This window comes from Juglans microcarpa x Juglans regia, chromosome 6S (genome assembly GCF_004785595.1).
Source record: "Juglans microcarpa x Juglans regia isolate MS1-56 chromosome 6S, Jm3101_v1.0, whole genome shotgun sequence".
NCBI classification, from domain to species: domain Eukaryota; kingdom Viridiplantae; phylum Streptophyta; class Magnoliopsida; order Fagales; family Juglandaceae; genus Juglans; species Juglans microcarpa x Juglans regia.
The window spans coordinates 19,111,124-19,237,872 of NC_054605.1; the positions used below are offsets into that span (position 1 = coordinate 19,111,124).

Sequence of the window (126,749 nt, forward strand, 5' to 3'; positions counted from 1 at the left end):
TTCAACTTAAAACATCTTTATACGTGAGACTAACAACCTTTTTCAATTTCTCATAAAAAATATTAAACTCATCTTCACATCCAAACACACTTTAAACTCAGTTCAGATGGACACCACATAACTCCCTCCATTACTCAATTCACTACTATTCATAAAAAACTCAGTTTAGCTGAATTGAGCTTAACATCCAAATGTATTTATCAATCGTTACAGATTCAAACTCTAACTTAATAGGCTTTAGCTCTTAATCGGCTTTCTATAAGACTGTTCATCCGGACTGGAACCCGGGTACTTCCCTTTTTTTTTTTCTGGGCACCTTACATAAAAAATCGATGTCTGGAGCTATGGTGTTTTCCTTTGTGAACTCATCGCTGGCAGGCGCCCTTTTGATCGGAACCGCCCCAAGAACGAGCAAAAATGTTGTACTGGGTCAGGCCACACGGTGTCTAATATGAAAAAATTTGAGCTGATTTTGGACCCCAAACTCGAAGGAAAGTATTCGCTCAAGTCTAATTTTGGGCCCTCTCTCCGTCCCACCCAGCTTCTCCATGAGGAGAGTGGATATGTGAGTCAGGCACAAGGCTGACCTTTTTAGCTGATTTTGACAATTACTGTAGAAACCCTAGAATAGGGAGAGTATTTTGGAAAAGTATTCATCTTGTTGTAAACTCTTATTTCACAGATAAGAAAATGAACAGTACCATAATTACAATGAGAAGAAACTAATTTATATACCTGTCCAAAATAGCTATAAGCTAACTAAAAAGTAACTTTTGCCAGCTAAGCTTATTAGCTCTAATAATTACTCTTGTGCAGTATGTGTTGTGCAATACTGGATTGAATAAACATAGATGAGTCATGAGTGCATGTGTAAACATAATGCAACCAAAATCTATGTTCCTTGCCAAAGAATTGTGATGGGTCAGTCCCTTCTTGTACAATATTATTTATGATTGTAACGAACGATGAAAAAAAAAATCGGGTACGGGTTGTAAACCCGGGTTCCCTGATGAACAGTCCTATCTTTCTCATCACTAAAGTCAAGGTTAGCCATCATCTAATTATGACCCGTTGATTCCACTTTAGACCATAAGCCAAGAAGCAGCATTGGGATGCTAAGCTAATTTTAAATGATCTGAGTTGATTTGTGAATAGTAATATTTTATAGATTCTATTAAAATATATTTAAATATAAATAAATTGATATATATGTTTAAATATATGAAATAAATTGAGATAAATTTAAACTTTTTTATAAAAAGTTTAAAAAGTATCGAATCTCATCAATAACTAATTTAAGATGAGTTCAATTGATATTGACATCTAAACATAGCTTAACCTCCCCAACATCACTTGCAAGTCACAAATTAATCAATCAAGACAGTTGAGCATTAAGAATTGGGAAGTTATAGTCGGACAGATGAAAGTAACCGATTAAATTTTTAATTTATGTTATTTAATAGTTAAAGAAATGATTATTAGTTAATTGGTCTTTTTATTTTATTTTTTAAAATATTTAGAAATGTATAAAAAATTATTAAAAAAATAAAAAAATGCATTTCCACTTATCATTCGTTTTCCTCGATTAAATCGCTCAGTCTCGGTGATCATTAGCAACATAACCACAAATTCCAAAAAAACAAGGCACATCAGAACTATCTCCAATAAAAATAATTTTGTAGGGTAGATCGATACAGTATCCTAGCAGGGTGATGTTCAAATTTTAACGTATCAGTATGTAAAGAATTAGGCTTCGTTTGAAATCTAACTTATTTTAATTCATCTCAACTTATTATTATATTTTTTTTAAATTTTAACATAAAATATAATAAATAATTTAATTTTTTCAAATTTTAAAATAATAATAATATTAAAAAATAATATTATAACAATATTTTATCATCTCAACTCAACTCAGTTCAACATCCAAACATAACCTTATTCTTATAGACATGAGAGAATGCAGCAGCCATCTCACAAACGAAACCAAAAGTTAAGAGAAAAGTTAAATGAGTTTTACTATATACAAATAAATTTGCGTATCAATCTACGTACTAATGTTGTTGCCTTCATATTCTAAATTTAAATTAGTATTGTTTTCAATAAAATTTACTTTTTGACTAATCATATTGAATGAATGTAAATATTAGAACACATAATCGCTTACAATTAAATTTTTTCCAAGTCAAATAGTAGTCTTGGTTGAAGGACCTCTTAAATGAAACCTTGAAATGGAAGTTTCTGTTTTCTATCTCCATTACATATAATAACTTTTTGGATAATGATAGGGTTATTATTTTATTACTACTTATCTACTACTCAAGTACATTTTAAATTTGTTTATTTTTTATCATTTTCTTTTAAGTCTTTTTTTAACATCCTTAATCATTTAAAAAATTTAAAAAATATATAAATTCACTAATACACACTTCTTTAATCATTAAATAAAATTAAAAAAATCAAATACAAAAAGAGTAGTAAATGAATAGTAGTAGAGTAGTAACCTTTTCATTATTCTAACTTTTTATCCTTGCATAGTCATAAAATTCAATGGACCCATAGGGAAAGAAACTGATTTACAATTATTATGTTATTCTTCTCTTTTGTCAATACATTCAAGGAAACAACTACTTCATAAAACTAAGATTCATCACGAATAGATTTTTAAAAAGACACCGAAATTAGAAATACTGTGTTGACTTTGACAACGGCGATCTTGGGGTCCTGAGTCCTTAGAGCATTGGTATTGGACTAGTCAAATACCAATGCATCTTCTACTTTAGCTAGGCATGAGTAAAATTTTTATATTGGACTAGTCCAATCACTAAAGCTCAACATATGAGCTATAGTAAATTAAACTTTCTAGTCATCTTTGGCTAGGCATTATTCACTCATCAAAGTAATATTTTAATCATTTTCAACGATCATTATATTTTAATGTCTATATTATCTATTTTAATTTTGATAAATAGTCCGTTATTTTCTACCTTATTATATTTCATTAATAATAATTAAATTATGAAATTAAAATTAAAATATTAATTAACATATAATTCTATTTTCTATCTTATTTTAAGTAAAAATTAAATTATTAATTAATATATAAAATGTATTGGCAAAATATTACAAATAATTTTTTTAAAAATAATATTAAAATATATAATATTATATTATTATTTTAATTTTAAGACAGTTAGTCTAATATAAATTCACTTAACTAAAAACTAATACTATAACCAAAACTTAGAATTCTAGCCAAAATTAAGAATTGATAATGACTACGCGCATTGCATAAAATTTGGAATCGCCCTAGCACCTTGAATATTGGATTCTTTTTCATGTTCTAAACTACAGTATTGAAAAGGCAAGACTAGGTAAAAGAACTACCAATCAGCAGGAACTTACCAGATTTTAGATTCTGGTCAACAACCCAGTCAGTCAAGCAAGACTCGGGACTGAAAAAATACATGCCAGCTTTCCCAAGTAACTTGACTATTTCTTGATTATAATAATAATAATAATAATAATAATAATAATAATAATAATAATAAAAACCTGACTATTTCTTCACGCACCTCGAAAAGCGTGATTCCATTTGCCCACAAAAACTTTGAAGCCAGACTAGTTTCTGTAGCGCAAGGCTCTAGATTCAGTGCAGTGCATAATAACTGTACAGTAAATCTAGGCTTGGGTTGAAACCGCAGCCTGCCTCGCCCCCGCCCAAATCTATTAATTCATTGAATTTGTAATTTTTGTTGACTTAAATTATAATATAATATAATTATAAATTTAATTTTAAAAAATATAAATTTATTAGAGTTATATTTTGATACTGATCCTACGTTACTTAAGAATTACTATTATATTATCTTGACTTTCTATATAAAAGTTGGTATAAGAGATTAAGACAATCCATTAAATTGAATTTAAATTTATAACAAATTATATATATTTATATAAATTATTTATATAATATATATTTATATAAATATAAAAAATAATATTTTCTATTATAAATTTTAGAGGGTGCACAGCGGGGTGCCGGGTGAGGCCCCGCTGAGGTCAACCCGCCCCCCACCCCTGCTAGTGGTCCTTCATGTGGGGCTGAGTGGACCGGGTAGCGGCCCCCCGCTGCCCACCCCTAGTCGTGATGAAGGTGGCAGATGCGGTTAGTTGAAAAGGTAATGTATAGGTGATTTTAGATGATCTGAATTTATTTATGAATATATTGAATAATATTATTTTATGAATTTTATTGAGATGCATTTGAATGTAAATAAGTTGAATATATGAAATAAATTGAGATAAATTTAACTTTTTTTTTTATAAAAGATTAAAAAATAATGGATCTATCAATAATTAGTTTGAGAGAAATTAAATCACTTTTAACAACCAAATATAGTTAATTAGTCAAATCATTTAGTACTGCCAGTTTAGAGTCAAAATTTTATTAGAAATTCTATTTGCAGTCTTGAGTAAGGAACTACGTGTACAATTCTATTAATGAATGAGTAAAAAGGAAAAAAAAATTATTTTAAAAAGGATATTATTGTAATTTTAAATTTTTTTTAAACATAACTATATGAACTTCCATAAATAGTCCCTATTTTGGAGACTGTATGTAGACTAACTCAAATTTTATTACTGTAATTCAATTCATCACAACGTCTTCAGGTTTCTAGTTTAACCAGAAATTATTGACATGTTTGCAATTTCCAGAAATTTCTTCCAGTTTTTGCTATCTCCATTGTTACAAGTGAAATTGAGATATTATAACAAAAGCTGGAAGTATATGATCAGTTATGAGTTCACGCTACCAGCATAAGAGAATTGGATTGGATATGTTTATAGGTGATTAAAGTTTGGGCCAGTAACCAAGGCTACATTTGATTGGACATGTTTCGAGGGAGGGAAAGGAATCCTAACAATCTGTTATTATTTAGGCCCAAGCCTATTAACCTAATATTAAGCATATCACCGGCCGAGCCGGTTGAATTTATTGTCATCTTTTAAGGTAGGACCAGATCCAAGCAGTGCTAAGAAATATTGTATACCCAACATCCGGTAAACATTTTTTATTTTTTATATTTAATTTACTCTTACTTTTATTTTCATCATCTAATCAAATTCTTCTTATTGTTCATAATCTAAAACATATTTTGGAAAATATTTTCATTCTGATCTTCAACAAAATATTTTGGAAATATTTTCAATCCAAGTTTTTCATTTTTTTTAATTTTACTTCTATATTTTCATTTTACGTGTATAGGACGGAATTATTTCACATTGTATATAAAAATATATAACAAATATAAAAAGATATAAAGTTATTCCTGCAAATTTATTGGTATTTGGAGGAGATATTTAAAAAGAATAAAAAATGATTATTTAAATGACATGAACAAAAAAGATAAGTTAATATACAGTATATTGTAAAAGTTATTAGTCAAAATAAAAAAAAAAAAAATGAATTTTAATGATGTATAATAGAAAAGAAGATAGACAAACCATTGAGAGTCCTCTATCTAACCCAATGGGCCCAATCACACCACCCACGTGCCCAGGACCGGAAAGATGGGCTTCAGGTGAACGCCCCATACAGGTTGTGGACTGTAGTAATGACTTGCGTAGCCCACGAAAGAAGATTTTATCCAACTCGTGCTGGCTAGGGCACCCAAAAAATCCCACGAGGATCAGATAAGATCCGGTTAACAAATAGAGAAGTCCGGACTTTGTTTCAAATACAGACATCACCCTTGTATTTTATTAGAAAGATGGAGTGACACATCTTACTTAGATATCGGAGGCGTTTCTTTATCCTTGAAGCCTCTTCATTTCCTTGGTTGCAGATCCGAGTGAGCGGGAGTGTGAAACACGTAGAGTGCATATCCTGCAAACTCCATATAACATACATGAGGGCATTTTTATTACCTTTTATCTTTTTCAAACAAATTCTATAGCATGCTTTGGCCTAGGGATGTAAAATGGTTTGGTTCGGTTCGGTTTGGTTTGGTTCGGTTCGGTTAAGTGATGGACCCATCATTTTTCTCGTACCAAACATCTAAAGGGACCGGATTGATAACTCTTGGTTCGATCTGGTCCGATCGGTTTGGCCTAATTATTTTATTATTTTTTTCATTTTTTTAATAGAAATAATTATTTAAATTACTAAATTAAAATTAAGTGAATTATTAATATAAATTATGTAACTAACTCATTAAAAAAATATTTTACTATAATTATATTTATGATATTGATAGTTATTACTTAGACTTTACTCTTTAGTATGCATAATTATAAATTGTTGGGGTGGAGACTGGTTTTGAAGTTGAAAAATAGAGAAACAGTAAGTTCGCTCAACTGTCACTTGACCTAACGCTCGAGCAAAGCTTTAACCATGAGTTCGCTCGAGATATGCTCGACAGTGGGCTCGAGCAAAGGTCAACCCATGAGTTCGCTCGAGTCTCACGCAACAGTGAGCTCGAGTGAGACACAAATCCCAATGTTCGTTCGAGCAACACTCGACACCCCGCTTGAGCCAATTTTAATGACTACCAAATATGTCATTGTATATAAATTATTCATGTTTGCTTGCAACTCATATATTTAAAAAAAAAATTACCTAATTATTTTAATTAAATATAAATAGTAGAGTATGTTTGAATGTATGATGTATTAACTATTTACATATAATAACATAATTTATTACATAATTTATGATTTATTATTAATTGATAGCCTATATTATTTTATATTTTATATGGTCAATGATAATAGATTAGATGAAAATTACATCATTAACTTATATAATTATAATATAAAAATAATATATTAAATTATTAAAAATATTTTTAGAAAATACATATAGGAGTTCGATTCAATTCAGTTTTGTTCGGTTCAAAATTTGTTGATTTCGAGACCGGACCAAATGTCATCTGTCCACATATTTTGAGATCGAGACCATAATTCAGTCCAATCCGGTCCCTTTTCGGTCTGGTCGGTTTTGCCAACCCAGACTGAATTACTTACAGCCCTACTCTGGCCATGAGAACCTTAAAGTTGGCAAATCATGTAACTACTGATTTCAGCAAACACTGATCACATGGTGCAAAGGAAATAAGGGGTGCCCTACTAGATTCACTCCAAATCCGATCATCTCCCTTCGAATGTTAAAATTAATGATTCCAAGATGTCGAAAAGCGACGTACAGATAAATTAAAGCAGATAGCGACTAGGTTTCGTGGCCAGGACCTCAAATATTTTAGACCAGAAGCTATAACCCAGTTGGGTCTTCCTGGCTTCCCTGCCCACCATCAATACCCAGAAAAGTCGGGGAGGGGCCAAACTTCACTGTAACATCATGTGGCGCCATGTGAGCAGGCATGGAGGTGAGGCCGCAAAATCGAGCTGAAGAGGGACACTTGACATTTAGGCACAAGCACTAGAGGGTTAACAGTAGAAGTAGAAAAAGTTGCACATACAAAATTACGGGTAACGTACCCCACTGCCCATAAACATCACCTGACCAGCTGTACTATGCAACCCTTCCGTGATATGATGCCAGCAGTTTAGATCAGAATGGGATGACTGAATGGTCAAATATTTAGATCTTTCTTCGCTACTTTGACTAGTGCATCAAAGCGCTCAAAATTAGGAAAAAAATTTATATTTGTGAAAGAAATTATTAGGAGGCTTGCAAATCTGTGTGCATGTGCGGCACCAACCGGATCTCTTGCATGGGCCCCATGCAGCTTCGCATGTGCTCTTGTGCAGTATATGACATTCATGATAACGATGTACGTACGTAACTCGTGCAGTATGTGAAATGTATTGTATGATATCACTTCAAATATGTCATATCTATATATACGTACATATGTGTGTGTAATGTGCATATATAGCTCCAAGAGCGCTGCAAATTTGAAAATTGTTTTCGGACTGATTTAATCCATTACGTAAAACATATCTGGGAGACGTTTGAAAAGGAAAATCTGAGTGTAGATTCTATTGCTTTGAAAAGGAGGGAGTTTGATAATGTAAATTATATAGTTGTATCCGTCCACCTGCATTGTATTTCAGGTTTGGAAAAACACAGCATCATTAGGATCACATATATTCCAATTGTGTCAAAGTCTCAATTAAGTAATCAATGGTCTTATAAGGAAATGACGATTGACGTTGAGAACTGATCAACAATGTATTTAAATGTTGCATTTAGATGTTGAACTGAATTGAATTAAGTTGAATTGAGATGATAAAATATTATTAGAATGTTATTTTTTAATATTATTATTATTTTAGAATTTGAAAAAATTAAATTGTTTATTATATTTTATTTTAAAATTTAAAAAAATTGTAATGATGAATTAAAATGAGTTGATATATGTTTAAGAACAAATGAAACCTAAAGATTACTTTTCATGGTGTTCTAGAAAGTTTAGTCCTTTCCCATGACAAATCACTATTATATACGTTTGGTTGCAGTGCTGGCAAATCAGCATCTCTTGTGAAGTGTTAATCCATGAGAAAATCAAGTTCTAAATGTCACCCTTGCGTTCATCGATCTAATCTTCAGGATGAAACACTAGGTAATAAACTAGTCATTAGCATGTCTGAACTCAAACACCCTGATAATTTCTATCAATAGATCAGGATATAATAATTAGGGTTCAACCTTTCCACTTTCGCTTTTTATTTTTATTTTTTCCATCGTCCTCTTATTTTTATTTTTTTTATTAACCAAAGAAACAATGGAAAAACAGTAGACAGTTGGTCACTTCCCCAGTTCAGTATTGTCTATTTTTTTTTTTTTTTTTGTTTTTTCGGGCAAATCCAATGATGATTAGTAAATTTTGAATGGGGATTTGGTGAAATCAATGGGCAAAACCTTTTTCTCCCTCTTGGCGTGAGAAAAGTGGCCGAGTTAGATGGTTTGTTTTTAAAACTAAAATTCAAAATTTTAAAAATTTTAAAAATCTCTTATACTATTGTTATAAAATTTTTATATAAAATAAAATAAATAATTCAATTTTTTTAAATTTTAAAATAAAAATAATATTAAAAAATATATTTTAATAATATTTTATTTAATTTTTTAATTTTAATCTCAACTCTTCTCATTTTTTAAAACAAACGAAATCACGTCAAAGGAAGTCAAAAGACCCGGCCAGTCCCTCCTCCTCACCTCTTGTCGAAAACTCATCACCTGCAGGGCTCTTCATTTTGGAGATCGAAGGTGTTGTCCAGCTGGCGGAACTCCTTGCAATAGCAATATCTTTGCACAAACCGAAAGGCAAAAGGCAATATATAGAAAATACAGCTTGTAAAAGGACGAGGTTACTTGCAGCCTTAAAAAACTTCGATTTTAATAAGGAATGATGTGTCTGTTAGGGCTCCTACTTCTTCTTGTTCCAAGTCGAACAGGAAATTTTTGTTTTTTTACGTCACATGTCATTCTGATTATACAGGCTCACACATACAATCTGCCTAGACATAGCTGTTATAGCTGTTTAGGATAAGATTTTATGAGTATTTTGTTCTCCTTTCGATTTCGACATCTCCACATCATGCACAGCTTGAAGGCTTGAAAGCGTTTAGACTTTAGACAGGTCAGATTAGTCTAATGGAAGTTCATTCTTACAAGAATCATTCACCAGATGGCAGACTTGATGTTGGAACTATTGGGATGTGTTGGATGGCGATGTTGCAACCTTGAAAACATCGAGAAAAGTACTGCTATTAATTCCATTAAAACAATATTTTGCTACGTATGTTTTAACAAAAATGGGCTAAAGAAACAAACCCTGATAGTAAGATTGGCTAAAGAAAGAGCCAAGGCTCTTCAGATCTTCAGCATCTTACAAATTTAGAAACCTAAATTTGGTATGACACGATTGGTCTGTGAGTCAACGATTTTAAATTAAATTTGAAACCCGACACTAAAGTCAGATTGACTCGGTTCCGTTTCCAGAATGCTTACCAAAACTTGCAAGCCAAGACAGGGGGACCTGCGACTTTCCTTCGTGTTTACGTTTCTCTGGGCTTCTTGTTCGGCCTCCTGGCCTCTGGATCACCCCCTTCTTGCTCTTTTGTGGCAAACATGAACCGTCCGATAGTGATCACACGGGCCGTCAAGTCCCAATCATCGATCCAACGCAGCCCGTTCCATTTTTTAGTTAGACCGCGTCATCATTGACATCCTTACGAAGCAGATCAGATAGCACTGCATAGCATTACGATCTTCAAACCTGGTTTTTTTTTTTTTTTTTTTCACGTATTGTAGTATGGCCATATGAGACACTCAAAATCGATGTCATGTCAATTACTATAAAAAATAAATGATATTTTTGGTTTGTAATTTTTAAGCACTCTTTAAATAAAATTATTAAATCATTAATATGATAAATTTTTTTTTATTAATAGATTACTATAACTATAATAAAACATTAAAAAAAACATGTCCTGAAATTGCCACAGGCAAAACGTTTGTCGAGTGTGAAAAATAAGTAAGTCTGTTTGTTTTTACAATTTCTCTCAATTTATTTTATCTTATTATTATAATTTTTTTAATTTTTTATATAAAATAAAATAAATAATTCAATTTTTTTTAATACTAAAATAAAAATAATATTAAAAACAAATATTTTAGCAAATTTTTATTTAATTTTTAATTTTAATTTTAAATCGTCTCGTGTCGTGTAAAAATAAACTGTCTAAAACGCTGTTAAGCCACCGTTATAATCGGTCAAAGTCACATGCCGGCTACTTTGATCCCAAAGCGTGGCTTTGAAAATGCAAAACCAGCGACTGAATCACCAAAGCAGGAAGGCCGAAACCCATTCCCCCAAAAACATGTTTAATATTTTTGGTTTGAATTTGGATTAGTTGTTGTAATCATTAGTTTACTCAAAACATGTTTAATCACTCTCTACAGTAAACCAGCCCCGAGTGTCTCGCGGAAAGATATGCGGCGCCGCTGTATGGAATCCCCACCCTCTCTCCCCAAAATTCCCGGCCCGACGTGAATCTCGCTTTTCGATCTTGGCGCCAAAGTCTTAACGGTCAAGAAAGCAATACCAAGCGGGGAGACCCAAGAAAAAAAGCGGGGTTTTCCAAACAAGAAAATTGGAGATTCAAAGTTATATTGCATCGCTGGCCCCATCGACCGACGTTCTAGCTGTCATCCACGCGTCGCATCTTATTTTGCTAATTTCCGACTCTCTTTGAATTCAACACTTTTTTCTTTAAAATTTGATAAAAAATATATATTTTTTATAAATTTAAAATTTTCGTATCCATAATTTTACATTAAATTAATTATTAAATTTATCAAAATAATAATATAATATTATATTTTTAATTTATTTTTTTCATATTTTATAATTACATTAAATATATGTTAATTAATAATTTAATTTAATATTTAAATTATTATTTATCAACTTAAATATATTATAGTTCAAAATTGAAAAATAATAATTTAAATAAATAAAATAATAATTATAGAGTATACTAGCGAGTTTTTAAATTTGAAGATAAAAAAAAATATATTGTAACTAAAAACTTGATATTTGAATATATGATGAAATTTTAAGACTCATTTGATACCAGTATCCTCATTCTTTACAACCTTCTTCTCCTCCGCGCCATGAGCGACTGTTTTTTCCCCTCTCGAATATTTCGCCAGCCAGCGTACTTTCCACGTCGAACAAATGGACCACCACCGTCCAATTTGGCGGAGAATCGGTGATCTTCCCGCCGGCACTTGAGGTTGAAAACATTTAAAAAGGGCTGGCCTCGGGGCCTAAGAACGTAACACCACTAACCGAAGAGGAACTAAAGGGGCCCATTAAAAAAGAAAAAATATAGTGTGCCGTTCAGTTTGTATGGTTGGATTTGATGGTTTAACATTTTTTTTATTTAATGGTTAAGAAAGTTATCAGTCAAATTTTATATATGTTTTTCATATGTAATAATGTTAAAAAATATTTGTTTAAAAAAACCCAAATACACTTGGACGGCATCCTTGCATTGTCCCAAAAAAAAAAAAAAAAAAAACTAAATATAGATTTTATATACATATTTACACTTCGATATTTAAGTTTGATCCTTATAAAATCATCCTAGACTGAAGATACTTCCTGGATGGGTCAAGTAGTTGAAAACACAAAGAAAATCTGATCTACTCAACCTTCATGGTTCACTTCATTCACTTATAGAGATGGAAATGTTGATGCACATGCTCTTGCCAAATTGGCTATTAAGGCAGATACTGGTTTGTTTGGATAGAGGAGGGACCCCTGAGGTCTATCATCTTATTTTGAAAGATAAGTCTTGTAATATTTATGGAATGAAGATGATTTTATTTTATTTCAAAAAGAAAAAAATGAAGTTGACTCGTTTACTGATACCGAAGCCATATAAGAAATATTATTAAAGTATACACGAACAAATATAGCATAATGAGTTTTAATGATATAATATTCTCTCGTATTTAAGTTTATACGAAAACGGTCATGTAATGAACCTGTATTTGAGTCAGGTTAGTTATCAGAACATGTCTATCATTCTCTCATGTTCTTTGCATGCTTTTAACCGAAATTAGCAAATAAGTTGGGCATGAGAGATCGATGTACGAATGTGACGTATGTATGTGATAAGTTAAATGTTGGTAACTGAGGCTAGTAAGCTCAAAGTTTGACAGTGTGAATTTATTTTCTTCTAGATTATATAAGATGTTCTGAGATTTTTAATTTAAATTAAAAAAAAAATCAGTAAAAGAAATGTATCATTACTCCTTTGGAAGCCGAAAGGGCTGATTTGTCCCCTCAGGTGGTCGTTAACGTGGCAGAGGAATATGCTTTATACAATTATACCACTCATTAACAGAACTTGATTTGAACGTATAGGATTCGAATCTTGTTCAATACAGCTGCTCATCTTAAACAGAATCCGGTGCGCTAAATTACTTATTGTTAATTGAGAGCAGGAGGTTTAGCAGAGGGACACGAGGGTAGTGACAGGGAATAAAACGGTTATAAGCAACAGCAAATATCAGGGAGACAACGAGAAGTACAAAAGAAGAAAGAAAAACCGGCCGAAACATACAAACAACGGAAAGGAGGAAAAGCCGATACGAGGCGGTGTTTGTCAGTTATCACGTGAGAAGTCATAATTTTCGTCGGCAAAATCACAACGTAATTACAAAGTCTTCTCAATGAGGGTGGGAACCACTAAAGCCACGTGGGATGACCCTTCACGTTCATCAAGAATCGCACCTAAGGTCTGCCCCTTTTCCTCTGACGCACGCAAAGAAACGCTTGAAAAGCTCGCGTGGCATCCGAGCTGGACATTCGAACCACCGCGATAAGGGATCCGAAGGCACGTGGCTTAATGGTTCGTTGGATTACGGAGGGAGTGACCAAACTAAAAAAGAAAAGCTAAAAGAATTGGGCTAGCGCGGGCAGACTCTCGGGCAGGGCGCCTATATATGTGAGCCTCGTCAGTTACCCTTAATTTGCTTGTGGGATCAGGCGTGGTTTGAAAATCATAAGATATTCGTATATAGTTATTTCTATGAATTAATAATTGTAAATATATACCTCCCCACGGAGGCTCATAGTTAAGGGCAAGGCGTGCTCTGCGCTTGAGAGAGAGAGAGAGAGCGAGAGAGAGAGAGAGAGAGCGAGCTTTGGTAGGGGTTGTTAATGGCGATTTGGTCGAAGGATTGGGGGAGATGAAGTGAGAGTTTGGGGGTATCTGGCATCTGGGCATTGGTTCGCTTATAGCCAAAGAGAGCGGTATTTTTGGAGGGGAGGAATTTGCTTTGCTGGTTCTTCGAATCTCTCGTCGTTTAGAGTTTAGACACAGGTTCCTTGGACGCTGATATTAAACGCGCAACTACAGTGTTCAAGCAAGCGGTTCTTCAGGGGCTTTTGACCTTCCAGTACTTTGTCTTTGGCTCTGTTTCCTGTGATCAATGAAAGAAGAGAAAGGGATGGAGTGGCCCCCTTGTGTGGATGAATACGAAAAACTCGTGACTCGGATGAACACTCCCAGGTCAGTTCCCTTTTCTTCTTTGAATTCCAGTCTCTTTTGTTCAGTCCCGAACATACACCTATGATACGCACCCAGCTAATTGCCTTTTTATTTGGGTTTCTAATTTTGAAATTTTTGTTCAATTATCCGTCCGGTTTCGTCTCTAATTGGGATTTTGCGATGATTTCTTTGTCTGCCTTGGGGATCGGTTCTTTTTGTTACGGCTTATGGCTCATTCAGGCTATTGACCTTTCAGCTTCCTCTTGATTTCGGTTTGATTTATTTATTTTTTGTCCATTTTTTAAGTTAAATATATACCTTTGAAAACCTGGTACGGGCAAACTTGGGACTCTCTGCTTTCCCTTTTATTTTAATGAAATTCTTTATCTATGGAAAACCTTGCTTAAGAAACACGTTAGAGATTCAGCTCTCTTCCTGCCATCCTGGTGTCCTTCTCTTCATGAAATTCCTGAAAATCATTCCCAAACACTCAATCTTTGCGACACACATTTTTTCAACCAATTTCCATAGATAAAAAGAATTAATAATCTGTGAATACGATTGTTTTAAAATTTTTCTGACTTTTCCACGCCCTTTCTTCAGTCCGAAAATTCTTACGTCTTTGAAAGACTTTTCAAAGACTTCTGTTTATCTGAAATTCAAAATCTCACAGAAAAGAAGTATGTCTCTGACTTGACCTTTTCACTGTCGCTCAGGGTCGTGATCGACAATGCCGTTTGCCCAACTGCGACTGTGGTTACGGTAAGCCTTACACGAAACCCTCAAAAGCACGCTTTTAATTTTCAAAGAAAAAAAAAGTTTCAAAAAAGATTAAAAAAAAAAAAAAAGTGACTAAATCGTCGTTTCCGCTTTTGTTTGATTAATAGGTGGATAGCGCTAGAAGACATGGAATTTTACTGGAGGCCGTGCAGGTTCTCACCGATCTGAACCTTTCCATAAAGAAGGCTTACATTTCTTCTGATGGAAGATGGTTCATGGATGGTAAGAAAAATCTCGTCTCTCTTTCTTGATGAATTAATGGTGTCCTTGCTATCGTACACCGATTTTGAGCTTACTAGCATCTTCCCCTTTTTTCTCTGAGTTAAGAACATGCCCATGCCATTCCCACAAAGATTCTGACACATGGGTTAACGTTTTCACCATCTTTGGCCGCAGTGTTCCATATAACTGATCAAAACGGAAACAAATTGACGGACGAGAGCGTTATCACCTACATTGAGCAGGTAGGTTTCTCATTAAATTTTATCCCCCCTTTAATTTCTATTTTATTACATATGAACTGAAATTGATCGGTGTGTTTTTTTTCTTGGCAGTCCATGGGCACCATTGACAGTGGTAGAACCGACGGCTATAACGGCCTTACAGCCTTGGAGCTAACCGGGACGGACCGGGTCGGTCTGCTCTCCGAGGTATCTGCGGTGCTGGCGGACCTCCAATGCAACGTAGTGGAGGCCAAAGTTTGGACCCACAATGGCCGAATCGCATCGCTCATATACGTGAACGACTGCAACTCGGGGTGTCCAATTGAGGACTCGCAAAAAATAGACCGAATCGAAGCACGTCTAAGGAACGTACTCAAAGGTGACAACGACATTCGGAGCGCCAAGACCTCTGTTTCTATGGTGGTCACGCACACCGAGAGGAGACTGCATCAGATGATGTTCGCGGACCGTGACTATGAGAGGAAGCCGATTTTGAATTTGGGTTCTGATTCTCCGGTTGTAACGGTTCAGAATTGGGCCGAGAGGGGTTACTCGGTCGTGAATGTTCAGTGCAAGGACCGGTCCAAGCTTCTCTTTGATATTGTTTGCACGCTGACAGACATGGAGTATGTTGTTTTCCATGCTACTGTTAACACTGCGGGAGACGTAGCATATCTGGTACATACAATATAGAAATAAATTTATTCTTGGCAATCGCATTTGTTTCCCAATTAGCATCATCTCTCTCTTCAAAACCGTTGAGTTTGTTGATTAATTTTCGTTGCAGGAATTTTACATTAGGCACAGAGATGGGACCCCAATTAGTTCTGAACCAGAAAGGCAACGTGTGATCCAGTGTCTGAAGGCTGCCATCGAAAGAAGAGAGTCGAAGGTATTCGTCTATTTCGTTTCATTTTCAATTGGTCATGTTTTATGTGAGCCTGCAGAATGTTAAAAGGGGGTTTGGTTTATCATTTACTATTATAGGGAGTGCGGCTGGAATTATTTGCGGCGGATAGGCAGGGGCTCTTGGCGGATGTGACAAGAACGTTCCGAGAGAATGGGCTTAACGTGACGAGAGCCGAGGTATCGACGCAAAGGGACATGGCTCTGAACTTCTTTTATGTGACGGATGCAATTGGGAACCCTGCAGACCCAAAACTGATAGAAGCTGTTAGGCAGAGAATCGGATTGAGTAGTTTGAAAGTTAAGGAATTGCCATTGGCTTGTCCCAAAAAGGAAGAAAGTGAAGAGCAGGCGGTAGGGGTCGGTGGGGCCGTGTTGTTATCACTTGGGAGCTTAGTGAGAAGGAATCTGTACAACTTGGGATTGATCAGATCTTGTTCTTAAAAAGGGGGTCTTTTTAACTCAATGAGGGTGGAAAAATGCAATCTGTGAGTGCAGCCTAATATTCTTTGCTTCAGGTTTGGGCTTTGTGTACATAAAAAGAGAGAAGGTGGATTTGGTGAATGGTAGTTGCGATATTTGGTTGGGTTTGGTTGGCTGCATAATAGACACTTGGGAGCTTGGAAGGAAGGGGGGCTCTTTACCATTGTTAAATGCTTTGCTTTATTTGAAGGAAGCTTTGAATTAGCATGTGTAGGAAAAGGTGGAAAAGAAAAAGAGTGTTGGGTTGGTGTTGCTGGCATGGAGAGTGAAAGGATTAGGTAGAAGATATTAATAGGGTATTTGTTTCATACAGCTCAAACATGTACAAAATGACTTCTTTTTCTAATGGTCGACTTCATTTTTTTTTTATCCTATTTATTTTAATTAATTTTTCTTGCTCTCCGGCCGGGCTTCTTTAATTCGTTGGAAAGAATATATATATATATATATATATATATATATAGATTGTAATTATCATTCGGAATTTGCTTATCTCTAAAAATTGGAGGTTCTAATTAGTTGGAAGAATTATATTGATCACATAGTTAATTTGTTCAAGTTTTTCGGGACTTGTAAAATTAATTACTCAAATTTGAATAGGCTGACATTTATAAGTACGGAAGTTATATGGTTGGGACTCATAACTAGCACGTGAATTATCAAATTCGACCACCGTCGTCATGCACCTCATAAATGTTCACATGATGCGAAGGAAGAAATTAAAAATATCCTCGAATTTCAGTTTGCTGGAGTCAATATTGGGTAACGATCGAAGTGAATCGACATCATCATGTTTTGGAATGAAATATTTGTTGTTCTGTTCAGCATGATATATAAGGATTTTTATTTTTATTTTTTTGTTTTGGTTTTAGGTAGGCCGTCCATGATGTAAATATTTGTATATTTTATTTCATTAAGTTGTGTCAGGTTAAGATTCGTCGCTGACATAGCTTTTCAAAATGTTTATAGACTATGGTCGAATAGTTTAGAGCTGATCCAGAGCATGCTGATTTAACAATATCAACTGATCAAACGGTAGTGACAAACTACAGGTGAAAGTGGTCAAAAATAACAAAGGAAAGAAGATAAATAATATGTGTGTCATGAAAAGGAGGCGCCTGGCTGTCTTTACTATGTTTTTATCTGTTTCCCCTCCCCCCCAAAAAAAAAAAAAAAAAGGACTCCAGTCCGACAGATAGTCTTATCCCAAAGGAGAAAGAGTTGCAAATTGCAGCCGATGATTCGTCTTTATATCCTCTCTGTTTGCTTTAATTTAATATTTCGTAAGCTTCATTAAAAAAAAAAAAAAAAGGAAATAACATAGCATTTTGGTGCACTCCTAAATCTCTTATCCGGTTTTTCTTAAGATTAATCCATGCATGGCATATGCATGCCTTTGTGAAACATATAAGCATTTAGCAGAAACAGCTTTAAAAGTACTAAAATTCTTTGAATTCAACTAGAATGGACCACCATCACCACCACCACCACCACGATGACGTTCGACGGACCATTTCTTCCACACTCATTAATATTATCGCCAATAATTAATTACAATGTCAAGGTGGTGGTGGTCCATTCTAGGAGTTTATGGTAGTAGTGGGGAGTAGGTGATGAACAACCAAGAGTTAATTTGTTGACTTTTAAAAGTTTTGACTTAGAACCTGGTTATGGTTTAAATCTATGAACCGTGCCTGAGAGAGTAACATGCAGCGGCGTGCACGCCAGTGAAAGAAAGAGACAGCCTAGCTAAGAATCACATGCACAGTTGGTTTGAACTGTTTTTTTTTTTACACATTGGCTCTGCTTTTTATAGACTGACTTGCTTCTCGAGAGACGGTGAAAATGGCACATGCATTATGCACATGAGAGGTAGAAAGCAGAAAGCTTGCTTGTTTGAGGGCTCAAAAACCGTGGACAATATTATAGAATTAATACCGGGTATTTAATAATGAGAATTGTTACAGATATAAAGTGATTACATAAAATAAATTTATAAATTAATGTGATTTTATAAAATCTATTAGATTTATTTTATAATAAAAGTAACTTTACAATATGTTTATAAATTTACTTTTATGTAATTCTTTTATGGCTAAATAATTTTTCTTTAATAATTTGCTTTTGTTATTGTTTCAAGATGACAATTTTGATGATGATCAAGCAAGTTAGTACTTTTTTTTATAAAAAAAAGAAGACGGTATAATTTTATTAATAGCCTTCATTTATGATCACGGAAGAAAACTTTGATTAGAAAGTGAAACCTGATAAATAGTTTGGCTAGCTAGTACTCGTGGTGATCATGTTGTGAATCTCCTGATTCGTGTCTATGGTAAATAGTTATATAGCTAGCTAGGCTAGCAAAGATCCGGAAAGCAGATTGACAGTGATCTATTAGATATATACAGCATTAATGACATATTGATTATAATTAATGTCAATGTAAATGTAGGCGTTATGAGTCATAAATTTAATCTAACGCATGATCAAGACCTACGATAGCCTAGTTATTGAATGCCAAGTTATTGGCATATTTGGAACAAGAACTCAGAACAAGACGGTATCCCAACATATTTCATATATTTAAATATATAAGATCTCAATATATATATATTCAAATATATTTTAACGAGATTCACAATATATTACTATTCATATATCGATTCAAATTATCTGAGATCATTTCAAAATCTAAACGCAATCTTAATATCACTAAAACCGTCCTTCGAGAATTTCTTCCATCGTCCACGCAATATTTGATGTTGTATGTGGACAGTATGGGTTTGATTAATTAATATTATGAAATCCATGTATTATGTATATATATTATTCTCCAAACCGTAGGATTCCTTGGCTAGCTTCATGTCCACCCTTTAATAAGCAAACCTAAAACTAGATGCCCCGTAGCCACTAGCCCGTGTGATCACTTTAACAGATGGTACGTACCTTCCAACCAATTATTCTTGAGGCTAGCTACTAGGATGATTCTTTGAGTGTTAAAGAAGAACTTGGCATGCAGCATTCATGTCGAGAAATCTCAAAGGAATTATATAATCCTTAAAATGTAATGAACCATGCATGCATGGATATATACCGTCACATTCATATCTGCATGCAGTTGAAAGGTAGGGTTTGATGCTTTATGCTTCCAGCATAATTTTAGTGCACATGATGCATGTGCAAGTAGAACCTGGGATATATGCATGCAGGAGGTTTAATTCACGTAAAGCTAGCTAGCTTGCAGGTGAAATTTAGGGTGGTATATATATCTAATAGATGTGTCATCCTTTAGGACAAGGCCGATCTCACGAATGAGAGCTTGCAACATAATTAATTCACATGAAGTTTGCAGCACAAACCAATTAAGTTGGTGTTTACTTGAGAGTTGAGACAAAATACACGCGGCAGTAGTACTATATATATATATATATATATATATGTATGTATATATCTCTGCCTACCATTGAAGAAAGAAAATAAGTTAAGAATCAGCATTTTAATTAGACAAGACTACTCATAACTAGCTTTATACATTATGGTTTTCCTAATGATCCAAGTGCATGCTGTCGTTTAGTGCAAATATCCAAATTCTTTGGTGGGCAATATTATATAGTCATGATCAAGATCAGTTTGGTTAGAGAATCTACATGCAAGGGGAGGGCTTCCTATGGAGACTTTGTCTGTGTTCACGTACAGTTAGCCGTTTTCTTTTGTAATTGGAATCTCCTTTTAATCTTATGCGCCTGTCCTATGACCGATCCTCCTTTTTTTTGGTGTCCATATAGCCTTTGGTGTTTGGGAATGCATCACTTTAATCTCAGCATGCCCCTGTATTACGTACATAATTAAGCCTTTTTCAAAGGAGATTCTTAGCTGTCATTGGCCAATTGTCATAGGATACTTACAAATTAATGAGAATCAGTAAATGTTCTTTAGTGGAATTTACCCAAGATAATATATATGTCTTCCATATATATATATATATATCAAAAACCTTTATCTGGTTGTCGCCTTGGGTAGGTGGAAAGTTGCAAAGTGGCCCTTTTCTTTTTTCTTCTTTCCATTAATCTGGTACTGAACATTTAGATATTGTCGCTCCTGTTCTTTCTAGCTAGCTGTTCTTTTGTAGATAATCACGTACGATGCTCATAAGGCATAAACCTGTCTGTTTAATTTCCTAATTCTTAACATGCATCAAGCTGGATTGTGTCCTAGATAAAAAAGGCCAATATTGTACACAGATGCGTTATAACTTATATTTACTAATCACCATGCATGACAATGACCTCAGTTGCAAGATGAGGCACCCAGATGTGATCGAAAATAAAAATATTTGCTTTAGCCTTCATGATACTTCGAGGATCGAGCCAAAATGAAAGACAAAACTCTGGCTGGCCTATGCCAACTAAATTCTTTGTGCCAAATCGTCGTATTGCTTTCTGCATCAAGAACGTCTAGTACTACAAATATAACAAGGCTCCGGCCAAATTAACCACCAAACTCTCTTGATCAGTTGGGATTTACAGTATTAAAGTGATGGACACGATTTCTCTACGGACGTGCCAAGAGACCAGCTGATCATAAAGACAGAAGATAAGCCAGTACTAGTAATTACCCTAAGAATTATGAGGCGCAGGGAAAGAAACAAAGATTAATATATAGTAGTTGAAAAAATATTAATTGTTTTGCTGCAAGTTGCTAAAATTCGATGATATGATATTTCACAAGCTGGCTTGGAAAGTTTGATATCCAACAAAGAAGCGCCACAATATAATGAGACTTTCGCTGTTTACTATGACTTTGTTATAGTTTTGAAGTTAGAATCTGATCTTTAATAATTCATGCTTTTTCTGCAGCCTTTTTTTGGTTCGTGTTCTTACAGCTTTGGAGTTCCCGCTTTATAAAGTAAGCCAGTAAGCTTGGAAAAAGCTTGCCCATTATTGTTTAGAAAGGGTTCAATTTATATTCTTTTGCTTGGTTTTTTTGTTCTTTCGGTAAGGGTTCCGAGCCTAATTTAGCAAATACTCAAACAAACCCCATATTTATTATCTTAATTATAAATAATTTTGCTCGATTTACAAATATCTGAGGTGATCCATGCATGGGAAATAACATGCGTCAGATAGAAATACAATATTCTTGCATTTCAATTCAAATAGAGAAAAGGGGTATATAAAATATTCTAGATCTTCCTGTTGAGGAATGATCTCTTATTACTCGTAGACAAGATCTTAGGCATGTTTATAAGAAATGGACAATTCTCTCTTATTAAACAGATTTTATAAGGTAAGTTAGACCCATAAATTTCTTCACTCCCTAACTATATATGACTTAGATTCTCTAGGAAAATGACAAATTTTTCCTGCATATAAGACAATCATGAATTCTCTATCAACTCAAGCACGCATAATTAGGTGAAGCTAGCTAGCCACCTTGGCCGGGTGCATGGTTTGTCATGTTGAAAGCAAATTTACATAAAAATTGTTAAGGAAAGAATACACATTGTCATAAGCACCAACTCAAATGAAGAAGAGAATCCTCCATCAATAAAGAACACAGCCAACGACAAAAGGATCGGAAGCACTCAGCAAAACAGAGGCACCAAATACTTTACAATGAAGGACATGGCACACGACAAAGGCTTTAGGAGCACTCAGCAAATGCATCAGAGCAGAGAAATGAAATACCCTTGTAACAAAAATGTACTACATCATACACGTGTCACTAGTATAGAGGAAAAGTTTGTTATGGCTCTGTGTATAAATACATGTAAATGTAAAAGTAAGGAGTGTGTGAAAAAGACAGATATTATTCAATATATTTCGCCCATTGAGGTATTTCACATAACACATTTTGGGCTCTCCAATTCTCATGATTTAATATGGTATCAGGAGACCAATAAGACTCACGTCTTCCTCACCCCACCATTGCGTCTTCACCCCAACCCCCACACCCACCCCCACCCCTACCTTACTCTGTTAAAAACACCAATAATACCAACCATTGTGTTCCTATTAAACTTACTATCGATAACTATTTATTATGGAAAGCCCAAATGTTTCATTTTCTCAAAGGAAACGTTATATGATCATGTGGATGGCACCTCATCTATGCCTCCCCCCATTATTAATAACCAACCAAATCCACATTTCACAAAGTGGAACTTACTTGATCAACAAATAGTCTCTACACATAACTCTTCCCTCTCCGAAAATTTGTTGGCGCAGGTACTGGACTGTAGCACCTCCAACGAGGTTTGGCGTACTCTTCAAGAGCTTTTCATTGCTCAATCCTCGGCACATCTTATGCAGACTCATTTTCAGTTGGCAACACTAAAGAAAGGTTTCAAAAGTATCTCTGAGTATTATAACAAAGCTAAGTCTCTTGCATCCTCTCTAAGTGCCGCAAGTCAATCCTTATCACCCACTAAGTTTTCTGTCTATCTTCTTGTTGGTTTAGGTTCAGATTATGTATCTCTTGTTACCTCACTCACTACACGAGCCGATCCTTTATCATCACAACATATGTACAGCTTTCTCTTAAATCATGAATCTCATCTAGCTCATTAATCTCATTTTCTGTTATCTGGTAATCCACTTTCTGCCCACCTTACTGTTGCCAAACAGCCTCCCACCACTTTTCATTCTTCAAATTACAGAGGCAGGGGTGGTCGTATAGACAAGGGTCTGTCATAAGCCGGATCACACTGCACTAACTTGTTATTATAGGTTTAATCAAGCCTATCAAACTTCCCCTCCATCATCTTTCTCGACTAACCATACTACCACTCAGACTCCTTTTACTCTACCTGTTTTTAATCAATGGTTCCCATATAGAGCAGCTACGACTCATTTTACAGGAGATGTTCACAATCTCAACTTGGATGCAATATCTTATCAAGGCTCAGATCAGGTTAGTACAAACCGCGGTTTATTTAATAAATCGAATGCTTACACCCATTTTAAAAAATCAATCTCTCTTTTATAAATTGTTTCAACACCCACCTGATTATCAATTTCTTAAGATTTTTGGGTTATAGTCCTGACCATAAGGGGTATTGCTGTTTTGATCCATTCTCGGGCTGAACCTATATCTCTAGGGATGTAAAGTTTGATGAATCAAACTTTCATTTTTCACTGACCCAGTCCACTTTGCAACATGTTTCTTCATCTAGACCCAATATCAATGGGCCACTCAACTCACTCACATTCGGTTCCTTTTCACCAATCTCACTAAACACACCCTTCACTCATATGCCCAGCCCAATTGAAATTTCAAGCCCAACTTCCACACATCAATCCTCGGACAGTCAAACTAACTCTCTAAGCTAACCTACTTCTTTGGTCTCTATCCCGATATCGTCGCATCTTCCCAACTCCAACCCTAATCTTGCCGATGTATCTTCAGTCAGCAATGATCAACCAGATCAATCCTTGCAACCTACACATCCCATGATCACTCGACTCAAAGACAACATCCATTGCCCTCGGGTTCGCACGGATGGAACAATTTTTGGCCTTCGTCCACACATTCCCTCTCCCTCTCACAGAAACTTTTCTTCCATCAATACCTGAAGAACCTTCTAATTTCATTGAGGCAGCTAAGTATCACGAATGAAGAGAGGCAATGAAGCTTGAATTTTAGGCTTTATTGCAAAATTCTACTTGGAAACTTATTCCACTGTCAACATCCTACAACATCTTGGGCTCAAAATGGATCCTCAAAACCAAATGTAGAACTGATGGATCTCTTGAAAGGTACAAGGCTCATCTAGCTGCTAAGAGATTTCATTAACAACCAGGGGTGGACTACTCAGAAACCTTTTCTCCAGCGGTAAAACCTATGACTATTCAGATTCTTCTCTCCCTAGCAGTCACTCTTAATTGGCCACTTCAAAACTGGACATACAAAATGTTTTCCTTCACGGTGACCTAGAAGAGGCAGTTTATATGAATCAACCTCCTGGATTTGTTTATCCAGATTTTCCTAAACACATGTGGTAAGCTCAAAAAGGCTATCTATGGCCTTAAACAGGCACCAAGGGCCTGGTTCTCCAAGTTGAGTACTCAAGTCATTTCTCTAAGATTTCATGAATCTCAGTCAAATACATTTCTGTTTATATTTCGAAATTCTGCTCATATTTTGTTTGTGCTTGTATACGTGGATGACATAATTGTCACTGGCTCTGATTCTCAACTTATCAATAATTTCATCAATGCTCTTGGTAAACACTTCCCTATCAAAGATTTAGGGCAGATGCATTTTTTCTTAGGTATAGAAGTTCACAGAAATAATCAAGGTTTATTTTTAAATCAATCCAAGTATATTTTTTTATTTACTTCAACGTACCAATATGCATCAAGCAAAACCAGTTTCAACTCTCATGTCAACTTCCACCAAACTCACAATTTTTTATGGATCCTCAAATCTACTGTAGTGTCGTAGGATGTTCACAATATTTAGCATTCACTCATCCCAATATTTCATTTTCAATCAATAAAGTTTGCAAATTCATGCATAGTCCAAAAGTTTCTCATTGGCAAGCTGTCAACTGTATATTATGCTACTTACTTTTTACTACTCACATGGGTCTTCATTTTCCTAAAAATTCATCTCATTACATTTCAGCCTACTCTGATGCTGATTGCGCTTAATGCCCTGATGACAAGAAATCCACAGGAGGATTCTGTGTATTTTTCGGTTCACACCTTGTTTCTTGGGGCTCTAAAAAATAGCCCACGTTAGCTAGGTCCTCAACTGAGGCTGAGTATAAGGCGGTAGCCAACACTGTGTGTGAAATAATCTAGATTCAGTCACTGTTAAGAGACCTTGGGATTTTTCTGCAAAAACCCCCAACACTTTGGTATGGTAATTTAGGAGCCACATATCTCTCGTTTAATTCAGTTTTGCACTTAAGAACAAAACATGTGGAATTAGACTATCATTTTGTTAGGGACATAGTGGCATCAAAATCTCTTATTGTATTCTTTGTTTCAAGCAAAGATCGGGTGGCTGATATATTAACCAAACGATTTTCCTTGGCAAGATTTACTTTGTTACGATCAAGCCTCACTTTAACACTAGTGCTGCTTGACTCGAGGGAGGTTGTTAAGGGAAGAATACCCGTTGTCATAACAATCAACTCAAATGTAGAAGAGAATCCTCCCATCAATAAAGAACATAGCCAACGGCAAAAGGATCAGAAGCACTCAGCAAAATAGAGGCACCAAATACTCTACAATGAAGGACATGGCACAAGACAAAGGCCTCAGGACAGGAGCACTCAGCAAATGCATCAGAGCAGAGAAATGGAATACCCTTGTAACAGAAATGTACTACATCATACACATGTCACCAGTCTAGAGGGAAAGTTTGTTATGGCTCTGTGTATAAATACATGTAAATGTAAAAGTAAGGAGTGTGTGAAAAAGACAGATATTATTCAATATATTTCGCCCATTGAGGCATTTCACATAACACCTTTTGGGCTCTTCTATTCTCATGATTTAATAAAAATAAAGTTGGAGTAGTTGACCCTTTGGATACTGAAATATGAACAAACAATGAAGCCAAGGGCACCAACATGTTTTGAGGAGAAAAAAAATAGATGTCACAGTCGGAGGAGACCTGCTTGCATGTTCTTCTTCTTCTCTATGCATGGTTTAAATGGTTAAAAAAAAACAACTTAAACAACTCGACACAGCACCAAAATGCCGGCCAAATAACTGAATTTTTTTCTTTTGTCTCAGCTTTCGAACGAGCTTGAGTTGTTTGACCCAAAGATTACAACAAAATGAAGTGCAAGCTGCTGCTTCCTTAATTATTAGAATCTTTGCTGCGATTTGCTAGTCCTTTTGTATTTGTTTGTGGAATCCGTCCGATGCCTTTGCTTGGCCATTTCTACTTGTTTTTCATCATCAACTGTTGAGTTGTCGGGGCCGGGTGACGCAAACTCATGAAGATCAGGTAATTAAGATAAGGTATCTGATAAGTATTTGATCAACCGAATTTTCCAAAGGGTATTAGTTATCTAATCAGAATTTAAGAAAGAAGATTCCCAGTGACAATTTTCACGAAATTATTATTCTTGTATGTATATATATATATGATGCCACAAAATTTGGCACAACCTAGTAATTGCCACATGGCAGATGTTGTATATATTCTTGATCATAAAATGCTACATTATAAATATATATATATATATTATACCCTTGTGATAATGATCTTTGTAACTAATTAATCACATCGATCAATCATCATCATCATCCTCCAACTTGCCAAAAATAATAACCAATTAAGCTACGTACCTGATCTCTCGTCATGCATATATATAAAAAGCATATAGACGTGATTTATTCTGTGGAGTGACAGTGCATTTAGAGTATTGCGATATTAAAAGAAACCTTTCGAGTTGACTTCAGCTACGAGATGGATATTAGCTAGGTTAGAGCTTAATTATTAGTTTTGATAATATATGTGACACGTCACTACATTTTGTTTAAGAGTTATTCTATTATCAAATCGATAATCCACATTATTTAAAAGGTAAGATTTGATTTATAATATTCAAATTTTAAAATTTATCTTTAAAATTAAATTATTTCATATAAGTAATTTATTAATTATGATATACACTTAGTTTGATAATAGAATTTATATTTGTTTAATTCAATTAGCATTTCAAAAGTTTCAAAACCCATCAATGAATCGCAAGTGGGTAGAGAGACCTAAAAGTTTGCCAGGTGGGAATAGATATGCATGGGCTCAAATGCAAGTTGAAATATGGGCCTAAATAAAAGGCTTTTTCTAAGGTCCTAGTCCTCACAATCAATAATCAAGTGGGCTCTAGATATTCCGACCCATTAGTTCTGCTTCGTGGACTGGAAAATCTTGATTTTTATCTACGTGATTTTTGCAGAAGGTAGCCCAGCCCGACCATCCAGTTAGCTCTGCACGGTTGACGATCAATGATGATAGTGGGAATAGTTTAGCCCATCCCACAATTTAGTTCTACTAAAGTATAATTAACCCAATATTTTATCTTCCTTTTAAGTAAATAAATAAATAAATATGCATAGGATTGCAGTCTCTGTCTTTTTTATGAAAATTTCTTAAATATATTATCTTTCGCTTTCCATGAGTTAGGTCTGAAAGAAAAAAGTTATTTAAAAAATAAATAAATAAAAACAATTATGCATATATGCAGGCAGGTATACATTTAAAATAAATTAAAAATATATATAGAAAGTCGTGGAAGCTAATGTGCATCGAGTTCGTCACCATATTTGTTAATTGTCCAAATAATTAAATAGTTAAGATGTATTTATCTAAGAATTTAATATTTATTAAATTTCCTTTGTTTTTTTTTTTTTTTTTGGCAGCTTACCTAAAACCATTGTTTAGAAAAGATACATCTAATCTCATGAATAATATCATAATTATTTTCAAATTGTATTTACTTAGTCAATTGCTGTGGTCCCATATTAAAATTAATATTCTTGTCCATTTGAAGGGAGATTACTTCACTTTCTCCCATTTTCTAGACCACTTTCATTAAATCTACATAGAAAAAAATTATATTAAAAAAAGTTTTAGGCTAAGTTTGAATATTGAGATGAACTAAACTGTAAATAGTAATATTTTGTGAATTTTATTGAGATGAGTTTAATTTTTTTAAATTGAGATAGATTTAATTTTTTAAATTAAAATATATAAAACCAGTTGAGATAAATTTAATTTTTTTTATAAAAAATTAAAAAAATAATAAATCTCACTAATAATTAATTTAAAATAAATACTTGAGATAAGTTCAGATTCATTAGACAACCAAACACAACCGAAGATTTGGGCAATAAAAATGTTCTAACTTGTATCCAACTTTTTAACAGTGACAAGAATTTCCATCATTTTTGGGCATGACATCTGCACTGCTGTACATGCTTCATTCAGAATTCTCCAGTGCTAGAGTAGGCTAGAAAAAGGCACTGAAGAGCTCCAACATGTGCTAGCTGCAGCACTAACATCATCCACCGCTAATCTAACACATGATATATTCCAAAGAAGAGTGGGGCTATGACATACGCCGCCCCATTCTTACAGCTGGGTAACCAACCGTCTAATAGTTTTATTTATTTATTTTTATATTTTTTTAATAATTTTTTAATATTTTTAAAAAATAAAAAAAATATTAATATATTTAAAATCACTTTTTTAACGATTAAATAATAAAAAAATTTGACCAATAGTCAAATTAAACGAGGACGGTATAGTAAACTTTCTCTTCCAAAGAAACACCTCTCCCTTTTTTTCTTTTTTCTTTTTTTTTTTTTTTTTTTTTTTTCTCGTGGAAATGATGTAAAACCTCTAAAAAAAAAAATAGGGAACCATTTCCAGAGATAGGTCTCCCCCTAAAACTTTCCCAGAGCCCATCATAACAAGTGGAAAACGTACTCAAGTCTTTGAATTATCGACTGAAATGCATTTAATTTGAAAAACAGAGTGCACTTAAAAACATGCAAAAAGATTACTGTACTGCAGCAGCACACTTTGTGATAAGATCATAAGACTAATTAATTACCCAAAGCTGTGGCCTATTGCTGTACGTTGAGCACTACAATCAATCAATACATGTTTGTACAAGTAGTGTTGCTTATTTTTTAGGGCCATTTTTCTTGTGAAAAATAATGATTTATGAGTAAGTCAACATTTTGTTTGGGCAAAATAAAGGTTGAACCAAAATAATAAATACGTTATTGTTAAGCAAAATAATGCAACAGTTATTTTTTTTTCTTTTACTCTTTTCTTTTTTTTAAAAAAAAAATATTATTTTACTTTTCATTATGTCTAAATAACTTGTGTTACACTTTTATTTCTAAATACTGCTAGATACAATTATAGATTAGAAAAATTTTATGTACTTTTTTTAAAAAGAGTAAGATCTACCATTAAAAATTTAATTTTTTTTTATATAAATCTCATATTTATTCATTTTTTTAAAAAAAAATACGTGATACTTATATATTTTATGACTACAAATATCATTTTTTTTTTCATACCTTCACTTATCATTCCATGGTTATAATTTTTTAGCCAGAAAAAAAAAAAGAAGAAAAATAAAGAATACACTGTTTATAGGTGGGAAAAAGGGAAGAATAATGAATAAAAATAAGATTTGCTTTTTCAATTAGATAGTTATAATGTGTCACCTCCACAAAAAAAGGGATGCCTGCCCGCCTGCCTTCCTCAACCCCTCTTGTTTCCTTCTCTAAACAATTCATTCCTTAATTTCTTGACAACCAGATTTTACTTTCCATTCACCTAAAAGATATATTATTTAAATAGTATAAACATATAATATAGTAAAGAAAGAAAATGATAATGGTGATAATAATTACTTATTATTTCGTTTTGTCCACTTTTACAAAAGGAAAGAATAAAATAAAAAGAAAAATAATAATAATCCTACCCACTTTCAAATTTATTTTATATCTTCACCAGATTCCAACCAAAATTCAAATATCGATGCTTTTCTCTCATAAAATATTAAACCATGACAAAATAATATTCATTAATGACCCATTATTCAACATTTTCTTTTCCCATTTATTTTTTTAATCTCAATTCGGACAGTCTTAGGAAAGTTAGGCACCCAATTAGCTTAAACAACGAAAACAAGGTTTGTTATTATCTCAGCATTTTCCATTCGAATCGCAAAATCAAAAGTCATAGAGCTCAAAAATCAGCCTTTTTTTCTTCTCAATCTCACTCAATTTCCGAAAATAAAAATATATAATTTTTTTTTTTTAAAAAAAAAAAGATCATCACCGTTTGAGCTCTGTTTCAGCTTAGCTCTGCAATAGTCTGAATTTGCAGATTAAATCTCACTTCTGCTTTTGAAAAAATTGTTTCTTCAAGTTCTTCTGCTAGCTTAACACTCCAAAGAAGCTTCACTGGTTCTGAAATTTCAAGCTTTTGCTTTTTTGTTATTTTTTCTATTCTTTAAAAAAATCTTGAACTTATTTTTGGGTGATTTAGATTAAGAGGAAAAAAATGGGCTTTTGATGAGAAGCTTATAGAAAAATCTGTGCATAACCATGGAAGCAAGTGGTGGGGTTACAGTGGTTGGATCAGATGCTCCGTCGGACTACCATATAGCTCCGAGGTCGGAAAATCAGGCTCAGACAGATGGATCCGCTCCACCGCCGACTGCGGCGGCGCAAGTAGGTGCTCCGCCGCCGTCAACGGCGGGGACTGTGGATGCTCCAGCTATGCCGGCAAAGAAGAAGAGGGGTCGGCCGAGGAAGTACGGGCCTGACGGTAGCGTCACGATGGCACTGTCTCCGAAGCCAATATCTTCCTCCGTGCCGCCACCTGTGATCGACTTCTCAGCTGGGAAGCGCGGAAAAGTGAAGCCGGCGAGCTCGGTGAGCAAGACCAAGTTTGAGGTGGAGAATATAGGTAACGAGAAAATGTGTTCGCTACATATGTTTTATGGTTAAAGATGGTATTGTTTGTGTTTTTGACTTTCTGCTTATAGTTTGTGCTGTTTTGCATGCGGGTTTGGGGTTGGGTTTTGGGTTGGTTTTTATAGTGAATGGATTATCGTTCTGATCTTATGGGGATTTGAGTTTAAGATGGTGCTTTGGGGTTTAGGGGATGCCTGTGGGTAGGTGTGGGACCTCTGATTGGATGCGCTAAGTGAGATCTTGATGTGTGTGGTAATTCTGAAAAGATGGTGAGTTTTATGGGTTGGTGCGAGAATGGTGGAATCTTCTTGGTATGGCTCTCATTTGGCACTTTCAGCTTTTAGGACGATACTTATGCAAGGTGCCAATTTGGGGTACCTGCTAAAAGTTTGCAATCGATTGTGAACAGACTTTGGACTTGAATCCTGTATTCAGATTGCCGACTGATCATTACTGCCAAAGGGGGCCAAAGGGAAGTTGTTCTCTAGACATTTAGCTCCGAGTTGGTGATTTGTTGTTAGATTCTTGGAACACAGTGAAAGTAATTGAAGGTCTGCAATAGTTTTAACTCTTAGTATATATTTTGATTCTGTTTACCAACTAGGGAATCTGAATATAAATCAAGACCTTTTGTTTTTCTTTCTCTCATCCTCCTCTCATTTATGTAGTCAAGACCTACATTGCTGATACAAAAAAAAAAAAAAAAAAGAAAAGAAAAGGTCAAGCGTCCTTGCACTCCTTCAAGATACCTTTTAGTATATTTCTGTGGTAACTGGAAATACCTTCCTTTTTTTTTTTTTTTTTTACAGACATCATTACTTGTAAAGCTGTAGTTCTTATTCAGATATTTTAAAGCTGATGGCTTCATCCGTGCTGTTTGGAAATTTAGATTCCAAGCCATCCATCATTAAAGGAGAACTTAACACACAGGATTTTAAGTATTTACCAAATTAATAATCAGTAGTAGGAAAGCTCTATACCTTGTTCTATGCAACATCGGCCAGTATGAATTAGTTATGCAGGGTGTAATGTGAACTTGGGAATGATGACATAGCATCAATGATTGCAGATTGGCACAGCATTGGTTTTGTTAATATGTGGTATTTAAGATTACAATTTTGTTACTTGCCTATGCCTATTATTATGAATAAAACTTCTTAATTGCCTATCAAAAAAGTGTCAGAAGCCTAGACCTTTTTTTCCTTGCTTAGATGCATTGATGCACTGGATTCATCCATAAATACTGTGGAATTGGATTGAGCCTCGATCCGGAAACCTAGCATTTAATACGTTCAAATTTAGAGAAAACCTGAATTTAAAAAATGGGCATGTTTCCGGTACCAATATAAAATCTCCCCCTGTGAGATGCAATATTCAAAATAATGGCTACTTTTGTTTATTTAATTTATTTTTATTATATTAGTGGTACTTATATCATGAGTACACATTGACAAACTCAATATCATTTATAGATGGTCGCAGTGAAGTCATAATTATTTGTTGTAAAGTCTTTACATCGTTCATTAAATTATGTTAGATGACAGCTTAAAAGGAGAACCTGTGAGATTTTTACTTTTCTCCAAATTTTCTGCTTTTAGGAAAACAATTATGTAGCATTTGACATTGTTTCTTTGCTGGAAAGTAAACATGTTGCATGTTCTGTTTGCCTAGTAAATTTAAAATTTACTTCAGAGGGAGGCTCCTTATTGTGTTTACTGATATTTTAAGAATCTTCTGTAGGTGAATGGGTTGCATGCTCTGTTGGTGCCAATTTTACGCCCCATATCATCACTGTTGATACCGGCGAGGTAATTGTTGAAAATAAGGGTGTCCTTTGAATGTATGTTATATATCATATATTGCAAGAAATTCCATTATGTGAAGTATGGTTGGACAAAATGAAGACATTATGTGGATTTCATTGTCAGAGAAGGATGACGTTCTTTGAATCCAAGATATTGGGGCCTTAATGCTGATTTACCATGGATTGTACTTAGTTATTTTCCAGATATAGGAGAGAAAAAGATCTAAGATATTTGGGCCGTATGCTGATTTACCATGGATTGTACTAATTGTAAACATGGAAAATGTGGGTTTTGTTTGGCCTGTGGATGAAAGAATTGGACTAAAACCCTTGCTTTGATGGTGCACTTTTACTACATTACATTTGGGGATCTTTTTTTTCGCAGGAGGGTTATACGTTTTACCAGAAAATGAACTCCTGGTGTAAGTTGGGTTTCTGTTTCATTTTATTAGTGTATTTGTGCTTTCTTCTCCTGAGAAGATAAAAGGTTTTATAGAGGAAAATCTGATCAGTTAAAATGACAGGGTTGATTTCTTTGTATTGTCAGTATCTGTACCTATTCCATTATCTATTACCTATTAATTTATTGATGAAGGATATCATCCCCTGGAAAAATTCGAAATTCTAAAAAGGTTTCAAATGGAGTAGTCATTTAATCCAATATGTACATGTTATACCAACTTTAGTGAGGTAAGGTCCTTTGTACAAAAATGGGTTTTTTTGGCTCCAACTCCCTGTTGATTTACCTGCATGATACTGTCTGGGAGTTGCCATAGAAAATGCTGGAAAATTAGATTTTGTAGTACTACTTTAGGATTATTTCTATCTGTACATTTCTTACTTTAATGGCTTATTCAAGCAAATGAATTGTCTTTTATCATAAAGGTGAGTGTTCCTTTTGTTTATCGCAGGATGTTACAATGAAGGTTATATCCTTTTCTCAGCAAGGGCCTCGAACTATATGCATCCTCTCTGCTAATGGTGTGATATCAAGTGTTACACTTCGCCAGCCCGATTCTTCTGGGGGTACATTGACATATGAGGTGATGCGCATTATCCACCTTAAATTAAATGAGTATTAATGACCTAGCTCAGTTGTGATGATTGTCGTGGGATATTTGCATTGCCTTTGATAACTGTATGTTCGACTTTTTCCTACTGTTAAAGATGCTGTCCCCCCCCAACCCCCCACCCAAAAAAAAAAAAACTTTTTCCCTCCTTGAAATGGCTGGTGGACACTTTTTCTAACTCAGGTACATATAGTATTTTTCATTCTATAAATTTAGTTATTCTCACGCATCATGCAGATCAGCGACTAATTGTGAATAAAAGTGATGACCAATATCCACCAATGTACCCAATCAAACCATACCTGCATTTATATATATCGTTTCCAGATCCTATCATTTTTATTATTATATCATTAATTTAGTCTGGTGCTAAAAGCTAGTGCATTCCCAATTTCTTTTTGCTGCTGTTCTTACAGGGTCGTTTTGAGATATTGTCGTTATCTGGATCATTCATGCCAAATGATAGTGGAGGAACAAGAAGCAGATCTGGTGGGATGAGTGTTTCATTTGCAAGTCCGGATGGGCGTGTAGTAGGTGGTGGAGTTGCTGGTCTATTAGTTGCTGCGAGTCCGGTGCAGGTATGGCTCTTATTTTCATGCATTTATGGTCTTCACTTTTTAAATCGGTGCAAAATAGAAATGATAAACTAGTCTCGATCCAAACTTTTTAACATCTCCTTGTAAGAAGTGATGATTGGTACAAGAGACTTACATAGCTTGAGGGTCGAGTTCTGATATTTTTACCTTGTTGGTATGAATCAGGTTGTAGTAGGCAGTTTTCTGACAGGGAACCAGCATGAGCAAAAGCACAAAAAACAGAAGCATGATTACGTATCAATTGCTGCACCAACTGCAGCTGTTCCAATATCTAGTGCAGATCCATGGACTTCTTTGCCATCAGATTCCAGGGATAAGCCTACTGACATTAATGTATATCTGCCTGGAGTGTAACATAATTGGCCTCACATTGTTGTGCAGTATGAGGTTAGTTACTGACCCACTTTGGCAATCCAGCTCAATTAGTTAAAATCTCATTTCCCTGTGTTTATTTGGTTTGCGAACCAAATCCACTATACATTAGTACCAGCATGTTGTTTTCCATCAGGGATTTCTCCTTTCCATTTTAGGTAGCATTTATATTAGTTAGCTGAGTGAGTGTAGCAAATGTTGCCGCTGTTTTGTCTTGGAGTGATTATGGTTTGTAATTTGAAAGTTTCTTTAGATATTCTGAATTATATATGCTCACGTCTTCAATGGTCTGTTATTGCTAATTAATCTGCATATTTTTTATTTTTTTATTTTTCTTCTCAATATTCGAATCATTTAAATAACAATACGACATTTTTTTTTTTTTTTTTTGTAATATTCCGCTACGTATATTATGTTCAAGATTTTTAGGCTCTTCAGCTAAACTTGTTTAAGCGTGAAGGAAGCATATCAAATTCATTGTCTTGACCATCGCTGCCAAATGGCTAATACCCACGATAAACAAAAGGGAAATGAATACAAATTACACAGGGTTTGTGCACAAATAAGGTTTAAAAAAGAGAAATGTTAGGATGTTGTCTGAGTTTGTCCTCTCATTTTAACTGCTCTTGTATTTTTTTTTTTTAACTTAATGATTAAGAAAATAACTTTTAATATATTAGTGTATTTTTTTATTTTTTAAAAATATTTAAAAAATATGACAAAAATAAAAAGAAAAAATATAAATATAAATTTGTGCTGGGCGGCAGCCTAGCACTAATTAAAGGTGATATATTAACAGTAAAAGCTTTTTATTTTTATTTTTTTTTATCACAGTATCGGCATTCTACACAAAACAAAAAGGAACTTTCGGGCGGGTATGTATTATCAATTATGCTTGAAAGTTTTAATTTCTTCAAGAGGTGTGCTTACTGAATTTCCACGTAAATTAATGGTATACTGCTGAGTGCTTGCACCCACACTATTCATCTTTCTATGAAAACCACATTTTTTTAATGATTAAATTAACTCGGCGCCATAATCCAATACCAGAAGACATCACAAAAGAACACAACCACCATTACCCATTTTGTATTTCAGGGCATGAGATTTGTCCAGATATTAATACCTCTAATTCTGTGTTTGGCTGCCATTCTGGTCCTGAACTTGTTGGACATCAAACCATCAACAACACAAGTTTCATGGATTCTCGTTTAGTCCTTATCTTTTGTTTTTAGCTTTTTAACACAATAATAATTACTATCCATGTTGGAAATTACAGATCATCTTCAGAAGAAGTTGATGGGTTTTGGTCAATTTTCCTCCCTTGTATGATGAGGAAGATCCGCAATACCATACTAGGGATTACAAAGAGGATGACGATGAGGAAGATGAAGAATACCGGGGTTCAGATGGTTACGATGAAGATGATGATAGTAATAGTATTGATGACTATATCTTTTGGCAAGATAAAGAACAAGATAATGACGATTTGTATGGAAGAATCGAAAGCTTTATTGCTAAGGTCAATGAAGAACGGAGGAAAGAGAGATTCAGGAAGATTTATTGCAACCAGCTCAGACTTGGCCAAACGGCTATAAAGCATGATAACCCGTTTAGATTTGTATGTAATATGATGTTTCAATCTAGCAATAGATGTGAAGTAAATCTAGTCCGTAGTTAGTTATGAATTGTTTGTGCATGTGTTATTATCTGCCAATTTTGTTCAAAACTAAATATAATGCGAGTTTTATCAAACTCAATGATATAGAATGTAACTAATAACCTTATCAAGTTATTACGAACACTGAACATTATAATATCCCTCTCTCTTATATTTAAGGTTTAATTGAAAAAAGAAAAAGAGAAAAAAGAATTCTGTCCAAGTTGCATGGGTCATCGTATGATATAATTAGGAATGATGCCGAAAACAATGAAAGGCACCATTTTTTTTCCTCTCTATCCCAATTTATAACTACAAAGCGAATCCTACATGTTGATAAATTAACTTGGGAAACATCCCAAAATGTCAAACAGAACTTATCTCAAGAACAAGTACACTGACCCCGCAGCCTTTGCATCTGTTTCCACCTTAATATGAGACTGTCAAATTTTCAGCAATCATCTCAAGCAAAGGGTAGGCTAACCAAGCCCTGTTCCTGCATCCTTAGGAGGTGCATCGGCCTTAATACGAGGTGGCCTGACAATCCGATCAATTAACCCATATTCAAGAGCCTCCTGAGCATTAAACCGTTTCATCCTGCTCAGATCTTTGTTAATCTGCACATAACCATTAAGACAGTTTTTCAAGCTGATGACACTCCATATTTTCAGAAATAAAAAGGGTTTAGTTCAAGAAATGATGGAACCATTGCTTTCCAAAATTTTAAAAGAAATTATTTTGTGTCCTGTAGGGGTGACTAAGAGAGGTGACAAATTCACGTCCTTTGTGGAGGTGTAACTTGCAGTCTTTAAAAGCAATATAATAATATCTTACTTACCATATGTTTGTGTGCGCATTTGGAGAAGATTAAGCTTCTTCACAGCCATTAATTACAATACCAAGTACGCATCTTTTATTAAGTAAAAAAATAAGCAGCCAAAAAGACAACGTAGGTTTTAGTGATGAGCAAACTAACCTTCTCAACAGGCTGGCCTGTTTTCTCAGCCAACTCATTAAAAAGGTAATCTCGGATTCTAAGTAGCTCATTTGCTTCATTACGAATGTCGTCAGCCTGAGATAATTTTTGTTACATATCATTCTGTTTCGTTGAAATTTTCATGCATATAGATTTACGTGAGAATATGGCATGTAGTCACACCTGACCACGAGCAGCTCCAGCTGGAGATTGTAGCGCAATTCTTGCAAGAGGCATTGCAAAGCGGCTACCCTTCAATGCAAAAAAATTATGAAAAATATAAATTATCTTAAGAGTTCAAGGATATAAAACAAGAACGAAATCTCTTCAAAGAGCATATTAGACTCAACTCAACTATGCCTTAATCCTAAGATTGGGATCAAATCTATAAATGCTCATCAACTTATCAAAATCAGCTGTGTATTCCTATTTGTTATTCTATCCACCAGTTGAAAAGCCTACACTCCGTTCACTCCCTATTTACATATCCTTCATCACTATTTCTATCCACGTTTTTAGGCTTAGGCCACACATAACATATTTATGCAAAATAAAATATATTCCATGAACACAGTAGGCTACTAGGGTCTAACAACAGGACAAATGTGGAAGGACAAGACTTCAATTGAGAAATATCCCAATTAGCATAATCACACAACTCTAGCAAAGCTGTTCTTTTGGATGCTTAACTGATGTTTCTAATAAACCAGACAAAAGGGAAAAGGACAGTCCACTATCATTCATCCTTTACTGCGTAGGTGAAAATACCTACATTGTAAGTCCAACCACCCTGCACTAGTGGCACACATTGCATTTATATGTTGTTTTTAGCCTCGATGCCTCCCAGATAGGAAGGTATAACAATAGAGTTTATCACTTCAAAATCTAATGGAGAAATTTATTACCTTTTCTCCAGCAGAAAGAAGAAAGGCTGCTAGATTGTATGCATATCCCACACAATGGGTGGCGACAGGACTATTCAAGCTCTGCATGGTGTCATAAATAGCCATGCTTGGAGTAAGCTGCAAAAGAGGAAGTTTTAAGTGAGGGAAAAAGACTTCACAAGCAACAAGAATATGGTGATAGAAGCATGACTTGATTGAAGAAGACTGGTTTAGAAGGAACTCACATCTCCACCAGGCCCATTGATGTACATATAGAGCTTTTTGGAATTATCAACGCTGTCCAGGTACAACATTGTCGCTAATATTTGGTTGCTAAATTCTTCATCTATATGTTGTCCAATAAAGATAACACGCTCTCGGTACTACATCACAAATTCGGTGATTTTCTTAGAGCAATATAATTAATATAGATCAGTATATATTATAAAAATCACATGGGAACTTGAGATCCACGTATAAGCAATTGGTACTGACAGATGAGCACCGGGCAGTCAATCCACCTTTGATGTGGCTAACAAAAGAATTTCAAAGCTAAAAGTTGGAAAGATCATCAATGGACTAACTATAAACAAACACCACCCCTTATTTTATTTTATTTTTTATATGTAATGCAAAAATTTTCTTAAGACCACAGAGTGGTGCAACCCAAGCATGCAAAAGGATATGCCCAACATGCTCTGCCATAGGGTGGTTCCCCGTCATAAAAACAAAAAACAAAACAAAAGGATAGGCCCAATTAGCTAGAAGAATAAAAAGAGCAAAATTTCTGCAATCCCTATAAAGACTGAAAAGTAGGCAGCTAGTGTAAGAATTCAACCAAGCATAGATATTGTTGAATATGATGGTTTCTAATCATGTCACGGCCCTCTCACTCTGAATTGAGGGGCATGAGAACTCACTGAAGTAAAATCCCCCATGGGGAGTAAAACCCAGACAGAATGATCTCACCTGCCAAAACTGTTTATCAGGTAATAAAGGGAAAATGGTAGTGTGAAATCAAACCCAGATGTATGAGTATACAGCTCATCCCAAGTCCACCCTTTGACCGCTAGGTTGCATCCTTACGGGTCACAAACAACATTGCTTTGCAAAAGAAGAAAAAAGGTCCAAGTTTAAGATCAACAGATAGTTATGATGATTGAATTGAGTCCCTGGCCTAGGAGAATTGTATTTTGCTTCTTTCTCTTCACTTTTTGACACAGGAAAATCTTAGGTGGTGATTGCCAACCCCATTTTGGCATCATATATACGTTATTACCCATAAATAAAACTTTCAGATTTGTAAATTTAATAGAATATGAGTTTAAGATAGAGTGAGATCTAGTGACTTACAAGGGCATTCCACAGATCAACCCACTGCCAAGTTCCCTCACCAGGAGTTCTATATGGCACCCTTGGTGTCCCTATAGGACTCATTCTAACTCGTCCTCTCATTGATATATGGTTATGAGTCCTGAAAAGATATAAGTGCATCATACATTAAGTACATATTACCTTAGATAGTAGAAAATTTCAAAAGAAAAATAAAATCATGCAAAGTATTGATACATTCTCTTTATTCAAAAAGGATAAATTAAATGAAAGTTATTTCCTAAAATATAGATAGATCAGCTCAGATGTTATTCAGGTACACAAACCATAATGGAAGAAATAAAGATTATCAGAAAGAATTATCTCGTAATATTGGCATAAAAAAAATAATGACTTATGAGAGGAAGAACTTCCAACTACAGTGAGTTATACTTTAGAAGAAGAAATACTTGACACTTTCAAATCCATGTGTTGGGGATTTACGGCACTTAAGGAACAATGGGTTACGCATTATATAACATTGATATAAACAGTCAAGCACCCATAACGCAAGTGCACATCCAGCAGCACATCTGAGTTAAACATAAAAACAAAAAAACTCAGGGGGACAATCTAAAGATGACAGGAACAAAAAAGCAATAACAAAAGATTAGGCTAATCCCACCGATGTCATATTAATAAGAAAATAATCCAATAGAGTTTCTGTGAGGTATTGGGTTCATTACAGTTTCCTTTTTCTTTTTTTTTTTATAAGTTCATTACAGTTTCCTTTGGATAAAAAATATTAAAAGGTAACAAAATCTAGATCAAAATAGCATATAATCCCTCTAACCCAATTAAAAAAACTCGTCTAATGCTAACTCGCTCAGTGAAGCAAAAAGTTGTAAAAATCGAATTACAAGATAATATTTATAGCTCTAGGTGCGTCCAAAAGTAGAAAAAACAAAATTATGCTACCAAAGAACAACAAATACCCAATGTCATCTTGAAATCGGATACATGTGCTTTCAAGTGATTAAGCACAAAACTTACCAACCGTGCAATCCAGAACAGTCAGGTTAATCTTTACGACCCACGAATGAAATTGCAAAACATAGAAGTTAACAGAGTTAGCCTATAATCCATTCAGTTACCTGGGCTGCAGGCTCTTATTAACTTTGCCATAGAATTCAGCGGTCAAGTTAGGTATTCCAGCTCCAAACGGACCTACCAACAACGATGAAAAATAAATATCGTACAAAATGGATAGAGAAGGAACATTCAGGAAAATATAACGTATGTGAGCATGCCTGAAGATTGAAGCTTCAATCCTGAATAAAGCTTTGTCGCGCAACTGTCAAAGAAAAAGATCAATTAATTATAATACCAGTCGATTTTCCCGTCCACTCATAAAATAATAGCGAGCGAGAAAAAGGGAGAGAACCTGAGGTGATGATGTGAGGCTCCAGTCTGGGGGTGAATACCGGTTGTATGAAGAGAGACTGCCATGTTTCACAGAGAGAGAAGAAGCGAAGGTCTCTACTCTTCTCGGAAAGAGGATGGAGGGGTAAGATATGAAATAGAGAAGGATGAGATGGTGCCGGTACTATTGTAACTTACTACCCTTTAGACTGATCTGAGCCGTTGGAGCTCGGTAGGAGATTGATAGGCTTTCTTACTTTCTCTTTTTTTATTATTTTTTAAATAATTTTTTCTTTTATAAATTCTGATTTTTGTAAGTCGATGTTTATCATTCACTCTAAGATATAACTTCAAACAAATTAAATGTTTTAATAAACTATTAAACATGCTTGTAAATAATTTTTTTAAAACCAAACTGAAGAGGAAAAAAAAGTAGAGCATTCATCCTATCCTTCAAAGTACATTATCAAAACTTATTTTTTATATTTTATCTACTGAATTTTACAATATATCATACATCAGCTTATCTATTTTTTCTTTATATCATTTAAATATTATATTTTTTAATATATTTTATTCATTTCAAGTAAAGCAAAAAGTAGAAAGTAGATAAAAAAATAAATAAAGAGTAAAAAGTAGAGAGAAATAAATTAAATATTTATACAAATGTAAATAGTATTCTATAGATATAGAAATGGCATTGTAACAGACTGGATATTAGTTATAAAATACATAATTTATTAGATGGTTATATTGAACTATTTCTTTCAAATTTTACAAAAATATGAATTTTACCTGACCCATTGAGCTCAAACAATAAACATGACTCTGCGTTTAGCTTTTTTTTTTATTAGCATTGGTTGTTCGGTATATAATTTTCAACTAATCTTTGGACGAGCACAAACTTTTATAGAGGAACTTAGCGCAAGTGCAAGTAATTCAAGAAGCACACCTTACATTACTAAAATTTTGTGTAGTGTATTATTATAAATGAGAAATTATTTTCATAAATTTTAAATAGATAACTTGTCGCATCACAAATAAGAAATTGTAAAAAAAATATATTATTTTTTAATGTGACCTATTTTTTTACAAAGAATTTACGCGAGAAAAAATGATAGTTGAACCAAGAAAGCTTACTCACAAAATCGACTAATTGTGGGTTTTTTTTTTTTTTTAACTTTATAGTTAAGAAAATGACTATACTTGAGAGTTTTTTTTAAAAATATATTTAAATATATATAAAAAATAATTAATAAATAAATAAGTACATTTGCACTTGTCGGTACAAATCATCGGTTGGAACTCTCGATTCCAGACTAACTTCCAGTGACAATGTCCCTTGCGTAAGAATTATCTGTTTGAGTCTCGTAGTTTTAGCGTTCCTCGTTATAAATATATCACGTTTCATGTTTTGTAACAGACTATATTGATTTCAACGTCCACGTCAGACTAGCTAAATGCTGTGGCTAATTTAGTATTTGACTGAAAAGCCCCTAAAATAATTTACATTAGAAAGCCAAAATAAAGAGACATTTTGACTAGCCAATGTAACAAGCTAAATGATTTTCTGGAAAATATGATAGCTTGAAAAAAATAAGAACAAACGAGAATGTATGAAACAGAGAATAGAAAGATTTAGAAAATACGTTGTACTATGCTCTCGAAAAGTTGGTGGTTAAAATAAAAAGAGGGTGACTTTTTAACTAAAATTATATTGAACTCTGAAGTTGGAGGTTACATTGGGATGTTTCAACAAGGATTGCTTACAAGCAGGATAACACTGCCTTCTATAAAATCGAACTACAGAAGGGGTGGGGGGAGAGATCAACTCATTAATTTAGTTACAATTGGTGTTGCTTGGAGGCAGCAGTCTATCGCTAACACCTTTGCCGCATTCGATACCTCCAGTACATACTCCAGAAGTATGTTACAGTCCCCAACTATTCATGCTCATCGAGTGTAGTTAGAATCATCCTGCAACAGATGTACGAGGAAAAGTCTTGTGATCTTGTTTATAGACTACCAAAATTAAACCAATAAATTTTTGAGAAACAGCAAGCATGCTCTCTAATGGCAGTACCAAACTATGGAGAGAATGAGCAGAAATATGAGATAGAAGAGTTTGAACAGCCGCTGCTTCTTTTCCCAATTCAGCAGGTTGAATATCTCAGTGACATCTACCAGGTGCCGCCTTTGCAAGTACCTGATCACGTGGAAGATGTATTTAGCAAGGTCACAAAACTTACACATTCTAGCATCTCAGAACATCAACACATGACCACTGCAAGAAACCAGCAACTAGTGCATGCTACATGGCAGCAATTATATGCTATCTACTTCTGCACATAAATACCGACGTCCTTTCTTCCTTTGTTATCCCACATCCAACTTCTCAGGAGATTCAGGACAACTCAATTACATTGCCAGAAATCTCAAAGGGTGGTTTCACATATTCATCTAAACATTGTTACACATCAATAGTAACAGAAACCAAACCCCGAATTATGTGTATTCAAACAGGTAAAAATCACAAATTTGTGGAAGGGGAGGGGAGACAGAAACAAAAGAAAACTTACAGTCTAACATTGTAGAAAAGGTATGGACCACACAGCAGGGACATAAACCAATGCCTTGTTACAAGATAGAATACACACAACACTCCTTGTGCAATGAACTCCGGCAAAATCACTCTGTTGATTCGAGATGAAGAGTCATAAGGGTTGATATAATCAAACTCTAGATCTGCCAGGCACATAAGCTGCAAGAAATGTTTGACTGTTAAGTTCCATATTTCATCAACTAAAGAAACAATGAATTAATGGAAATCCCCCGATTATATGCAAGTACAAGCTGCTCACTCTAAATAAAACTGGAAATCCCCCGATTATATGTAAAACTATATGCAAGTACAATGCTGCTCACACATAAGCTTACCTAATGAATCTTTTTTAAAACCTATATTCTATGGATGCTATCAGCTACAAGTTTCAACCCGCTAAATTTCAGAATAAAACGTTTTTGATAAACGAATCTGAAACTTAAAACTTCAGTAGTTTAAGGTCGAGGAAAGATGCCAAAGGCCACTATTTGACTTAATTTAGAGCCCTGTCATTATGTCATATAAAACTTTAGAACCGTGTATACCCACTTAAAAACATTTCATTTTATCTTTTTATTCTATTTTACTTACAAACATGTCTAGAATTATTTTCATTACGTAGGTAAAAAAGAAAATGACATGTTTTTAAGTGTGTGCAGCTGAGGCTTATGTTTAGAAAGAGGAAAAGTCATGGAATTTATGCTATCAGTTTACTCAATAAGATACCTATGAGAGATATTTCACATAAACGAGAAAAAAGGATTGAATATCAATTTTAACCAAGAATTGAGAAGAAAATCGATGACACAAGCCCCCCAGTTACAAACATATCTACCAAAGCCAGCTAATATTCACAAGAGCCTAATTTTTACCACTATATTCCAAATCTCGAAATGAAAAATAAAATCCAAAATCTTAAAAAATGCACTCTGAAATAAAGCATACGAACCAAGAAAAGAAAACCAACAGATATGACAGAAATTCAGGGTATTGTCCTTTTGGGATTGACCTGATAAACGACGAGGACGAGTAAGGCTATGAGAAAGAAGAAGGAGACGAGCCACAAAAGGAGATCACCCATGCTCCTCCTCCTTCTCCTCCTCTAGCTTCTATCTATCTCGGTCGTAACTGATGTCTCTTCGAATTCAATGCGTCAATCAGCAATCCCAGAAGGACGCGCACGCTATAGCAACGCACAAGTCGCTGCTCCAATAGAGATGAGGTACGGAATGCGCGCGGCTCTCTCTCTCTCTCTCTCTCTCTCTGTGTATATATATATATATATATATATTACATGGGTGATTGGTGAATGTGTGTGTTATTTTGCGGGAGATACACGAAAAGGATCGAATAAACTGAATGATGGGTTGGACCGTTGGATGGCTCCACAGTGACTAGGGAACGCGGAGCACCGAGGGTGAGTGATGTGATTTTATTTACATTTTTATTCCCATTTTAGTATTTATAATTTTCATTTTTTAAGTCTTTTTCACTTTGGGTCTTGGGATCTATAGTTAATACTCTGTACTCGGTATAAAATGACATAAATTTGAAGTCTTTCGAACCTTCCACTCTTATAGTCTCCCACGTTTCTAATTTATAAATCCAACATATTATAAGGGCAATGGCCCATGGTTGGCAAAAAGGATTCAGAAGATTTTTGGGCTCTAAAGGATTGGGCCTTTGTTCGCCTTTTGATACTTTTACCTGATTTTTCTTACATCTACTGGCCTCTACTAAAAGACCATTTTGATTCTTTTGATTTTAAAAAATGTTAAATGGTTAAAAAAATCTAATAAAATAAACGTGATTTGATATGATAAGTTAAATTTATTTTATAATAAAAATTATTTTAAAATTTAATACAATATATCAAATCATGTCAACTTGTAAATTTATTTTTAAAATATTGATTGATTTCTCCATGCCCCATGGGTTTACATTGTTTATAATGTATAATGTGCACATGTAGTTAAGAGTATAAATACACAGTTTAGGATACATGAAGAGTTCCGGATGTAGACAATAGCAAATAAAAAAACTTTATATATATGCTAATAACATCGCACGAAATACAGCAGTAGTACTTATAGATTAGAAGCACGGCTACATACAAGCGGGCGCTAACGTTGACTGAAAAGGCTAGACCTATAACAAGAAATCCATTAACTTGGCTAGTGGAAATGCAGCTTCAGTTGCATTATCTGCTTTCTCGGAGAAAGTAGAGCCGGTAGAGGTGGATTGCTTTAAGCACAAGAAGAAATTCCTAGACCCCAAGTTTATCAACTTCTCCTCTGGCTTCAAACCTGCACCCACCATCCACACGAAGTTGGTCCATGTTTTGTACTTCAGAAAAAATTAAAAACAAAAACAAAAGAGAAATTAAAGAACGCAGCTCTTAAGTATTAATTGTGCTAAAATTGCTGTCTGCAAGTCCAAAACCAATACTAAGATAAGTTCGAAAAGAAAATACGACGCAGAAAACTTTTTCTTGAAGATAACCGAGTCGACACAGTCACTCAGGGACTGTGGGAATTTCTAAAAGAGGAAATTTTCTTAAGTCTCTAAGGCCATGAACGGGAGAGCTAGGGTACTCGAACGCATACTTTCCAAGCTGAACTGCGAGTAGTGGAGCTCGAAGCAGCGAGGATCGATCTTTGGCAGCAACGGCCTCCTTTTTACCCTGTCGTAAATCTCCAACACCTCCTTGATCAAGTCCCGGATCGTGTTCTCAGGCAGCATGACCACCTGTACAGGACCCAAGCTTCTCTCGATCGTCACGTTGAGCAGCAGCTTTGTCGGCCTGCCGAGGGACCCGCTGGTGGCCGGAGCCGACTTAAGCCTTCTAGGGACAGTGATGAGGCCGCCAGGACGGCGAGCGATGTCGGAATGTCTTTCCGACGGGAAGGTCTGGAGGGACCTGTAGGAGGTCGACGAAATCCTAAACACGTTAGGTCGCCGATGAAGCGTTAGAGACGGGGAAGTCATGAAGAAGAAAAAAGATTAGATGAAGGGTTTGAGCTGGAGATCAGTATGTCGTGGGAGTGGGAGTGGGAGTGGGAGTGGGTTAACGTTATGCTTGTCGTTGGAAGTAGGGTTTTCTTGGTAAACAAGAGTACGTGAGTAGCTAGCGTTGGAGAAATGGCGGAGTGTTTGAGTTTCAAAAAAGAAAGCTCGAAGCTTCCGAGAAAGTGGCAAAAGTGAAGCAGCCCCCTTGATACTGAAACTTGCTCAATAGTAATAAGAAACGGGTTTATTCTATCTTATCTTATAATTTTTTTAAATTTTTACATAAAATATAATAAATAATAAATTTAATAATATTAAAAAATAATATTTTATTAATATTTTATTTAACTTTTAATTTCCATCTAAAATTATTTTATTTTATCTCACTGTCTAAATGGATTCTAATATAATTCGGCCGGAAGATACAACAGCGTCTTTGCTAATTTTATGAAAATAATGAAAAAATAAATTTTTTAGTATAAAAAAATATCTAAATAAATTTATAATATAAAATAAATTAATATCATATATTATATTATAAAGTTATTTTTATGAATTTATTTTGACGGAGGAGCTCTTTAGCTTGTTGATAAAAAAGTACCCAAAACGAGGAGAATAAGCAATCTGCCTGGGGAAAACGCCAAGAAAGCGAACAAACAATGGACATGACCTTTTGAGTGAGAATTAATTATGGGGTTGGGCACAGTGTGTGTTGCGTGCATGGGGTGCCACCGAACTCAAATATATGCAATGCAAGAAGAGGAAGGACAGGGAGGAGCAGCTTGAAGATAAGAGAATCGACCGCCACTTTTAGGTTATTTTTTGATGTTGAGTAAAGTTGAATCAATTTTTATGAATAATAATGAGTTGAGATTGTTGAATGAGTTTGATAAAATTTACTTAGAATGAGTTTAAAGTATATTTTGATATTAAAATGAATTTAAATATATTTACAAAAAATTATAAAAGAAATGAGTCTCACTATTATTTTATATAGTTCACCAGACAAGAAAAACCGAAATTGTCTACTCTTTTGGCCCCAAATACATCGCAGAAAAAAAAAAAAAAAAAAGCGTTTGCGTGCACTGCATCCATTTGCGTCAATGAAAACAATAGTCAAAACGTAAAAAAACGAAAAGTAGCCATCGGTTGTTTTTTTTTCATTTTCATAGTATTCACAATTCACAAGTCCATTTCTTTCAAGTTTTTGTTTTTCATATTACTTTTGAATGGAGGCATCCGAGAGGTTTTGAATGGAATGAGAATTTTGGGATTTATAGGATGGGTTGGGAAAGAGCAAGGACGGGAAAGGGAGAGGGAGAGACGGAGGAAGGAGAACGGAATGGAGAAAAAAAATTGAAGTGGGCAGATGAAGTCTGAAATCCCTGCCTTTGCATGGATGTGTCACGTCTATCTACAATTTAGAAATGAGTTCACTGCCTTTTACGGATGAAACTCGGCTCAAAGTGTGTTTGAATGGTAGATAAAGTTTAAATTTGAACTGAGCTAAGCTGCTTTTATCATCTAAACGAGTTGTTAATTTTAATTATGAAAATTTGTTACTAACAAATAAATGTAGTACATGCACTTCTTTACAACGGTTAAAAACTAATTCTAATTTTACAAACCTGTTATTAATTTAGTATAGAGTTGTAGATATTTTATTACATTCCCTTCTCGAAATATATAGGATTTTTGGTATGATTAAAATATGTTATGTGTAAGAAATAGTCCATAAATGAGTGGGATAAATAAACATTTTTGGCATATGTACTTACATATTTATATAGAATTATGTTATATATTACTCTAATATCCCACTTTTTATCCTAATATATTGATATGGTACTGTGTATCATTAGATAATTATTAGTTAGTATCAAAAGCACCCGTCACAACTCCCAATTGCAGGCTTTTAAAGGGCTGAAACCTGGTCGAACCGCAGGATCCTGAGAAACCAATTTGTTTTGTGTCCACTAAAGCCCAGACTCAATTTCTGGCCCTATCTTTTACAACTCAGAGTCAGGACTCGGAAGTTGCTACTTATTCTGTGGGCCTAGATTCTGATATGTTTCGGACAGTTGGACCAGCACGACACTGAAATAGTTATTCTATCTCACTCAATTTCATCAAACAGAGCATTAGAGCACTGATATTAGTTTCGACAAAAGTTCAGCCCAACGTAAATTTTGCATATATACCGTTGAAATTGTTTGCATTGGAGTCGCTATAACTCACCAGCTCAAGATTTGAGTTACAGTAAATTTAATTTATTTTTTAAATTTAAAATGATACTGTTCAAAAATCAAAGAAATTTTTTATTCCAAAATGCAAAAGAACAACTCCCGGGCTACGGGCTTTTTTGTCTAGTCATTGAAATTTTGATGCGTTGCTTTCAACAAGAGGAAGCTGCAATTCGTAGCTTGCAAACATTGTTTGGTCGCAGAATTGTTGACTACATGATTGTAGTCTTTCACTGGAGGATGAGCTTGAAGATAATTAAAATTTATTAATTAACATATTATTAATGTAATTGCAAAATATTAAATTAAAATTATTAATTAATATATTATTAGTGTAATTGTAAAATATAAAAAAATAAATTAAAAATATTATTATTAAAAAAATAATATTATATTATTATTATAATGAATTCAATGGCCAATTCAATGTGGAGTTATGGCTCAGGAGGTTTTAGACTTATGAAAAATATGTACTTTTCATCAAATTTTAGAGATAGCTTTGATGAAGCCAATGCCAATACCCTTAGTCCCGTTTAAATGTTGAACTAAGTTGAATTTTTTATAAATAATAGTAAGTTAAGATGATAGAGTGAATTTTATAAAGTCAACCTAAGATGAATTTATATGTATTTATAGAAAGTTAAAAAAAATTATAGATTCTATATATAATGAGGTTTTGAGTTAGGATGAATTTATTAATTTAAAAATTATATGTTTAGATGTTAAATTTAACTTAAAATTAAACTAAACTGAATGCAATCCAATTCCAAACGGAACTTAATTTTAGTTTCCTTAATCTACCTCCAACTCCAAAAGGATCAAACCTCAAGTTGATTTTGCCCACGATCTTTGATTCGGAGGTCGGGGATTTTTTATTTTTTATTTTTCATTTTGGTAACTTTAAAAAGAGACTATAATGGAAAGGATATTCGTTGCACATTCTCTTTCTAATTCTGTAGGCATAGGAAAGGATATTCTGTTGCACCTTCTCTGTTAAAGCCTGCCATTTTCCCGGTTGCGGACATCTGGTTAAGCAGGAAATAATGAATGGTGACGCATCCTGTGCATTGACAAAGAATATTCGATGGACATACTAGGTTTATTACGATTAAATAAAAATGAAAATGCTAAATTTATTACAAATTTTACTACAAAAACTTTATAAATTTTATGTGATTAATGACATATCACGTTTTAATGTATTCATTATTTGGGGCTCAAAATATTTTCTTGGTTCCTAGACTATAATTCTCGCATTTTTTTAATTTATCTCTCAACTATTGTTTACTTTAATTATTATACGAGAATATGGAAGAACTGATTTTTTTTTTTTCTTTGACAAAAGGAATTCAACTCGTATGATACAAGGCAGAACAGGACGAGCTCATCATGGTGGACTTTATATTTTTTTTCCATCGATCATCATAGTGGACTTCTTATGGTTAAAAATATAAAATAAATAATAAAATCTATATGTTTGAATTAGTTTAAATTTTATAGATAAGTGGTGATTTTACATAATATCAAAACAGGAATCTTGAATCCAAACACTGACTCTACACTTCATCCAATTAAAAGTTTTTGAACAGGTGATTTCACAGTTATAAACAAAGAGGAAACAGCATGCAATTTATGATTCTATAATATTGCTTCGCAAAGATCAGTGTCCATCAACGTTGAACGGTATGAACCAGCAAAAGGATTACTTTTGCAGCAATTTACATATATATTCATCAAATGATTGAGAAAGCAAATAATTTCGAGACTCAATCTTGTATTGTAATCTGTACATTCTTAACGTATGAAAGAACAGTGAATTTGTATTAACGGAGAAAAGGGAAACTGATTCAGAAAGAAAAAACAGTAATATAATTAACGATGGGTGTGGTGTTTGGGTCATCCATCATTATATGCAGATAAAGAGTTTCCAAAGCCTACGTGTTCTTCTAAAAAATTGACTGATCTTTCGAGCTATGAAAGATGGGAGTAAGAATGCAGGAGGTGGAATGGGTGGGGGAGAGCTTTCTCTTGCCGGAACATTAATGTCTGAAGTGCATGGAGACGCTCCATTACTACTAGGACCACTGCTACTCTTTCGAAGATAGAAGCTTCTTCTACCAACATCTCCGACCAATTCTGATTTCTCCAAACCTGTTTAATCAAAACAAAGACAATCAAACATCAGTTGGAAAACAAGCTGCTGCCGATGTTTATATATTTATTAATTGGTCATTTTAAAGCTAGCTAACAGCTCTTAGAACAGGTTTGAAGCATGACATGGTGCAAAGACACCAGACTTGAGAAGCTGAGAACTTTGGAATCTTAAAGGTTTGCTTACTTTTAAGGCTGAAATAGGAGTCATGCAATTCGAATGAGGATGCTGCATCCCGGTGAAGCTTAGGAGTTCGGCCTTCTTCGCTATATTTGTCAACAACAAGCTTGATGGTGTCCTCCACACTTGCCCCTAATTTAACCATGGTCCGCACTGGTCCTGGACTTCCTTCGACTGTCACATTAACCACCACCTTTGCATCTTTCTTGTATCCCTGCATTCCACAATCTTCACGACGTTTAGACATGCACGATTATTTCTGGGAGTAGTCCTAGAATTTTATATATGTTCAAGATGTAAAAATAATCACGGGATTTGACATGGGCAAGATCAGCAACTTGTTTGGATTTAGACATGGTTTATCAATTAGAACTTACAGAGGAACACGTGTTCCTGTTGTTCAAGACACTCCCCATTTTCAACAACCAAGACCCCGTACTAAATGAAAACCCACGGAAGAAAAGACAAAACGAAAAAAGTCAATTGCGGTTTTCTCACATTGAATCTGTACAGTTTATTTATGGTTCATCAATCTCAATGCATAAACCAAAAGGGGAATCTATAAACGGTTAATAACTGGTTTACACAACTCAATGAACGAAAAAGAAGGACCTTGATCAGAGTATTTATTTTTCAATTGGATTTAGCATACTTCTCCATTTTTTGTTGTATGGAAGATTGTTGAATTATAATGGGTGCCTGCCATTTTTTTCATTCATTATGTTTGATATATAGCTTAAGAGAGGTTTCCACAGCTCAATGAATATAGGGTCTTGATTAATGTATTGAGCAAATAGAAATTAATCATTTTTTTAAAAATCTGAAAAATCTTAGAATGATTGTTTAGGTGTCTAAGAAAAAACGCTTAACTGACAGCAATCAAATCCCTTTCCCATGTACAGGTGAAGAAAAAACAACAAAGAAATTTTTTTTCGCGACAAAAGGTATCAATCTTGACTCTTACCTCATACTTCTGCGGAGAGGGACCGAACAACGAAGGCGAGGACGCGCACATATCCGTAAATGTGTGAGGCCTATCAAGAACAGAAACACCCTCGGATCTCAAACTCCGATCATCGTCGCTGGTGCTGCAAAGAACCGGTTCCGAAGAGCATCGCTTCAAAATCTTTATGGGCTTGGAAGCCAGCTTCGCCGATCTCCGAGGGGGCGGGCTCCTCCTCCGAGGGGATGAAGATGGGTTCGGCGGCTTGCTTTTCCGACCACCAGTCGCCTGAGCCCTCCGCCGCAGATATCTCTCAGGCATATGTTATGGAATAGGAGCACCGGTTTGGAGAGGACAGAGGTTGCGTTGCGTTGCGTGGGAATGGTATCTTTGTTTGTTGAAGTTTCGTGGGATTTGAAGGGTAGTTGGTTGTTTTTGGAAGTTAACGTCACTGTGATTTTGTACTATTGGTGGCACAGTAGTTTAAACTCTAAAGTCTATGCATTTTTTTCTTCTGGACCCAAAAGTTTGAGTAAACTTCTAATTTCATACCTTATTCTTTTACTATCTTCAAATAAAAACCCTTTCAAAACAATCATTACAATTTTTTTTTTTAAATAATGATTATAATTTTTTTAAATTTTCAAACAAAAAAAAAATTCAAATATTTTAAATTAAAAAATAAAAATTATATTAAAAAATTATATTCTAATAATATTTTAATTTTATAATATTTTTTATTTAATTTTTTTCTATCTCACTACTATTATTTTAAAACTTAATAAATACTTAACTTAAATTATCTCACTATTATTCATAAACTAACTTATTATTATTTATAAAATTTTTATTTCGTCTCATTCTCCAAACGTGCTATTAATATACGGCCGTCATGTCATAATCCATTTACTTGGCTTGGGGACTTTTCCACCGCTTTGTCCTCCACAATTTCAAATGCCTTCCCTCCTCTCTCTCTCCAAAAAAAAATGATGTTTAGATAATAAATTGAGATAAAATTTAAAAATTAAATAAAATATTATTAGAATTTTATTTTTTAATATTATTATTATTTAAAAATTTAAAATTTTTGAATTATTTATTATATTTTATATAAAAATTTAAAAAAATTATAGTGATGAAATTAGATAAAATGAAACATTTTTACTTTTCAAACGGATCCTAAAAATCATGACTTAAAGTAAAATTAATAAGAATCATATTTGAAATTAATAGTATTTATATAATATATAATATTTTAATATGATATATTTGAACCATTTTACTTATCAACATCATATAAGATTTATTTTTGGCCCTTGAATGGTTCCAAAGTCTACTTATAGGCAAGCCCTGATTTTCGTTGATTTGACTCAGTTTGAATATCAAAACTACCTAAATACATCTCGTTTCATATCATTATTATAATTTTTACAAATTCTTACATAAAATACAATAAATAATTCAATTTTTTTAAATTTTAAAATAATAATAATATTAAAAAAATATTATAACAATATTTTATTCAACTTTTAACTTTCATCTAAAACAATTTTATCTCATCTCACTATCCAAACTCTACCTAAAAGAAATCAATTCATCTCCTTAAATTTGGCAAAGCAACAATAACTTAAGAAAGGAGATAATCAATTATTCTCCCTAAATTTGGCCAAACTTATCAATGGGTTCTAAAGAATTAACAAAAAAAAAAAGGTGGGCAATGTTGCGGAAACTTGTTCAAAATTTTGATTTTACACAACTCAAAATCAAGTAGAGATTGAGAGGAAGGGGGTGGGGCCAGCCACACGGCTAATTAAAAAAATGAACTGGTCGAGTGTTTAATCTTGTTATTCGCAGAGCCTCCATAAGTCACACTAATCCATTGTTAAGTGATGAATTATGTTTTCCATCTGGAAAGGATCCATGGAGAAGCCTTCCTTTCAAACATATTAAAGAAAAACTTCCAGCAACACGGTGATCAAGTTGAAAAAGTACACCCTTCCAATTCATGCGAGACGCCAAGTCCAAAACCATTGTATAATAAGAGCTGAAGAATTGGGCCATAAAATATGAGGTTGCCATCAAAAGCCGGAATTATATACCATGGTCTCTGAGCATTGAGAAAATGCCTTTTCTTCCAATTATGAGAAGTCAAATAGATTCCATCCAACTACAACCAGGTGTCTTTGTGAACCCCTTATCCCCTGCAACCTTCCTCAGTCTCTTGGCATCATCCCACCTTCCGACAGAAGCATAAATGTTGGCGAGAAGAGCAATATAACCAGTTGAATTGGGCTCCAGCTCAACGCAATGCCAAGCAGCAATCTCCCCAAGCTCAACATTTTGATGTAACCTGCAAGCAAGAAGCAAAGCTCCCCAAACCCCTGCATGAGGCTTCATTGGCATGCTCCCTATTAGTTCATATGCTTCTTCCAACCGTCCAGCCCTTCCTAAAAGATCCACCATAATCCCATAATGATCAGCTGAAGGTGAAAGCCCATGGTCCTTCATGGAGTTAAAGCATTTGTAGCCTTCTTCAACCAAGCCAGCGTGGTTATAGGCAGTTAGCAGCCCAGTGTAGGTAACTAAATTAGGGCAAATACAGGCATTTAGCATCTCTTCAAACAACCTGACCGAATCAACTACCTTACCATTTATCCCACAGCCTAAGATCATGGCAGAATAAGCAATTAGATCCTTTTTCCTCAAGGCATGAAACAACTTATATGCTTTATCAATGCTTCCACATTTCGCATACAGGTCTACTAAAGCAGTAGCCAAATGATCATCCAGTTCAATACCTAATTTATAAATATATGACTCAGTCCAAAACCCAAATTTGAAATCTCCTAGTTGTGAACAAGCAGATAGAACACTAGCCAAAGTCATCCCATCTGGCTGAACATTTGCATCTGACCCAAGCATCTGTTTGAACAGCCCAATGGCCTCCTGAGGCCGACTATTCTGAGCATAGCAGGCTATCATAGCATTATACGAGAGTAGACAATTCTTATCCATCTGATCAAACAGTTTGCGAGCAGACTCAAGATCTCCCCATTTCGAGTACCCAGCAATCATTGTGATCCAAGAAATATTATTTCTTCGAGGCATCGCATCAAAAATGCTTCTAGCTGATTTTATACTCCCACAGTCAATATAACCACTAATCATCGAGTTCCAAGAAGCCGAGTTTTTCTCTGGCATCTGTTGAAACAAAGAGCCTGCCTGGTCCATATTTCCTGCTCTTGCGTACCCCGAAACCATTGAATTCCAAGAGATAACATCTTTCCTTGGAATCTCATCGAATACCCTATGGGCCTCTGCTAAATTCCCAGATTTCAAATACCCAGATAATATAGAATTCCACGAAACGACATTCTTCTCAACCATCTCATCAAACAATTTCTGTGCAGTTACTACATCACCCACTTTCGAGTAAAAATCCAACAGAGCTGTTTGCACATAAACGCAGCCACAGAACCCAGATTTATAAACCTGAACATGTACCGAAACCCCACCTATCTTATCTACAACTCTAGCGCATGCCCTTAGAGCAGAGGACGCAGCAAATGTGTTTGGACACAGTCCCAGTCTCTGCATTTGAACATAAAGCGAAAAAGCTTCTTTGAATTGTCCATGCTGGGAAAAGAACCGAATTGTGCAACCCCAAGAGAATGTATCTGGGTTTTTTAATTGGTAAATGACTAGTTTTAGATATTGAGCAAGACGACTTGAGTAATTGGAAGTTGAGAGGGAGATTTGGCGGACTAAGAGGGGCTCGAGGTGGTTAAGACCGTTTACGAGGATGTGTGCGTGGATTTGCTCCGCCTGGTTGACAGTTAGGCAATTGTTCAACAAGGTTGTCAGCCTCGTTACCAGCATTAAGAATTTCAGATTGCAGGCTCCTTATGTTTCGTCTATAAAGATTCTCTCTGGTTCACGTCGTGGTGCTTGAGAAAGAGATGGAAGACCACAGATATACCTACAAGATGATGTGCTTCGGCCCAAAGCAACCCAAATAAATATAGTGGCAAAGTTGTAAGCCCAAGCTATGGATGCAACATACATTACCATTGGTTACGAATTTGTTATTTTACAAATTAGATAGAGAGGAATTATATAAAAATAAATTTACAAGCTAACGTGGTTTAATGCAGTACATTGTACAGTTACTTTTAATATAAAGTAGATCTAACAGATGATATAAATTTACGTCAATTTGTAGATTTACTTTTGTGTAATTTCTTTATTTCTATAACAATTCTTAATTAAATATAGGTTGTCAATTATGTTATTGTCTTGGATTTGAATTATACCAAGTTTGATTGGGTCGCATATGATTTAACTTCTAAATGGATCAAACCTCTCAACACTAATTTATTAATTTGGTGTTAAGTTGGTATCAAATTTGAGTTTCTTATAATTTTTTATAGTCGAAATAATTATATTACTCTTTATCTCAAATCCTATTATCTCTAATCGCATTTGTTAATGTTGTACAATTTTAAGCAGTTTCACACTTCAATAATTTAAAATGTACTCCTCATCTCAAACGATCTGTTGATTTAAAATGTACCATATCAACGTGAATAATTATAAATAATAAAATTTAAAATGAGAATTACATTTCTCCGGCAAACATAACCATGAAGGTTTTTCTAAGGTAATGATTTTTCAAGCATTGAAATTGCTGGAACTATGGAAGATTGTACCTGCAAACAACTGATCAAATTGAAATACCAAATTAGGTATCGTTTGGATTTGAAGATGAGTTGTGAATAGTAATGAGATGAGTTGTGAATAGTAGTGAGATTTGTGAATTAAAGTTACTGAATAGTAGTGAATAGTAGTGAGATAAGTTAAAATGAGTTAAGATGAATTGAGATAGATTGTGAATACAAACCGGACTTAAAGTCCCCTTTGAAGGAATTAGCATGCATGAAGATGAACAGTCACCATATATGCATCATTTCAGGCCGCATGCTAATCAGTATAATCACCACCTTAAAGCCATGCATGCATGGATACGACAAGGATATGAGGGAAACAAAAAAACAAAAATCTAAAGAAATATCGATAGAGACCGTAGAGCAGATCACTTCAGATCACTTTTGTAGCTAACTAGTGTGTGCCATGGACCACTCCCCATGAATCGTAATCTTATTTATTCTTCATGCATCACATCATTATCTTTCCCACATGATACACGCGCGTCACTGATCAAACGGTGGCCGCTGGAGCCAATCATGGATCAGCTCAAAGTTGATGACTCTATCCCATCCGCACTTTCTCATTATAACAAAACAGTTTAATTAGACCAGTTATTTTTTATTAAAATAAATCTATTTTTATGGTAAATAATTATTTTTGTTGTAAATAATCGGTTACAAATCCTTAATAGTTTAATTAGACCAGTTATTTTTTATTAAAATAAATCTATTTTTATGGTAAATAATTATTCTTGTTGTAAATAATCGATCACAAATCCTTAATAGACAAGTTACATATAAGTTAATCCTAAATAGACACAAATCCTAAATAGATAAGTCACATATAAATTCTTTTTTATAAAAAAGTAGGTTTCACTAATAAAAAAATATTTTTTTTTACACTTTTTTAATGTGGGATCTACTTTTTTACAAAAACTTGTATGAAGTTTATCTATTTAAAACTTGTATAAATCATTTCTCATTCTTGACTCCAAACCAGCAATTTTAGGTTGGTCTTGGTTCTATATTTTGGAAATGAACCAAATCCTATCGGAAGTAAACGAATTGGCTCCAAGAAAGAGGGAGATAATGGCAACTAAGGCCTCGTTTGTTTTTAAGAAACATTTCATTTCATCTCACTTCATCATTACAACTTTCTCAAATTTCTACACAAAATAAAATAAACAATTCAACTTTTTCAAATTCTAAAATAAAAATAATATTAAAAAATATATTATAACAATATTTTATTCAATTTTTTAATTTTAATCTTAACTCATCTTATCTCATCTCTAAAAACAAACTACCCCTAAATTAATCCATGCATGGCCCCGGATAAATTTGGAAGCAGAAAATAAATGAATTTTCAAGTCGATTTTTTCACCAAGAAAAGAAAAAAAACGTACTAAAAATGGTGATGAAATTGATCATGGGCTTAATGACTTAAATGAGCTTTTGGAAATGAAAAGATAAGTACTACTGATTCATATTGCTCTCCTATAGGGGCAGAACTAAAATTTGGTGTCTGGGAGGCGATCGGCAAAATGTGCAATATGTGTCAGTATAAGTAATAGGTAATTTTTGCACGTGATTATATAAAAAAATAATTATACGTCATAAAATTATACAATTTTTTTCGATTTACTCATATTTTTCTAAATTTTAAGAAAAATTTATAGATCAAGAATAAACCTGAAAAAATATCTAATGATATAAAAGTCATTAAATTTTTTATTGTATAATTGTATTACTATTAATAAGTAAAAGAAAAAAAGCATTTGAATAACTAATAAATTCTTCACATACTCTCTCTATCTCTCTAGAGTCGTCTCGTTAATCTCTAGCTAGATAAATTTGCTACCTCTCATATATAAGAATCTTTCATATTTGTTTTAACTATTAGATAAACTCTCGTAAAACTTCTAACTAGTTAACTAATTAATATGTGGTTAAAAACATTTCAAAAGTTTTAAAGGAAGATTATATACAGGTGATAGGCAATAAATTTAATGAAGTCGAGAATGACCCGAGTGAAAAAATAAAATAAAATAAAATCATGTAATTATATATGTAAGTTCAGAAAGACAAGAAAATTTTATATGATATCATTGATATGAAACTAAACAAACCGCACAATGTACACTAAATGCAAATAAAGAGAGATAGAGATGTCAAATTAAGACTATTATGTTAATGAACTTAAAGATATTTGAGTGATATACTGTGTGTGTTTGAGTGTTGGGGGGTAACTTTAAATATTTTAAGAATATTTACATTTTATAATTATATAATATATAAGACTAATTTTTTAATTTTTTAATTTATTTTTGGGGGGAACCTACGACATAGTTCCCCCCTGCTCTCATATATATGGAAATTAGCTAAAGGATATTGGTAGTTATTAGTCATTAGTCTAACCGACATATTTAATAATATTTAATACGGATACGAAGTAATATATGCGATCATAGTTCATGTTATTATATTAATATGAAAGGACAAATGAAGTAGGAAGATGTCACGGGGTGGGAACAAAAGCTGCACGAGGTGGGGTTTAACAAAGGCATTAACTTGACAGGTTGGTAGCATAAACAACGATTTAATATAATATAATCAAAATAAAATAAAGAATAATTCTATATATAATTGTGGCGTGCATACATGTCGTATAATCGATTTGAAAAAGAATAGAATATACTATTAAAAAAATTAATTTTTTTTTATGTATGTCTCATATTTTATTCATCTTTTTCAAAACGATTATGTATTAATTATACAAGTAACGATTGTAAATATATTTTCTCTAAAATATTGTCATTAAGATATTTGATATATTTAAGTGTCCATAGTTTGATGAAAAGTAAGCAAATGATCATCAATTATATATGTTGAACTTGAAGACATTTGAGAGGACTAAAACCTAACCAGTTGTCACCTCCAAGTTGCATTATCAATCAACCTAGCTAGCTAATTACAACTCACATGCCTTCGTTAAACTTCACTTCCAAGTAGCATTTATTTTCAGCTCCAAACAAAACAAAAAAGTTGCAAGGAATACCCGAGCCTATCATGTTACTCATTCTTCTTGTTCTATCTCAATAGCTCTACACCTTTCCCATCTCATCTTCAAACAGACTTTCAAACTTCCCTTTCGGAGCCAAAGAAGATTGTAATCAATGAGAAAGTTTAACGAAAGCAATATCATTTGTCTTCATTTTATTCTTTACAAAACACAAAAAATATCAGATAAACACGACCCTTTTTATAACTACCGTTTTTTTACAGTGAATTTTTCATTATGGTAGTAATTGATTCATATATCAAATCACGTCAGTTTATAAATTTTTTTTATATAATATTTTTTTAATAAAGAAAGGCTATATAACATTTAAAATCTAATAATTTTTATGAACGGACAAATAGATAATATCATATTATTGATTATAATTATAAAAGATTAATATTAGTTACAAACCTCAAACATCCAAATCTCATACAAATTCTTTATAAAAAAGTAAGTCTCATTAATAAAAATTAATTTTTTAATATTATTTAAGGTATAGTCTATTTTTTTTTATAAAAACTTATAAGAGACAGTAATATTTAAAATTTGTATAAATTTATTAAATAACAATGTTAACTATTTTTTAGAAAGGAAAGGAGTGATGTTTTGCTTAGTGGGTCCAGGGTGTACTTTTAGAACATGCAATTGGATGGTCTACTAGTTTTTTCTCCGACGTGGAGAACAGGACAAGATCTGGGTGTCTACTATTATATGACTGACTGTAGATCAAATCACGCGCTTTGTTACTGGCGTATCGCAACATGGATGCAGAGTTCCTTCTAGGCCGAGACGGAGAACTGCGAAGGTGATGTCTGATATTTGTTTGGCATGCAAGTCTTCTTGCAACATGGGAAGGTGGGAAAATAGAAAAATAATAACAATAAAGATTGAAAAGTGAAAAATAAAAAGAAGGTGAAAGAGGGATTAGAGAAATAGAATACGAAGACAGGGTGTTTAAGTTCAATATTCTTTAATCAATCAAAGGGGAACATTTTCACGCTCAAATCATATGAAAATACTTATAATTTTGTAATTAGAAAAGATAAAATTTTTGGAGGAGCTCAATCCGTATTTTGGAGAAAAGAAGTACTGTAGCCTTCTTCTGGTACAGTTTGCGACAGATTGCTCGGGGGCGGCGGGGGAAAGGAGTTCTGGGGAAGCAGTCACCTCGGCCGTTGGACATGTCCCGCATATTTTAACAGACATCCAGCTCATCCCAACCTTTTTCACTCTCCTTTCGGTCCAAAACCTAAACAAAGGGTGTCGCACAGGACCCACGCCTCCCCTACAACATATTACATATATATATATATATACACACACACACACATATATATATATACACACACAACCCACCCTGTCTATACTGTCCTCCATTTATTTAGCGTTCTCAACCTCGTTGACCAATCCTCCCCGCCGACCAATCCTCGTCTTCCAGAATTTGGTATTTGCCCTACAATGCTGCCATACCAGACGCTCGACGAGGCCTCGGACGCCCTCGGCCGAAACCTGACCTACGCGGAGACCCTCTGGTTTCAATACTCCGCCCGCAAGTCCGACTACTTCCTCTACTGCCACACCATTCTCTTTCTCTTCTTCGTCTTCTCCGTCGTCCCTCTTCCTCTTGCCTTCCTCGAGCTTGCCCGCTTGACCGGCTTCGAACGCTTCAAGATTCAGCCCAAGGCCAGGTTGTCTTCCGCTCAAGTGTTTCGCTGCTACAAGGACGTCATGCGGATGTTCTTCCTCGTCGTCGGTCCCTTGCAGATGGTTTCCTACCCCTCTATTCAGGTACTTTATTTGTGCATATAATTTCTTTCTGTGGGTGATTTTGTGTAATCAGATTTGGATTGGTTTTTTAAAAGGTTATGTCAAACCTGGCTTCGGGGTGCCTTTTTTTTTTTCCAGTTAACGATTACTTTTGAGAGTTAAGGAATCTATTTTTCTTAATGTTCGAGTTTGCTTCAAGATGAGAATTGCGGGCCCTTTGATTGGGTGCATGTCCTTAATTTTTAAGTTTTGTGATAAATTGGTGGGTTCTCAACGCAATATAAATTCTGTGATTATTGTGACGTGATTTCTTTGACTCGAGCTCTGGCACTTATCCTCATTTTATGCAAGTAATCATTGCAAACTTTTTCATGTCTGTGATTAGATTAGCAAGTTTTTGAATTCATAGGAAATCTTGTTTTGTTTTATGTTCCACATTTAATTATGTAGTTCTGTTGTTATGGCTAAATCTTGAACTCCTGGATGAAGTTGTGAGGTTTTGTATTTTGGGGATTTTTTTCCGTATTGGCCTTTTCTTATCTTTCTGGAATATCTCTCTGCGATATTGAAGTTAAAGCAATTCTCTGTTCATTCACAGATGATTGGGATTCGCACGGGGTTTCCATTACCTTCGGGATGGGAAATATTTGCACAGTTGTCGGTGTATTTCGTGGTGGAGGATTATTCGAACTACTGGATCCACAGATTTCTCCATAACAAGTGGGGTTACGAGAAGATTCATAGAGTTCACCATGAATACACAGCTCCAATTGGATTTGCGGCGCCCTACGCGCATTGGGCCGAGATTTTGATCCTCGGTATCCCATCTTTCCTCGGGCCGGCCATGGTGCCCGGTCACCTGATCACGTTCTGGCTGTGGATTGCTCTACGGCAGATTGAGGCGATTGAAACGCACAGCGGGTACGCTGCTGCACATTCTTCTTTTACTTCCTTACCATCCTTTATTGCTTTATTCGATTGTGACAAAGCGATGCCCAGTTTAGATTATCTTCCTTTCTTTTCCTCGTTACCATTTTAATTTCTATGTGAAAGTAAGATGGATTTCAGGGATCTTTAACAGTGCCTGCCTTGACCTTGTTGGTGGTGGTGGGTACTACGATCAGTGTGATGCCTTGTACTGTTATTGTTATTTCTGTCATTTTATTTTTCTGAGGGGTTGCTTGGGCAGAGGAAGGGCGTTTTTGTTTTACATTCGTGAGTTCTCGTTCATTTCTGCAAAAACAAATTGGCAAAAATAACATTTATATATATATATATATATATATATATATATGTTTAGTAAGAGAGACGGAATCCCAGTTTTCTTTGAAAACCATCTCTTATGGTGGAGAAATACCTTTTACAAATGGGAAAGAGGTTTAGAAATTACATAAATCCTGAAATCAAAATCCTTATAAAATTGTAATGTACGAGAAAAAGATGTTGAAAGAATCATTCATTTCTTTTCGATATTTTAATCTATGGTCTGCCTCATCGAAGATTATCACTTCCTTTTTGGACTTTGTAAAAGCTTCTGACAATGTGCACTTAACTGATTGGTGACTGGAGCATCTAAAAATTGTCATGATAGTTGATACCATAAAACTCTCTTTTTGTATATTAAGCGACTCGAAGTTGACCACCTATTTAATTCGTATATTTTTTTTTATAAGTCTCTATGGCTGTTGTCTTGCTTTTGCATGACACAATATTGGTCATGATTATGAAAATCAACCTAGTAACTATACACGCATACTTCCACATAGAAACAGACTAGAACTCAGTAAGGGATGGAGAGAGTCAAAGGGAGGTAGCATACTAGATATTTGTATTTTTGGGACAGTGTCTTCTTCGGTTTTGTGGATTTTTGTGACAATCAGATACATGAACAGCCTAATTGGCATCGGATCAGAATAGGCTGTATGTTTCATTTTAACATTCTACTGTACATCCTTGTTGTCTTTGCTGAACTTCTTACCATTCTGGACAGCAGCAGATGTTGATACTTATGTTTTGCGATACAGGTATGACTTCCCTTGGAGTCCCACAAAATACATTCCATTTTACGGTGGTGCTGAGTATCATGACTACCATCATTATGTTGGAGGGCAAAGCCAGAGCAATTTTGCTTCTGTGTTCACCTACTGTGATTACATTTATGGAACTGACAAGGTAATATTCCATATTCATTATAATATTGGCATGCACACTTTATGCAAGGTATGCAACTGAAAAATGTTTCTGCAATAACTTCTTTGATTTTGCATCAGGGCTATCGATATCAGAAGAAGCTCTTTCAGAAGGTAAACCACTAGTACTAGGCCAGTGCTTCTTGAATTAGCCCGACTATTTGGTTGATTTCATTATCTGGAGCGTAAAGACAAAAGCATTGCAAGAGTGCTTTTCCCGTCCTTTTATTCAGATTGATTTAGTATGCAGATATCTGTTATTGTTCTGCATAGAACGTGTAAAATAGTTGTGCCTTAGGTTGAATCATCTTGCTTTATCATCGTCGTCTTCATTATTACCATGTTGCAGCGGACTAAGTTTCCATCTTTGCTTAGTGTTCCTACTAACTTCTTATTTTATTTTTATGCAATACAGTCGAAAGGGGAATTAAAAGCCGGTGGTCAGCAGAATGGGGGCTCGCACCATATTTCAACCCAAGATCTCAAATCTGACTAGCTATGATACTGCAGAACCTATCTGGGAAATGCTCTTTGTTATGCTTTTCAGCAGTGACAACATTCTGAGATCTGTGATTAGAAGTTAGTGTCAGTATGTTAGTCCATGTAGAAGTCCTCAGTGGCTAAGGAGAATATTGGCTTGGGATTCTTCAAAATTGGGATGTTTTGTAGCTTGGGGAGGGAGAGAGGGGGGGTGTTGTGCTTTGTTTCAGATTTTAATGAATGATTGTATATAACTTTTTTTGACAATCCAAAATGATGTCACAACCAAGTTACTGAAAGAAAAATTCTAGCTTTGGTACTTCTCCTAAGGATACTGTTTGCTAGCCCATTCTTAACCTTACAACTGTCAGCTTCAGTTCCAGCATTAGGCAAAGTGCATTTGATGTCATGGTATGGTTTCAAACCAACCCAAAGCCCAAGTGATTGGGACTACAGAGATCAGGCAATTCATTCATCAGATGAAAAATCAAATAACAAAGATGCCTGAACAATCAAAACATTGCGTCATTCATGCTTGGAACTAGAAGTAAAAAACTACACAAACTTACATCTGGCATATCATCCTCTATAGTCTACCCACTTAGATTCATAGGGTTTGTTTCGTCGATGAGGGCCATCTGGTTAAGTTCTAGATTAATCACCACTAGAATTATATGATTGGTTCCTAGGCAAAGGCTGTGTTACCATGTTTTAGTTTATTAAAAACTTAAAGACAAAGTGGCCCGTCTAGCTCAGCCGGTAGAGCGCAAGGCTCTTAACCTTGTGGTCGTGGGTTCGAGCCCCACGGTGGGCGTTATTTATCTCTTTTTTAGTTTTTAGTTTTTAGTTTTTAGTTTTTAGTTTTCAATATGGACCGACAAGTGGCCCACAGAAAATTGAGTCAACTTTTCACACGTGGAACAATTTTTTAAACGAGAAAAACGAACTTTTTGCTTTTGGTTTTTTTTAAATTTCGAGGCCCCTCCTATATAGTTGTTAAATGGGTATCATAGGCTTAAATTATTTTTGGGTCTTCGGACGCCCTAAGAACATTGGTCCGGAGTTCACATTGGCCCATCCACTTGAGGGGTAGTTTTCTGACATCTCTCTCTCTCTCTCTCTCTTTGGGCACACACGTTGATTTTAACAAATACCATGAACACCACCGAGATTGTGAACGAAAATATAACATGATGCTTCTCTATCCATACCCTAAAAAAAAAAAAAATCACCATCAGAAAGTAGACATCCAAGGAGGCCCATGTGGCAATAATCCCACGTGTAAAAGGCACTAACTGTAGATGACACAATCATATGGATTCAGTGGCGATGATCATCCAATCTATTTCAATCTATGTGATCTCTTTCTTTTTTATTTTATTTTATTTTAAAAAAATATTCTAATCACAAATTGATTATATAAAATAATTTTACAAACTAACGTGATTTTGTGTGAGATTGTAACGTTACTCTTATTTTAAATTAGAATTAACGAATAAGATAAAATTACGTCAATCTGTAAAATTATTTTTATATAATTGTTTTATAAATATAATATTTTTTTAAAAAAAATTATTATTATTATTATTATTTTTTGTGAGTTGGATCGAAGTGATGTCGAAGTGGAACTAAAGACATTATCATATTTTCACTTATTTTGGGGGACCCGCAGTCATATGTGGTTTTTATCTAGCCACCTGTTTCTAATTGCGGAACAAAGTTTCAGCTTTCATTGTGTTTGTGGGCCTCCTTGGCCCATTTTCCTTTTCCGCACTTTTTATAAAGGAGGAAAATTACAAATTAGCTTTCTCATTGTGTCATATTCTATACGGTTACTTTTATGTATTTTTTTTTTATATATTTTAATAATATAATTGATTAAATAAGTTATTTTATATTAAAAAAAATTAATATAACCAATTATATTAGTAAAGTGTACAATAAATATACAAAAATAATTGTACATGAAATTTTTGTATACTTTATCACTATATTAAACTCTTTATATTCGATTTCTTTTTTGTTTGTTCGTTTCATATCGCTCTTGCCAAAATCTTGGATGCAAGTAATTGCCAAAATCATGGGTTGGTTCTACTCGTAGTTCTATATTCACAAAGAAATTTTATAATAATAAAGAAAATAATAGTATAACTACCAAATGTATCAACTTGTATTTTCTTTTAATTTTTCTTAATGGTTAAGACATTGACTATTAGTGAATTTGTATTTTTTTTTCTTAATGGTTAAAGATGTTTAAAAAATATTTAAAACAAAAACAAAAAATCCATTTACATGGTATGCATATTTGAAGTGCAAATTTGGTGTACACCCTATCATTATCTTAATAATAAACTCACAATTGATGTAATTTTATATGATACAATAGATCTATATTACAATAAAAATTGTAACTTTATAATCTCACGTATCACATCAAACTATTTCAATTTATAAATTTACTTTTATAAAAATCTTTTGTGGCTAAAATACTTATTTTAAATATGTGCCTTGTATCCTTTTATATAAAATAATTTATATAAATATATATATATATATATATGTATATATATATATATAAAGCGAAGTGTATTTGATGGCATAGCATGTAGGGAAAGTATATGGTACAAAATGTTGCATTATTTTCGGGATTGAAAGACCGAAAGCAATATTGCCAGAGGTAAAGAAGATCTGTTCATGTCCTTTGAGAAGGAAAGTCTGCCCCAGCTCACAAGAGAGATTGGAGGAATAAAGAACTCTGTCGCCAACTATGTTATTGACATTAAGAAACCCGAAATTTGGTTAGAACTAGATCAAGATTACAACCTCATGTCATGGCAGCCGCAAACATCATTCACAAATAATGAACGTACCAAAACCAAACCTTAAAACAAATAAATCAGATAAGATGCATGGTAATTATTTGGGGATATTGTTACTATATATATATATATATATATATATATATATATAATATGCAGCATTCATCATGTTTTGTTGGAAATTCTTTACTTTTCCTAGAAATTTGTTCATAATTCTGTGTTATGATCTGTCTCCGTGCATCCCATGCGATCACCAAGTCCACTTCTCTTGTAACACCTGATAGCAAGATAAAATAATGAAAAGGGATCGAGGGGGAAGAAATTAAGAGGAGAGAATAATGGTATTTGATCGTAAGTTTGAATTGAATGGAGAGAATGTGGCATCAAGTTTTGAATTGAGGGGGGATAGCTCCCATTTTTGGAAAAATTGGCAGGGTTTTGACTTATAATTAATGGACTCGAGACTTCTAAATTTGAACGTACACAATTGGCTTAAATAAAGAAAAGTATGTGAAATAGATAATTAAGTATTTTTTTTTTTTTTACAATATTCTAGTCCCCTCTCATCTTAATTAGAGTACTCTCATTGGATTAATCAAAGTTAAATGACATTTTTTTATGAATGTAAGAGAAATTTGACTTTTAGCTATTCCATTTACATAAATCTCCGCATTGGAATATATATTTTTTCATTATATAATAATAAAATAATATAAGATGAATTTGGTTTTAGTTATTCACATCAAATCTCTACATTAGATTATATATTTATTTATTATATAATAATGAATAACTAATAATTTTAAAAATATTTAATTTTTTTAATTATTAATTTATTTATTTTTATCATATTTTACTATTCTACCTATTATATATTAATTAATAATCATATTTTTATTAAATTAATATATCACTAACTCAAATTAATATATCAATTGTGATAAAATATGTGATAGAAAGAAATGGAGAGAGAAATAATTAATAAAATATGTATTTGATGTATGTACAGTAACCTTCAAATTTGAAAAAACTTTTGAAAGTCACTGTAGCTAAATTCCAAATATTTGAAATTTGGCTAATCCAATGTGAGCATATTTTGCTCTCTAATAGCTAAATTCTCATTGGATTTAGCTTTTAGTTAATCCAATGAGAGTGCACTTAGAGCATTGGTATTGGCTTCATCAAAACTATCTCCAAAATTTGATGAAAAGTATATGTTTTTCATAAATTCAAAATCTCTATAACCATAACCCCACATTGGATTAGCCATTGAATTCATCAAAATAATAATATAATATTATTTTTTTAATAATAATATGTTTAATTTGGTTTATATTTTACAATTACACTAATTATATGTTAATTAATAATTTAATTTGATTCTTACATTATTATTACAAGACGGTCTTTATTTTTGGGATACCGGACAAAATTACACCTTTCTACCTTGTTATGGGATACTGCATGCACGAAATTGAAGAATATTCATATAGATTAAACATCTATTGAAGATTAAACGTTAATAAAAAATAGATTTGCTTGGTGAATAGTAATCCTTCAAATTAAATAAACCCATCCATTTACTTTAGCCCGAAACTTCCCACTTATCCTTTTTGCTAATTCAATGCAATTGTATTTTGATGAAATTCATCATATTTTACATTTAATTAGACTTTTGATAAAGTCAATGACAATGTTCTAATTAAACATGTGAGTTGTGATGTCTTCTTTATTTTATTTATTATGGTTTTATTAATTTATGGTATTTTGTTTGGAAGTGCATGTATGTTATTTTTATTTAAAAGGGAGAATACAGACATTTATCGTGGCTTTATATATTGAATGGTCTTAGGAAGCACAGATTATTTTCTATCCCATTTTATGGTCTTAGTTTCATGTCTTTGTCTACATATATGTCATGTGCATGTCATGTTAACGCTTTTTTTTTTTTTTTTTCATTATTTTTCTAAAATAAAACTATGTCGAAACTATTTTAAAAAACATACCATGACTCACGAGGGATATTTTCATATCATGTTTTCTGATAGAGACTTTCTTCCATTTTTATATATTTTTTTATACGTAATTAAGATATGATTATCAAGTATTTAGGGTTAAAGGAATGGCGCCAAAGAGAAAGGTGGGAAACAAGAATATTTATGCCCGTTATGCATGAAAAGCATTGTCGATCATGATCATCTTGTATTATAAAATAAATCAAACGATATGTCGTTAACTTAATCATTGATTATAGCTTCAAAGGCCAAGATTGTATGAATTTGACGTGTGAGCTTCTAACTCAACGGGAGAGTGACTTGTGTGTACGCATGTTGATTCTTCTCCTTTAGTAATTAAGGTTGTATCGTTCCTTCGTACGTTGCCATTACTAAATTTTGGTTCCGATCGATTTTGCTACGTATTCTTCTTTTCGAAGTAAAGCCAACGTCGACTGTCGTGGAAACATAGCCTCCATATATATATATATATATATATATATATATATATATATATATATATATATATATTATAAATGTGATCTACCCCAGCTCAAAGTTTGATCACCATCATGGCCAAACCACCAAATATAAAGCCATAAATCCAGGCTTTTGTTTCATGTTTTGATAATGTTAACCAAAAATATATGTAGGCCATGCATGGCAAAAATGTTCTGAAATGGTACTCTTCTTCTTATTCTTCTTTTTCTTGAGAAGAAAATGGAATGCCAAACAAAATTAATAATTTGTGATCAGAAGATGGCATTCTTCTTATATATAAGAAAATCCAGTAGATCTTGAGCTGATCGATGCATTGGAAAGAATAATATAAAATAGCGTCTTGAATATTATTTGTTGAATAGAACAATCGATATCATATGTAGTTATCACTTGTTCTAAACATTACTTATTCTAAAAGTTTAAGCTAATATATTCTCCCTCACCAATAATTAGAAAAAACAAGTGTACTTGCTGAGAAAAAAAAAATTAGAAAAAACAAGTAAAATATTTAGTTAAATTGAAGTAGTGTAGAATTAGGGCTTGTTTGGATAATAAGATGAGATGATTTTAAATGAGTTGAATAAAATATTGTTAGAATATTATTTTTTAATATTATTATTGTTTTGAGTTTTGAAAAAATTGAATTATTTATTATATTTTATATGAAAATTTTAGAGATATGAGATGAGTTGAGAGTGTTTCTGTATCTAAACAGAGTCTTATTGTTCGAATTCATGACCTCTACTTTAATACCATGTGATTTTAGTAGAAAAAATTATCTAATTATTTATATTATTTTCTTAAAAAAAATTACCTTATTTAAGTTGAAAAAGAAAAGAAGAAGAAAAATAAAAAATAAAAAAAAAAAAAAAGAAAGAAAGAAAGCGGAATATCTCCTTAAGAAGAGGTTTATACGAGGAAAACAAATGAAATTCTTTAGTACTGTGACTGAAACTTTGAGAGCGACAAGCAGAAAAAAAAAAGAAAAAAAAAGAAGAAGACAACCTAAGCATATTAGCTTTTGTTGAGACAAGTGCTAATTATTTTGGAAGGTGCAATATATAGAAGTTTGAAGCTCATTAAAATTGCTATTTTGAAAAACAAAAAAAGAAAATATCCTTTTTCGCTGAGACATATAAAACTTTATAGGCACCAGGTCACTTGGGGGCACGCACGACACAACAACAACGGCCTAGTTGGAACATATATAGTGTCACTCTCATTCCTTTGTTTATGTTCATCTTTGTAGATTAGCTGTTAGGGCCAAAGACGTCAAATCACTGTTTGAGGATTCAAGTTTTACGTAGATGAGGTGGTAGATTGATGCGTGATAGTTGGGTTTATATTTATTGACTCGGATTAATATTCAACATTGACTAATAAAATTATTTACTTTTTTTTTTAAATTAATATCTTAATTTTATATCTTAGAGTCAATTTGGTTTGAATGATCTTGTGCTTTATTCGCATACCTACGAAAAAAATAGAAGAAAACATAATTCTAAGGAGTGTTACGGTCATAAAATAGTTATATAAAAATAATTTTATAAATTGGCATTCATTCATGTAATTTATTAGATTTACTTTATAATAAAATAACTTTACAGTCTAACGAATCATCAAATCATATCAATTTGTGAGATTACTTTTATATAATCACTTTGGTTATACAGTTATAATTGGTCTGGCTTGATTTTGATAAATTAAAATACCATCTAAAATTTGTTTGTTTTATAAATAATGAGATCATAAAAGAGTTTTTAAAAATTTTGTAGTAAGTTAAGGGGTTTGTAAATTATGACCCTTTATAGTTAGAATTATTTTGACATAGTATGTGGTATATGTTGTTGTTGTTTTTTTTTAATTTTTTTAAATCTATCTTCCCTTTAAAGATAACGTAATGATCTAATGGAAGATTCAAGATTCAAGTTGCATGACATATATTCTAAAAGGATTAGTTAATGATATAATTGGAGTTCTATTGAAACATTATAAAAAATAAAAACTTTTCATTCTCAAATAATGTGAGATCTCATATATCATATACCCTTATCACTTTTTAAAATAAGATATCACGGATAAATTTATAGAATTTTTCATCACTAACATACAAATATAAAGAGAATAAAACCATATAAGATGGAATGTTTAACTACATTGAAATATTGAGATTAGTTAAGTTGAGTTGTAAATAATAGTATTTTGTATCTCCTATTGAGATGGGTATAAATTTTTTAGGTTGAGATGAGTTTAATTTTTTATATTAAAATGAATTAAGTAGGTTAAAATGAGTTGAACTTTTGTATAAAATTTTGAAAAAGTAACAAGTTCTATCAATAATTGGTTTGAAATAAATTAAGTTCGATTCAACAAAGAAAGTATCCTAGCGTGCTAATATTGGCACAATATTAGAAGTTATAGATGGTACAGAAATTGGAGCATAAAGACCGAAAGAAAGAAGCATTTTACATATGTTGTTTATGCCTAGCTACCTACTCTTGGGACTTTGGAAATAAATAATCCCAAATGTTGGTAAAATAAAGAGAGAAATCCGAAGCCCTTTGATTCCATACGACGTTTGGTGAAGTCATTCAAGGCAATTTTATTGGTTGGTCTTTGGTCAACAGTACCACCAAGATGAACTGGTTGGAATCAAATTAAATTCCTAGGTTACCCTTTTTTGTCCACATTCTACATAAATAAACCAACATATAGAAGTCACACAATAAGGAAACCTAATTGGTTGGCCTGGAAATTGCGATGCCATGAAAATTTTGTGTTAATAATGTTATAATTTGAGTTGAATATTTTTAAAATTTTGAAAAATAAGAAAAAAAGTTAATTAAAAAATATTATAAAATTAAAATATTATTAGAATATAATTTTATAATATTATTTTTATTTAGAGATTTAAAAAAATTGAATTATTTTTTATTTTTTATTTTTTATTTGAAAGTTTAGAAAATTTTTTTGAAAAAGTTGTAAGGATTAATTTAAAAAATTTAAATTTAAATTATGTTTAAAAAAATGAAATAAAATGATATGAAAAAAATCTATTTATAAACAAATCCTAAAAGTGAAATTAGTATTTTCTCAAAGAAAGAAATAATAAACATGAAATAAAGAGGAACGAAAAGGACAAGGGACTTGGAAGACTCTCTTCCCCACAAGACCCAACAACACGAAAAAAAAAGCATAAAATACACAAAATACCAATACCCTCCCAAAAGCACGCGTGTGTTTCACTCCCCAATCACTTGGAAGTAACGACCAATCCTCAGGTAGTGTCTTCGCGTACATCGGACTGTGGTTTTACCTTCCTTGGTACCAGCTCCCATCCACATGTCTCCATCGGGCTTCCCACGCGCACATAAGCGGCGCGTTGAAGCGCGTACACGTCTTTTCCTTGTTTCTTGCCCATTGTTTCTTTCAGCGTCTTGGTCTCAGAAAAATAGCTGAAGTGACCCCATCAGTGAAACGAAAGCCAGTACCCCTTTCTCTCCAAATATCTCCATAGATCGCTGGGCTCCGGCATGGCACTCCGCCGGAAATTCAAGCTCCGGCCACTCCAGACTCCTTACCCGGGCTAAATGCGACGAAAGCGCTACCATTTCAGCAGCTCTATCCAACCCGGCAAGAATGACGACAACGATGATGACGATGACACTGCTACTGCGGTAAAAAAAGAACCTTTCAAAGTTCGGAATTCCCAAACAAGAACCCAGCTTTTTTGTTCCTTTTCATCTGGGTCCTCGCAATGGTGGCTACAAACACTGCACCACCGCCAGTGGACTCAGCCGCTACCGTCGCCGCCTCCGCCACAGTGTCAAGTGAAGAACTGACTGCTAAGGCCGTTCACAAGAGGTACGAAGGGTTGGTGATGGTTCGTACCAAGGCCATTAAGGGGAAAGGGGCGTGGTACTGGGCGCACCTGGAGCCCATGCTGGTTCATAACAGCGATACGGGCCTGCCCAAAGCAGTCAAGCTTAGGTGCTCTCTCTGCGACGCAGTTTTTTCGGCCTCGAACCCGTCCCGCACCGCCTCCGAGCACCTCAAGCGCGGTACTTGCCCCAATTTCAACTCCGTCGCCAAATCCATTCCCTCCATGTCACCCTCCTCTGTTTCAATGGCTTCGCCGGCTCCTTCTCTGCAACCCAACAATCGTAAGCGTAGCTCATCTTCTGCTTCAGCTGCTGGTGGTGGTGGTGGTGGCTCTGGCTCGGGTTGTTCGTACCATGTACCACCGCTGGCAATAGTGGATCCGTCGCGGTTCGAGCTTTCGTTCTCGCAGGCGATGTCGGTGACGACAGTGTTGACGCCGAGCTCGGGGAATTTGCTGCCACAGCAGCCGCATTTGATGCTCTCCGGTGGGAAAGAGGATTTGGGAGCTCTTGCTATGTTGGAGGACAGTGTCAAGAAGCTCAAGAGTCCGAAAACGTCACCTGGACCGACACTCAGTAAGACCCAGATTGATTGCACGCTTGATTTCCTCGCTGATTGGGTCTTCGAGTCTTGCGGGTCGGTCTCTTTCTCGAGCTTGGAACACCCCAAGTTCCGAGCTTTCCTGAATCAAGTTGGGTTGCCGGCGGTGTCTCGGAGAGATTTCACCGGTGCTAGATTGGATACTAAGTATGAGGAAGCCAAGGCTGAGTCTGAAGTGAGGATTAGAGACGCTATGTTCTTTCAGATTGCCTCCGATGGGTGGAAATCCAAGAATTATGGGGTTCCGGTGGAAGAGAGCTTGGTGAACTTGACTGTGAATCTTCCAAATGGAACTAGTTTGTATCGGAAAGCAGCGTTTGTTAGTGGTTCTGTGCCTTCTAAGTACGCAGAGGAGGTTTTGTGGGAGACAATCACGGGCATTTGTGGGAATGCCGTGCAGCAGTGTGTAGGTATAGTTGCAGACAAGTTTAAGGCCAAGGCATTGAGGAATTTGGAGACTCAGTATCATTGGATGGTTAATCTTTCTTGTCAGTTCCAGGCGTTCAATAGTTTGATTAAGGACTTCAGCAGGGAGCTTCCATTGTTCAAGACTGTCACTGGGAATTGTTTCAAGCTAGCCAATTTTTTCAATTACAGGTCTCAGATTCGGAATAGCTTCCATAAATATCAGTTGCAGGAGCATGGACATGCCGGGTTGCTAAGAGTACCGTTGCGCGAGAGTGACAGTGTAAACATTGCATCTGTATATACAATGGTGGAGGATATACTGAATTCTGCTCGAACGCTACCGTTGGTTTTGCTGGATGAATCGTACAAGATGGTAGCAATGGAGGACCCAATTGCGAGAGAAGTCGGGGAGATGATTCAGGATGTGGGGTTCTGGAATGAATTGGAGGCAGTGCACTCGTTGATTAAATTAATCAAGAACATGGCTCAAGATATTGAGGCGGAAAGGCCATTAGTAGGGCAATGCCTCCCACTTTGGGACGACCTTAGAGCAAAAGTGAGGGATTGGTGCTCCAAGTTCCACATCGCTGAAGGACCAGTAGAGAAGGTGATTGAAAGGCGGTTCAAGAAAAACTATCACCCAGCTTGGGCTGCTGCTTATATACTTGATCCTCTTTATCTGATCAAGGACACTAGTGGAAAGTACCTTCCACCATTCAAGCGCTTGAATTCTGAGCAGGAAAAGGATGTGGATAAGCTCATAACCCGGCTTGTTTCGAGAGAAGAAGCTCATATTGTGCTTATGGAACTTATGAAATGGAGAACGGAGGGGCTTGATCCAGTCTATGCACGAGCTGTACAGATGAAGGAGAGGGACCCCGTTACTGGAAAGACGAAAATTGCCAACCCCCAGAGCAGTAGGCTTGTGTGGGAAACGCATCTTACTGAATTTAAGTCGCTATGGAAAGTCGCAGTTAGGCTTATCTTTCTTCACGCAACTTCTTGTGGTTTCAAATGCAATTGGTCTTTCTTGAGATGGGTGTGTGCCCATGGGCACTCAAGGGTGGGTATGGACAGGGCTCAGAAATTGATATTCATTGCAGCTCATTCAAAACTTGAGAGACGGGATTTTTCAAGTGACGAGGATAAGGATGCCGAGCAGTTCACCTTGTCAAACGGTGAGGATGATGTGCTAAATGAGGTTCTTGTCGATACATCCTCGGTGTAGCATTTTTCTTTTCACTTGTTTAGAAACTAAATTTGTAGGATTTATTGAATTCTTTCCACATCTTAATTGTTTTTCTTCGTTTCCATTTTGGTATTTCCTTACTTACTCTTTACAAGATTTTGGGGGCAGTCAGGTGGGGAAGAGAAGTCACTGACAAGGGATTGAATTTTGTATTCCTACCGCTCGACCTCATGCATCAAGAAACATCCCATCTTCACCTTAGATAAAGTCCGAGTTTTTGGGTTTGCAGAAAAAAAAAAAAAAGGAAATCTTCTACTTTGTAAAGATAGAGAATGCTACACGAGCAACAAAGTTTCCCACCAGGAAGAATGCTGTAAAATTTTTATTCCTCTAGTAATTCGAGATGAATAATTTTTATGAAGGGGAAGGTTTTATTCTCTCCTTAAAGTTTTACGATTGAATATCCATTCTAACTTTTTCTATGAGATTTAAACTAACAATTAGATATTTGCAAACATAGAGGGGGTAATTTTTATTTTGCCATGTAATCAGAGTTGATGTGATGGAGATGTGTGTGGATCTGTGTATTGTGTGTGTATTCAGTATTTATATCAGAGTTTATTTGGCTTTTAATGTAGAAGATGCTCTTTCGTCATTCAATTGTAACAATTTACCTTTAGGACTGTATCTGATACATATTTGCAGGAACTATCTCAAGTGGACATTGATTTACTCCAAAACTAACCTCTCCGTAATTGCATTCTCAAAATCTGTGAAGGTGCTGCTTTATTCTGTCACTCAGTTATTATATTACTAATCTTCACCATCCTAACTCGATTAATAAAGTGATTGATCTTCAGACGCAATAATATTTCTTTTTGGAAAAAACTTGTCGAAATGTGAATTCATCCCAAAGTCATAGTTGACCTCTTGAAGCTTATGTAACTGAACAATTGGCCCCTTGTTTTCAGATTCAACGGATGTGTGGACTGCTGGTAGTTCCTTGGTTGCCATGCATGATTAATCGTCTGTACAGCACAGTTCATTTAGTGCTCTTTTATACATGGAAGAATGATCGTGAGGGTTTGCCTTGGAAGCTCCAATTGTTCTTTTACAGATATCTTGTGGTCAGTCTTTCAGCGAATTGAGTTCCCTCGACAACCATAGGTTTCTGCTTGATCCTTTACATATTTATGCGTACTACAGCTAATTAAGGTTCACTTCCTCTTTAAAGTGTGTTTTGGCTTATCTACACGCACTGTCTGCAGTCTGCCTGGTTTACAATCCACTCGGAACTACTCAAAAACCCTTTCATTCATTAGTTCTTTTCCACTCAAATCTAGTACTGGATTTTCTGTGTTTGAGGTTTTGAAGCTCACAAAGGAGAATAAGTTCTTTCTTTTAGAGAACCTTTAGTTTTAACCGGAGAAAAAAAATTTCTGTAAGTTGGACTGAAGAAACTGTGGATATGATGATATGAATTTTATCTTTTTGGTGACAGAAGCATTCGACAAAGATATCGTTGGACTGGAGAGGTTCCACCATAAATGGGTTGGTTGTTAGTAGGATTGGATGGACCATGATTAAAGAGAAGTTTGCCAAAAGGATCCTAGAAGGATTTGACTTGAAACTTCTGCATTGGGGTGTGTCTTCTTGCAAAACGCCAGAGTTTTGCTCAAACTGTTCGGGTGGATGGTGAGCCGGGTCAACTACCTTGGAAGGACCTGAGAGTAAACCTTTCTAGCTGGAAGAGCACTACAAGCTGTTTCCATCTTCAGAAATATCTCCTGGTTTTTGTGTCTTTGAGAGAGTGAAGCCCCACAATAAAAGGAGTGGAAGTCTTTATCCTAGCTTGTTTGCCGTGGAGATAAATGGGTTTTGTTTTTCTTTTTATCTTAACCCCCATCAAATCAGAGCCTTGGGTTACTTCTCTCTTAAACATTCCAAGGCTGTGGCATTATGCAGAGTTAATGGGTGATGCTCCCCGTGATTATGAGAAAGGTCTTGACTCTTGAGAGGTCCCGAAGCAAAGAAGACTTGTCGGCTTGAAGCAACACAAGGAGATACTTGAGAGTGATTCTACAACGAACTTTGAATTGATTTTTCTGGTCTGGTTTCAAATAACAATGGGTGTTGAAAAAAATTATATTTAACAGGGCACTGCTGATGCAACCTTAATTGGATCTTTTTCCACATTTCATTTATGAATAATTTTTTTTAGTGTTATGATTGCTATCAAAGTTACCTGTGCTGGTACAAGTTTATTATTGAGTATTCAAAGATGTTGTCGGGATGTGTATGTCGCAAAATAGGGTTTTGCTATTTACAAGCAAGTTTGCGTACTAATCTGCGTACTAATATTGTTGCCTTCATATTCTAAATTTAAATTAGCACTGTTTTCAATAAAATCTACTTTCTGACCAATCATATTGAATGGGTGCGCGTATTAGTGTGCAGAATCGCTTACAATTAGATTTTTCCCGCAAAATATATTTGTCAATTTTCTAAAGCTATCATAGGATATTCATGTCCAACTTTAGGCCATTAAAATGCCTTAGTGCTTGGTAATTACAATTTTCTTTGCAAGAGAACATCGAGGAGTTTCGAAGTGCAACATGTTGGGCACTGTTTTGCATGGCATCATCTCAAGAGATAGCTATAGAGACTTTCTCTTCTCCAAGCCATAGAAGCATAATAATTATGCAGATGACTTCTTACCAAACAAACAGCTTCTTTGTTTTGGTTTTGGTTTTGGTTTGGTAACCTTCAGGTTTTGTTTGTAACTACGGTTTTCTTCCGTTACAAGTAAAGGTTATCAATAAAATTGAAGTACTGTCTTTTTAAAAAAAAAAAAAAAAAACAAAGTGAAATAAAGTTGTGTTTGTATTTTTGTATTTTTTTTTCCTTTTCTTATCTGTAAACCTCATCAAAATTTCAAATTTACTAATTTTCAATAATCATCCAACGATTGTTTACCATCAACCATTTTCACAGCTAGTAAAGGAGTTGCCCATTTTTTTTTTTTGTGTGGGGGGGGGGGGGGGGGGGGGGGGGGGGGGGGGGGGGGGGGGGGGGGGGGGGTGTGTTGGGTTTAACTTTTTACTTTGCATCTTTTCATGGCAAAGGAGTGAAGATCCTAGTGCCAATTCACCATGTACCTCATAATACAAAAGTCCTAAAAGCAGTTCGAAATCTGCTCTGCTCTCTCTCTCTCTCTCTCAAGTCTCAGGGTTGCTTCAGAATCAAACCATTACACCTCCACAAACAGTTAAAAAGTGAAAAATCAAGTGGGTCATCCCTTTCTAATGAGTGAACTGAGTAGAAAAGTATTGATGAATTGAGTACTGTATTATTCACCGCCATCATTGGTTTAATTTCTCATTTTAGTGGGGAGAGAGAGTTTTTTGTCGGCAATACTTTTTATTAATGCCGACTGCCCACCAACTAACCCCCCTCTCTCTCTCTCTCTCTCTCTCTCTCTCTCTCGGTTGAGCTTTTCATCAGTATGGTCTAATTCACTCCACTCAATTTATTTTTTATTTTTTTTTTAATTTTTGGTGTTAAAGGGGAAAGAAATATCATGATTTGTATCGGACGACCCTGTCTTTATACAAGAATCTTCTCCATTCCAATGCTCTTCCCCCCATCATGCAACCTTTTTCTTTTTATCTTTTCTTTCTTCCATTCTAGCTAGACAGCTACTATAGCAAGATTATTGCGTTCACTTTCTCATTGTTTGTGGTAATTTAATCTTTCCGTTAATGCTCTAGTAATTAACACTTGGTTGACTGTCGGGGGAATGATCTAAGCGATTGAAATGATGTTAAAAAAAAAAAATGATAAATATTTTAGCCACTAATAAATATATAAAAATAAGTTTATAAATTGATTAAATTATAAAATAGATGTATTATATAAAAAAATTAATCCAAACTCCTGTAATGGAAAATCGGTACACGCAATTCTTAACAGATAGATATATATACAAAAAACCTAAAAACAAAAAGGAAACGTGATCTTATGTTGCATAGAAAAATGTAAAAAATTATATATGAACTAACCTTGTCATAGCCAAGATTGTCGATGGACCACGGCTTTTTGGGTCAACTCATTTTGTTTTTTTCGCAAATCACTGACAAATAGCTATGGAAAATGATACAGTCTACGTTGCTTTCACTGTTGTTTCACATGGAACACTCATTTTTTGCTTATTTATTTGTTAATTTTTTGAGTAAACTCGCGCCTTCTTAGAAATGCTGCCACAAGTCAATCCCGCTTTACGTATTTTTCACCAACCCAACTCGAGAATAACCCTAAATTCTTTCTGTGGTCCCTGTACGACGAGAATAATCCTTATAAATAAGTTGTAAATCGACGACTACTCATCTCTTCTAAGAGTAAATCTATTATCATTTTTTTTTTATCATCTTTTTATTTTCTTAAACATTATAAGATAATACATTTATAAATAAAATATAATAAATAATTTTTAATTATCTAATATTATATCATAAAATGATAAAAATTAAATAATGAATAACATTATTCTATCCCATCAAAAATCGATACGTTTTGTAATTTTTTTTCAAAGTCTTCGTATATTTTTTTTTCATGTTCGGAGAAGTTTAAAATGTGATAAAATAAAATGAATTGATCGAAATAACCAAGTTTGAAAGCAAACCATGTTGATTGTTCATCTGATGCTGGACTTCCAATCAGATTAACTGCCAACGTTGACGGTTTATCCGAACATTATTATTTATCTCTAACACCTTTAAACGCTTGATTGTATGACGGCTTGTCCGAAGATATGTTGTTTGTGTCACACTGCAAAACATTTTGTACCTAATATATTTAAGAACTGTCTGGTTTCATCTTCATCTTCACCTGTCGGACTAGGATTCAACCCCACAAACAATCATTTCCATTATGCCACCAATAATATTGTGAACATTTTACAAACTCAACCAATAGCATTCCTTTTTATTTTTAAAATATCTAATTTCATATGTTACATCAAATTATAAATATTTTTTTATTATAAATTAGATTTATTGTATTACATAAAGTCAGATTTATTATTTTTTTTCTTTTCTGAATAATGATATCTACATAATATTTTTTACAATACATTTCATAATTATGTTTTAAAATAAATATATTTTTATAAAATGATGTTATTTTTATGAAATATATTATAAATATATTATTTATTTTTAAAAATAATAATTATATAAAGTATCGTGTGTGTTTATAGTTTATAGTCTCTATTTTTTTTTTTATTAGTGATAATTTTCTTCAATTAAAAAATAATAACTTAATTAAGTTAGTAATTGATTGGTTTCGTAAACAGTGCTCCTTGAACTTTGAAGCAAACCTCATGATAGCCTTCTCCGATAGGAGAGTAATTGGTTTCGGTAGATATGCGGCACGTGTCGAAATCATAGCCTTTAAAAGTAACATCCGTACTTATATGGAGCCCACCCGCAACGAAATAATTGTATGTCAGAATCTCAGATATATGAAATCACAATACGGGGCCTACGTATTGGTCATTATTCTAAGTGTGGACCCCAGTGCGGGACCGCCCTACGACGAAACGGACTTCCAATGATTTGACCCGCTGCTCCGATTCTTCCCCGATTGTTTTATTTCTTATTTTATTTTTTAGTTTTTTTTTAACTTTAAGAAAATATTTTTTAATAACATTATAATTTTTTTAAAATATTTAAAAGTATTAAAAAATGACGTGAAATTTTTTTTGTAAAGATTACTTTTTTTCAAGTTATTTTTTTAACACTTTTAAATATTTAAAAAAAAATAAATTCACAATATTATTAATAATATTTTCTTAATCACTAAGATTAAAAAAAAAAAACATCGAGAAAACTTAACGGGAGTCCAAAACAGATTCCCTAGCATTTTTCTACTATTTTTATCATGAGAAATTATTTATGCGAAAACACAAGATAATATAAAAAAGAAAAATTATATTCACTATATTATTATACTATTTTTATCTTATTAAGTAAGATGTGATACATTTATAACCATTAAATGATTATTTATTAAATATTTATTTATCATCTAATTGTGTTGAATGTGTCACATCTTACTTAATAAGATAAAAGTATGGTGTATAACATTACACATCTTGTATAGTAGGATGAAAGTAAGATGATAGTATGATATTCATTTTTATATTTATTTACTTTTTTCAATGAAAATTCGCGACACTTTAACACTTTACGAATGTAATACATCAAAATCCATCACAACTTATCGTATTATGTCAAGTTAGATCAGAATTAGATACGAGTGCATCTTAATTTAATAGACTAATTTAAATTATCATGTTCTTTAACTCTAATAAATTAGTTTGTGTTGGCCTCATGCCAGACTTGAAAAGGTTTGAGAAAAATTATTATTATTGAATGTCGTGCGTCTAATTTCATGTTGAATCGGTTTTTATCGTATATGAATCAATCAATTATAACTTGAATCATTCAATTTTATGGGTTGAACATCTTAAACATATTTTAATTTCCTTTTGGATTTGTATTCACCGTCCAAATTGTATAATAAAAAAATTATAATCCAACACCTTCACCATGTAATACAATATGACCCATTCGTATAAATTATTTATTATAAGTATTTTTTTTAATTAATATAAATAGAATATATTTTGTGAGTCGACTTATATAATATCGAGATTGACATAACATATCAGACTTTTATATAATAAAAATGATAGACTAACAACTTGTTAATAATTTGATCATAATTATGGATTAAAATAATATATTTTGTAAACTTAGAATTTGACTTTTATTTTAATTTGATATTTATAAATATTATTTTATTAAAAATTATAAATAAAGTGTGATTGGGTTGTATCACCACTCTTGATATAATATGAAAATAAATGTTTTTAAAAAATATATATATTAGTATGAAAGATGAAAGCAACTAGAGGCAGGTCCAGCCGGCTGAGTGAGTAACCTTGGAACTGCCAACGTCCTTTTGACCAAAGAAAGACTGGGTCAGCTCTTGTTAACGTCGATGTCCCTACACTGGCTACACATGACGCAAAACTTTCTTTCATGCTGATGTCATGTTCTGTATCTAAATTCTTTTTTTGTTCCTTGAGATTTTAATGAGTCCTTTTTATGGAATATTCGTTAAATTTAAATAAGAAAAGTGTTACCTACACAAATAGAGAATATAAAAATAATTCTATAAATTTATATATATTGTATCAAATCATATCAATATGTGGGTTTATTTTTTTGTAATCTTTTTATAATTAAAGTATTTTTAAAATTAAAATAATACAAAAAGAATGTTAATTTACTTTTAGACCATTGAAACTTTTTTAAATGAATGAAACTATTGTTTATATTTTTTAATTGTATAGTTTTTCATGTCATTTACTACTTTAATTTTGTGAGTTTTGAATTATTTATTAAAGATATATATTGAATGATAAGGATCTGTAGTATATATGATCTCAGATAATGAAAAGTTCTTACTCTTTATAATATTTTAATAAAAAATTAATTATATAATTATATAATTAATTAGTTCTTTTGAAATATAGGCTCATGTGTAACTTGAACCTCTATTGGAGCTTTACACATGAGCCTATATTAATTAATTTACAATCTATCTGTAAACGAGGTCGTGAAACAACTGAGCATGTTCTTTGGGATTGTGATGTTGCTAAGGATGTCTGGAGTCAAGGATGCAAGAGGATTCAGAATATGTGTCAGGCCACATGAGTTCTTTCTTAGAATTATGGAGTCATATGCTTAAGAATCTACAGCAGGATGAATTAGATGAAACTGCTGTGATTGCTTGATTGATCTAGTTCAGAAGGAACAACTTGATTCATGGGAAAAGTTTCTCTCATCCAGATTCTCTCATCAATACAGCAATAAAGGAGATCCAAAGCTTTCAGCAAAGTCAAGAAAGGCAGCATAAGGAAAGTAATATGGGTAGAGAATCATGCTGTTTATGGAAAAAACATCAGGACGGCATCTACAAGCTGAACTAGGATGATGTCATAGACAAAGCTGCTGGAAAAATTGGCATAGGTGTTATTATTAGGAACTCTTATGGCAATGTCATTGGGACACTAAGATCTCCACGTTCCTTATCTGCTACTCTATTCACTACAGAATCATATACTCTGATGCTAACTGTAATTTTTTGTCAACATATGGGCATTAAAGAAGTTGTTATGGAAGGTAATGCTCTCCAAGTGGTTAACAATCTTAGTAAGACTACTGAGGATTGGAGTCACGGGGTCTGCTGATTGATGATGCTAAAAAGATTCTCAATTCTTATGTTGTTTGGTCTGCTAATCATGTAAAGAGAGGAGGTGCCAATAAAGCTGCTCATTAATTAGCTCGTAATGCACTGATGTTGCATGAAGACTTGTATGATTTGGAAGACATTCCGACTTGTATTTAGTCCATTGTATTCAGTGAGATGATGTAAGTCACTTGATTTAGCAATAAAACCTTATTTTTTTCAAAAAAAAAAAAGATAGTATCATCGGCTATTCAAACTATAAATGGGTAGCACTCCGAGGTGTGGTTTGCTTGTCTTTTGCGCCGTTACAATGTTTATGTCAACTTTAGAGGGATGAATTATAATTTTTATTGGTTTTATGGGTTTTTTGCCAAAATGGACAAGTTGAGAGGTAATAGTAAATCAGTTATTTATATACATTCGTTAGATATAACCAGCGTGCATTCGTCCATGCCATGTTAAACGCATATTATTATTATTTTATTTAATTTATCTAAACACACATGTTCTCTCTCATCAGCGCTCTCTCTCTCTCATCAACTCTCTCTATCTCTCGCTCATTGGGTCATTTGGGTCGTCTCTCTCATCACCTCTCTCTCACAGCCCAGCAGTATTTTGAATTCGAGGGATTTGGGATGAGTAGTTTCCACATCAGCCCCGTTTGCACTAGATGCTTGCAACAAGCATTTTTCTAGTAAATTGAGTGACATTCTTAGATCTCATTTGTATAATGGAATTATTTCATCTCATTTCATCTTATCATTACAATTTTTCTAAATTTTCACACTAAATATAAACAATTAGACTTTTTCAATTTTCAAAATAATAATAGTATTAAAAAATAATATTCTAACAATGTTTTATTCAACTTTCAATTTTTATCTCAACTGATTTTATCTCAACTTATTATCCAAACAACATCTTAGTAAACATGATAAAAAAAATACCACCGAGAAAATGTCCACAATAGTCTACATAAAACTGTATGTTTAAATAAATTCTTAGTAAACAAAATATCGGTTTTCCTGACGTGCTGCATGCAATATTAGATGATAAATCACATATTGGTATGTAATGTGAGAATGAAAAGTAATATTTCTTTAATAATTTTATGATTTGGTTCATAATAAACAGTGGAATTAATAATTATAATTTAAATTATTCTGTCACCTGATGTTTTGTAGCAACTCAATGAATATGAACTACGTTAAAGAGACTTGTCATCATGGTGTTTAATTATGCTAAGCAACCTATGTAATTTGCCCAATCAGAACATTAATGAGAAGATTTAAGTTAAGAGAACTGGAACGTGTCGTCTTACATAGAAATGGTTGGGATCTCACGCGACAATACTCATATATAGCACAATGTGGATGGCCTAGAACTCATTTTTCATTGGACAGTGTTATGTTACGCTGAGCGTGCCCCTTTTTTTTTTTTCCTAATCAACCGCTGAGCGTGCTTGTTAGTGCAATTAATATAATTTTTTAAATATAAATATTTAAAAAACACACATTTATTAGTGGTAGATTTTTTTAAAATATTTAAATAGATAAAATACACTAATGGTCAAACTCACGAGGCAAACTAACATTTTCTTTTTTTCATGTCATTTCCATGAAAAACAAAAATCTCTCTCTTTTCTATTTCTTTCATAATAATAATATTATTAATTAATTTATTAATCAAGAAGTTTTTCAGGCGAAACATAGCTTTCACAAAAGAACGAACGAAATCATAGCTATGCCATTCTCTCCACTTATTAATCTAATCAATTATTAATTTAGAAATTAACTTTCTTAATCATGTTATTACTGACAATAATTGCATTATATATTGACAACACATCCAAGGTTGAAAAATAAAAATAAGAGGGATATATAATATTATCTTGTGCTTATTAGGAAGCAGCTCTAGTTGATTGGTTCAAGAAACTGGTCCAATGGTCATTGGTTACTCAAAATTAAATAATAATAATGCCATAAACGTGCAGGACCACAGTGTTCATTGTATGTTTAAAAGAAAAAATCTATTTGTAAGTCTGACATACCATACACCATCTTTCTTGTTATTTTTTTCTTTAATAAATATGTATTGTATGAATAATGAGTAAAAGAATTCAATTGTTTTAAGAAGAATAAAACTGAAAAAATTTAAAAAAATAAAAAAAAATTATAGTGTATAGTGTATAAGACTTATAAATATCAAAGCTATGTTTAAAATGGGTTCTGTTGGAAACTGTGTTTTTGTTTTAATTGGTCCTGTGGGGGCATTTGCCCTATTTACTCAATTCATTAATTTGACTGAGTACCAATGTTCTGATCTAACCAATTTTTTTTTTTTTTTTTAAAGAGAGTTCTGCCCTAACTTTTTAAGCAGTCATATGTGGTGCTTTGATTTTATTTATTTTTTCTTTATCAAAAGAAGATTGCTACATCTATAAAAATAATTATACAAAAATAATCTTATAAATTGATATGACTTTATCTGATTCGTTAGATCTACTTTAAAGTAAAAATAACTTTACAATTTGACAAATCACACCAAATTTTATCAATTTATAGAATTATTTTTGTGTAATCATTTATGATTAAAGTATTTCCCTTATCAAAATGCCTCAAAATTCAAGAATACCCTGTCCTTCTCAAGGTACCAGGTAGCTGCTCAAAAAGAATAGCAAAGCAACATTATTAAGATGGGATTTGGTGGGTGATTGATTGTATTTCCCAGTTTATTGAATTGCTTAGTATTCAAGAAATGGTGGGATTATTGTCAACCATTTTTTAAGGCATTCACATTAATAATTACATGATATTTAATTTTCAATAGTGTTCCAAGTTGGAAGGAAAACGTGTTCTTGCATTACACCTGACAAGACACAGGCATCGAGAAAGGTGACGGAAACGGTTCAAAGCGATAAAAAAATAGACAAATCAGAGACTATTGTATATTTTTTTTTTGGTTATAGTATTAAATTAGTTTTCATGTTCACCACTGGCATTTGCATTTTTTATAGCTGAATCAAATGGCAGCTTATGACCACTTTCGAACTAAAGAAATAAAAGCTGGAACCAATAAAGAAATAAGATGAACAAGATTGAGGCAAAAGCAATCGGAATACAACTACTACTGCCATTACCATGAATCTAAACCAGAAAGCTGAAGAAAGGTATAAACATTTCCACTACCGAACATGGTGAAGAAAAGTTGACTATATATTGTTTATTTGTATTAAATATGAATTTAGTAAATTTACTATGTTTCTCCTACCAAAACTTTCTTTCTTCTTTCTTCTTCCTTTAGAGAGAGAGAGAGAGAGAGAGAGAGTCTTTGCATCTCATGTCAAGTACACATTTTCACCCTAAAATGTCAAAACTTTTTATATTTTGCACTCTAAATTAACAAAACTGATCGTTAACATTGAAACTTACCGTTTGAATAGGAAAAAATATGAGAACAATATTCACCGAAATGGAAAGACAGACAGCAGCATTACATGGACTTTAAAAGAAGACCAACAACTTTGGGCCGAATTCCATTTGAAAAGACCCACCAAAGAATTGGACAGAGGCAGGCCCAGAAACTGTTATGATTTGAACGACCAATGCCACGTGTCTCTTAACCTACCCACCCTCGCTCAGACCATCCTCCCCCTCTACCTTCTCTTCAATTTCCCCATGTTCTCATTTTGCACGAATCATCTTAACATTGAAACTGAAGAGTGTAATGAAAATAGAGGGTTTCATAGCCAATAACCATATTTCAAGGGAAAAAACTGGGGCCTTTCCTGGCAGAAATTTGATTACTGTAACATGCAACATGAACTTCCATCACAAAGTATTGTTTTCTAGCAAGAAAATACTTTCCCTCAAAACTCCAAGCTACACTTTCTTGAGAAATATTCTTGAAACCAACCCTTCAGATTGAAACCTAAAGTGCAACTCCTCATATTAAAAACTCAAAAGAACTGCGGTAGATTTATACACGGTGATAAGATTGATATGCTTTCGATTTAACAAATTTACTTGGTTAATTTATTACACTGCGTTAAATCTAGTATTATACACACCTGTGAATCTGTGATGGCTCCACCACGTCAAAAGGCAAATGTTATATTGATTGTTAAAAAAATGGACATCAAGGAAATAATGCCTCTATGATTACAATTTGAGTTCGGGACCTGAGCAAAGCACATTCCAGGCCTCGTAAGCCACACGCATTTAGATCTGAAGATCATCTAATGAGATTTCATCTGTCATCAACATCTTCAATTTCTGCAATCAAATACAGCTTTTTTAAGGCACGGCTGATAAAAGGCAAAGGAGATGGGGATGGAACTGTTAGATTTCGAAGTAAAATTAATCACCGTAATAAATTGTGGAGGATCATCAAGACTTGATGAGCCTAAAACAACTTCCCTCTTCAATTTAGTTGTAAGCTTGTGGCAAACCCTAAGCTGAGGATGAGTATGTTTGTGAGTACAAATTCGCCAGAAAGGCAACAATCATAACTGTATAGAAAGGATTGAGGGTTTCATACCTCAGATCTAGTAGCCCCACCAATGATAAATACAAATATCCGTTGGCCCATCTTCTTAAAATCACCAGATGCATGTCGTAGTATTGAATCACTATGGACCAAAAAAAAATAAAACAAGCATTAGATTTACGAAAAATCATAACACGATAGAGGAGAGAAAAAAAGCTTCTCTCAAAATTTATTTCAACGTAAAACATTTTCCTAATTTAAAAATTTCTCATAGAAAACTTTAAAAAAAAAATTATTGGTTTATATATTTATTTATATGTTGTTGTTTGTTTGAAACTCTAAATCTTTTTGTTTTTGTTTTTTGAACTCTAAAAACTAATTTCTAGTTTTTGTTTTGCAAAAAACCTCTGTTGAAACTGATAGAACCTACAAGTTGGTACATACTTATGGTTGTGGTGGACGTGGTAGTACATGTGGTGTGGAGGGGGGAGGGAAGTGGTGGTGGTAAAAGTGCCGAGAAATACAGGGTGAGGAGGGAGACGGTGGTGGCCGTGCTGGAGAGATGGGTGGGGAATGCAGTTGTGATGCCAGGAGGGAGGGAGGGAGGTTGTCGTGATGGCAGAAAGGGGTGGAGGATGGGGAGCCACGCGTTTAGTGGTAGCACGTGTAACTTAGAGAAGATGGGGGCCGGGGGGGGGGGGGGGGGGGGGGGGTGCGTTGTGGTGGTAGTTGGGGTCGCACAGACAGAGGGGTAGGAGGGAGGGAGGGAGGGAGGGGGTGGGGAGTGGGCACATGCATGATCCAGAAAATGATTATATCCCTCTCTTTTGCATGAAAATTCTTTCTCTAACTAATTTTAATTGCACTATAACAAACTAGAACCTTGGTGTATGGCGATTTCAACAGTACCTAGCAGTCCTCTAAGCAACTATGGAGAAAATCTACGATAGCATAAACATTTAAGGTATTACTTCTGGTAAACAAGCAACAAAATGAACAACAGATATAAAAAAATCATGATAAAACCAATGGACTCAACTAACGCAGAAAATTATTGAGTTGAACAGACAGATCCATGTCAGAAAAGAATGGTGATAGCACCTTGAATACCCATCATCAGAGTTCCGAGGCCGAGCCCATGTAGGTGTCCGTTTTGATCTAATTGAATGAGCAGCTGGAGCTTGATTTACTGCTGCGGTGTGAGACGTCGCATGAAAAGTTTGACTTGGGTCATTCAAACATGGGTACTCATCTTTTGACAGTTCACCTTTGCTAAGTTTTTCAATGAGTTCCTGACAGATGTTAAGAATTTGAGTCAAGTTCCTTATAGCTTTAACCATAGCCACAAATTTACAAAATGATGAAGGGCTCATTTGGATAGTGAGATGAGATGAGTTGAGATGATTTGTGAATAGTAGTGAGATTATTAGTTGAAATGAGATGAGGTGAGATGGTTTTTGTATTCAAACGGGCCCTAAATCTATGGCAAAAGAACAAGGTCAACAACATATTAGTCACTTAGGTACACTGAAAGTTTATCCTAAAGGCCCTTTATCATTTCTTGAAATGCCGAGATAAACCCCAAGTAGCAAGCTAAGATTAACATACATGAATGCCAACACTAACAAAGGAAACAAAAACGTGTAACCCAATACAGAGTTTTCAGTTTATGATTCTAAATACTCTTTCCCATCCTTCATCTCATATATCAAACAGCATACTTACGGTTCCTTAAACCATATTCAGTCACCACCCCCAATCCCCCAAAAAGTGCAACCTAATTTTTAAAATTTTGAAAGTTTGGCAAAGCAGAGAAGCGAAAGCAAACCAATAAATTGCAGCCATCCAACTGGAAAGGAATCTTAAATATCCTCAAATCCTTGAGTCAGATCTGTCAGCTTAAGGATTTTGAACTTCATCAAGGGGTGCCCCTATCAACTTAAATTTAATATGAAGCTCCAAAACAATGGAAGCATGGTCATTAAAATAGGCCTCGAACAACTAATTTACTCGGTTTCCATTGTGTCCTAAAAATACACGTTAAACTTCAGAAAGACACAGCACAAAGAGTTAAATATCGAATTACTTTTAACCTTTTATTTGAAGTTGAGAAGCATCAACAGCTATTGAACTTTGGCTTCAATCAAGCCCGAAACAGATAGACATTAGAAAGCATCAGGAAAAGGATTGCAACATTGTAAACATGTAATCTACGAAGCACTAACTAAAACCAAATTACATGCAACATATACAGCTATTGGCGAAAAACTTTTGGAGGTTGTAGCCTTGTAGGCTCAGTTGCATTAAATAATACTGTTGAAGCAAAAAGTAAATGACCCTGCCTTTACTGTACCTCAATCATAGGGTAAAAGCGTGATAGCTGCCATGTTTCTTCTTCACCAGTACGTTCTTTCCTAGCTGCACGTTTCTTCTGAAAGTTGAATAGTTTCTTTTAGTTGTAAATCACCGATCAAGCCACCTACGAAACTAGAATAATGCAATTACCTTGTGAATATCGAACTTTAAAGAGAAAGCTCCAGTTGTGCTTTTTTTGGTATCAGAGGATCCACCCAGTATCCTCAGAGTATGAACGGCATTCATATCTTCAGGTGGTAACTTTGCTAACTGAAAGAAGTTAACATATAAAATTAAGACAGCATGCATAAGAGACATCATCAAAACTGACAATAAGATCACCGACAAAGAGTAAGAACAGATGGCAGTTCAGTTACCAACCTTCATTATATTGAGACCCTTCTCACCCTCAAATTTCTCAGGATAAATAGCTGCAAGAATCATCAACAAGCGCAACTTATTTTCATGAGTTGTATCCTGCAAAAGAGTTGTAGATCGATTCTAAAACTCACATTGACAAGGAGAAAGGCTCGCCAACTTTTTTTATAAGGGTATGGTACAACCACTTACTCTCTACACTTGCATACCTCTTTTGTGGTCAAGAATTTGATTACATCTTTTATTCCCGCATCTCCAAAAACTAGATCCTGCTCCAGCTGCCCAAGTTCCCGAAGCCCAGATTCCCTGATAGTTCTGTTGATTTTTCCTGCAATCTAGATAATACAACCAAATCAAGATGAAACTGTGGCTCCTGTACTCATAAGTCAACAGCTAGAAAAACATTGAAATCATTGGATATTCTTAATTCAAGACAAGTTTTATTCTTCAAAAAAATTTAAGCTAGTAGTTTTTGGTCCTCCCTTGGTCAAGGAAAACAATTAGGCTTGAAAAAGAATTGATCAGGGACTGCTCTTAGCATGGTGAGGGGGAAGAGAGAGAGCTTGCAATGTCATAAATTGTTGACGAATACCTACCACATACTTTATTTTGTAAGTAATAAAAACTTCAATAGAAAGCACAAAAGGCTCAATCCCTGGATATGACTATGAATGGAGTGTGGATAACAAAATAAAATAAAGGTCAAAAGAATTCAGGGATCAGCACAAAGCCCTTTATGGTGGAAATGTATAATCTGCCTAAACAACATCCAGTAAAGTTTCCACAACATACATTGACACCTGAGGGTTTAAGGAAAAGCAAAACGACCACAGAATACTTGGTAGAGTTCAAGGGAGTTTTCTTTTATTGTTCTTATTATTATTATTATTATTATTATTATTATTATTGTGGGTTTGGTGGGGGGGAATACTTAAATGAATGTTAGCACAGGAAAGCAACATTAATAATCTAAGAGGTGGCATGATAAGAAGGAAAAATGACAATAGCGTCTGCAATGGTTGTACTTGCTAATGGTCAAAGGAGTGATTTAACTGAAGCCCAAGCACTACTAGTGGTCAAATGAACATGGTTCAAGACAAGAACAAACAAGTATAAAAAGAGATGTGACATTTTTCATCATGTTAAAATTATCTATTATTAAAAAAATGTTAGGCAAGACACTAACCTCTACATGGAGCGAGAGCTTGTCAATTTGTTCACTATACTGTGGTAATGCTTGAACCATCTTTTGCAATTCCCGTGTAGACAATTCACCTCCATCCCTATACAAAACACAATTTTCAAGGTGAGCAAATACCATGATAGTCATTATAACAGACGCATAAGATTCAAAGGTTGACTAGAAATTATAAAATACAAAGCTCATACTGGCACATCTTTATTTGAGTCCAAACATGGAAATGAGGCTAAAAGTTTATATTAATGCCCAAGGACTTGATGGTCAAACGACAAAAGAGGAAGGAAAAAAGCATACTTTATATACGTGTAAAAACTAAAAGTCAGAGATTCCAAGAATGACTAAAACTTCTAAAAGCTCATATCTTTCACCTGAAACGTGAAGTGAGCAATCCCATTTTTCACCTTCAATTGGTCAAAATATGTGGAATTTCTTACTTTGCTTGTAAATGGATGGAATTGCAGGTTACCCAATACCCAGGCAAAGGCAATAACATATAATACGCTCCACAAACAAATATGGACCAAGGAAGATGATTAATTCAAAGATTTTTTTATGGGATAAGTAACTCAAAGATTTTCTTCTAAGCTGTTAACACATATTTTCAGCCGTAGCAATTTTGCCCAGAAATGATGAGTAATAATACTCTCACCTTCCCTCCTTATTGCTCATAATAAGTAACCAATCTTCACTCACGCCTGTTAGGTTAATAATTTTTATAACCCACCATTGAGAAGCTATTTTCATAAACAGCAAATGTGGGAAAACTTTTTAATAAAAAAAAAAATGAGACACCCCATAAAAGAAAGCAAGACACTCGTTATGAATGGGAGAATAAAACTCAAAGTTGACAACCTCAAGCATACAGGTACACCTTAGAGAATTAAACTACAAATTATAGACTCATGAGATGTTATGCAGTTAAAATCCACAATCTCATGTAATTGCTCCATCTAGACAAGCAAATTACCCGTACTTAGCCAAATTTTTTGCTATAACAATTGCACAATTGGATACTCATTAGACAAGAACACATATTTGATGGGTAAAATTTAATCAACCTTGAACCATGCTGGATCTGTGCAGCTTTATTCTTTGAAATGAAGCTGGTCATCTTCTCATGCAACCTCTCACTAGCCTGAGAAGATCATTGGTTCAATACACATTCGTAAAGATCAATTTAGATTTATCTATACATAGAGAAAGAAGTTGTAAACATGAGAAATACATCTGCTATATGTGCATGTCGAAGCTCGAGCCAGACAGGATCGTGATCCTCCAAAAGAACCTCTTTTTTCTCAGGTGGACCTCCGGTTTTGCTAGGAACCTAAACAATACAATCCATTGATGTACAGTGTCTTTTTGATACAGCAGACGATTTTTAGAACATTAATAAATTTTAAAATGGCAGAACTGACCTCGTGCACATATTTATTTCCCTCCAAGTTCAGTAAATCATGGCACATGGCATCATATGTCCATTCATGAATGATAGGAGCAATCTAGAAATTCAAACAATATTAATCATAAACAATTTTTTTTATAAGTAATATTAATGATGAACAATATAGACACTGTGTTGTAAGCCAATTTTAAACTCATAACCAACACAGGCACCTAGAAACCTGATCTACAGATCTGTCAAGAATGAGCAACTCGCATGTTTCTGTCTTGGGAAAGTTAGGAAGTGATTTATATTTCATAAGACAGTCCCAAACACCAGCAGCAAGCTTGGTAGGAATTAGATCATGGAAGGTTGTCATTGTAGTTGCATCAAGTGACTTGGCAGCACGATAACGCACATTAGGAAATTCCTGATAGAATTAGAGATAAAAGCATGCTTCAGAAAATTTTCAATACGTTCAAATTAAATTCAGACATAAGAATATGGAAATACCCTTAATGAAGCAAAAACTGTAGCAATGCGGTTAGCCATCACATTCAAACACACAACACCGTTCCGAGTATTCTCTTCATCTCCAAAAAGTTCCTCTAAAGCCTTCTCATTATTGGTGATAAAACCCTGTGAAGATGACAACAAAGAAAGATCATGACAATAATAACATGTTATCATCAGTTTGCACACCCTTTTATACTAGAAAAAGTCCTGTTACGAATTCAACTATACAACCCTTCTATTAAGACTTCAGCAACGTCCTTATCCCCTCACAACAATTTACCCCTATTTTGAAAATGCAGAGAACTCTCAAATCCCCATCAAGGCCTTTATTTGAAGTCATTTAACAATAATCCTCATTACTCGCATCACTGTCAAAAAGAATTTACCCCTTTTATAATTGGTATCTAGACAGTTTAAAATTGGAGTGCAGCAAACTACAGATACATTTAGCACACAAAGCATATTCAAATATGCAGCCGACAAATACAAGTACATTAATACAACACGCGTTGCCAGCAACAATAGTTGGTAAATATCACCAAAAAGATATGAGCATCAGCTATACTGAATCTATAAGAAGATAAAGCATATAATCTACACCAAATTCACACTATCTATATTATTGTTTTTTTTATCGGTAAAATTAATTGAAAAAATATATATATATATATTATTGGTATGGTATTCAACTTGTTGACCGAAGTAGCATCAGATACCTGGCTGTCTATGGCAAAGTACTCCAAATTCATCTGCATTTCTCACCCACAGGAGAAATATATCAATATCCAACTATTAAGATTACGATCAACAATGGAGGAAAATGGAAAGGAAGTAAATAGCTGAAATATGAAAGCATTTCAGCACAAATATCACTTCAAGGAAGAATTATTTTCCAAACAAATAGAACTATTACCTCTTTCAATGCCACTATACGAGGTAAAACAGTTGTATCCTTCTTGATGTGATTAACCAGTTCTCTTGAAATAGGAGAACTGAAGAAAACAAATGCCCTTCACAAATACAAAGGAAATAATTTAGAAAACCACAACAAAATCAAACTTCTGTACAAACAAAAATAGGAAAATTAAAGATCCTTCGCATACTTCCTGTACAATGGCGTTCTTCCAGACATATCTGACAAGAACATTATAACACTGCAAAATTCAAAAGAGAGAGAGAGAGAGAGAGAGTAAGAAAGGTCCTATCTATGCTCCTGTGCTATGAAACACAACAGCCTGTTTAAATTCACATGACAGAGAGTGGCAGGGTACTCCACAAAAAGAATTCCAGTACTTGCACGCAGAATACAAATGTGCTGTGAACCCATATGCATGTGACCCAGACACACAGAGACAAAGAGAAGTATTAATGATAGCATAGGCATGATATAGCAAATATCAAAAAAGTTAGTTGCAGTATTACTGGTACCATTACTGAAATGCAGCAGAAGTTGTTGATCCAGTCACATGGGATGAAAAACTTCAATACTCCATTTATTGTAAAATAACTGTCCTCTATGCAGAAATTATGGAACATAGAAGTAGCTATGCATAAGCCAGGGTAATTCCGGCTTTCACAACGCTTGAAACTAGATCAACTAAAAAACAAATGCAATCAAAAGGCACTACAGTCACCCACATGGGATTATAAAGAAAAATCCTTTCCATTATAACCGTAAAGAAATAAAGACAAAAACTCTTAAGTTAAATTCAACAATACAACTTTTTTATTTATGTAATAAAAAATTTCATGACTAAAGTGACTAAAGTATTGTAAAAAAAGACTGTAAAAATGAAAACCAAGAGTTCCTCAACCAACCAGAAGTATAATGTATGTAATTCTGCTCATTTATCACTACGAGTATCTACAACCAGTTACCAAAAGGAGAATAATTACTTCTCTTTGGATGGCTGGATGAAGTATATGGCATCCATAGAGGGTAATGGCTGCCTCCGCCTGTATATGTCTTCAACCACTGCAGGAAAATTGAAACCTCATGAATTCAGGGCTACTAAACCAATAAATCAGATAAAATGAAAAACATGTTCAAACGTAATTTCCCAATTGGATCATCCTTCACCTCTACAAACTTTTGTTTTTCTACAAACAAGTATAAATATACAGAACATTTATTTTATTGGTGAATAAATATATATAATGCTTAAGAAAACATAATAAAAAGGAATTATGTTGCTTGGCCACACCTCAAACAGGAATTGAATTGACTCAGACCCTCCCTCATACAGTATACTGTTGAAAAAAATATTCCAGTAATCTACGACATTTAAGAATCAAAGGTGATGGCCATGACCAATAAGACAAGGGTACTAGGAATAAAAGATTGATCATATAACCACTGCTAATTACCACAAGCTCCTCCCCTTGATGAGACAACTAGAAATAAAAGAAATCATTTTCTTCTGAACAAAATTCTGACCATCACACTTAGTGTCATATATTTTCTCCATAGCTGATCCCATGCCAAAATAAAAGAGCATTGCAGGAGGTTGATGGGTGTGAAATGGACAGAATCATGTATTATAATATCAGATATCTGTTAGAGTAGAAAAAAAGTTCCATGGAAACAATTATTTATCTCTAATCAGAGTTGTGTGGGCATTTTGGGAGAGAAGTGACAAGAAGATATTGGAAGTCCGATATCTATTCAAAATGTAAGGGATTCATATAGCCAACTCCAATTAGCTAGAATTTAGGTTAAGTTGAATTCATTTGAGATGTAAATTCCACATCAGAAATGGACGATTTTGCATTAGAAGCATCATAACCCTCCAACTTAAATTGGATATGAAGTAGCATGACTTCTGTGTATTCTAGACAATCATGACTAGGTGTTGCTCTGGTATATGTCCCATGTACTTGGGCTATGCCTATTCTATCAATAAAGTTTGTATACTGATAAAAAAAAAGCCCTCCAGCATAAATAGAAAATGTGATGACGATTGATATGAAGTAGCATGCAGCACCACATTCTGCAGTCACCTAAAATGTAGCTTGACAGATGACTATGAGAACAGTGACAGAAAATATCACATGGATAAATCATTTCCTCCCAGCAAATGATAACATGGCATGGACTGGGCAAAGCAAAAATGAACATCAGTGAAAAAAAAAAAAAAAACCATTCAGAAGATGTCCCTATGATTCTTACATGAAACACCTTCGTCTGTGATATCAGCCATCTTGCACGAGTAAGACACTACCTTGACAGTGAGTTTGTCCATAATAAGTACCTAGAGGAAACAGGTAAAGGCCAGACAATTAAAAAACGATTCACTAGTATTCATACAATCTTATATGGCGCACATGGGATATAAAAAGGATGGAGAGTATTCATGATGCTGTAAAATAACACGCATTTTTTTCGATCGAGAAAAACACTAATGGTCTGAAATTGACAGCTTACCAAAAAAATCTCTAATGTACCAAAAAGTTAGAACTACTACAAGCTGCATGTACCTTCCAAGTTGATTTCGAATCGCCTGTTTTGGTTGACTGTAGCATTTCATGCAATAATCCTGCACATAAATAGTATTTGAATTTAAAAAATAAATAAGTTCAAGGCAATTACTGGGCAATCAATCAACAATTTGGCCCAGCCTATATCTTATAAACTCGGAAGGTCTGTGTGTGTGCGTGTGTGCGTGTGAGAGAGAGAGAGAGAGAGAGAGAGAGTTAATAATCCATAATAACCAAATCAATTCAAATCCAGATAGGCTAAATAAAAGAAACAAAAACTCGGCTATAGAGTAGTTGACAACTTACATTCCCAACCGCAAGTAATATATGTGACCAACCAGAACAAAGTATTCAAAATCCGTATTTGTTAACAAAACGATGTAAGAAATAAACTAATAGCCTCGCTAATTAATTCCTAACTGAGTCCATCTACTATGAAAAACAAACCGCACGGAATGTAGAACTAACCAAGATAAAAAATTTCAATCTTTCTATTCTTTCTACGAATTAAGTCCAAATAATTTTTTTTTTTTTTATAAGTAAATCCAAATAAATAAATCACACATAAACCTACTACGAGTCGAGACAAATGATTAAACATCGACTCATATTAACAACAGGAAAGAAAATGGATTGATTCGGAATGGAAGAGAGCGGGAAACATGGCACTCACGATCACGGCTGACTTGTCTGAAATTCTTGTACTCGCCGCTATTCGACGAGGAATCGGAATCGGACATCGACATGATTCTCGAAGACTCGGATTCCCTCTCTTCTCCTTTTCTCCCAATTGATCGCTCGGAAACGGAAATCGGAGAGAGAAAGAGAGATCGTGAACTGGCCGAGGTCAGGGGCTAGACAGAGGGAAACCCAGGGGAAATAGAAGCTTGTATGTAGGGGGAGAGATTAGTATATATAATGATGATATTATTTAAAAGGAAAACTACACGCTTCACCTCTTTTACCCGTCTTCTTAATCAATGACCGTTACTTCACAAATCATGCAAATCATGTGTTGTTTAAATCATTTGACGCTAATTTATTTGGAACAATGTCTTTCTCGGTTCTCTAAACAAGAAAAAAACATCTTCCTCGGTTACTTATGAATCTATGATATTTTAGAGAAGTGTTACCGAAAAATAAATCGATAAATTAATTAAATTAGGTAAATTTATTTTTATAAAAAAAAAATTATGATTAAAATTTTTTCTATTTTTAAGCAACTCTGTGATTGAATTATAAACAATAATAAGATAAAAAATAAAAAATAAAAAATAAAGGATTATAAGAGCTGACGGAAGTGACCGGAGCTCGTCCAACGGCTGCGCGAGGAAACTCGCTAGAATTTTATTTTTGACTTCTGCGTTATGGTTTTATTTCTGCGGATTATAAGGAAAGGTCCTATTTGGTGTCTTCCACACGGCTCTGAGACCAGAGCTTACGAAATGGTCCGCCCAAAAGTACCAATTCCCGTTCCTCACGAAAAGTTGGCCTTCTCTCGTATTATAATATGAAATTTGCAGATTATAATTTATATAAAAAATAATAACCTTACAATTATTTTATAATTTTATATAAAATAGAAGATAATTTTATAATATTAAAATTTATTTTTAATAAAATGGCATGATTACATTAATTATTTTAATTATTATAAAAATAAATTATAAAATAATTATTAAGAGCCAAATATCAATGTGACCATCTATCAATGTGAACGTAATAATGTCTTAGCAGAAACATTTAAGAGCCAAATATCTCTAGAAGAATGTGTTAATAAAATGTCAAAAGTCAAGAGTCATATTACGTATAGTTATGGAGTACGTAAGTGTCGTGCAATTGTTTTAAAAAAAAATAGAATTTTTTATTAAAAAATTAATTTTTTTATATGAGTTCTGTATTTATTATTAAGTCAGTAACAACAATTCCAGCAGTTATAAAAGACAGATAAAGATGAGCACAAATCTAGTGATAAAGATAGAGGCTAGTTGTTATCTTATTTTATATTAGGATCAATCTAATCTTTGTATATGTAGATATAAGATTTATGTAACCGCTATAAACAATCCAATACGTGTATACTTCTCTTTATATAAATCAAGTATGCTCAAAGCAGCAAGCAGTTGCATTCCTTTTCAGCACTTGTTTATCAAATCTTTCATGGTATTAGAGACCTTCTTGGGTTAACACCTCTTTCGATCCAACCGTGTCTCCACATATGCAATCCACATTACTACTCTATTCATTGCACAAAATTTAGCCTCACTCATCTCCATAAAGTTGGACCACACCAATTATCTTCTCTAGTATCACAATTCACACTCGTATTTCGCAACCTTGATTTGTTTGGAATTGTTGATAGATCTGAATCTTTTCCTCTCAAGTTTCTATTTGATTCTAAAGGCAAGGAGAATCATGGCCTTGGTAGCAGCATAACTCTATTGAATTTGCATGCTTCTTTCTAATCTCCAAATTCCACTAATCTTTTTTCCTATTCTTTGGTGTGGAAATCTTGGAGCCCTCTCTCTTGTAACAAATCTAATTTTTCATGCAATGACAACACATAGAAATAGATTATCACTTTATTTGTAAAAAGGTTACTCAAAAAGATATAATTTTTCGATATTTGTCCACTTATGTTCAATTGGCCAATATATTCACCAAAAGACTTACTTCATCACGCTTCCTCTATCTTTATGACAAGCTCCCAATCCGTGAACTCTCTGTCAACTTAAAGGGGATGTTAAGTCAATAACAACAATTCTACTAGGTAGAAAATATAACGATAAAGTTAGATGAGTACAAATCTGATGATAAGGATAGAGGCTAATTGTTATCTTATCTTATATTTGGATCAACTAACATTTGTATTTGTAAAGATAAGATTTATGTAACTACTGATATAAGATTTATATCAATCAAATATATTCAAAGTAGTAAGTAGTTGCATTACTTTTCAGCACTATTTTATTAAATCTTTCATTTATTCTTTTTTTAAAAAAAAAATTACGTGGCGTCTTCATAATTTATAATTATAATTACAAATATCATTTCTAAAAGTGTGAAAGGTGCTAGATAATGATGGCGCCCATGTTGAGTTTTAGTCGTCGATTTGTAATAAATTGGCTGTGCCATGCAACGTAGGAAACTCTACGGCGTGTACAATATCCATAGGTGATAGGGCCTAGAAGACAAGTTGACTCGCTGAGGACATATAAAAAGGTAATAGATGACAGGTGTTGACACAGACAAACACCCTACCCAGCAAATGTGAAAACTTCAGGCAGACCGTCCAACTCCAACCCCTTTTGTTCGAGAAACATATTCTTTTTGTTTGCTCCAAAATTAAAAAAATCTGCATTTTGTGTATTTATATACATGCTCTTAGGGTGGCTTAATTGGCTGAGATTCAGATTAAAAAAATTAGAGATAGAAAGTCTTCAAACTTATTGTGAAGATGATGCTAAAGGTGAATTTGGAGCACAACCACCAAACTATTTAAAATAAACAATCTCTTCGTTAAATAAACTCACAATATGATATGGTAAATCTATTTTATAATATGAATAATTTTATAAATCTAATATATCACGTTAAGTCACGTTAATTTATAAATTTATTTTTATAAAATCTGTTTTCATTGAAGTATATCTCTAAACTAAATCTTTCAAAATGGAATATTGTAACGGTGACTCGTGTGTCTTCTTTTTTTGGTTCTATAAAGTGTGAAAGTCCTTGAGAGGATAGACGATCTTTGTAAGATAAAAAAATCCGTGGAATGAGCATTCTGTAGTTTTGTCTGCCATGATTTCGGGAGAAAGACAGACTACAGAAGCGTCACGTGTATATTGTATTCATCAGGAAGGCAGACGAGTTTCGAAGTTGGACCACCCGATTGTTTGCAAAAGCTACACATGAGGTCGCAAACCACGCAGTGAAGAGGCCAACACAGGACTCTGTTTGTGGTGTTTTGGTCCGGAATTTGAAGCTAGCCCTCAAGAAGGCGATCGAATCTAATTTGTTTCATAACGGGAACTTTATAACACTCGTATAAAATGACATATCAAATTCCAGAAGATCCAAAAATCATTCACAAGAGAAAGGATCCCTCCCATTCACATGGCCCGCCCCTTTCTATTTCACTTCGTTTTCTGCTTCGTCCCTTGTTATCATATCCACATACTTAGGACCCATCAAAAGTAATTAGTTTCGTTTGTATGGATCAGAATCCAATCCCATTGCAAAGAAAAAACAAAAAAGGAATCCAATCTCCATCTTCCAACAAATGGAAACGATAAAGTGATGCAGAGGAAGTTTAACTCCCCCAAAGCTCTTATTTTCCTTGCAACTTACAGAGAAGAACCCTACCTAGTTATTGATTCTCACAACAATTCTCTTTGTCATAAGTAGGTATCTGTTTATGATGTTGGTGGCGAGACTGCATCAAGTTTCACGCGAGACTAACGTGAAATTATCTATTTTGCAGTAGGAAGATAATATTACAAACGAACCAACTTGATTACCATTGCAGCGCAAACAGATATCCAGCAAAACCAACTCAAGATTACCATCTTGACCATCCCAATATATATAAACAAGCAAACAAAAGTACTACAAACGAACCAAAATGTTTGATTCTAAATCATATAATTAAAGGTTCCCCAAGGTGATGACTGATGAGAAAACCCTTGCCTCGAACATTACTGAATGTTGTTGTTGCTGCAGTTGTTGTACACGCATATCACCTTGCATTTAACCACGCTGCCGTAGACATAGAACCCAGGTGCAACCATGATCCGAACTACAGACGGAACCAACGTCCTTGTCATGTCTCCACCCATGTCCTCCATGTAAACCCCATCAAATCCCACCCCTTTATCCACCCTAAATATAGGCAAGCTCGGGTGCACAGAGGTGGCCAAGAGGTGCACCAACCACACACTCTTGGAAGCAAAAAAGAAGGCCTGCAACAATGGCTCCGGCCATGCCCTGTTCCATCCCAACATTGCGACAATTCCACTCATTTTCCTGTCACAAAACCTGCTAAACTCTTCACTGAAATGCCTTGTCCCCTTGTTCAATACCTCCTCCCATGTCAACCCTGAAGCAAGTTGAATGACTCAAAACTTGCCTCGCACCGATCAGTCGGGTTCAATATTTGATTCGAAGCGTTGTTTTGAAACCCAATAGATTCGAAGTCCTCGTAGAAAGCTTTGTTCAGCAGAGCCTCAAGGTAGAAAGGCAAGCTTCTTGGGTTCTTAGAGAGCGAAACCTTTATATTATAAGGGTGGAGAAGAACCGAAAGTCTTTCGTACACTATGCTTCCCATTTGCCTGAATTGCGTGGTGAGCGAGCGGCATAAGAGCCGAACCGAAGACCGAGCTTCCGAAACCGAAACCAGAAAATCCTCAATCACTTTATCATTATGGCCCAGTGAGCCATGATGGTTCACCAGCCGATTACTGTTGCTCTTTCCAATTTGATAGAGCGAGTTGGTGTTGCCCTCTTCGAGCCCAGACTTCAAGTTATGGCAATAGACCTCGAGCTTGTTGAGTTTCTTCTCTAGCTCGGCCATGGTGCACTTAAGCCTTGAAGCTTCAAGAAGAGCTTCGTCTCTCTTTCTCGTAGCCTGAAGCAGCTTGTGCGAGAGCTCAGCCACCGCAATCTTCCACTGCTCCTCTCTGTCCGTCGTTAACGCCTCCTTTGACCTCGGGCTCTTTCTCGTTAACGATGAAAAGATGGCCTTGAATACTCCATTTGGACTCGCAAACGTCAGAGAGCTATGCTTGTTGGGACCATTGTTGTCCAGTGGAACCACCGAGATCTTCTCGCGCGCATGTGGGCGGCACTTGTTGCACAATACGGAATCGTCCTCTCCGCTTTCTGTTGTATCAGACTCGGAGCTTTTCTTTCCATTGGGTTTGGCACTTTTGTGAGTCTCATTGAGCGGCGTCGGATGGTGCTTTGGAGTAATTACTCCCTTGTCCGTAAAACCGCTAGGTCTCCCTCTGCTCTGGATTTGCTCCTCGCTATATGCGTCTTCTTCGTGCTCTTCTCTTTCAAATTCTTGAATCTACAACAAATTAACAACTCCGTCAAGGAAAAATTACAAAGAGCTAGCGTAACCACAATCAATATTCTTCTCATTTTCTCCCGAGAAACAAACAAGGCGTAAGTTGGCTATGTTAATGTACTTACAGGTGTGAAGTGAGGGATTGGCAGGGAGAAGGAAGAGGAGGAGATTTGGAGGAAGGAGATAAAGATGCCGAAGAAGCTGGAGCCATGTGTGCCAGTGCTACTGCATTTTTTATTTTTTGGGGTTGCCTTTTTCCCTTTGTGGCACATCTAAAATACGCCGGTTTTTAAATAGGTCCCGAGCTTCGTCAGTGCCTTTCTGCTTCTGTCTCTTTTCGTCTTCCTCTCATTATCTGACGTGTCATCCTCGTCATCTTCTGATCATGGTCAAGAATCACGTATAGAGAGGTACGGGTAGCATGCGTTGGTGGATATTATACACTCAGTTGTCGTCCAGCTGATCTATCGGACCAGGATTGACCACGTACGTCGGGAACTCAGGATGAACTCAAGGTTTGTAATTTTTTACCGCCCGTAAAATGTTAGCTTAGCGGATTCGATTGAAAATTTTGAGAAATCCTTGTCATCTTCAATCATATATATTAATATGATATATTTTAAATTATTTTTTATTAATTATTTAAATGACAACTAATAAAATGTGTCACATAATAAGTATAATTAGACATGATAAAATTTAAATTAAATAATAACATTATTCTATAATAAATTAAATTAAATTAGTATGTATTCACGTTCTCCAGAGCATTTAACATGACAATATTCGTATAAATTATATGGTTCGTTTAATTTAGTAGAATTTTGTTTATCTTTGTATAAATTATAAATTTTTTTTAAAAAAATCTAGATTAAAGCTGCGTTTAGATGTTGAATTGAATTCAGTTTTTTATGAATAATAATACATTGAGTAGTGTAGTGAGTTATGTGAAATCAATCTAAACTGAGTTTAAAATATGTTTGAATGTTAAGATGAGTTTAATATTTTTTATAAAAAATTAAAAAAGATTATGTGTCTCACGTATAAATATGTGTTAAGTTAAAAATAATTGTGAGTATCACGTATAATGAAATTTTGAATTGAGATAAATTTAATAATTTAAAAATTTGATGTCTGAACATTAGATTCAACTTAAAATTAAACTCAACTCAATTGAATTATAAAACAAAACAAGTCTAAACTCGCCCAGGGGAAGTCGTCACACTCGAATTCAAATCATGCCTCCCACCTCAGATTCCCAAGGCCTCCAACTACTAGCATTTACTCCCGCAGATGGTTGTCGCTGCGGTGGATCAGAAGCACCACCGACTAACTATCGTTCGATCAGATACGGAAAGACACAGACAGAGAACCAGACTGAGACTGGCACGCATGTGAAATTAATGCACGAGACAAAGGGGCCCAGATCCAGTCATCTTCAGGCCATGATCCATCCTATGGAGTCCGCGATGCTGATCTGTGCTGCAAGAAGATGAAGAGAGGCTTGGCTGCTGACCTGTAACGTCCGTTTTATCTTTGCGATCACATGCACCAGTTCCCCCCACCTCTCCACATGCACTTTTTCATTTACATTTTCATTATGGGTCGAATCTGGTAATGAGCATTATGGGATTCGGATGTTAGAAACAAGTCGAGAGAAAATACAGAATTTTGCCTTGAACAAATTTGAAGAGCATTTAAGGCTATGTTTGGTTTATGATTTCAATCTGGATTGTCAACGTTAGCCATGATAATGGCAAGTATGATTGAATATTCTTCAAGAGCACTTTCTATCACCTAATTTTGCCATGATTAACATGGCCATATTCATAACAGTCATAAGTTTTAACGTTCCTTTTTACTATCTTTAGTGAATGCTTTTACTCGTAGACCTCTTGTGAGATATAACTTGATCCTTAAGTTAAATTTCTTCATTTTTTATATGTTCATCGATTTGCTTCAGCTGGATTGTGGCCAGTAGCTTAACAAATTAAGCTAAAGGCCACCATTCAAGCCATGGACAATGGATAGATATGTAACATAAGAATGAGTTAGTTTAAGAAAAAAGAAAACACTATAAACACAAATAGATCTACAAAAGAATCTCACGCATTGATGTGACACACTACCAGTGTATGCCACGTCTCTCCCTTATTTTTTTTTTCTTTTCCTTTCTCTCCCTCCCCCTGTTCTTGCTCCCCTGCCCTCTCCCTGTGCCGACTATAGTGATCGGGGACCACCTTATGGTGGGCAAAGACACCGACAGTCCAAGTGGCACTGTTGGCATGGAGCATCGATAAGGAGGTTATCGAGAGAGGGAGGCGCTGTTCGGGGAGAAGGGAGAGAGAGAAGGGCTTCGGTGGCTGGGGGAAAAGCTTATGTCGACGAGAGGCTGGGTGCGGTGGTGTAGTTGGGTTGAGACGACGGTGCTAGCAGTGGCAAGAGGGAGAAACTGTGTGAGAGGGACTCAATTTCGAGAGAAGGAGAGGGAGAGAGGCTATACTGTGGGGGTTGGGTCTGGTTGGAGGTCACCGATGAGGGGGAATGGTCGTTGGTCATGGTCGGTGACGAGCTGTGGCGGCGCTGCTGTGGCTGGAAGAGAGAGTCAGGTGAGATGCACGGCTGCTGGGAAGCTGAAGGGGGAAAGATGAGCGAGAGGAAAAGTGAGAGAATGAGGGGCACACTGATAGTGTGCCACATCAATATGTAGGATTTCTTTATATCTCTAGCAACTAGCTTCCTTTTAGGAATATTTTGAGAGAATTGATTGGAGTGAGATTTTCAAATTTTAACACGTGAGAAAATGTTGCCTCCAATAGATTTGAATGAAGAAAACTCGAGATAAAAAGAAAGAGTAAATGAATACGTATGAAGGGGCGAAAATTTTAAACTTCAGTTTGAATTTCAAATTCCTAACTTATAGCTAGACTTCCCAATTACTTCAGTAATGCCTTGCACGTGATTCTTAGGCGCAGGATTTTTGAAAAACCAAATGGAACAAATTTCATCATTGTATGATCACAAGACGACGTCCATGTCAAAAACTACGTTTCATTTTACGTGTTCAATTTATATCTCGTCACCGTCACGAAGTTTGCATTTCTTGCATGCTCTACTTTAAAATATTCTCGTATTATTGATAAAAAGAACAAATGGTTATATGATGGCACACACACAATACAGCAGCTAGCGTACTGTGGATGTAAGTCCTTTGTACGAACCCCAAGTTCACAGCCGCATACATTCACTCTCGTAGTTCACAGATTCAATCACTCGTTCGAAAGGTCCAAGGCAATATATTTTCGAAGAGGCCTCGGTTAGATTAAGGGTGTAATCGATATGATTTAGTTTGATTTTAGATAAAATTCGAGACCGAATCGATATGTACTAATTTTATATTTTCAAGAATCAATTCTACACCAATTATTTCATAAACCGATACTTCTAATTTTACCAGTTCTAGTCCCGTTTTTCAGTTTTAATATACTATATTATATAATATTATATTATAGCATATAATGCTATAATGATAATATATTGTAGTATATTATAATATGTATATTATAATTATATTATAGACTATAGTAATATATTTTATTATAGACTACAGTGATATATTATAATATATAATATAATGATATATTATAGTATTTATAATATATAGTGATATAGTATTAGTATGACTATTAATACAATAGACTTAGTATAACTATTAATACAATAGACTATAATGATATAAGATTTTAAATTTTAATATTATATTAATTAGTAATTTATTATATAATACAATATTATTTTATATATAATTATATATTATATATATAAATTATATACAATATAAAAAATTATAATATATATGAACCGGTTCGGTTTGGTCCGATCCGATTTTAGAAAAAGAAAAACCAGAACCAGACCTATTTTGATCGGTTTTAAGAAAAATAAAACTGATATCGGACAGAACCAAACCCATTAGTCCGGTCCAGTCTAGTTTACAAGTTCAACAGTTTTTTTTTTACATCTCTAGGCTAGGCCTAATGAGGCCCATCAGATACGATGACTGATCACGTCACCTACTTGGGCTACAACCCACATCGTTGGATAGTGGGCACGTCGCATTAAATGATCTGGGAAGCTAGCATGCAACGACAAGGACAAGCGTCCACTCACCTCTATAGACAAGGTAGTGCGCGCGCCTCTCTCCCCTTACTTGTCATAGGGACAGATTGACAATTCATGCACAATATGGCAGGGCAACGCCTGACATGACAAGGAAGAAAACTTGCCACCTGTGCAGTGTCTGGTACACCCCTCCACAGTCTGCCAATAGAGAGTGGGGACCATCACAACCATGTATATAAACACGTCCCGAGCCTAGGTATAGCTCTCTGAATACTTTCTCCTTACATTTCCACACAAATAGATGACTCTGACTTAGTCATTGTAGGTGTCCCACACTACCTCAAGCTCTTATCTCCTCGGGTTTTACAAGTTGAACTAGAGGAATTGTGGAGTCGCCTAGGCTGCGAAATATGACATCAATAGTATGTAAATGATTCAACCCATATGTGAGATTCATTTGTGGGATCATTTTATGTCTCTAGTAGCTCCCTTACTGAAATAAAGTAGTGTATTTATAAGGTTAAGAGAAATAATTTGTACTTCTTTAAAAAAAAGGGATAGATTAAAAATTTTGTACTTGTTTAAATATATAAAAGGGGCTGTTTGGATTGAGCGAGTCTATCAACTCATCTCATTTCTTTTAAGCTCCATTTGGACATATAAACAGTTTCATCTCATCTCATCAGTACAATTTTTTTAAATTTTTACACTAAATATAATAAAAAATTTAACTTTTTCAAATTTCAAAACAATAATAATAATATTAAAAAATAATATTCTAACAATATTTTATTCAACTCATATAAAATCATTTTATCTCATCTTACTATCTAAATAAGATCTTAATCACTATAACTTTCTCATACTTACATAAAATATAATAAACAATTCAACTTTTTAAAATTTTTTAAAAAATAATATTAAAAAATAATATTTCAATAATATTTTATTTAATTTTTAATTTTTATCTCATCTCTTTTAATTGTTTAAATCTTTCTACATTTGCATTTGACCTTTCAGGACAGAACGAAAATATTGAGCGGCTGAGCCCAGGCCAAAGTCAATCTTATTTCTTTGACAAATACTAGCCTTGTTCCTCTAAGAGCATCCATTGGTTTTACCAAATCTATCTTTAAAATTTAATTAGTATTATACTTCTTTATATTTATCTATTCTATTTAAATTCAATCTATACATTAAATTATCTATTTATTCTTTATATAATAATAATAAAATATAATTAATTTAATAATTTTTTTATTTAATTTATTTTTATCATATTTTGTAGTTCTACCAATTAAATGTTAATAATAATTATATTCTAATTAATTAATATTAAAAAAATCATATTTTCAAAAGTCATTTAATGTTAATAACAAAAAATATTTGATTAAACTCATCTAAAATTCTATCTACATTTCTTAATTACAAATCAAATAGTATTTTTACTTAAACTGAGAAATTAATATTTTAATTTTTATTTGATGTGAAAAATTAGTATTCGAATGCTTGATATCAATAGTAATTTTTTTTTTCTTTTTTATCTTTGATCAATTACTATAGTTGAAATGTAAATTATTTTAGATATGTTCAATATGAGATATTATTAACACATATTATTTAAATTTTGGCTATCTTCACATAGAATGATCTAAGACCAAGTGCTCTCTTGATCATTTTATAATTCGTTTGAATGATTAATTCATTTCAATTTATTATTATAATTTTTTAAAATTTTAATATAAAATATAATAAATAAATTAATATTTTTAAATTTTAAAATAATAATAATATTAAAAAATAATATTTTAATAATATTTTATTATCAACTCAATTTATTTCAATATTTAAAGAATCGGCCTTTTGACTCAACCAGTCATTCATCGACACGTTACGTCCCGCTGATTATATCACCCTCTCTCTTCCTAGATACTTCTATCAATGTTTTGATCTTTCTCTCTCTCGCGTACGAGTCGGTGATTCCACGCTTTGATCTTCAGATTCTTAACAATCTCGGTTTGTACAAAGACCACCTCTGTGAGGTAGTTGAAGGTTTGCGATTCCTCTCATTCTTCCCCGTATTCGTGTACCCTTTTTCTTTGGAGGTAGCACTAGTCTCTTTTTTTCTCCTCTTATACGCACCTCTAGGGCTTCCTTGTTTGTTTGTTTTTTTTTTTTCTTGTGTGGAAAAATACACTTCTTTTGCAGGTCTATATTATTTTTTGTTACTTTCCTGGTTGAATTCGATGCCTAATTTGAATAAATGCGTAATATGATTGTGAGTTTGCCCATAGATCAGAGTAAATATGGTGATCGGATGGGAATATGTTGCAATTTCTGGTTCTTTTTCTTCGATCATGTTAGGGTTCGGTTTTGGTGATGTTTCCGATGAGAATTTCTCATTGCGAGTCCTTGATTTCAGATTTTATGGTTTCGTTTATTCCGAATACCCTACGTTGTCCCTTTTTTTTTTCTTTTCCCTTTGCTCTTCGTATTGATCTTGTGGTGGAAGATATAAAATGGGCACGTCTCATTTTTTAGCCCCTGTTATGTATGTTTGATGTTCTACTTGATTGGGTTTGAAAACGCAAAAGTTAAAAAATGCCTTATCTCTGATGGTGGGTAGTATTCGTCGCTGCTCAGCCGTGTAGACGAATTAATCCAATCTTTCACCATGCATTCTTTACTTGTGTTTACCTTGTGCTTTGTATGATACATGCCCTATAAAGACGTGGAATCTTTAGGTTCCTCTCGAGTTGTTGTCTGAGTGGAAATTAATGTAAAATGTTTTTATTTTTTGGTAATGGTGATCCGTTTTGTATTTTCTTCAATGTTCATCTTCTTGATGCGGGGCTTTGCTTCTGTCATAGAAAATCTTGATGGTTGAGAAACATGTCAAGTTTGAAGTATTTTTGTGAGTGAAGATCATCTGTAATGTCAGAATTATATAATGCTTATCGATTATAGACTTAGAAACTAGTTTACAGGGAGGCTTTTAGGACCTATTGGGGCACCCTGGGGGTGGATTTGCGTAATTTTATTTTTATAGTGTGATTGTTCAAACTTATTTTGATTTTTGGATCTTTAGTTGTTGTGTCATGCTGTCAAAGATGGGAAGTTTCTTGAGAATTAGGCAAGCATAAGTACCAGGCGTGTTTTAGGTTGCTGTTGTTTCACATCTTATTTATTCAGTTGCTTCTAATGCTGAATGAATTTCAATGTTGCAGAATATCCTTTTCTTGGAATTGTAAGGGTTGAGCGTTTTGGGATTCATAGCAGCTAGAAAATGCAGGGAGGACAAGGTGGCAGGGATCCTTTTGGTGACCCTTTTGCTAACTTTGGGGGCTTTGGCGGCTTTGGGGCTCACAGGAGTTTACTGTCTGGCTTTTTGGGAGGAAGGGATCCATTTAATGACCCTTTCTTCACACGCCCATTTGGAGGCATGTTTGATTCGAGCTTCTTTGGTTCAGGTGGACATCCTTTTATGAATATGCATCCCTCTGGACTGCTTGATGATCCAATTGGACGTCCATTTATGAATATGTACCCACCTGGATTTCTTGAGAATCAAGCACCAGAGCCAGAAAGGCCTAGGGGCCCAATTATTGAGGAATTGAACTCTGAAGATGAAAAGGAAGATACAGATAAGGAGAAGAGAGAGAATCCAAGGAAGCATGGTAGGTCGAGCAGTGCTCATTATGTTGAGGATCCCGATGATGAAGTTGAAGGTTAAATATATCTATTTAACTGGTTTTAATGCTATGTTTTGACCCGTATTGTTGAACCTGAAAATTTTCTATCCTTTTTTTCTCCATTAATTGCAGAGAAAAAGAGCAAGCAAGTGCAGTACAGGAATGAATACAAGCTGAATGATATAATGCCACAGTCTCGTACTAGTTTTACCTTTGGGAGCTCCAGTGTCAACTTTGGTGGTCCCAATGGAGCATATTATACTGCATCCAAGACTAGAAGGATGGGGAGTGATGGAGTAAGTTAACTTCAATTTTGATAACAGGATCTATTTACAATTTAGTTCTGTTTCTCAAGTAGATTTTAATGTGGAGCAGTTGAGCTTGGAAGAAAGCAAAGAAGCGAACACTGTTACAGGGCAAGCAAAACACAGGGTATCTAGGGGATTTCAGAATAAGGTATTTTATGACTGACTATACATTAATGACCTAGTTTTCATGTCCTTTGTAGGGTTCACCAGACATATTCGTTTGATAGTTATGTGGGGCATTAATGTTGTATTTAATGGCTGTATTTTCATGTGCTCCCTAGTGTTCACTAGACATTGTCTTCGTTTGATTGATTTGTGGGATGTTAATATTGGACTTGCATCGAGGACATATTTTGTAGGGCCATTCCATTACAAGGAAGCTTAATTCAGATGGTAAGGTGGACACAATGCAGACCTTACACAATCTGAATGAAGGTATGTGGTGTAGTATATTTTTGGGTGTGTGAGGATGCACTCAACTAGGGTCGGACTCAAAGGAGGAATAACCATAATCTCTGGATTGGCGAATTTTCAGATGAGCTTACTGGATTTGAAGAAGCTTGGAAGGGAAATGCTAGAAAGAAAATGCCTGGGTTGCCCGAGAATTATTTTAGTCGTGAACATATGGGTAACTGGCTTGCCTGAGAATTATGCATTTATTTTTTTTTCTAGGGACCGTGCAGTTGCTCATTTTTTGTTGGGGTGTGTAATTTTGTGTCGTAGGGGCTGGTGGTAGTGGACAAAATGGGCAGGCCAGCACGGGAGGTTGGGCACTTCCTTCAATAGAGCCCGCACAGCCATCGGTGATACCAGATGGCCGGAACAGGGCATGATACTCTGGCCCAGAGCGTTCGGGATGGAAGAAATCTGATGTCGGAGACAGTAGCAGTTATTCTAGAGGGAAAGGGAGAAATTGAGGTGTGCTCGAACCAGCTCATCACGCGCCCGCTGAACAAGTCCCCTTCCACTTTCAGGACCCACCCTAGCTCTTTATTTTCATGCATTCCCCTTTATTAAAAAAAAAAAAAAAAAAAAAGAAGAGAGTTCCCGTTTCCACTTTTCTTGCCATCTCTAAAACTATTAGCCGCGTAGGGTGGTATGGATCTTATGCAGTGGGTTGTTGTAGTAGTTATGATAATGCTGAGTAATTTTTCTTGTTGAGTTTCATGTACTGGATGATTAATATTGGTTAATCCTAATAGATGACTATTTTTAGTTGGCTTTTGAAGTCCTGTACTTCTACGTATAAGCCGGTGTGTAAAAATTGCCATTCATACCGGTGTGTATACTTTTCTTGCAATTCAACTTCTGTCACGTTAGTGTCATGTTTTGGTATTTCTAGAATATTATATTTGTTTTTGTCGGTTTCTTTTTTCCTTAAGTCACCCCAATCTTAAAACATTGAAGCAATATATTCTTGCAAGTGTGGAAAACTGCTAGTGAAAAACAATAGAACATCTGAACTGGTCTTTATTTTTTTTATTTTTTTGGTAGTTGGTATTTTTTTTTCAGAGTAATGATATATATACAATATATTGTACAATATATTACATAATAATATTATAAAATAAGGATATTTTTATAAAATTATGTTAATTTTTTAAGATGTTTTGTAAAAATATTTTTATTTAAAATATAATTATATAAAGTGTTGTAAAAAATATTATAAATCATTTTACTTTTCCCAGTGCTTGGGAGGTGGCAAGTTGCAATGCAGAAAAAGGTGTCGTTATAGAACATGGCAACATGCTAGCAGCCATTCTAATTTGCTTGCACCACATATTCCGCCAAGTCCCCTGATAATTGGCAGCCACATCGTACCACTGCAAGAACGCATAACTGAAAACTTGCATACGAAAAAAAAAGAGGCAGAGGCTCTGGGAAAACGAGAAACATATAAAAACGGTCGGCGATTTATCCTTTCTTAGGGTTCTTTTACCTCTTTTTGGAGCCCAAAAGAATGGCAATTATCAGAACGACGGCAAACGTGTTTCTCAGAGGAATTTCTCATCATTTTCCTCTTTCATTTTCATCACCACGATTCAGTGCACTGCCTGGTGTCGCTGGGACCCTCAGCTATACACGCCGTGGAATCAGCTTTGGCGGCATACGATGCGCCGCCTCGGACTCCGGCGACGGTAGGAAGGTGTCGGCTCGCCTGTCGCAGGTTCAGCAGCTCTTGCAAGAAGCCGAGGAGCGAGCTCTCTTGGCTGGTCGCGACGACCAGCCCACCCCTAAAATCACCCTCGGTATGGGAAACTATATATATATATAGCCTTCCGCTTGGTCGCTCTGGAAAGTCATAAAAGGAAATTCACAAAAATAGATGTTTTTTATATGTATGTTGATTTGACTTGAATTACACGAAGTATTTGGATATTGTCTTCGACATTCATCTCGTATGAACATCGAACTCGACTGTGCTGCCTTTACCAGCGGTTTGGGAGCCGAGTGGAAATACAAAAAAACAAAAGTGTCTAAATGGAAAACTTATAATATGTGCCACTTTTTAGTCCAGAAAAAAGAAAGAAAAAAAAAAATGGAGCGTAGAACTCATCTCTTTCTAGTTGCCCGGCCTGGCGTTGGGAAGGAGAAGCCAGGGAGGTTGATAGTTACTGATTCTTTTCCCCTTTTGCTTAATTTCACATCGACTTCGAATCCCTTTGATAATTTCCTGATCAAAAAGGTTGATATTATTACTATGTAGGACTTATCTCAAGTTATTTGAGATATTTTTAGTGGGCATTTGTTGTACGCAGTTTCTTGCTGATTTTATCACATGGAACACTAATTAGGTGACAATGTTTTCAGCCTTCATTTAGTCAGATTACTAATGATTATGAAGCGTGGGTGAGAATATCCCATCTTCTTGGCTTTCATATTGGCCTGATGATGATTGTAGGATCTCTTTCTCCTAAGATGATTATGCAATCTACCTAAAAAAGGGTTTTCATTTTCTAAACTGCAGTAATCTATGTGATTATATCCATTTATTAATCTAGAACTTTAGGAAGTATTCCTGAATGCTAATATATTTTAGCGTTTCTGGATAAGATCTTTTTTATTGGCACCGAGTGTGCGGAACAAAGTCCCGACAAATCCCCCAGCAGGCCATCAACAAGGAGTTTCCCGCTAGTGCACCTCGGGCAATTCAAGGGAAAATTTTCCTAGTTTGATAGCCCCTAGAAATTGATTGCACTCAAGGGTTTGAACTTTAGACTTGGAGGGAGCATACCAACAAGACCAAGGCTCTTACCACTTGGACCAAACCCTAGGGGTTGTACCTTCAGTGAATTACATTTTCTGTCGATGACCTTTTATTATGGGACCAAATGCAGTAATATCCTTTTATATACCCTTCTTTACAGCAAACATCTTGTTTCTGATACCACATTTTTCATTCAGACCATGTAACTGTCAGTTTTGCAAGAAGCGGGGGGCCTGGAGGTCAAAATGTCAACAAAGGTCAGTTCACGTCCTGCTCTCTTTTGCTCTCATGATTTATATTGCTGACTCCTTTTCGTGCTATATCATCCTAAAGAGGGTGGTGCTACTTATTTTATTGTTTTTTGCTGTAACTGATTGTCGTGCAGTGAACACCAAGGTGGATATGCGCTTCAATGTTAAAAATGCGTATTGGCTAAGTGACCGAATAAGGGAGAGGATTATACAGATGGTTTGTTGCTGTTATTCCTTATCATACTTGTTTGTAGATAAATAAAAATGTCACTAAAAGATGAGATAAATAATCCATGAGATGTTTACAATGCATCATCTCAACAATTTGCATTTCTTTTTACATGTTTCTATTATAACAGTATCATAATATTGATATTCGAGCTGTACTTTTGATGCATGCTTAGAATACAATTTCTGGCCAGAAAATTCCTGCACTAGAATGCCCTTCCATTCCCTTCGCCCCCCTCCCCTGTTCCTCACCCAAAGGAAGACCAAAAGAAAAAACAAGAAGAAGAAGGGCTTTATCATCAGCGATTTCCTTTGACTCAGAGGCTCTATTGATGTCATTATCTGTTCAATTAATGATTTTGTCTTTTCATTGTAAAAGCTTGCATAGGCTTTGTTGTGTTCCTACCATCTCTTGGTAATCTTCCTGGTCATGAACAGGAGAAAAATCGAATCAACAAGGATGGGGAGCTCGTGATTTCTTCAACAAAAACTAGAACACAGAAGTCAACTTCTGCCTTCTCTCTTTTGCTGTCTGTTCTTGTGATATATTGGGAAGGCATCTGGTTTGAGTATACTTTTCTTTTTCAGGGGTAACATTGAAGATGCTTTGGCAAAACTTCAGGTACTAGATAATGGATACGGTGTTTTCTTGTGTGGTGTTGAGTTTGCTGGTGCTCTGTTTTCATTCGTAAGCTGAAGATAATTGTCCTTCATAAGATGTTTTGCTTGCGATAGTCTAACCTTTGAGCATGTCTTTATGGAGGTTCTTGATGTTCTTGACTTCAGTAGTTAACTTTTATTACTAACACCGCCCCGCACCCCTCCCATCTTTCCCCTCAAACTCCTTTGGAGGAGGGCTTTTTGTACACTTACTTGTACTAACTTAGGCTTCCTTTTTATTTTTAATTTTTTTTCATGATTTCTACTTAACCGAGTCATCTCTCACCTCTCTCTCTCTCTCTCTCTCGCTCTCTCTCTATATATATATATACATACATATAAAATGAAACAGGCAATAATTGATGCTGCGTCTTATGTTCCACCTCCTCCTTCAGAAGAGCAAAAGAAGAAAATTGCAAAGATGTAAGAGTTCTAAAGCGTGTGTTTTCAACCGTCTTTCTTGTAGCTCTTTTTATTTACTTACAAGTTCTGCAGTACATCGGCAACATTATATTTTGTCTGCAATATTGTGTCTTTTTGTTAGTCTTATTGGACTGTAAAGAGCTTGGGACTGTCTTTTATATATGTCTATGCAATACTGTAGGGCTGCTATTGGAGAGCAGAAACGCCTTAAAAGCAAGAAGGTGCTCTCAGAAAAGAAAGCATTTAGAAGAAGCCGAGACAGCTGGGACTAATCTACTGCTTTATTATAACTAGTGATCTGAGATCATTTAAACACGTAAGTTCACCATCCCTCTTGAAAATTTATTATGAAATTTGATTGACTAAAGTTGTCTACTTCTTTTTGAATTTTTTCTATGTAGGAATTGACTTGAATGTAAAAGAGCGGGTTGTTCATTAGTTGAGCAATGAGAAACTGTGGGCATTTCCAAGACCACTTTCTAAGACCAGCCTGCAGAAAGAATGCCAAGAGTGCTTTTTATATGGTCTTGTCAAAACTATATCAACTGTTTCCAGAGTAAGCAGTCTCTTGATGCAATAAAAATATAAAAATGAATAGTCTCTTGATGTAAGATGACTGTGCTTTTATAGGCTTTTGATACTTTTTATACATATTGTGAATTTGATTTATGACACATTTGTTCTAGTTATTCCTGTACTTGACACTCGAACAGTTCTGCCTTCCCCATTTGTCATGTAAAAGCAAGCAATATTTAAACTTTGTTAGACGTTCCGCACACTTGCTGTCAAGGAACAGAAAAAATACCGCAGCGGTTTCTTCTTTTTTGTTTTTCCTTGCTATAGTTTTAGTATTCCGACATTCCCGTTTCTGCAATAGAGAGAGGCTTCAAACTCTCATGAATGAGGTGATCAAGCTGGTTAGATGCACCGTTCAATAGAGGTTTACTTGTTCATTTCCATGCGAAGAGTATATGCACGACGAATTAACCAATGAAGACATTAATATCAGAGACAGAATGATGGAATGAAAACAATCTTTTGGCAAGCAGAGGGATCAGAACAATCAGCTTGGTGGCCTTAATGCTAGAACTACTAATGAATCGATGATCACGAACTTACGTACAAATGATTTTCTGGAATTGAATTGAGAAATATGTTAATCCACAAAGAGAACCCAACGTATTAAATCAAACCTAAAATCAATTTGTAGGTTTTCTTTTTGTAAATTCTCTTACCATTCGTGAATTGAATTTATACATACAACCATAAAAGTCTCGAAATAATTCGCCTGAAAATTTATTTTCTGATAACATACTCCTCTCCTGATTGTTGATCCACATGCTTGATCCATCTTTTTGTACCAGAACCTGAATTTCCCCCACTGGTGGCAACATAAGCAATATCCAATCCCATCCCCACCGGCAGAAACACACAGCGCACCAGACGCCGAGTTCCACCATCGAGAACGCTTCGCCATTTGAAGCTTGAAGCCGACTTGGAACTCGCATTCTTGCACACCAAAACCGCACCACGGCTGCTCAGTTTCGCAAGCCTCGGTATTCTTGAGAAGTCCTTTCGCTTGCAATCAACCACCAAGAAATCTATGCCCACTATCTCATCCATCACTTCCTCCGGCTCTCCCACCATAACTTCCGGTGACATCCCGGCCTTGATCATGCCTTCAGTGTACTCTGTCCTTGATTGCTCGTTTTGGACTATGCACACGTGTCTTCCTCCCGTGTGACGGCTCGCCACCGCTAGGCCAATACTTGTTGCCATAACTCCGCCCTGCGACCATGTCTCAACGATGAAGTTGGCGTTCCAACCTGCAGCCATGGCGGAAACAAGCTCTGCCACGCCTGATTCGTGATAAAGATCACACTACAAGCAAAGAAAAAACCCATTTTAATAACAAAACGAAAAGCAATTCATTAGAGATTCGAAACAAAATGCAAAAGCGTTTGCAATTTTCACTGCTTACAGATTTGACAGTATCAATATAGGCCTTTGATGCTGTCTCAGGGGACCAAACGAGCTTCATCTGTCTTCTGATTTTTTTCTGTTCTTCGTCTTCGTCTTGTTTCTTTTCAAGTTGGGTTTTGCTTGGTTTTCTAGTTAGGAACTTGTTTTGTGGGGGGAGCACTGCAGGGTGGAGACCAGTTCGGCGTTTTATATGATACCGAAAGGGTCTGAGGACGGACAACAACGTGTTGGACCGTTGACATTGCATCCTCGCAAATCCAACGTGTAGATTGAGATTACAATGGGTTTTTAGTATATTCCTATTTCAAATAGTAATGCACACCAACCTGGTTTCCAGGATGTTTTCAGTTGTCAAATAGAATTATGTAATACGTTGGACCTTGAAAATCCCAGCTCGTGCCGAGACGCCGGCCGTTTTATCAACCTGGTTTGCCTGCGACTTATTCTTTTCATTTTTTAAAATATATCTCCCTTGATTCTTACTTCTCATTAGCCCCGAAACTGAGGTTTATTAGCCGATTTTATCATTGTATTTTTGGGACATCTTGCATCATGTATTTCATTGAGTTCTAGAAATTCAAGAGAAAAGTACCTAGTCTTGGGTCAGTTTTCAGCTGTCTAAATGGAAGAAAAGCATTGAAAGCCGTCGAAGACATCTTTTCAGTTTTGCAATTCTGTGGGAGAAAGGAAGAAAGAAAGTGGAACAAGTAATTGAGACTGTAGAGATCCCAAACCAAAATTCATCGAAGCAGCCAACTGTGTTCTGATCCCAACCTTATCGGATGAAGCTCATAAGTCCATTGATCTGTGAAATTGCCCACCCTCACACGTTGACCAACTCTATGTGTGACGTTGATCCTTGGGCTAATGGCAGCCGACCACCTCGATATTTTACACTTCTCTTTGGGTGGGACAGAGCATCCTAGTCTCTTTGTCATATCCCCCATCTATGTTCATTGTTTATCATGATAATGAACAAGAACATTCTGATCAAGTAAATCCCATAAGAAAGAAAGCGTCATGATCACGCAAAGTAATCTATTCAGTTGAGGAACGCGTTCCAGTTAATTCTGAAATACCTTTTTAAATAACATGAGGAGAAGTTAAAAACTATCACAAAATGGGATAAATAGATTCACATGTTCGTACAATTATGGATTAATTTGTCAGTGACGGAATCAGAGGTATTCTTCGGGGTGCCCGGTGCATGTTCAAATTATTAACAAGAAAATGATATAACCACAAAGTGATTTTATAAAAATAAATTCATAAATTGATATAATTTTATTTTATATGATATGTTTGATCTATTTTATAATAAAAGTAACTTTACAATCTGACATACCATATTAAACTACGTCAATCTGTAGATTTATTTTTATCAAATTCATTTGTGGCCAAAATATTTCTCTTAAAAATTTGCAATTTGCATCCCCTATTAAGATTTGACAGTTAAGATTGCACCAACAATAAAAACTAAACTAGACTATTTATTTATTTTCAATAATTATAAGGTGCAAATATCAATTTTGATAGGGTTGGGATGGAAAGTATACTTTGGGATATCAAAGTTTACTGAAGGAATTGACCAAAATTCAGGAATCTTTGAGTGTAGCATATGCAAGTGCTAATCATGTTGTTTATGACTCTAAACTCATATATATTAAACTTAATTAACAAGACACTTTGACTTTATGCTTTGTGTAAATCATTTTCCTTGTGAAATAACAAATCAAGAAACAAAGTTAGCGATGCTAATGCGCCGCCCCAGCACTCACTCTGTTGGATAAGGTTGTATAATCATTTTTGTAGCGAATTTTTTTCCAGCATATTCTGAAAGAGAAGTTGGTCTCCAAGACTAAACGATGATAAGGTCAACTTTCTTCCAAGCCCTATAAACGCACAACGTAAACATGACTAGACAAAGATTTGAACTACCTTAATATCTACATCACAACAGCCTGTATTAAGTACTTGTTTTGTTGGTCAATTTTTGGGTTCATGACTACGTACTAGCTATCAGATATGACACATCTTACCTGCTCAAAGTAATCTATATATATATTCCAGCTGCCATTGCATGTCAAATCGAAGAGTTGATGGAATTGAACATTAAAGATATATGCAAGAATCAGTCGACATTCACTGATTAAACAATGGTGGAATGTAAAACAAACAAGAGTGTTACGTAAAAGTTTTGAATTACATGTTAAATTATACTATAAGAAAAACGAGTATTTATGACGAATTATTTGTGATGATAATGACTATTTGTGAGGAAAACAAACTTATTTTAATAAGAAATAATCATTTTAATAGGAAATAACTTGTTACAAATAAACAATTTTCTTACAATGAAACTTGGTACATGTATGCAACCCAATTGGTACATCAATAAATATCAAGCTTATAGTCACATACAAGCCATGAGAAATGCTAGCTATCCATGCGTTATTGTTATATCAATCCTGTCTGCATCAGAGAGCATGCTTGTTGTTAGGGGGGTAAATATGCCAGGCCGAACAGTAATTTGGGGAGGGAAAAGAAATGGAGAACAAGACAACGCAAGAGTTGAGGGTAGAAATTATAAGGACAGCTAGTATTCATGCAGAAAATCAGCATCCGAATTCTTAACTGCATTTGATCAGCTAGTTTAGGAAATCTGTACAGCTCATTCTTTCCTTTATTTTCATATATGTTGTTATACGTTAGCACAAGTTTAGGAGTAATTTCAGTTTCTCAAATCTGTATTTATACCTCTTCTTCTAATAAGAATGTGTGATTCATTTTTGTCTAAACCTCTATATGGTATCAGATTAACACCTCAAAACTCCAACGAGTATTTCCTGTCCTTCTCGCTTCTGCTATGGCCACTTCTCCGTCTGATACTTTTCCAATAGCCATCAATGCCACCCAGCAAATTACTGCACGTCTCACCCCAACCAACTTCCCTTCATGGCATGCTCAATTTGAGTCTCTCCTTCTCGGCTATAACCTCTTTGGCTATGTCGATGGCACTCATACCTGCCCACCCCTACCGACGTCAACTGATGCAGCTGCCACTACAGCTCATCACCTTTGGTTTCGTCAGGACAAACTTATTCTAAGTGCAATTCTGACTTCAGTGTCCCCAGCTGTGATACCACTCATAGCAACCTCCAAGACGTCATATCAAGCCTGGACTAAACTGACAAAACTGTATGCTAGTCGATCCAGGACTCGTGTCATGCAGCTCAAAGAGGATCTCACCCTCATGCAGCGTGGCAATCGCAGCATTACAGAGTACCTACACTCTGTAAAAACCATTGCCGATGAGCTTGCTCTCATCGATGCCCCATTATCTCAAGATGACATCACCCTATATGTTCTTCATGGCTTAGGATCAGATTTTCGTGACATTGTTGCCCCGATTCGAGCCCGAGAGTCTTCACTCTCATTTGAAGAATTACATGATCTGCTACTTGGTCATGAGGCATATCTTCGAAGGCTTGACTCCACTGCTCAATCCTTGGTAGTTACTGCCAATACCACTCAACGCAGGGACTCACGCTCCTCAAAGAATCAGTCTTCATCAACTTATCAACAATCCAAGAATGACTCCAGATCAAAGTCTCGACAGTCGAAACAATACAAGTACCCTCCAAGGTGTCAATATTGTGATCAACAAGGCCACATTGCAAAATACTGTCCGAAATTGAAACCCTCTGAAGCCACTGTGAACTGCACAACTACAACTTCCAGTCCAGACAAACGTTGGCTCATTGATTCTGCGGCTTCCCATAATATCACTTCTCAGGTTTCAAATTTACAATTTCACTCTGAATATGATGGTACTGATGAAGTTATTATTGGAGATGGATCAGGTTTGCCCATTACTCATTCCGGTTCTCTTACTCTTTCATTTCCAAACAGAAAATTTCAAGTTAAAGATACTCTATGTGTTCCTACCATTAACAAAAACTTGATATCTGTTCACCACTTCACAAAGCAAAACAATGTTATCCTGGAATTTCACCCAACCTATTTTCTTGTGAAGGATCGGAGAACGGGGGAGATTCTTCTTCAAGGACCGTGTGAAAATGGAGTCTATCCTCTGCCCTCATCGCCTGCTGCTACTCCAATTGCTTTTGTCCATGAACGCACATCAGTAGCTGGTTGGCATCAGCGCCTTGGTCATCCATCATCCAAAGTTGTCACTCGCCTCATTAGTTCTTTCTCCCTTCCCACCACTTCATGTCTTTCTGATTCTAATAATTGTCATTCGTGTTCTATCAATAAAGCTCATCAGTTACCCTTTCATAAACACGGTCTAACTAGCACAGCACCATTTGATTTACTTTACACTGATGTATGGGGACCTTCTCCCACTCCTAGTCTCAATGGCCACAGATATTATGTTATTTTTGTTGATCACTTTACAAAATATGTGTGGTTCTTTCCATTGCATCAAAAATCAGATGTTAAAACCATATTTCCTCATTTCTACAAAATGATTGAAACTCGTTTTAACATAAAAATTAAAGGAGTTTATTCCGATAATGGAGGAGAATTCACTGTTCTTCGACCCTTTTTCACAATCCATGGCATTAGTCATTATACGACAGCCCCTTATACACCCCAACAAAATGGAGTGTCTGAGCGTCGTCATCGCCATATTGTGGAGACAGGTCAAACCCTTCTAAGTCATGCCTCTCTTCCATCAGAATATTGGGCTTATGCTTTTGCAACAGCCACATATCTAATTAATCGACTTCCATCACCTGTTCTTCATCATAAATTACCTCTTCAAGCTCTCTTCAAACAACAACCTCAGTATGAAAAATTACGTTCCTTTGGATGTCTCTGCTTTCCCTTGATGAAGCCGTATAACACAAACAAATTTCAAAAGAAATCTGTTCCTTGTATCTTTGTTGGCTACTCCACTAGCCAAAGTGCATATCTATGTCTTCATCTACAAAGTCAGCGCATATACACCTCCAAACACGTAACCTTTGATGAATCTGTTTACCCTTTCAAACAGGTTTCCATGCAATCACCCACTGACTCATCCCTACCAGAAACCTCTTCTTTTTCAGGACCAATTTTGCAGCTTGCTTCCAGGCAGCTTCCAGCAATCACACGGGCTCAAGGAGATATCCCCTCTGCTTCTTCGACTCCAAGTGAAGATCCAGCTCTTGTGCAACCTCAAGAGGCACCACTCTCCACTTCAGATCAGGTAACTCTTAGACCTTCTACTTCTGTTTCTCAACCAGAAAATTCAATACCATCCTCTCCACCACCATGTCCACGAACCATCATCACTCGCTCCATGAACAATATCTTTCGGCCAAAACAACTCCACACCACCACCAAGCACCCCTTACCTGAACCACTCGAACCAAGTTCTGTAAGTCAAGCTCTTAAAGACCCTCACTGGCGCAAGGCTATGTCAGAAGAAGTGACAGCCCTCCTTCAACATGGGACGTGGGAACTAGTTCCTCCCACTCCTGGCCAGAATCTTGTTGGGTGTAAATTTGTGTTTCGGAAGAAACGAAATCCAGATGGAACAATCAGTCGATATAAAGCTCGACTTGTCGCTAAAGGATTTCATCAACGGCCAGGTATTGACTACTCTCAAACCTTCAGTCCCGTCGTAAAGCCAGCAACAATTAGGCTTCTTTTAACCATTGCTGTCATGCATGGCTGGTCCCTTCGTCAGTTAGACATCAATAATGCATTCTTGCATGGTAATCTTGAAGAAACAGTCTTCATGCATCAACCTCCAGGATTTGAAGATCCATCTCAACCTCAGCATGTTTGCAAGCTAAAAAAGAGTATCTATGGTCTTAAACAAGCCCCACGACAGTGGTACAAGGCCCTTCGGGATGCACTCCTCAGCTTTGGTTTTATTCACTCGGCTACTGACAACTCTTTGTTCATCTATAAGTCTCATGATATTTTGTGCTACTGCCTTGTTTATGTTGATGACATAATTGTCACAAGCAACACACTCAGCTTTGTGAATAACATTATAAACAAGCTTGGCTCTACATTCTCAGTCAAAGATATGGGCTCCTTGCATTATTTCTTGGGCATAGAAGTAATTCCAACGCCACAGGGGCTCTTTCTATCTCAACATAAGTATATACGGGATCTCCTTTCACGAACCTCCATGGAAAATGCTAAAGAAACACTCACTCCAATGTCCACAACAGCCAAGCTTACGGTTCAAGATAATTCTGAATGTGTTGACAGCACTGAGTATCGCAAGATCATTGGAGCACTTCAGTATTTGGGACTCACTCGTCCCGATATTGCCTTTGCAGTCAACAGATTATCTCAGTTTATGCAGAAGCCGACAACAAACCACTGGGCTGCAGCAAAAAGACTACTCAGATATCTTAAACAGACCATGTTTCATGGTATTCTTCTCCAAAAGCATGATCAATTCAAACTCAAGACCTATAGTGATGCGGACTGGGCATCAAATATGGACACTCGTGTTTCAACCACTGCTTTCATCACATTCATTGGTCCTAATCCAATCTCATGGTCTGCACGCAAGCAAAGGGCAGTCTCAAGATCATCTACAGAAGCAGAGTTTCGGGCACTAGCTACTGCCACATCAGAAACAGTTTGGCTTCATTCTCTCATCAAGGAACTTGGTCTCACTCTCAGAGAAGCACCTCAAATGTTTTGTGATAATATTGGCGCCAACCATTTCAGTTTAAATCCAGTCCAGCACACACGGATGAAACACATTGAAATTGATCTCCTCTTTGTACGAGATCTTGTCAAAAAGGGAACTATTCGTGTTCAGCACATCCATACCATTGATCAACTAGCTGATCTCCTTACAAAATCACTCTCACGTCAACGCTTTCAACTATTAAGATCCAAGATTGGTGTTGCAGATGGCACCTCCATCTTGAGGGGGCATATAAGGACAGCTAGTATTCATGCAGAAAATCAGCATCCGAATTCTTAACTGCATTTGATCAGCTAGTTTAGGAAATCTGTACAGCTCATTCTTTCCTTTATTTTCATATATGTTGTTATACGTTAGCACAAGTTTAGGAGTAATTTCAGTTTCTCAAATCTGTATTTATACCTCTTCTTCTAATAAGAATGTGTGATTCATTTTTGTCTAAACCTCTATAGAAATAATATAAAGCTTCATTTCTCACCAATCACTCCCACTGCCTCAATAAAGGAGGCTTTCCTACCCAAAGAGGGGGAATATGGGATTTGATCTGAAGGAGACTTTTGGGCGACCCTGGCTGGAGTACTTTGATGGCTTCTTCAACCTCAATCCAAGAGACTCTAGAAGTATTTTCTTCTCTAGGCTAAAAGGGTTACTAATCCTTATTATACTGTAAAATGCGAGAGACTAAGAGACTGTAAAATCATCAATTATAGTAAATTTGCCCTCCAAACATTCCATAAAAGTAGGCTTTATGCAGAAATACGTAACTTTGTTTGTCTTTTTATTTTTTTATTTTTTTATTTGCTGTAATGGATGGACACTAAATTGGAAGCATGCAAAAACACGTCCTCAACCGGGAATAAAATAATCCTCGTTTGCCATTCTATTCAAGGGATGATATACATACACACAAACAATCGGAAGAAAAATGAAGATTAAACAATTTATCTGATGCCAACATGATCTTTGTTAATCTTGATCAAAACGATCCCGAAAATGATAAAAAGTAGGATATGATATTTGTCTTTTGATAGAAAAAGATAGACATACAATTATTTTTATAA

At 34.8% G+C, this 126,749-nt stretch overlaps 13 protein-coding genes, 1 non-coding gene and 1 pseudogene across 22 annotated transcripts; 7 read left to right on the plus strand and 8 right to left on the minus strand.

Moving 5' to 3' along the window:
• The first annotated feature begins 13,484 nt into the window (after positions 1-13,484).
• Positions 13,485-17,018, plus strand: LOC121237576 (ACT domain-containing protein ACR8-like). Its single transcript, XM_041134381.1, has 7 exons — positions 13,485-14,058; positions 14,754-14,799; positions 14,925-15,039; positions 15,214-15,281; positions 15,372-15,938; positions 16,048-16,152; positions 16,248-17,018. The coding sequence occupies exons 1-7, from the start codon at positions 13,979-13,981 to the stop codon at positions 16,608-16,610; spliced, it is 1,344 nt and encodes a 447-aa protein (XP_040990315.1). The 5' UTR covers positions 13,485-13,978; the 3' UTR covers positions 16,611-17,018.
• Positions 17,019-30,229: 13,211 nt separating this feature from the next.
• On the plus strand, positions 30,230-35,256 carry LOC121237599 (AT-hook motif nuclear-localized protein 1-like). Its single transcript, XM_041134427.1, has 6 exons — positions 30,230-30,327; positions 30,687-31,109; positions 32,858-32,925; positions 33,833-33,964; positions 34,408-34,569; positions 34,753-35,256. Exons 2-6 carry the CDS (start codon positions 30,746-30,748, stop codon positions 34,939-34,941), a joined length of 915 nt encoding a protein of 304 aa, XP_040990361.1. The 5' UTR covers positions 30,230-30,327; positions 30,687-30,745; the 3' UTR covers positions 34,942-35,256.
• A 1,508-nt stretch (positions 35,257-36,764) lies between these two features.
• Positions 36,765-41,389, minus strand: LOC121237606 (ATP-dependent Clp protease proteolytic subunit-related protein 2, chloroplastic). The gene is made up of 9 exons (XM_041134435.1): positions 41,235-41,389; positions 41,101-41,144; positions 40,945-41,017; positions 39,833-39,953; positions 38,725-38,862; positions 38,501-38,617; positions 37,779-37,847; positions 37,596-37,691; positions 36,765-37,236 (listed from the first exon to the last, which is right to left on the minus strand). Exons 1-9 carry the CDS (start codon positions 41,297-41,299, stop codon positions 37,099-37,101), a joined length of 861 nt encoding a protein of 286 aa, XP_040990369.1. The 5' UTR covers positions 41,300-41,389; the 3' UTR covers positions 36,765-37,098.
• Positions 41,390-42,890: 1,501 nt separating this feature from the next.
• On the minus strand, positions 42,891-45,085 carry LOC121237643 (protein cornichon homolog 4-like). Its single transcript, XM_041134483.1, has 4 exons — positions 44,824-45,085; positions 43,792-43,973; positions 43,296-43,418; positions 42,891-43,189 (listed from the first exon to the last, which is right to left on the minus strand). Exons 1-4 carry the CDS (start codon positions 44,893-44,895, stop codon positions 43,156-43,158), a joined length of 411 nt encoding a protein of 136 aa, XP_040990417.1. The 5' UTR covers positions 44,896-45,085; the 3' UTR covers positions 42,891-43,155.
• A 757-nt stretch (positions 45,086-45,842) lies between these two features.
• Positions 45,843-46,985, minus strand: LOC121237633 (uncharacterized protein At4g22758-like). The gene is made up of 2 exons (XM_041134470.1): positions 46,421-46,985; positions 45,843-46,120 (listed from the first exon to the last, which is right to left on the minus strand). Exons 1-2 carry the CDS (start codon positions 46,800-46,802, stop codon positions 45,963-45,965), a joined length of 540 nt encoding a protein of 179 aa, XP_040990404.1. The 5' UTR covers positions 46,803-46,985; the 3' UTR covers positions 45,843-45,962.
• Positions 46,986-50,754: 3,769 nt separating this feature from the next.
• Positions 50,755-52,784, minus strand: LOC121237618 (uncharacterized protein At4g22758-like). Its single transcript, XM_041134448.1, has 3 exons — positions 52,363-52,784; positions 51,405-51,612; positions 50,755-51,217 (listed from the first exon to the last, which is right to left on the minus strand). Exons 1-3 carry the CDS (start codon positions 52,660-52,662, stop codon positions 50,973-50,975), a joined length of 753 nt encoding a protein of 250 aa, XP_040990382.1. The 5' UTR covers positions 52,663-52,784; the 3' UTR covers positions 50,755-50,972.
• A 1,284-nt stretch (positions 52,785-54,068) lies between these two features.
• LOC121237546 (pentatricopeptide repeat-containing protein At4g22760) lies at positions 54,069-56,327 on the minus strand. Its single transcript, XM_041134333.1, has one exon. The coding sequence runs from the start codon at positions 56,218-56,220 to the stop codon at positions 54,490-54,492; it is 1,731 nt and encodes a 576-aa protein (XP_040990267.1). The 5' UTR covers positions 56,221-56,327; the 3' UTR covers positions 54,069-54,489.
• Positions 56,328-61,167: 4,840 nt separating this feature from the next.
• LOC121237600 (methylsterol monooxygenase 1-1-like) lies at positions 61,168-64,866 on the plus strand. The gene is made up of 5 exons (XM_041134428.1): positions 61,168-61,899; positions 62,477-62,799; positions 63,903-64,050; positions 64,149-64,181; positions 64,483-64,866. The coding sequence occupies exons 1-5, from the start codon at positions 61,570-61,572 to the stop codon at positions 64,561-64,563; spliced, it is 915 nt and encodes a 304-aa protein (XP_040990362.1). The 5' UTR covers positions 61,168-61,569; the 3' UTR covers positions 64,564-64,866.
• A 422-nt stretch (positions 64,867-65,288) lies between these two features.
• TRNAK-CUU lies at positions 65,289-65,361 on the plus strand. Its single transcript has one exon. It is a non-coding gene; the product is annotated as a tRNA-Lys (tRNA).
• A 7,705-nt stretch (positions 65,362-73,066) lies between these two features.
• On the plus strand, positions 73,067-78,166 carry LOC121237522. Of its 6 annotated transcripts, none has more exons than XM_041134284.1 (3): positions 73,067-75,952; positions 76,912-77,107; positions 77,445-78,166. In XM_041134284.1, exons 1-2 carry the CDS (start codon positions 73,619-73,621, stop codon positions 77,086-77,088), a joined length of 2,511 nt encoding a protein of 836 aa, XP_040990218.1. In that variant the 5' UTR covers positions 73,067-73,618; the 3' UTR covers positions 77,089-77,107; positions 77,445-78,166. The 6 variants fall into 6 exon arrangements, 5 of the variants coding, with proteins under 5 accessions (XP_040990218.1, XP_040990217.1, XP_040990216.1 ...); XM_041134282.1 differs by having other exon boundaries at positions 73,068-75,952; positions 77,442-78,166; XR_005934933.1 differs by lacking the exon at positions 77,445-78,166 and adding an exon at positions 76,646-76,718 and having other exon boundaries at positions 73,069-75,929; positions 76,912-77,053.
• A 10,108-nt stretch (positions 78,167-88,274) lies between these two features.
• On the minus strand, positions 88,275-99,039 carry LOC121237533 (SNARE-interacting protein KEULE-like). The gene is made up of 21 exons (XM_041134307.1): positions 98,729-99,039; positions 98,056-98,114; positions 97,748-97,829; positions 96,475-96,553; positions 95,682-95,732; positions 95,492-95,588; positions 95,295-95,327; positions 94,576-94,701; positions 94,304-94,492; positions 94,097-94,180; positions 93,907-94,005; positions 93,740-93,816; positions 92,667-92,763; positions 91,690-91,815; positions 91,484-91,579; positions 91,253-91,372; positions 91,101-91,178; positions 89,849-90,039; positions 88,799-88,889; positions 88,626-88,715; positions 88,275-88,533 (listed from the first exon to the last, which is right to left on the minus strand). Exons 1-21 carry the CDS (start codon positions 98,799-98,801, stop codon positions 88,480-88,482), a joined length of 1,992 nt encoding a protein of 663 aa, XP_040990241.1. The 5' UTR covers positions 98,802-99,039; the 3' UTR covers positions 88,275-88,479.
• A 3,515-nt stretch (positions 99,040-102,554) lies between these two features.
• LOC121237558 lies at positions 102,555-104,487 on the minus strand (annotated as a pseudogene).
• A 5,656-nt stretch (positions 104,488-110,143) lies between these two features.
• On the plus strand, positions 110,144-113,472 carry LOC121237593. Of its 3 annotated transcripts, none has more exons than XM_041134414.1 (7): positions 110,144-110,289; positions 111,475-111,975; positions 112,072-112,235; positions 112,315-112,395; positions 112,607-112,682; positions 112,783-112,875; positions 112,971-113,472. In XM_041134414.1, exons 2-7 carry the CDS (start codon positions 111,534-111,536, stop codon positions 113,078-113,080), a joined length of 966 nt encoding a protein of 321 aa, XP_040990348.1. In that variant the 5' UTR covers positions 110,144-110,289; positions 111,475-111,533; the 3' UTR covers positions 113,081-113,472. The 3 variants fall into 3 exon arrangements, with proteins under 3 accessions (XP_040990348.1, XP_040990347.1, XP_040990346.1); XM_041134413.1 differs by having other exon boundaries at positions 110,147-110,299; XM_041134412.1 differs by having other exon boundaries at positions 110,164-110,352.
• A 483-nt stretch (positions 113,473-113,955) lies between these two features.
• On the plus strand, positions 113,956-118,457 carry LOC121237624 (peptidyl-tRNA hydrolase ICT1, mitochondrial). 2 transcript variants are annotated; one of them, XR_005934944.1, is made up of 9 exons: positions 113,956-114,496; positions 115,653-115,712; positions 115,841-115,923; positions 116,373-116,437; positions 116,523-116,556; positions 116,947-117,017; positions 117,199-117,333; positions 117,419-117,573; positions 118,382-118,457. XR_005934944.1 is itself a non-coding variant. In XM_041134454.1 (8 exons), the coding sequence occupies exons 1-7, from the start codon at positions 114,208-114,210 to the stop codon at positions 117,287-117,289; spliced, it is 693 nt and encodes a 230-aa protein (XP_040990388.1). In that variant the 5' UTR covers positions 113,956-114,207; the 3' UTR covers positions 117,290-117,333; positions 117,419-117,724. The 2 variants fall into 2 exon arrangements, 1 of the variants encoding a protein (XP_040990388.1); XM_041134454.1 differs by lacking the exon at positions 118,382-118,457 and having other exon boundaries at positions 117,419-117,724.
• LOC121237608 lies at positions 118,137-119,281 on the minus strand. The gene is made up of 2 exons (XM_041134438.1): positions 118,999-119,281; positions 118,137-118,898 (listed from the first exon to the last, which is right to left on the minus strand). Exons 1-2 carry the CDS (start codon positions 119,245-119,247, stop codon positions 118,314-118,316), a joined length of 834 nt encoding a protein of 277 aa, XP_040990372.1. The 5' UTR covers positions 119,248-119,281; the 3' UTR covers positions 118,137-118,313.
• Between the last annotated feature and the right edge of the window lie 7,468 nt (positions 119,282-126,749).

Bases quoted from the DNA above. Each gene is read 5' to 3' on its own strand.
- LOC121237600 (XM_041134428.1), top strand. From the start codon at position 61,570: ATGCTGCCATACCAGACGCTCGACGAGGCCTCGGACGCCCTCGGCCGA. The intron at 62,800-63,902 runs GTACGCTGCTGC...TTTGCGATACAG, and splicing joins GCGATTGAAACGCACAGCGG to GTATGACTTCCCTTGGAGTC. The intron at 64,051-64,148 runs GTAATATTCCAT...ATTTTGCATCAG, and splicing joins ACATTTATGGAACTGACAAG to GGCTATCGATATCAGAAGAA.
- LOC121237593 (XM_041134414.1), top strand. From the start codon at position 111,534: ATGCAGGGAGGACAAGGTGGCAGGGATCCTTTTGGTGACCCTTTTGCT. The intron at 112,236-112,314 runs GTAAGTTAACTT...AATGTGGAGCAG, and splicing joins GAAGGATGGGGAGTGATGGA to TTGAGCTTGGAAGAAAGCAA. The intron at 112,683-112,782 runs GTATGTGGTGTA...GCGAATTTTCAG, and splicing joins CTTACACAATCTGAATGAAG to ATGAGCTTACTGGATTTGAA.
- LOC121237599 (XM_041134427.1), top strand. From the start codon at position 30,746: ATGGAAGCAAGTGGTGGGGTTACAGTGGTTGGATCAGATGCTCCGTCG. The intron at 32,926-33,832 runs GTAATTGTTGAA...TGTTTATCGCAG, and splicing joins TCACTGTTGATACCGGCGAG to GATGTTACAATGAAGGTTAT. The intron at 34,570-34,752 runs GTATGGCTCTTA...GGTATGAATCAG, and splicing joins TTGCTGCGAGTCCGGTGCAG to GTTGTAGTAGGCAGTTTTCT.
- LOC121237606 (XM_041134435.1), bottom strand. From the start codon at position 41,299: ATGGCAGTCTCTCTTCATACAACCGGTATTCACCCCCAGACTGGAGCC. The intron at 38,618-38,724 runs GTGAGTTCCTTC...CCTCTTTTGCAG, and splicing joins TCAATGGGCCTGGTGGAGAT to CTTACTCCAAGCATGGCTAT. The intron at 37,692-37,778 runs GTGTGACTACAT...AAATTATCTCAG, and splicing joins CTGGAGCTGCTCGTGGTCAG to GCTGACGACATTCGTAATGA.
- LOC121237643 (XM_041134483.1), bottom strand. From the start codon at position 44,895: ATGGGTGATCTCCTTTTGTGGCTCGTCTCCTTCTTCTTTCTCATAGCC. The intron at 43,974-44,823 runs GTCAATCCCAAA...CATTTCTTGCAG, and splicing joins TCGTCCTCGTCGTTTATCAG to CTTATGTGCCTGGCAGATCT. The intron at 43,190-43,295 runs GTACTGCCATTA...CATCTGTTGCAG, and splicing joins CTCATTCTCTCCATAGTTTG to GATGATTCTAACTACACTCG.
- LOC121237533 (XM_041134307.1), bottom strand. From the start codon at position 98,801: ATGTCGATGTCCGATTCCGATTCCTCGTCGAATAGCGGCGAGTACAAG. The intron at 94,181-94,303 runs GTTTCTAGGTGC...TTGAATTTCTAG, and splicing joins TTGACAGATCTGTAGATCAG to ATTGCTCCTATCATTCATGA. The intron at 88,890-89,848 runs GTGCTATCACCA...TTTGGTCCATAG, and splicing joins TCTGATGATGGGTATTCAAG to TGATTCAATACTACGACATG.
- LOC121237618 (XM_041134448.1), bottom strand. From the start codon at position 52,662: ATGCCTGAGAGATATCTGCGGCGGAGGGCTCAGGCGACTGGTGGTCGG. The intron at 51,613-52,362 runs GTAAGAGTCAAG...TGTGGAATGCAG, and splicing joins CCTCTCCGCAGAAGTATGAG to GGATACAAGAAAGATGCAAA. The intron at 51,218-51,404 runs GTAAGCAAACCT...TTGATTAAACAG, and splicing joins CTCCTATTTCAGCCTTAAAA to GTTTGGAGAAATCAGAATTG.
- LOC121237608 (XM_041134438.1), bottom strand. From the start codon at position 119,247: ATGCAATGTCAACGGTCCAACACGTTGTTGTCCGTCCTCAGACCCTTT. The intron at 118,899-118,998 runs GTAAGCAGTGAA...CTTTGCTTGTAG, and splicing joins ATATTGATACTGTCAAATCT to TGTGATCTTTATCACGAATC.
- LOC121237522 (XM_041134283.1), top strand. From the start codon at position 73,619: ATGGTGGCTACAAACACTGCACCACCGCCAGTGGACTCAGCCGCTACC. The intron at 75,953-76,911 runs GTTCTTGTCGAT...CCTTGTTTTCAG, and splicing joins AGGATGATGTGCTAAATGAG to ATTCAACGGATGTGTGGACT.
- LOC121237576 (XM_041134381.1), top strand. From the start codon at position 13,979: ATGAAAGAAGAGAAAGGGATGGAGTGGCCCCCTTGTGTGGATGAATAC. The intron at 15,282-15,371 runs GTAGGTTTCTCA...TTTTCTTGGCAG, and splicing joins TTATCACCTACATTGAGCAG to TCCATGGGCACCATTGACAG. The intron at 15,939-16,047 runs GTACATACAATA...TTTTCGTTGCAG, and splicing joins CGGGAGACGTAGCATATCTG to GAATTTTACATTAGGCACAG.
- LOC121237624 (XM_041134454.1), top strand. From the start codon at position 114,208: ATGGCAATTATCAGAACGACGGCAAACGTGTTTCTCAGAGGAATTTCT. The intron at 114,497-115,652 runs GTATGGGAAACT...TTTTTCATTCAG, and splicing joins CACCCCTAAAATCACCCTCG to ACCATGTAACTGTCAGTTTT. The intron at 115,713-115,840 runs GTCAGTTCACGT...ATTGTCGTGCAG, and splicing joins AGGTCAAAATGTCAACAAAG to TGAACACCAAGGTGGATATG.
- LOC121237633 (XM_041134470.1), bottom strand. From the start codon at position 46,802: ATGACTTCCCCGTCTCTAACGCTTCATCGGCGACCTAACGTGTTTAGG. The intron at 46,121-46,420 runs GTATGCGTTCGA...TGGTGGGTGCAG, and splicing joins CTCGCAGTTCAGCTTGGAAA to GTTTGAAGCCAGAGGAGAAG.
- LOC121237546 (XM_041134333.1), bottom strand. From the start codon at position 56,220: ATGCTGGTAACGAGGCTGACAACCTTGTTGAACAATTGCCTAACTGTC.